General features: G+C 39.6%; 2 protein-coding genes across 2 annotated transcripts; both read left to right on the forward strand.

The window, feature by feature from the left end:
• The first annotated feature begins 52,998 nt into the window (after positions 1 to 52,998).
• Positions 52,999 to 59,353, forward strand: SMCO1 (single-pass membrane protein with coiled-coil domains 1). Its single transcript, XM_004465868.3, has 3 exons — positions 52,999 to 53,160; positions 57,797 to 57,946; positions 58,406 to 59,353. The coding sequence occupies exons 1-3, from the start codon at positions 53,111 to 53,113 to the stop codon at positions 58,848 to 58,850; spliced, it is 645 nt and encodes a 214-aa protein (XP_004465925.1). The 5' UTR covers positions 52,999 to 53,110; the 3' UTR covers positions 58,851 to 59,353.
• Positions 59,354 to 61,899: 2,546 nt separating this feature from the next.
• Positions 61,900 to 107,511, forward strand: RNF168 (ring finger protein 168). The gene is made up of 7 exons (XM_071214716.1): positions 61,900 to 62,104; positions 62,463 to 62,799; positions 89,311 to 89,387; positions 91,867 to 92,046; positions 95,426 to 95,547; positions 100,983 to 101,061; positions 104,353 to 107,511. Exons 2-7 carry the CDS (start codon positions 62,499 to 62,501, stop codon positions 105,301 to 105,303), a joined length of 1,710 nt encoding a protein of 569 aa, XP_071070817.1. The 5' UTR covers positions 61,900 to 62,104; positions 62,463 to 62,498; the 3' UTR covers positions 105,304 to 107,511.
• The last annotated feature ends 36,668 nt before the right edge of the window (positions 107,512 to 144,179 follow it).

A 144,179-nucleotide genomic window follows, 5' to 3' on the forward strand; every position in this document is an offset into this window, starting at 1 on the left:
AAATTCAATGAAATGGGTAAAGAGATTAAGGATATTAAGACATTGGATGAGCACAAAGAAGAATTTGAAAGCATACATAGAAAAATAGCAGATCTTATGGGAATGAAAGGCATAATAAATGAAATTTTAAAAACATTGGAATCATATAATAACTGATTTGAGGAGGCAGAAGAAAGGATTGGTGAGCTTTAAAAAATGGCCCCTGAAAGTGAACATACAAAAGAGCAGATGAAGAAAAGAATGGAAAAAATTGAAGAAAGTCTCAGGAAACTTAAAGAAGACATGCAAACATACATATCATGGGTGTTCCAGAAGGAGAAGAGAAAGGAAAAGGGGCAGAAGGACTATTTGAAGAAATACTGGTAGAAAATTTCCCAAACCTATTGAAGGACATGGATATCCCTGTCCAAGAAGCACAATGTACTCCCATCCAAAAAAATCCTAATAGACCAACTCTGACACACATACTCATCAGAATGTCAAATGCCAAAAACAGAGAATTCTGAGAACAGCAAGAGAAAAGCAATGCATAACATATAAGGGATATCAAATAAGATTAAGTGCTGATTTCTCACCAGAAACCATGGAGGCAAGAAGACAGTGGTCTGATATATTTAAGATACTTCAAGAGAAAAACTTCCAGCCAAGAATCTTATATTTGGCAAGATTGTCTTTCAAAAATGAAGGCAAGATTAGAATATTCATAGATAAATAGAAACTTAGAGAATTTCTAACCAAGAGACCAGATTTTCAGGAAATACTAAAGGGTGTGCTAGAGCCTGAAAAGAAAAGACAGGAGAGAAAGGCCTGGAAGAGAGTGTAGAAATGGATTAGTCAATAAAAGTAACCATAAGTGTCAAAAGAGTGGAGAAAATAAATTATGACGGATAAAACTCAAATAGGAATAAACTTAACCAGTGATGTAAAGTATTTGTATTCAGAAAACTGCAACTCAGTGTTAAAAGAAATTTTAAAAAGACCTAAATAACTGAAAAAATATTCCATGCTCATGATTGGAAGACTATCATAAAGACATCAATTCTACTCAAATTAATATACAGATTCAATGCAATCCTGATAAAAAACTCCAGAAGCATTTTTATTTAAAAAATGAAAACACAATTATCAAATTTATTTGAAAGGGTAAGTGGTCCTGAATAGCCAGAAACATCTTAAAAAGGAAAAGTGAACTTTTATCTCCAGACTTGAAATTATATTACCTAGCTTTAGTGGTAAAAACAGCATGGAACTGGCATAAAGACAGTCAAATAGACCAATGGAACCAAACTGTTGGTTCAGAAACAGACCCTCACATGTATGGTCAAGTGATTTTTGACTAGCCTGTCAAACCCACACTGCTTGGGCAGAACAGTCCATTCAACAAATGGTGCTGGAAGAAATGGATAGCCATAGCTAAAAGAAGTAAAGAGGACCCCTATCTCATACCTTATCCAAAAATTAACTCAAAATGGATAAAAAACCCAAATATAAAAGCAAGAAGCATAAAGCTTCTAGAAGAAATTGTGGGAAAATATATTCAAGCCCTGGTGGTAGGTGGTGGATTCTTAACAGAGATAAGAGGAGGACTGAGATGTTTAATGTATGTGGAAGTTTTAATTAGCTTAATGTAAAAGTGTGGAAGTGTATAGAGTGGATGGTAATAGATGGTGAGGAACAGATAATTTATAAATGGGGATATGGCTGAAAATGGTAGTCTAGTGATGTAAATGCCAATTGACAGAATGCTAGAGAATAATCTAGGAACTGAATAGCACAGTAAACCAAGAGGTGGCACAAATATTCCACTACAGTGTGGTGTGTTGATACATGGATGTTGTTTGGGAATTCTGCATATGTGCATGATTGTTTTATAAGCTTACAACTTCTGACATAAAAAAATATATTTAAAAAATAATAATAGGGTGGGTTGGGGGAAAATACACCAAATCTAAGATAAGGACTATAATAGGTAGTAAGGGGAAGCGGACTTAGCCCAATGGATAGAGTGTCCACGTACCACATGGGAGGTCCGCGGTAATGGGGGCCAGGAATTGAACCTGTGACCTTGTATGTGGGAAGCTGATGCTCAACCACTGAGCCACGTTGGCCCCTCCTGAGCTGGTTTTTTCATTTGTTTTGCTTGTTGTTTGTTTTTTAGGAGGCTCTGGGGCCGAACCCAGGACCTTTCATGTGGGAAGCAGGTGCTCAACCACCTGAGCCACATCTACTCCCCTGCTACTGATTTTTGCATGTTGATCTTATATCCTGCAACTTTATTGAACTTGTTTATCAGTTCTAGAAGCTTTGTTGTAGATTTCTCAGGGCTTTTCATGTCATCTGCAAATTTTTATTTCTCCCTTTCAAATGTGGATGCCTTTTAGATCTTTTTCTTGCCTAAGTGCTCAAGCAAGTACTTCCAACACAGTGTTAAATAAGAGCAGTGACAGTGAGCTTCCTTGTCTTGTTCTAGATTTGAGAGGGAAAGCCTTTAGCATTTCAACATGGGTCTTTCATATATACCCTTTATCATGTTGAGGAAGTTTCTTTCTATTCCTATCTTTTGAAATGTGTTTTTATCAAGACAGGATGCTGTATTTTGTCAAATGTTTTTTCTGCATCAGTAGAGATGATCATGTGATTTTTTTTTTCTTTTCATCTGTTAATGTGGTGTATTACATTGATTGATTTTCTTATGTTGAATCATCCTTGCATACCAGTGGTGAAACCCACTTGGTCATGGTGTATAATTTGTTTGATGTGTTATTGAATACAATTAGCAAGTATTTTGTTGAGGATCTTAGCATCCGAGTTCATTACAGAGATTGGTCTGTAGTATTCTTTTCTTGTATTTTTATGTGGCTTTACTATTAGAATGATGTTGGCATCATAGAATGAATTAGGCAGTGTACCCTCCACTTCTATTGTTTAGAAGAGACTAAGCAGTGTTAATTCTTTCCAGAATGGTTGGTAGTATTCACCTGTGAAGCATCTGGTCCTGGGCTGTTTTCAGTTGGGAGGTTTTTGATGACTAATTCAATCTTGATACTTGTGATTGGTCTGTTGAGTTCATCAATTTCTTTTGTCAATGTAGGCTGCTTGTTGTTTCTAGAAACTTGTACAATTCATCTATGTTATCCACCTTGTTGGCATACAATTTTTCAAAGTATCCTTTTATAATACTTTTTATTTCTGTGGGATCAATCGTGATATTCCCTTCCTTGTTTTTTATTTAATGTATTTGCATCTTTCTTTTTTTCTTTGTTAGTCTAGCTAAAGGTTTGTATTAGTCAGCCAAAGGGGTGCTGATGCAAAATACAGAAATTGGTTGGTTTTTATAAAGGGTATTTATTTGGGGTAGGAGCTTACAGTTACCAGGCCTTAAAGCATAAGTTACTTCCCTCACCAAAGTCTATTTGGAACAAGATGGCTGCCGACGTCTGCAAGGGTTCAGGCTTCCTGGGTTCCTATGTTCCTGGGGCTTGCTTTACTCTGGCTTCAAGGTTCCTTCCTTCCTGGGACTGACTTCTCTTTCCTCTGTGTGCTGGCTTCACATGGCTCCTGTTTAAATCTTCTGCACTAAACTCCAAAATCAAAACTCCAACATTAAAAGCCCTCAACTCTGTTCTTCACCATGCCTTTTATCTGAGAGTCCCCACCCACCAAAGGATGAGGACTGAATGCCCTAATCATAACTCAATCGTGCCCAGGTACAGATCAGATTACAAGCATAATCCAGTATTTCTTTTTGGAATTCATCATAGCCATATCAAACTGCTACAGGTTTTGTCAATTTTATTACTCTTCTCAAAGAACCAGTGTTTGGTTTTGTTCAATTTTTCTTGTTTTTTTAAATTATTATTATTTTTCTCAATTTCATTTGGGTCTGCTCTAATCTTCATTATTTACTTCTTTCTGCTCGCTTTGGAACTAGGTCCTAGATTCTCCAGGTGTGCAGTTAGGTCTTTGATTTTAGCTCTTCTTTTTTAATATAGGCATTTATGGCTATAAATTTCCCTCTCAGGCCTTCTTTTGCTGCATCCAATAAGTTTTGATATTTTGTGTTCTCATTTTCATTCATTTTAAGGTAGTTACTGATTTCTTACACAGCTTCCTCCTTGACCACTGATTATCTAAGAGTATGTTACCTTCCATATCTTTGTGCCTATTCTGGTTCTTTTTTTTTTTTTTTTTTTTTCAGAGTTTTCATTTCTGTAATTGGGCATGACTCTAAAAGCAAGCAAAAACAGTGCATAATCTGGAATCACTCACTTTTGAGGAAAAATCTGCATAAGAAGATCAGAGCACGCTTGCTGGCTTTGTCTGAAGAATCATTCTGGTTCCACATCCCAGGTCAGCTGAGAGGGAGATGAGGATGGACAACAACCACACCAGGGAACCAAGACGGTCTACAGCTGTGGGCACGAGAGTCACATCCACCAGCCATGTGGGAAAGAAGCCCCTTCTCAATCAAGAGAAGGAGTGGGCATCACCATCCTAGGGTCCGCTACCCGGGCGGGGACACCGCCAGGGTCCCTTGGCGCCGGCCAAGTGGCCGAGTGCTCCCACAGCCCCCACGCCCGCTGACGACACGCCCTCCCGCCCTCGGGGTCCCGGGCGGCATCCCCGGAACACCCAGCAGGGCCTCGTGCACCCCACATGCCGCCAGCTCTTCAAGGCGACGCCGACCGGGGATGGGGCAGGGGCCTATTCTGGTTCTCTGCCACTTATTGATTTCTAGCTTTATTCCATTGTGGTCAGAGAAATTACTTTGTATGATTTCAATCTTTCTGAATATACTGAGAGTTGTTCTGTGATCTAGCATGTGGTGTATCCTGGAGAATGATCCACTTGTGTGAGAAGAATGTATATCCCACTGTATTTGGGTGTAATGTTCTGTACATGTCTATCAGGTCTAGAGCCTCTAACATATTATTCAAAGTCTTTGTCCCTTTTTTGACCCTCTGTCTAGATATTCTGTCTAATGGTGATAATGGTGTAATAAAGTCCCCTGCTTTAATTGAAGAGGCATCTATTTCTCTTAGGTTTTCTAATGTTTGTCTCATGTGTTTTGGATTACCCTGGTTAGGTGCATAAATGTTTATGATTGTTCTTTCTTCTTGATAGATTACCTCTTTTATTAATATATAGTGTCCTTCTTTGTCTCTTATAACAACGTTTGATTTAAAGTCTGTTTTGTCCAATTAACATAACTACCCCAGCTCTTTTTTTTTTTCATGGAATATCTTTTTCTATCCTTTCATTTTTAGCTGATTTGTATTTTGGGATCTAAGGTGAATCTCTTGAAAACAAAATATAGTTGGATCCTGCTTTTTAATTCATTCTGCCACTCTGTGTCTTTTGATTGGGGAAGTTAATCTATGAACATTCAATGTTATTACTATAAAGATAGTACTTACTTCAACCATTTGACCTTTGGTTTTTATATGTAATATTCTCTCTTTTTTTGGCCTCTCTTTTCCTTTATTGTAACTTCCTTTTCTGTATAGTTGATTTTTGGTGGTGTATCTGACTGATTGCTTTTTCATCTCTGTTTCTGTATAGTTTTAAAACTATTTCTTTGTGGTTACCCTGAGGTTTATATTATACAACCTACAACTATTACCTACTAATTTGAAAAGATACCAACTTAGTTTCTATAGTGTACATTGTTCTCAGTTCCCATATCCTTCTGTTTCCCCTTTTTATGTTGGTTTTTTCCCACTTTACTATTTTATATTTGCACATCTGTTATCAGGAAATATGCCTTTTTTTGTTCAATTGTAGTCTGATTCTTATATGAATTAAAGAGCAGATTTTTATATTGAGAATATAGTTCAACTGGATTTTCATTTGCCCTTTAAGTTACCCCTACTGCTGATCTTCATTTCTTCACACTACTCCAAGCTACTCTCTCCTGTCTTTTCCTTTCAACCTGCAGAATTCCCTTTAGTAATTTTTGTAGGGTGGTTCTCTTTTTAAGAAACCCTCTCAGTTTCTATTTGTGAATATTTCAAACTCTCCCTCATTTTTGAAGGACAATTTTGCCAAACAAAAAAATTTTTGCCTTGCAGTTTTATCTTACGTGTGTCTTACCACTGCCTTCTCACCTTCATGGTTTCTGATGAGAAATTGGCAGTTAGTCTTAATGAGGAACCTTTGTAGGTAATGAATTACTTTTCCTGCTTTCAAAATTCTCTCTTTGGCATTTGACATTATGATTAGTACATGTCTCAAAGTAAGTCTATCAGAATTTATTCTCTTTGGAGTATGTTGCATTTCTTGTACATGTATATTTATGTCTTTTTTAACAAATCAATTTTATGCTTACATATTAATAAAGCAAGTTCATCTAAAGTATACAATCAATGTTATTTGGTATAATCACATAGTTGTGCATTCATCACTTTGATCATTATTTTCATTATTTCAATAATAATTATTATAAACAAAAAACAGACAAGAAAATTCTTCACCTTTCAATTTGTTTCCCCTGCAGTATATAACTACTATTTCTAACTATCTTGCACAATTACTTATTAAGTAGTTTTATTGAGATATATTCACGTACTATGCAATCTATCTAAAGTGTATAATCAATGGCTTTTAGTAAAATCACAATGTGTGCTTTCATCACCAAAAATATTTTAAACAATTTCATTACTAAAAAAAAAAACACCAAAAACAACTCCACACCCCTCAGCATGCCTTCCCTAGCCCTACATAACCACTAATCAAATTTCATCTTTGCAAATTTACTTATCTGTACATTTTATATAAATGGATTCATGCAATATGTTACAAAATATACTTAGTTCATATTAACAAATCATGAAGTATTTGTCCTTTTGTGTCTGACTTGCTTTACTCAACATAATGTCCTCCAGGCTCATTCAGGTTGTCATATGCTTTATGACCTCATTTCTTCTTATAGCTGCATAGTATTCCATTGTGTGAATATACCACAGTTTGTTTATCCATTCATCGATTGATGGACACCTGGGTTGTTTCTGACTTTTTGCAGTGGTGAATAATGCCACTATGACCATCGGTGTGCAGATATGTTTGTGTCACTGCTCTCAGTTCTTCTGGTTATATACACAGTAGTAGTATTGCAGGGTCACATGGCAAGGCTATATTCAGCTTCTTTGGGAACTGTCCAACAATCCTTCACAGTGGCTGTACCATTCTGCATTCCCACCAACAGTGAATAAGTGTTCCTATCTCTCCACATCATCTCCAACACCTGAAGTTCTCTGTCTAAATCAATAGAAGTCATTCTGAAAGGTGCGAAATGATATCACATTGTAGTTTTGATTTATATTTCACTAATCACTAACCTTTTTCTCATGTGTTTTTTTGTTTTTGTCATTTCTATTTCTTCTTTGGACAATTGTCTACTCAAGTCTTTTACCCATTTTTTAAATTGGGTCATTTGTCTTTTTATTGTTGATCTATAACATTCTTTATATATCAAGGATATTAACCCCTTATCAGACATGTGATTTCCAAATATTTTCTCCCATTGAGTCGGCTGCATTTTCACCTTTTGACAAAGGCCTGTGAGGTGCAAAAATGTGTAATTTTGAAGAGGTCCCATTTATCTATTTTTTTCTTTTGTTGCCTGTGCTTTGGGTGTTAAGGTCCAAGAAACCACCACCTACCACCAGGTGTTTAAGATATTTCCCTTCATTTTCTTCTGGTAGTTTTATGATCCTGGCTTTTATATTTAGGACTCTTTGATCCATTTTTATTTGATTCTTGTATGGGGAGTGGGGCAGGGGTCCTCTTTCATTCTTTTGCTTATAGATATCCAGTTCCCCCTGCACCATTTGTTGAAGAGACTGTTTTGTCCCATTAAAATGGCCTTGGTAGGTTTGTCAAAAACCAATTGACCATAGAGGTGATTATTAATTTCCTCACTCTCAAGTTTATTCCACGGTTTGGTGTGTCTATTGTTATGCCAGTATCATACTGTTTTGTTTTGTTTTTCTTTTTAAAAACAATTTATTGAATTTCTCATTCATACATGAACATACACCTTCATATTTGAAGGCCAATTTTGCTGGATAAAGAATTCTTGGGTGGCAATTTTTCTCTTTCAGTATCCTAATTGTATCACATCACTGTCTTCTTGCCTCCATGATTTCTGATGTGAAATCTTTACTAAGTCTTACTGGACAATCCTTGTCTGTGATGGTTTGCTTCTCCCTTGATGATCTCAGACTTTTCTCTTTATCTTTGATATTTGACATTCTGTGTAGTATGTGTCTTGGAGTAGGTCTATTTGAATTTATTCTGATTGGGATCCAGTGCTTCTAGGACATGTAAGTTCATTTCTTCTGTGAGAGTTCAGTATTATGTTGATTAATTTTCTTATGATGAACCAGCCTTGCATATGAGGAATAAATCCCACTTGCTTGTGATGTATAAGGTTTTTGATATGCTATTGCATTCAATTTGCAAATATTTTGTTGAGAATTTTTTTGCGTCTGTGTTCACTAGAGTCATTGGTGTGTAGTTTTCTTGTAGTGTCTTTATCTGACTTTGGTACTAGAGTGATGTTGGCTTCATAAAATATGTTGGCGGGAAGCGGACTTGGCCCAGTGGTTAGGGCGTCCCTCTACCACATGGGAGGTTCACGGTTCGAACCCCAGGCCTCCTTGACCCATGTGGAACTGGCCCATGTGCAGTGCTGATGCACGCAAGGAGTCCCATGCCACGCAGGGGTGTCCCTGCGTAGGGGAGCCCCACGTGCGAGGAGTGCACGCCATAAGGAGAGCCGCCCAGCCCGAAAGAAAGTGCAGCCTGCCCAGGAATGGCGCTGCACACACGGAGAGCTGACACAACAAGATGACGCAACAAAAAGAAACACAGATTCCCGTGCCGCTGACAACAACAGAAGCGGACAAAGAAGAACATGCAGCAAAATAGACACAGAGAACAGACAACTGGGGTGGGGAGAGAAATAAATCTTGAAAAAAATAAAATAAAATGTGTTGGGTAACTTTCCCTCTTGCTCAGTTTTTTTAGAAGAGTTTAAGCAGGATTGGTATTAATTTGAAATGCTTGGTAGAAGTCACCTGTGAAGCCATCTGGTCCTGGACTTTACTTTGTTGGGAGACTTTCTGATGACTGATTCAATGTCTTTAAATGTGAATGGTTTGTTAAGTTCTTGTATTTCTTGTGGCATCCGTGTAGGTTGTTTGTACCTTTCTAGAAATTTGTCCATTTCATCTAGGTTGTCTCGTTTGTTGGCATATAGTTTCTCATAATATCCTCTTATGATCCTTTTTATTTCTGTGGGGTCAATTGTAACTTCTCCCTTTTCATTTCTGATTGTATTTATTTGCATCTTCTCTCTTTTTTTCTTTGTTAGTCTAGCTAGGGGTTTGTCAATTTTACTGATCTCCTCAAAGAACCAGCTTTTGGCTTTGTTGATTTTCTCTATTGTTTTTTTGTTCTCAATTTCATTTATTTTTGTTCTAAGCTTTATTATTTCTTTCCTCTTGCTTGCCTTGGGATTGGTTTGCTGTTCTATTTCTAGTTTCTCTAGTTGTTTAGTTAAATCTTGTGTTTAGCTCTTTCTTCTTCTTTTTTTTTTTAAGATTTATTTATTTACTTTATTTCTCTCCCATTCCCACTCCCCAGTTGTCTGTTCTCTGTTCTCTGTGTCTATTTGCTGCATGTTCTTCTTTGTCTGTGTTTCTTTTTGTTGCATCATCTTGTGGTGTAGCTCTCCGTGTGTGCGGTGCCATTCCTGGTCAGGCTGCACTTTCTTTCATGCTGGGCGGCTCTCCTTACAGGGCGCACTCCTTGTTCGTGGGGCTCCCCTACGTGGGGACACCCCTGCGTGGCATGGGACTCCTTGCACGCATCAGCACTGCGCGTGGGCCAGCTACACACGGGTCAAGAAGGCCCAGGGTTTGAACCGCAGACCTCCCATGTGGTAGATGGACACCCTAACCACTGGGCCAAGTCCGCTTCCCTCTTCTTTTTTAATATAGGCAGTTAGGGCTATAAATTTCCCTTTCAGCACTGTCTTCACTGTATCCCATAAGTTTTGGTAAGTTGTGTTCTTGTTTTCATTTTCTCAATATATTTACTGATTTCACTTGCAATTTCTTTTTTGAGCCACTGATATTTAGGAGTGTGTTGTTTAGCCTCCACACATTTGTAATTTATTAATACCTCTTTCCTGTCTATTATTCATTCCAGTTTCATTCCATTATGATCTGAGAAGGTGCTTTGTATAATTTCAGTCTTTTTATATTTATTGAGAGCTGCATTATGACCTAACCTGTGTTCTCTCCTGGAGAAAGACACATCAGCACTTGAAAAGAATGTAGGATCTGCTGGATTTGGGTGCAACATTCTATATATATATATCTGTTAGGTCAAACTTGTTTATCATGTTTTTCAAGTTCTCTGTTTCCTTGTTGATCTTCTGCCTAGTTGTTCTATTTAATGAGGCGAGTGGTATGTTGAATTCTCCATCTATTTTTTTGGAGATATCTATTTCTCCCTTCAGTTTTGCCAGAATTTGTCTCATATATTTTTAGGTACTCTGTTAGTTTCATAGATATTTATGACTGTTATTTCTTCCTGGTGAATTGTCCCTTTTACTAGTATATAATGGCTTTCTGTATCTCTTATAACTTTTTTCACATTTAAAGTCTGTTTTGTCCAATATTAGTATAGCTACCCCTGCTCTTTTTTGGTTACTATAATATTTGCATGGAGTATCTTTTTTCCAACCTTTCACTTTCAACTGGTTTATATCCCTGGGTCAAACATGAATCTTGTGTAAACAGCATATGGATGGCTCATGTTGGTTTTTATTTCTTTTTATTCATTCTGTCAGCCTGTATCTTTTGATTGGAGAGTTTAATCCATTCACATTCATTGATATTACAGTAAATGCATTATTTACTTCCACCATTTCCTTCTTTGGTTTTCATATGTTATAACATACTTTTGTCTGCCTTTTTACTCTTTTGGTTATCCTTTCTGCTATTCTTTCTTATATACTTTCTTCCAAGCCTCTCTCTCCTATATTTTTCTTTCTAGCTCTGAGGCATCCTTTAATATTTCCTGCAAAGGTGGATTATTTTTTAATAAACTTTCTTAGTTTCTGTTTGTTTTTAATATTTTATACTCACTGTGTTAGTCAGCCGAAAGGGGTGCTGATGCAAATATAGAAATCTGTTGGCTTTTATAAAGGGTATTTATTTGAGGTAGGAGCTTCCAGTTACCAGGCCATAGAGCATAAATTACTTCCCTCACCAAAGTCTTTTGCCACGTGTTGGAGCAAGATGGCTGCCACTTCTGCCAGGATTCAGACTTCTTGGGTTCCTCTCTTCCTGGGTCTTGCTTCTGTCTGGGCTCAGTGTTCCTCTCCTCTCAGGGCTTGCTTTTCTCTGGGCTCAGGTTCCCTCTCTTCCTTGGGCTTGCTTCTCTTTCCTCACAACCAAGCTCCTCTGTGTGCTTATTTCTCAGGGGTCCAGCTCAAGACTCCAGCATCAAAACTCCAACAGCAAAACTCCAGCATCAAAGCTCCAGCATCAAAAAGCTCCAATTCTCACTTGGCCCAGTGGTTAGGGCATCCGTCTACCACATGGGAGGTCCATGGTTCAAACCCCGGGCCTCCTTGACCCGTGTGGAGCTGGCCCATGCGCAGTGCTGATGTGCGCAAGGAGTGACATGCCATGCAGGGGTGTCCCCGTGTAGGGGAGTCCCACACGCAAGGAGTGCGCCCCATAAGGAGAGCCACCCAGTGCAAAAAAATAAAGTGCAGCCTGCCTAAGAATGGCGCCACCCACACAGAGAGCTGACACAAGATGAGGCAACAAAAAGAGACACAGTTTCCCATGCCACTGACAACAACAGAAGTGGACAAAGAAACAAGAAGCAGCAAATAGACACAGAAAAACAGACAACTGGGTTGGGGCGGGGGAGGGAAGAGAAATAAATAAATAAATCTAAAAAAAAAGCTCCAACTCTCTTTTGCCATGCCTTTTATCTGTGAGTCCCCACCCACCAAGGGGCAGGGACTCAATGCCCTACTGATGTGGCCCAACCAAAGCCATAATCATAATATAATCATGCCCAGGTACAGACCAACTTACAAACATAATCCAATATCTATTTTTGGAATTCATAACTCTATCAAACTGCTACACTCACCTTTATATTCAAAGGACACTTTTGCTAGATAAAGGATTCTCAGCTGGCAGTTTTTCTCTTTCAGCGTCCTAATTATATCATACCACTGTCTTCTCACCTCCATGGTTTCTGATGAGAAATCCACACTAAGTCTTACTGGGTGTCCCTTGTATGTGATGGTTTGCTTCTCCCTTACTGCTCTCAGATTTTCTCTTTATCTTTTTTTTTTTCAGATTTATTTATTTCCCTCCCCCCTCATTGTCTGCTCTCTTCATCCATTCACTCTGCGTTCTTCTGTTATCTGCCTGTCTTCTCTTTAGGTGGCACCCGGAATTCATCCTGGGACCTTCTGGAATGGGAGAGAGGTGCTCAATCTTTTGTGCCACCTTAGCTACCTGGTCTGCTGCATCTCTTATTGTCTCTTCTCTGTGTCTCTTTTTGTTGTGTCATCTTGCTGTGTCAGCTCTCTGCTTGGGCCAGCTTGCCATGTGGGACAGCACTCCTGTGCAGGCCAGCTCACTATGTGGGTCAGCACTCGGGCCAGCTTGCCATGCAGGCCAGCACTCCACATGGGCCAGCTCTCCACTCAGGCCAGCTTGCCCTCACCAGGAAGCCCTGGGAATCAGACCCTGGACCCCCCCATATGATAGACAGGAACCCATTCACTTGAGCCACATCTCCTTCCCATGGGAGATTTTTTTTTAGGTACCAGGATAGGGAATTGGACCTGGGATCTCATATGCAGTAGGCCAGCACTTAACCACTGAGACACATCAGCTCCCCTTTCTTTATCTTTAACATTTGACATTCTGAGAAGTATGTGTCTTGGAGTAGGTCTATTTGAATTTATTCTAATTGTGGTATGTTGTGCTTCTAGGACACATAAATTCATTTCTTTCATGAGAGTTGAGAAATTTTCAGCTATATTTCATCAAATACTCTTTCTGCCCCTTTTCCCTTCTTTTTTCCCTCTGGAAATCTCATGACATCTATGTTGTTGTGTTTTGTGTTGTCATTCAACTCCCTGTGTCCCTGCTCAATTTTTTTCCATTCTTTTCTCTCTCTGTTCCTATCTGTCTTTAATTGCAGTGGTTCCGTCTTAGGTATCACTTATTCTTCTATTATTTTGAGTCTGCTGTGGTATTTCTCTAATGTGTTTTTTTTTTCTCCCTAATCTGTTGTGTCTTTCATTCCTGTAGGCTCTGTTACTTTTCTATTCAGGATTTTAAATTCTTCTTTGTGTTCACTCAGTGTCTTCTTTTTTTTTTTTAACTTTTTTTTAAGATTTATTTATTTCTCTCCCCTTCCCCCCCTGCCCCAGTTGTCTGTTCTCTGTGTCCATTTGCTGTGTGTTCTTCTTTTTTTCTGCTTCTGTTACTCAGTGTCTTCTTGATATCCTTTACCTCTTTAGCCATATTGTCTTTCAACTCAATAATTTGATTTTGGAAATTTGTGTGCATGTCATTTATTAGTTGTCTCAAATCCTGCATCTATTCTGGGGCTTTGATATATTCCTTTTCTTGGGCCATATTTTCCATTTTCTTAGTATGGCTTGTAATTTTTTGCTGATGTCTATGCATCTGATTTGTATGGTAGGTTAGTCAGATCCTCAATTTCTTTCTCTTCATAGGGATTTAGCATCAGGAGGCTGCATGTGTGTTACCACTCCCTTTTCCCAGTAGAAAATAATTCCACTCCCCTCTGCCTCATCAACAATTCGTCCTGGTTAGAAGAGAGGGAGATTGGGAAGATTGGATCTCTTTAGTCCTGGATCTCATTAGTCCCCTTTGGTGGCTCCCAAGGCATACAATGCATGGCCCCAACCAGCCTGAAATTTGTGGATAAAAAGCTGAGTCAGCTTACACTGAGTCCCTCTCTCTCCTCTTTCCTGGGGAAGTGCATCCTCAATAATCAGCCCCAGTTAGAACAGACGGAGATTGAGGGGTTTGGATCTCTCCAGTCCTATGCCAGCTCCCAGGGCAAGCAACAGCACAGTCCCACCTGGCCTGAAACGACTGGTGGAACACAGCAGATCAAATCTGTGGGTCAAAAGCTGAGTCAGCCTTAGGCCATGTCCCACTCTCTCCCCTTTCCTGGGACAGTGGATCCCTGAAGTCCTCTTTGTCTGTAGCCAGCTTAGAGGCCTGAGAATTCTAAGGAGTCTTTAGCGTGGGGGAGGGTGCCAGCGGTAGCAGCCACTGGTTTCAACTCACAGTTTTGCAGTCACAGTTCCTCTCCTTTGTCCCTCTCTCTTCTGGGTGTGTCTAACCTTCACCTGGTGTTCTAAGCCCTAGAAGATCTTTTTCCAGGCCGTTTTAGCCTGTCCTCTAGCTATTGTTCGGGGAGAGAAGAGAATCCCATGTCTTTCTAGTCTGCCATCTTCCTGGAGGCATATTTATGTCTTTCATAAGAGTTGGGAAGTTTTCAGCCATTATTTCCTCAAATATTCTTTCTGCCCCTTTTCCCTTTTCTTCTACTTCTGGGACACCCATGATACATATGTTTGTGTACTTCATGCTGTCACTCAGGTCCCTGAGATACTGCTCAATTTTTAAAATTCTTTTCTCTAGCTGTTCTTTGGGTTTCAAAGATTTTAATTTCAATTGTCCTATCTTACAGTTTGCTGATTCCTTCTTATGCCTGTCAAATTGCTGTTGTATGCCTCTAGTGTATTTTAAATCTCTACTCTTGTGTCTTTCATTCCCATAATTTCTGTTATGTTTCTTTTTATGCTTTCAAATTCTCCTTTATGCTTACATATTGTCTTCTTCATCTCTTTATGTATATTTTCCTTCGTCTCTTTGAATAGACTTAAGAGATTTGTTTGAACATTTTTGATTAGTTATTCCAACTTCTGAGTCTCCTTTCAGTTTTAATTTATTTCCTTGACTGAGCCATATCTACCTGTTTGGCTTGTAATTTTTTGATGTCTGATTATCTTACTGTATAAACAATGGAGGCCCATTTCTTCCTCTTGTCTAGGGCTTTTATTTGTTGATTGGCTTTGTGTTGGGCTCTTGTTTTGTTGTGGAATTTAAGAGAAGTTCAATTATTTGAGTATAGAGAGGCCAGGACTCAGGAATGATTTTGAGAAGGAAAAATGGTTTATTGACGGCCGGCCGGACTCGGGAGCTTTCTGTTTGAATCTCGAGCCCGGAACAAGATTTTCAAACGTCTTTTATACAGAGAGGAAAGGCCAAATGGTCTTTTTGTTTCAGTTTTCAATAGGCTTTAATTAGCATATATCTCTTTCACATCTTAGGTAAGCTTTTAGCAAAGACTCCAGACATTTTAGATAAGCCTTAGTTTTTGCATTTTTCTTAAATACTTAAAGTTTATAGCTTTTGCTTTGTTAAACATTTCTTGAGACTAGAGCCTGCTGGTCCCTAAGAGCAAGACTGCAGCTTCTTACTGTTTCACACCCACAAGTCAAACAACTTAGTTATCTTTGAAAAGACAAAGAGCCTTCTACCCATAGCCCACATCAGTTTGACACTTGTTCTGATTCTAGACCTTTAGACTATCCCATGTTTAACTGTTCGGATTTCTTAGCTCTTCTTCATCTGATTCTTGGGTATATGGTGCAACTTTTGAGATTGTACTTTTTGTGCAACTGTTTCACCTGTAGGAGAGAATTCCTTTCACTCTTCTCTGGAAATCTTGATTTGTTCTTTTGTTTTTGAGCAGACTTCTCTCCCCAGCTCCTATGATTTGTTACCCTCACTCAATCTCCCATTTTCTTCTGTACTTTTCAGTTCTGGGACCTGTCCTGTCTTACAGCAGTTCAGTTTAAACCCTTTTTTTTTACTGTGAGGCTTTTCTGCTTCCAGTTCCTTCCCCTTCCTCACTAGGGCATCCCACCCCAGGGAGCCAAAAGGGATCAATCCAGAAAGGTGTGTCACCTCAGAGAAGTCCATTTTACCTGTAGGTGGTCCAGCCAACTTGAACTCGTTGAATAAGGGCAGAATAGTTCTTGCCAGCTTTTCTGTTTCGGTCTCTTTTTTTTCTTCAACCCCTTGAACCCTTTTGTATGCAGCACTCCTTAATGGCTTATGTTCCATGCTGGGACCCTGTGCTTGCATATGCATGGAGTTCTAACTCCACTGTGAGTTGGTCTAAAGTTTCTTTCTGCAGTGGGAGGGACCTAGGCCATGCTGCCTCTTTCTGACTCACAAGCTTTGGGATCAAGTGAGGGGGGAGGGCAAGGTAACTGATCTGCAGCCCAGAACTGAATTCTCCTACCTGAGATTTTTCTGTTTCTTCAAATCTGTGTTTGCAGAATCTTTCTCCAGTCTCTACCATCCTCCAGAGTTCTAAGCAAGTGGGATTTGCCCCTTTATTTGCTAAATCTCTGGGGAGCCTTTTTTCAGGGGATGTCTTTCATCACCACATTGATGACATTACTCCCTTATTTTGATTTTGATTTGCCTTTCCTTAATGACTAATGATGTTGTGCATCTTTTCATGTGCTTATTGGTCATTTGTATACTTTATTTGGAGAAATGTCTATTCAAGTGTTTTGCCAATTTTTAAATTGACTTATCATTTTGTTGTTGAGCCTAAGTCATTTTATAGGAGCAAGGTAAAAAGTATTTAAACGAGGATTAAAACATGTGTCTTGGGGAAGCAGACTTGGCCCAATGGATAGGGCGTCCGCCTACCACATGGGAGGTCCATGGTTCAAACCCTGGGCCTCCTTGATCCGTGTGGAGCTGGCCCATGCGCAGTGCTGACGCACGCAAGAAGTGCCCTGCCACGCAGGGGTGTCCCCCGCATAGGGGAGCCCCACGTGCGAGGAGCGCACCCCATAAGGAGAGCCGCCCAGCGTGAAAGAAAGTGCAGCCTGCCCAAGAACGGCACCACACACACAGAGAGCTGACACAACAAGATGATGCAACAAAAAGAAACACAGATTCCCAGTGCCACTGATAAGGATAGAAGAGGTCACAGAAGAACACACAGGAAATGGACAGAGAGAGCAGACAACTGGGGGGGGAGGGGAGAAATAAATATTAAAAAATAAGTTATGATATTAACAATAAACAATATGTAGCTCAAGTGGTCGAGCACCTACTTCCCATGTTGATCCCCTATACTTCCTAAAAACAAACAAATGAAAAAACCAACTCTTATTGGGGAGTAGATGTAACTCAGTTGGTTGAGTGCCTGCTTCCTTTGCATGAAGTCCTGGGTTCAATCCCCAGTACCTCCTGAAAAATATACAATACAAACCATTTAACTAAGACACCTTGATTGATTGTTCAGCAGACATAGGTACCCCAGAACCAAGATATTCACTCTACACAAGTGTAAACAAACCCCCTCCCCAGTTTTCTGCGATCAATTCTCTATTCATCAACAATAGTAGTGGCTGTGATTTTATTTTCCATTTAAAGTATCTTTGGTTTGGAAAAAACAAAATCTAAAAATGTTTAAAAATAAATGGTAGGTGTAAATATTCAGAGTTTTTATCTAAAATTTATAAAGACTTCATAAACCAAGGGATGGATGTAATTAAATGAAAGGAAGGTTTTATAATTGAGTTGTCACTCTGCCCAAGGTAGTATCAACTTACAAATGCAAAACTCTAGCGGTGCTCCTGAGGGCTCTAGAGACATCTAGACATTATAGGCAGGGCAGACAACCTAAGGAAATCAGCACCCTGTCAGTAAGCCTTACCTTGGAATATATGTTAACCCTCTGCCCCAGTGTAACAGCGTTAGACTCATTTATAATTTTCCTACACATGGTTCTTCTGCCCCTTTTATGTGAAACTTTAATTAGCACTATACCCATTAAATGTTTGTCCCAGAGCCCTAAGTCTTCAGTCTGTTCATATGCTGGTTGAGCCCTGAATCTCAGCAGAGTTGCAGCCAACACCTACTCTCCAGTTCATTGGATTTGCCTGGGACAACTAACAAAATGATGATGATGGGCAACTCCCATCCCAAAAAACAGTATCTGCAACTGCAAGCAAGATAGGTCCATCTATCTGTTCCATGGGATCTAAGCCCCACCCAATCAGAAGTAAAGTAGGCATTGCCATCCCCAAATCCCCAAGATTGAGGAATAAGCAAAGTTAAGGGGGGAATGCAACCATGGACCAAAGTAGACTTATTATTCTAGTAATAGAAGAACATATAACATTGCTATAAAGACAATGGTCCCCAGAGATTCTGAGGAGAGGGAGAGGGAAGAATAGGTGTAAAATGGGGCATTTTTGGGACATTGGAATTGTCCTGCATGACATTGCAATGATGGATACAGGCCATTATACATTTTGTCCTAGTCTATAAAATTGTACGGTGCAAAGTGTAACCATAATGTAAACTATAGACCATGGTTAGTAGCATTGGGTCAATATTTATTCACCAGTTGTAACAACTGTAACACACTAATGAAAGATGTTATTAATAGGGGGAAATGTGAGAGGGGGAGGGGAAGGGTATATGGGAATCCCTTATATTTTTTATGTAACTTTTATTTTTTTTAATATTTATTTATTATTATTTTTTAATTACATTAAAAAATATATATGAGGTCCCATTCAACCCCACCGCCCCCGTCCCCCACTCCCCCCACAGCAACACTCTCTCCCATCATCGTGATACATCCATTGCACCTGGTAAGTTCATCTCTGAGCATCACTGCACCCCATAGTCAATGGTCCACATCATAGCCCAGACTCTCTCACGTTCCATCCAGTGGGCCCTGGGGGGATCTACAGTGTCCCGTAATTGTCCGTGAAGCACTATCCAGGACAACTCCACGTCCCGAAAATGCCTCCACATCTCATCTCTTCCTCCCGTTCCCCACACCCAGCAGCCCCCATGGCTACCGTTCCCACACCCATTTCACATTTCCTCTGTGGACATTGGATTGGTTGTGTCCATTGCACACCTATGTCAAGTGAGGGCTTAGATTCCACATGGGTACTGGATGCACTCTTCCCGCTTCTAGTTGTAGACACTCTAGGCTCCATGTTGTGGTGGTTGACCTTCTTCAACTCCATGTTAGCTGAGTGGAGTAAGTCCAATAAGTCGAAGTGTAGGAGCTGAAGTCTGTTGAGGCTCTGGGCCTGGGTGTCATATTATCAGTCCAGAGATTCAAATCCCCTACATATATCTTAAACTCAGCACCAACTACAATTCCAATAAAGTAGCATGCAAGTCTTGTGAAAAGAGATCCCCTCTGAGTCCATTTCCATCACGCAGAAACACCAGCTCCAAAGAAGGGCCATCTGTCATGGCAGTGAACCCCTTCTGCCATGACCATAGAACCCGTGGGTCTCTTTATCCCTCAAAAGAACCAATACCTGGGGTTGTATCTACCTTATCTGTCTCTTAGACTCTGTTCAGTTGTACATAGGGGTATTCCTTCTGACAACCTCCAGACTCTTTTTTAGAGACTCACAGCCTTATAATCTCATTTCTCCTTTCCATTTCCCCCTTACATTAGGTCAAACCACTTCCCGAAGTCATGTTATTATATGTAGACAGGTATATTCTGCTGTTCCGCATTGAATCTTTAATTCAAGGTCATTTTCTAGTTGCTTCTTCAGCTGGTATGTGGTAGTGATCCCTCGGTGCCAGGGAGGCTCATCCCCGGGTGTCGTGTCCCACGCTGGGGGGAATGCATCACATCTACACGCTGAGTTTGGCTGTGAGAGTGGCCACATTTGAGTAACATGAAGGCTGTCAGGAGGAAACCCCCAGGCACAATACTACTCTAGGCCTTGTTCTTATTGCAGGTGCATAGGCTCAAAAGTGTAGCCATTAGTATCAAGAGCCCACTGTTGGGCCCTCCTTCCTTCCTGGTTCTTGCCGTTGCACCTGGAGGATTGCCGCTGCTCTCCCAGGGCCCACAACAGTGACCCCCCGGCCAGGAGCCCAGTACCCCCCCCAGCTGTTGTTTTTAATTCTTTCCACTATGAGTATATATAGACATTACCATATACCCTGGGCATATGCCCTGTATAACTCCCTGTCAACCATATATATCCTGTCAATAACATCCCATATCAGTATTCCTCCGCTGCCATTGTTGAACCACTCTGTGATCCAAAACTTCCCGTAAAGTGAATCCCAACATAATGTCAGCTTCAGAAGAGTCTTAGATCACCAAAATTCATATATACAATATACAGTATTTCCCCAGATCCACCATAAAACCTTTTCCCTTCCACAGCAATAATCTTTTAACTTATTCATATCATATTTCCTGAAACTGATGTACAGATTCCGAAACTATAGTTTTCAAACAAGGTAACATTTGTGCTTACTATGTGGTCCATACTTTAGGTTGTACAGTTTTCTAAATTTTTTAGTTATCCTATGTTTTGTCTTATGGTTTTCATTATTAGTCTGTCGTCCCCTATATGTTTTTGGTGTAATATTAGCTGTTTTATATTCATCCTCGTGTACTCTCACATAACTCCTCTTTTGCCCCCTTATTTACCTTTGTTCTATCCATTGCACGTCCATTTTCCCCTCCCCTTAGGGCCCACAACGCCTGCCAATCTAATGCCCTGGGAGCCGTCCTTTCTCACGAGAGATACAGTTCTCTCTATTCGACGGCATTAGTCTTCCCCAGGATATGGGTCCACCCCACCCAATGGTAGAACCCACCTTGGCAAAATGAGCCTTCAGCTATTCCCTCCGGAGTCCGTCCCGCATCAGACCATACCCCCTGAGCATCCTAACCAGGTGACCCTCCTATTTATACTTTGATACGTTTTACTCAACATTTAGTTCTCAACGAACTTCTGGCACTCTCCCATGTTTGTATGTTGCCCCTCCCTCCCACCTATTTCTTGGATCATATTACCCCTCTTCCCATCCCCAGCCCCCCTCAAACCCAGAAAACCCCACCCGAAGGTAACCCCTTGCCCCCATTTTGTCCCTTCTTTGTGCTCATACTTACCCCCAGCTCATCACAGATTCCACCCCTACAGACATTAACTCACATCCTTCCTCCACCCCCCGATTTCCAGTAAGCCACTTTTCCAGACTCTAGCTCTCTAAGGCAGTTAACTTATTTCATATCATTGAGGTCATATAGTATTTGTCCTTCAATGCCTGGGTTGCTTCACTTAACATAAGATTCTCAAGGTTCATCCATGTTATCACGTGCGATTGTAGTGTATTGGTTCTTACAGCTGAGTAGTATTCCATTGTGTGTATATACCACATTTTATTGATCCACTCATCTGTTGATGGACTTTTGGATTGATTCCAACTTTTGGCGATGGTGAACAATGCTGCTATGAACATTGGTGTACATATATCGGTTTGTGTCCTTGTTTTCAGATCTGATGGGTATATACCCAGCAGTGGTATTGCTGGGTCATATGGCAAATCTATGGATAATTTTTTGAGAAACTGCCAAACTGTCCTCCAGAATGGTTGGATCCTTCTGCATTCCCACCAGCAATGGATGAGTGTTCCCCTTTCTTCACATCCTCTCCAGCATTTGTATTCTACTGTTTTTTTCATGGCTGCCAGTCTTATGGGAGTAAGATGGTATCTCATTGTAGTTTTGATTTGCATTTCCCTGATAGCTAGGGATTTGGAGCATTTTTTCATGTGCTTTTTAGCCATTTGTATTTCTTCTTTGGAGAAGTGTCTGTTTAAATCTTTTTCCCATTTTTTAAATGGGTTGTTTATCTTTTTGTTTTCGAGATATATGAGTTCTTTATATATGCAAGTTATAAGTCTCTTATCAGATATATGGTTGCCAAATATTTTCTCCTATTGTGTGGGTTCCCTTTTTACTTTCTTGACAAACTCCTTTGAGGTGCAGAAGGCTTTAATTTTGAGGTAGTCCCATTTATCTATTTGTTCTTTTGCTGCTCGTGCTTTTGGTGTGATATTCATGAAGCCATTTCCTATTACAAGGTCCTGTAGATGTTTCCCTACACTGCTTTCTAAGGTCTTTATGGTCTTGGCTCTTATATTTAGGTCTTTGATCCATCTAGAGTTGATCTTTGTATAAGGTGTGAGATGGTAATCCTCTTTCATTCTTCTACATATGGCTATCCAGTTCTCCAGGCACCATTTGTTGAATAGGCCATTCTCTCCCAGTTGAGAGGGTTTGGTGGCTTTATCGAATATTATATGGCTATATACATGAGGTTCTATATCTGAACTTTCAATTCGATTCCATTGGTCTGTGTGTCTCTCCTTATGCCAGTACCATGCTGTTTTCACTACTGTAGCTTTGTAGTATGTTTTGAAGTCAGGAAGTGTGATTCCTCCTATTTCGTTTTTCTTTTTCAATATGTCTTTGGCTATTCGGGGCCTCTTTTTATTCCAAATAAATTTCATAGTTAGTTTTTCTAGTTCCTTAAAGAAGGCTGTGTTGATTTTTATTGGGATTGCATTGAATGTGTAGATCAGTTTTGGTAGGATAGACATCTTAATAATATTCAGTCTTCCTATCCATGAACAGGGAATATTCTTCCATTTATTTAGGTCTTCTTTGATTCCTTGAACAATCTTGTATAGTTCTCGATGTATAAGTTTTTTACCTCTTTAGTTAAATTTATTCCTAAGTATTTGATTTTTTTATTTACTATTGTGAATGGTATTTGTTTCTTGATTTCCTCCTGATCTTGCTCATTATTGGTGTATAGAAATGCTACTGATTTTTGCGCATTGATCTTATAACCTGCGACTTTGCTAAACTCATTTATGAGTTCTAGGAGCTTTGTTGAAGATCTCTCAGGGTTTTCTATATATAGGATCATGTCATCTGCAAATAATGAAATTTTGACTTCTTCCCTTCCAATTTGAATGCCTTTTATATCTGGTTCTTGTCTCAGTGCTCGAGCCAGTACTTCCAAGACAATGTTAAATAGGAGCGGAGACAATGGGCATCCTTGTCTTGTTCCTGATTTTAGAGGGAAGGATTTCAGGACTTCGCCATTGTAAACAATGTTGGCTTTAGGTTTTTCATATATACTCTTTATCATGTTCAAAAAGTTTCCTTGTATTCCGATCTTTTGGAGTGTTTTTATCAGGAAGGGGTGCTATATTTTGTCAAATGCCTTTTCTGCATCTATAGATATAATCATGTGGGTTTTTTCTCTCAATCTGTTTATATGGTGTATTACATTGATTGATTTTCTTATGTTGAACCATCCTTGCATACCTGGGATAAATCCCACTTGGTCATGGTGTATAATTCGTTTAATGTGTTGTTGAATACGATTAGCAAGTATTTTGTTAAGTATTTTTGCGTCTAGTTTCATTAGAGAAATTGGTCTGTAATTTTCCTTTCTTGTGGTGTCTTTGTTTGGCTTTGGTACTAGGGTAATGTTGGCATCATAGAAGGAATTAGGCAGTGTTCCTTCTGTTTCGATTTTTTGGAATAGTTTCAACAGGATTGGTGTTAGTTCTTTCCGGAATGTTTTGTAGAATTCACCTGTGAAGCCGTCTGGCCCTGGGCTCTTCTTAGTTGGGAGATTTTTAATGACTGATTCTATCTCTTTGCTTGTGATTGGTTTGTTAAGATCATCAATTTCTTCTTTCGTCAGTATGGGCTGCTTATGTATTTCTAGGAATTTGTCCATTTCCTCTAAATTGTCATTTTTGTTGGAATATAGTTTTTCAAAGTATCCTCTTATGATAGTCTTTATTTCTGTGGGGTCAGTGGTGATATCACCTTTCTCATTTCTTATTTTGTGTATTTGCATCTTTTCTCTTTTTTTCTTTGTTAGTCTCGCTAAAGGTTTGTCAATTTTGTTGATCTTCTCAAAAAACCAGCTCTTGGTCTTGTTTATTTTTTCAAGTGCTTTCTTATTTTCTATTTCATTTAGTTCTGCTCTTATCTTTGTTATTTCCTTCCTTCTTCTTCCTGTTGGGTTACTTTGTTGTTGTTTTTCTAATTCCTTCAAATGTGCAGTTAATTCTTCAATTTCTGCTCTTTCTTCTTTTTTGATATATGAATTTATGGCTATAAATTTCCCTCTCAGTACCGCTTTTGCTACATCCCATAAATTTTGGTATGTTGTGTTATCATTATCATTTGTTTCAAGGTAGTCATTGATTTCTTTTGAGATTTCCTCTTTGACCCACTGTTTTTCTAAGAGTGTGCTGTTTAATTTCCAAATTGTCGTGTGAAGTCTGGGTCTCTGTCCCTTGCAAATTTCCAGCTTGACTCCACTGTGGTCAGAGATATTGTTTTGTATGATTTCGATCTTTCTGAATTCATTAAGCCTTTCTTTGTGGCCTAGCATATGGTCAATCTTGGAGAATGTTCCATGTGCGCTTGAGAAAAATGTATATCCTGCTGTGTTTGGGTGTAATGATCTATATATGTCTATTAGATCCAGCTCTTCTAATATACTGTTCAAATGTTTTGTTTCTTTAGTGATTCTCTTTTGAGATGTTCTGTCCAGAGTTGATAGTGGTGTATTAAAATCCCCCACTATAATTGTAGATGCATCTATTCTTTCACTTAGTTTTTCCAGCGTTTGCCTCACATATTTAGAGGCACCCTTGTTAGGAGCATAAATATTTATGATTGTTCGATCTTCTTGACAAATTGTCCCTTTCACTAAAATATAGTATCCTTCTTTGTCTCTCACAATTGTTTCGCATTTAAAGTCTATTTTTGTCTGATATTAATATAGCTACTCCTGCCTTTTTTTGGTTGTTGTTTGCTTGTATGATTGTTTTCCAGCCATTCACTTTCAACCTCCATGAGTCTCTGGGTCTAAGATGTGTCTCTTGTAGGCAGCATATAGATGGGTCGTATTTCCTTATCCAGTGTCCCAGTCTGAATCTTTTGATAGGTGAGTTTAATCCGTTGACATTCAGTGTTATTACGTTTAGAGAGTTATTTATGGTAGCCATATTTTGGTTGGATTTGTGTTTGTTATATTTTGTTTGTATTATTTTATTTTCCCCTTCTATTTTTGTCTTTCTTGTTGCTTTTACACTCTCCTCCATCTCTGACTGTCCTGTTTTTTCCTTTCTTCCTGCAGAATTCCCTTAAGAATTTCTTGAAGGGGAGGTTTCTTGTTGATATACTCTTTCAGTTTCTGTTTATCTGTGAATATTTTGAACTCTCCATCATTTTTGAATGCTAGTTTAGCTGGATAGAGTATTCTTGGTTGGAGATTTTTTTCCTTTAGTACCTTGACTATATCATACCACTGCCTTCTTGCCTCCATCGTTTCAGATGAGAAATCAGCACTTAATCTTATGGAGTTTCCCTTGTATGTGATGGTTTTCTTTTCTCTTGCTGCTTTTAGAATTTTTTCTTTGTCTTGAGCATTGGATAATTTGACAAGTATATGTCTTGGGGTGGGCCTGTTGGGGTTTATGACCAGTGGAGTGCGCTGTGCTTCTTGGATATGTACATCTGTCTCTTTCAGTAGATTTGGGAAGTTTTCATTCATTATTTCCTGCAACACTCCTTCTGACCCCTTTCCCTTCTCTTCTCCTTCTGGAATGCCTATAATACGTATGTTTGAGCGTTTTGCGTTATCATTCAGGTCCCTAAGTCCTATCTGGATTTTTTCTACCTTTTTATTGACCACTTCTACTATCTGTTTGATTTCCAATGCACTGTCTTCCACATCACTAATTCTCTGCTCTGCCTCTTCTAGTCTGCTGATATTTGCTGCAAGTGTATTTTTGATTTCTTGAATTGTGGTGTTCATTTCCATCATATCTGTTATTTTTTTGCGCATGTCTGCAATTTCCCCTCCAAGTGTTGTCTTCACGCTGTTAACCTCTTTCATTACTTCATCAAATTTGTCGGTGATAAATGTTCTGAGATCTTTCATTGCTTGTGCGAAGTCCTGCCCCCCTTCCTGATTTTCAGTTTGTTGATTGGATTCAGCCATGTTTTCCTGATTACTGGTTTGGTTTGTAGATTTTTGTTGCTGTCTTGTCAACATTTTTTCTTGACGGGTTTAATCAGTTCCTTAGCTTCTTTGTCTAGTCTTGGAGATTAATTAGCTGTTGTTTTTGCGTAAGTGTTATATCTTCTCTTTGTCACTTTGTTCTTCTTATTCCAATTTCTTATTGCTAGTTAAGCTCACTTTAAAGGAAAGTATTAGTGCTGGGGAAAGTCAATTGTGTAAGGAAGGAAAAAGTGTGAAGTAGTATTGGTGATATATGTTTACAAAGCAACAATATGAGTTCTGGGAGGATGGAGGTTAGATCATGTAAATTGTGTAGAGTTATAGTAGTAGGAAAGTACCTATAATGAGGTAGACGACTGAATATGGGAGGAATGTGGTACGTACTAAGAGGCTATTGTTTTCATGAGAGAGGGAAAGAGAAAAGAAAGGTAATAGTTTCAGGGACGAATACCAGATGGAAAACTAAACAAAGGTATTAGAAATTAAGAGTTAGACACTTTGTGGATCAAAGAAAGGGAGATGGAATATAGGAGAGATAGCAGATGGTGGAGGATATCAAGTTGTAGGGGAAAGGGGATAGTGTAGATAGGCTAAATCTATTCACAGAGCAATGCGGCAGTGGAGGGTGAGGAAACCCAGCAAATGTGAGGTATTTCCTGTAGGACCTATTGTATTGTTAAGGTAAAATAGTATAAGAAGAATACTGGGGAAAAGAAAGAGAGGATTGAAAAAAAAAAAAAGAACAACAAGAACAACAACAACAAAAAAAAATAAAAAATAAAAATAAAATAAAATAAAAAAAAAAACAAAGAACAGAAACCCCGCCGCCAGGCTCGGCTGGGCTCAGCTGGGCTCCGGTCCCCCGCCCGCCGCCCGCCGCCCGGCGCGGCGTGGCTGGGCTTGGGCCCCCCCGCCCGCTGCGGCTCAGCGGGGCTCGGCCGGACTCGGCTTCCCCGCCCACCGCCCGCCACCGCGGCGCAGCGCGGCTCGGCTCTCCCGCCCGCCACCCACCGCGGTGCTAGCTGCCTCGGCTCCGCCTACCCAAGGAGGGAGTCCTCCACACGTAGCTGGGATCTCCGTGTATATTTCACAGATGGATCCTCTCTGTTACCTTCCCTCCAAATCGATGTCCAGACACCTCCGGACCAGGAAAAATCCCGAAACAGCCGGTCCCAAAGAGTCTCCAACGCCTCCCAGCCGATTCCCCCCAGGAGCTAGTAACCGGGAAGTTCACTCAGCCGCCATCTTGCCTCCCCCTCCTGAAAAGTCCCAAATTATATCTTTTTTTTTTTTTTTTTTTTTTTAAAGATTTATTTATTTATTTAATTCCCCCCCTCCCCTGGTTGTCTGTTCTCGGTGTCTATTTGCTGCGTCTTGTTTCTTTGTCCGCTTCTGTTGTCGTCAGCGGCAGGGGAAGTGTGGGCGGCGCCATTCCTGGGCAGGCTGCTCTTTCCTTTCACGCTGGGCGGCTCTCCTCACGGGCGCACTCCTTGCGCGTGGGGCTCCCCCATGCAGGGGACACCCTTGCGTGGCACAGCACTCCCCGCGCGCATCAGCACTGCGCATGGCCAGCTCCACACGGGTCAAGGAGGCCCGGGGTTCGAACCGCGGACCTCCCATATGGTAGACGGACGCCCTAACCACTGGGCCAAAGTCCGTTTCCCCCAAATTATATCTTATAGACCAGTCCTTTCCGTTACCTTCCCACCAAATCGATGTCCAGACACTTCCTGCCCTGAAAAAATCCTGAAAAAGCCTGGTCCCGGAGAACCTCCAGCGGTGCCCAGCTGCCTCTTCCCAGGAGAGACGGCAAGGCAAGCTCACTCAGCCACCATCTTGCCAGAAGTGTGTAACTTTTATTAATCTACAACTTCTTTTTAAAAAATAAAAATAAAAAAGAAAGTGCTCTAAAGCACTTAGTGCTGAATCCACTATGTGAGATGTGATTTTGTTTCAGAAAAACAGCATCCCTCATCATGGTAAATGTCAATTTTAATATTATTAGTTGTAGTTTGGTTTGTATTTAGTGTATAGATTTGTTTTTATTTTATAGTTGCTTTGGACCTATAAGCATAAGGAGTTTATACCTAATGTTACATTTGGATGTATTTAAGTAACATTATACTAAAAATAATTTTAATGTAATAATCAATCCTGGAAGTCTGAGAATTTTTCCTTTAAAAGTGTAAGTTTGATGCATAACCTTGTATATTGCTTGTAGATGGTGCCCTGAAAATTCTCTTGAATGGCCTTTTGTATTTCCAGGAGAGACTGGTAGTATGGCAGTGATGTTGCTGGGGCATATAAGGAAGTATAAAGATTGAGTCCCATAGCTTGCTGTCAAAGAAGGTATTCTGGGGAGGCAGATGTGGCTCAGGAGACTGGGCTCCTGCCTACCACTTGGAAGATCATTCGTTCGGATCCTGGTGCCTCCTAAAGAAGACAGCGAGATGGTGCAATGAGCAGGCACAGCAAATTGACATAACAAGAGACACAAGAAGAAAAAACATAATGAGAGATTCAACAAAGCAGGGAGGAGAGGTTCCCGGTGTCTCCTAAAGAACACAGCGAGCTGATATAATGGCAGGCATGGTGAGCTGATGCAAAAAGATGATGCAACAAGAGATGTGGGGAGGAAGAACATAATGAGAGAAGAACAAAGCAGGGAATAGAGGTAGCTCAAGCAATTAAGCACCTTCCTCCCACATCAGAGTTCCCGGGTTGACTCCCAGTGCCTCCTAAAGAAACAGGGAAGATGAACAGACACAGCAATTGAAAAACAACAAGGGGGTAGGGAGAAAGAAATTAAATTTAATTTACTTTAAAAAAATTAAAAACAAAAAAAAGCAGGTATTCTGGAGGAGCACAGGGGATTTTCCAATATGCATCCTAAGGTAGCAAGGTAGGAAAATTAGTCACATTATCAGTAAAAGGTATTGGAGTTAAGAAGAAGCCCAGGGCACCCTGCCAGTGGGCCTTACCTTGAACTTTTGCTCCCCAGTGTAACAGAGTTGGATTCATTTGGGTTTCCCTACACATGGCTCTTCTGCCCCTTCTATTTGAACCTATAGTTAGCAGTATACTTGATAGGTGTATGCCCAAGAGACTTAAATCTTTGGTCCATCCATATGCCAGTTGGGCCCCGAATCTCAGCAGAGTTGCAACACCTACTCTCCAGTTCATTGGACTTACCCAGGAAAACTAATAAGGTGATGATGATGGGCAACACCCACCCCAAGGAACAGAGACCGTCTGCAACTGCAAGCAAGAGAGTTCCATCCGTCTGCCCCATAAGATCTAAGCTCCATCTCAATTAGAGGCAGAGTGATCATCACTATCCCAAAATCCTCAAGATTCGGGAATGAACAGTGAGCTAAAGTAGACATTATTATTCTACTATAGACTTATTGTTATTCTAGCAATGGAAGAACTTTTACCATTGATGGGGAGGCAGAGGTTCTGAGGGGGAGGGAGAGGGAAGAATAGGCGTAATATGGAGGTATTTTTGGGTCATTGGAATTGTCCTACATGACATTGCAATGACAGATACAGGCCATTATATATTTTGTCATAACTTACAAAATTGTGCAGAACAAAGTAAACTATAATCCACCGTGAGTAGCAATGCTTCAATATGTGTTCATCAATTGTAACAAATGTACCTTACTAACAAAGGATGTTGTTAATGTGGGAAAATGTGGGACGAGGAGCGAGTGGGGCATATGGGAATCCCCTATATTTTTTATGTAACTTTTATGTAATCTAAAGTTTCTTTAAAATAAATTGATATTAAAAACAAACATTGTTGAAAGCAAGCCTCGAGTGAAGAGGATCAGTTCATGGAGTGCTGTGGATGCGCTGCATGCTAGTGAGAAGAGAAAGGAGGATACCAGTTGCAGAAACTGCAACCTGTGTAAATATCAGTTGTGGAATATAAAGATGAAATAGACTGTAAAGGTAATAGATGAACCACACTTTCTTTTCCAGGGAAATTATGAGATGCACTGATGTCAAAGCTTTGAAGAAATCAATCAAGAATAGCTATTTCCACATTATCCTATGTAGTCTTTTGTTACTCTGGAAGAAAATAAGAATTGTTCTTGCCCATTCAAAACAAAATACTTGTTATTTATGAGTAGTGCTTTAACTCATATCAACTATAAAGTAACATATTTTACCAATCCTGTTTAGGGTAGATTGAAGTAGTTCAAAAGAAAATATACACATAAAAGTTTCATCCAGGAGATGATAAAATATCATAGCTAATGTGTAAGGGCTAGGAGACTTTCTGGTAGGACAAACACAAAAACATTAATTGCAAACTAGCTTATTGAAGTGTATAATTGGATGATGGCTGGATAAATTTGAAAAAAAAAAAAAAAATGAAGCCCAGGTTTCTGGCTTCAGTGACTGGGTAGATCTTGAGGCTATTAATCCAAGCAGGAAGCACAGGAGGGTGATCAGGTTTGACTGCTTAGACCTATCTTACCTGCCCTGACTAGTCATTCTGGTGTCATTATCACCAGTTCTCCAAAGTGGTACATAACTTCAGTATTAGTCAGGACTCTTAGATTGCCCATGACTGACCTCACTGGAGAGGCAGAGTTGTTATTGCATCTGTTACCAGAGTAAGGTAGAATGGGAACTGAACAGACACTTCTCTTTTCCCATGTTTCCCGTAAACCCCTTGCTCTCAGTCTTGCTCCATTTTAAATAAGATACTCTGATGTTTCAATTGATGCCTCTACTCTTCATGAGGCATTATTCTTTTGGCTCTGGAATTTTCAACATTTTCCCTCCTGCTTTGCTTTGTATAATTCTGTTCCCTCATAGAGACATAACTTTCCTGGGTTGTCAGTGATTTCTTTTTAGTGCATTGTTGGGAAGAGATGCATATTCAGTTCTTTGGAGCCAATACCATGCAGTGCCAGCACATTAAGTGGCCCCATGTGTTATAACTGTTAGAGGCTTGCAATAATTAGCAAGCTGTATCAGTTTCCCCTGAATATGCATTGCGAAAAGGCTAACCCCATCCCCCATAAGCCTACGTTCCTAAGGGCACGGCACTTCCCCACAGGTTAAACAAAGAAACCACGTAGAGACAGTAGAGACGGGAGTAAAGGGAAATGGAAACGTTCCCTACCTGCATATCAGAAGGAGATAAAATCCCTACAGATAAAGAAACATCTGCTCCTGCAGCATTCCAAGAAATCGTAACTCCCTAACCCACTATCTTCTAGTCACTATCAGGGAAAATTTTCACCTTTAGGGCTTCCTATTGGTCCCTGCACCTCACTTGGACCCTCGAACCCCTCCTACTATCTATCATTTCCCCACATAGGAAAGTTCTGTATAAATCAAATCCCCTCCTTCCATGGGTGGGCTGAAGTCCCTCTTCAGACTCCCACCATGCTGCTGGGGGGGGGGGGGGGGCGGCTGAAGTCTGTTCTTCAGACCCTCTCCTTTGGGAGAGATTCTCAGTAAATTCTTTCTCTGCCTGTGGTCATATCAGTCTCTGTGTCCCAGTAAGTGCTGTTTTTCTCCAACAATAACTATGAAAAATTTTTGTATGCTGCCTTGACATCCATCTTACTTTCGCTGGCCACTTGTCTCAACACTGATTTTTAGCACAGTTAATAAGCAGCTTTCCAGCCCTAGGCTTAAACTCCGCAGACCTGAAACCCACATTGGTGGCCACTACCCACACCACCCACACGCCTCACCCAGAATCCACAGCTAGTCCCAAATGATAAGCTGACCATCCATCGACACTGTCCTCAGACCCCCAGGCTCTTCCCCTTTTTAAAATGTGTTTGCTTTAAACTTACCTGTCCTTAACTCTTGTGGGAAATCTGCTACCTCCACCCCTGAACCACAAGAAGGGCACAAGTCAACAGGTCCCTCTCGCTTTGCTTGTGTGCTCCTCACCCACTGGTTGAGCTACATGAGCTGATTAAGCTTCCTATCTATCCCTTGTGGAACCCCTCTCTCTCTGGCACTGTCAGTTACAAACTTTTCTCATGCAGTGGCTTCAGGTTCCCATTGTGTCCCATCAGATCTCCACCCAGTCCCAAATTTAGAATCCAACCTACCAAATTCAAAACAACGTGACACTTGAAACCTCCCACCTGAAGACAGTATTCCAGGCTGGTAGTGAGGTATTTGTAGGATACTTGATTTATATTTATGTTACCAATTCATATTGTGTTACCAAGAATTTTTATAACTAAACAGAATAACTGTAAATATAAAACAATAATTACAGTATTTATTGCTTTCATAGATCTGCATAACACCTTATTCTCACTAAATTGTCCTTAATGAGACATGCTGCAGGATTTCACTCTTTGTTTTTCCTTTGTCAACCTGTTATTTTAATGACTGAAGTACTAAGTAATTAGAAGACAAAGATACATAATTCTATTAATTAGCCCCCTGAATGATTACATTAGTGATTTTGATAGTCTCAAGTTAGTCAATTCACTTGATTAGTTACCACCCAAAACTTTTCTATTTTTTCCTTTCTAAATGAACAATTATACATCTCCTTATCAACTTCTTTTCTTCCTTCTTTCCTCTTTCTTTCTTTCTCCTTTATTTTTTCCTTCTCTTTTTGTTTCATGGCTCTTAGTAACAATCTATTATTTAGAGATTCAATTTAAAATATTTTTGGTCTAAGTAGATGTCTATAGTAAAGCTATTTTGAATTTTCAAAAGTGGTAAAAATTATTTTCAAAATTATTTTCCATAGTCATAGAATCCTGTTTATTTCTCTGAAATGGCATTCATCTCTATTATCCCCACTATATATATTCAGTCCCAACATTGACTGTGACTGTTTCTTCAAAGGGTGACTTTCCATTCATGCTTGTGTCTTCTGAAACTAGTGGTTTATAACCCTGGCCACAAATCAGAATCATCCTTGAAGATTTAAAAAATATCTAGATGCCTGGGTCCTATCCCTCAAAAAAAAAAAAAAAAAAAGATTGACTACTGGTTATAATAATTTAGTATGTTTTTTTTTTTTTTTAAAGATTTATTTATTTATTTAATTCCCCCCCCTCCCCTGGTTGTCTGTTCTTGGTGTCTATTTGCTGCGTCTTGTTTCTTTGTCCGCTTCTGTTGTCGTCAGCGGCACGGGAAGTGTGGGCGGCGCCATTCCTGGGCAGGCTGCTCTTTCTTTTCACGCTGGGCGGCTTTCCTCACGGGCGCACTCCTTGCGCGTGGGGCTCCCCCACGCGGGGGACACCCTTGCGTGGCACGGCACTCCTTGCGCGCATCAGCACTGCACGTGGGCCAGCTCCACACGGGTCAAGGAGGCCCGGGGTTTGAACCGCGGACCTCCCATATGGTAGATGGACGCCCTAACCACTGGGCCAAAGTCCGTTTCCCTAATTTAGTATGTTGCAGATGAACTCATCCTTCAAGAATACTAGAAAATCTGGATGAAATGTGTTTAAAAATATTTTCATACCTATCAGAATGGCTAAAATAAAAAATAATTATGGGTGACTTATGTTCCCCACAAAGACATGTTCAAGTTCCAACTCTGGGGTGGCAGACTTGGCCCAGTGGTTAGGGCGTCCGTCTACCACATGGGAGTTCTGCAGTTCAAACCCCGGGCCTCCTTGACCTGTGTGCAGCTGTCCCATGCGCAGTGCTGATGCACTCAAGGAGTGCCCTGCCACGCAGGGGTATCCCCCGCGTAGGGGAGCCCCATGTGCAAGGAGTATGCCCAGTAAGGAGAGCCGCCCAACACGAAAGAAAGTTCAGCCTGACCAGGAATGGTTCCACACACACGGAGGGCTGACACAACAAGATGACGCAATAAAAAGAAACACAGATTTCCGTGCCACTGACGACAACAGAAGCGGACAAAGAAGACACAGCAAATAGACACAGACAACAGACAACTGGGGTGGCGAGGGGGAAGGGGAGAGAAATAAATAAATAAATCTTTTTTTTAAAAAAGTTACTTCCAACTCTGATCCTATGAATGTGAAGTTATTTGTAAATGGGATCTTAAAGGATCCTAGTAAGATGAGGCCAAACTGAATCAAGGTGGGCCCAATTCCAATAAGACTTGAGTCTGTATAAGCAGAGGAAATTTCTATGCAGTAGTAGGAGGAGGTAGAAACAGTTGAAGGCAGCTGGCCATGTGATGGAGGCAGAGATTGAATTATGGATTGCTTACCAGCCACCACTAGAATTCTACATATCTTTGGCGAAAGACTGGCTTGCCAACACCTTGGTTTAAACTTCTAGCCTCCAAAATTGAGACAATAAATTGTTTAAATCAGTCCATGATATGAGGATGTGGAGAAACTGGATCACTCATACATTGCCAATGGGAATATAAAGTGATTGAACCACTCTGGAAAACAATATGTCACACTGCATTTTTTTGGCATTTATCCCAGAGAAATGTAAACTTATGTTCATATAAAAACCTTTGCATGATTTTGAATGAATTGTACAAAACATAAGGCTGTGTTACACAGGGAATCCAGTGGTGGAAGATAGACTGTGGTTGACAAGACAAATACGAAAACATTTTCTCATGAATTATAACAAATGTATAATACTAATACATTTGTTAATAATTGGGTGGTGTATTAGTCAGTCAGTGGGGTGCTGATGCAAAATACCAGAAATCTTCTGGCATTTATAAAGGGTATTTATTTGGGGTAGAAGCTTACAGTCACAAGGCTGTAAAACATAAGTTACTTCCCTCACCAAAGTCTGTTGCCACATGTTGGAGCAAGATGGCTTACAACTTCTGCAAGGGTTCAGGCCTCCCCTTCTTCTCAAGGCTTCATGGGTAGCGGACTTGGCCCAGTGGTTAGGGCGTCCGCCTACCACATGGGAGGTCCACGGTTCAAACCCCGGGCCTCCTTGACCCGTGTGGAGCTGGCCCATGCGCAGTGCTGATGCGCGCAAGGAGTGCCCTGCCACACAGGGGTGTCCCCCGCATAGGGGAGCCCCATGCACAAGGAGTGCGCCCCATAAGGAGAGCCACCCAGTGTAGGAAGCCACCCGCTGTGAAGTCTATTCACAGCCCTCCTCAACGTGGCGAAAATCACAAGTCTGCTCTGTCACCTCCTTGTTCTTCTTTCTCCCTACTCCTTTGTTCTCCGCTTCCCGCCACTGCCCAGGTGAATTCAGCAGTGCGCAGGCGCAAGGCGTGAAACTGAAGTCTGCCTTCTACCTCAGCAACAGAAATAGCCAATCCCCTCCTTAGACGTCTGCCTTCCTCCCTAGACCCATCCCCTCTTCTCCCCAGAGTATATATGCTCAGTCCCCTCAATAAAATTTTGCAGCTTGATCAGAACACTGTCTTGCTGTCATTCTTCGTGTCTCTTGTCCCACCATTCCTCCTTAGCAGGTCTCCAAGCCCTCGTTAGTGTCCCGCGGGTCGGGACAATCACAACCCAGCGCGAAAGAAAGTGCAGCCTGCCCAGGAATGGTGCCACACACACAGAGAGCTGACACAAGATGACGCAACAAAAAGAAACACAGATTCCCGTGCCGCTCACAACAGAAGTGGACAAAGAAGACGCAGCAAACAGACACAGAGAACAGACAACCGGGATGGGGGGGAAGGAGAGAGAAATAAATAAAATTTTAAAAAAAGGCTTCGTGGTCCCAGCTTCTTCCAATATTAGCTGTAGGCTAGAATCGGTCTTGTTTCTCTTCCCAGGGTTCATTTCTCTCTGAGCTCAGCTGCTCTGCTCTTTCCACAAGGCCAGCTGTAAACTGTCAGGCAAAGGGCTCGTCTCTCTTCCCAGAGCCTCTGCCTTGTCTATGGAGCTGTCTCTTCCTCTGTGTTCTTCTCTCTTACTGTTTACTTTTCAGGGCTCCAGCTCAAAAACTCCACTGTCTGGTCTGCCATGTGGTTTTCTCTGTGAGTCCCCACCCACCAAAGGGACAGGACTCAATGTCCTAGTGATGTGGCCCAATCAAAGCCTTAATCATAGTTTAATCAAGTAAAAGGGAAACCTCTGAATCCAGTATAATCTAATATGCTGTATTAGTCAGGGTTCTCTAGGGAAACAGAATCAACAAGAGATATGTCAATAGTAAGAGATTTTATCAGAGTCTCTACATGACCGTGGGGATACACAAGTCCTCCGGCAGGCTGTGATCAGGGGCTCCAGTGAAAGTCCAGTGAAGGTCCTTGATGAGTTCTGGGAGACATTGGCTGTCCAAAGACCAGCTGGGAAATTCTCACTCCACGCTGGAATCACTTCCTCTTTTAAGGCATTCATCTGATTGGATAAAGCATCACTCACTGCTGATGGCAATCTCCCTGACTGATGTAATTGTAATCAGCTATCTGTGATTTACCGCTGCAATAAAGTCAATGATGACTAAAATCTATAAATGCCCTTGTATTAAAGTTAGCCCAGTGCTAGGTTGACCAAACAACTGGGCACAATTACCTGGCCAAGTTGACACATTAGCCTAACCATCACATGCTCAGAAGAACAAATCAGTTTACAAACATAATCCAATATCTATTTTTGGAACTCATAAAGAATGCCAAACTGCTACAGGTGGGTTAGGGGAAAAATATACCAAATGTAAGATATGGGCTATAGTTAATAGTAATACTTTGGTGATGTTATTTCATAGTTTGAAACAAAAGTTTCACAACAATGCACAGTGTTGTTGGGGTGATACATAGGAGCCCTGTATGTTTTGTAAGTTCACAACTTTTATTATACAATTACTGTTTCTGTGTGTTCATGTATGAATTATATACTTCAATAAAAGTTTATTTTTTAAAAACCTGTACATAAATGCTTATCACATTTTTATTTATAATAGTCCGAAATTGGGATCAAGGCAGATGTCCTTCAACAGGTGAATGGTTAAGCAAACTTTGATACACAGCCATGGAATACTACTCAGTGATAAAAAGGAACAAACTAAAATACATGCAACAACCTGGATGAATCTCCAGAGAAATATGCTACGTGAAAAAAAAAAATGACAATGCAAAAGCTTACATATTATATGATTCCATTTATGTAACATTTTTTAAGTGATAATTCTAGAAATGGAGGACAGATTCATGGTATTCAGGGGTTAAGGAGGACTTAGGGGTTGGAGGAAGTGGTGTGACAATAAAAGGGCAACACAAGGGATCCTGTGGTATTGAACTGTTCAGTATCTTGATAAAATTGTGTAGAACTTAACACATACACACATGTGAGATACAGATAAAACTGGGAGATCTGAATAAGATCTGTGGATTGTATAAATGTCAATATGCTGGTTGTAATAATGTAATTTTTGTAAAATGTTACCACTGGTAGAGGCGGTGGACTTGGCCCAGTGGTTAAGGCGTCTGTCTACCACAGGGGAGGTGCACGGGTCAAACCCCTCCTTGACCTGTGTGGAGCTGGCCTTTGCGCAGTGCTGATGCGCACAAGGAGTGCCCTGCCATGCAGGGGTGTCCCCCGCGTAGGGGAGCCCCACGCGCAAGAAGTGTGCCCCATAAGGAGAGCCGCCCAGCGCGAAAGAAAGTGCAGCCTGCCCAGGAATGGTGCCGCACACACGGAGAGCTGACACAAGACGACGCAACAAAAAGAAACACAGATTCCCGTGCCTCGGACAAAGAGGACGCAGCAAACAGACACAGAGAACAGACAACCGGGCGTTGGGGGTGGGGAGAGAAATAAATAAATAAATCATTTTTTTAAAAAGTTACCACTGGTAGAGTAATTTTTTAATATTCTCTAATACAAACAGTGAACCATAAGTTAAGCCGTGGACTATAGTTAACAGTACAATTAGAAAAATACGCTTTCATCAATTGTAACCTATGTACCACACCAGACCAAGGTGTTAATAATAGAGTGGTATTATGGGAATTCTGTATTCCATGCATGATTATTCTGTAAATCCACAACTTCTGTAATAAAAAAATAATAACATTACCATTGGGAGAAACTGGGCAAAGTGTACAAAGGATCTTTTTATATTATACCTTTCAACTGCATTTGAATCTACAATTATCTCAGTTTAAAAACATCTGCTTGAAGTCAACAGAGATAATTAACAAGAAGTGAATACTTAAGAAGCTAAAGTCCTAGAAAGAAGGGAGCACAGAGAAGTTAACTCCCACCATTTTTCCTCTCAAGGTATTTTCCAGTTCCTGGCAGTAGCTGAGAGGCAGAGAAGTTGAACAGAATGCTCAGATGTCATCTGGGCCTGGGGGGACAAAACTTGGAGATTAAGGCACACCAAGGACATAAGCCCTGGCAAATACTGTAGGCTTTGAAACCTAAGATTAGGGGTGAGTCAGAAATAGATGAACTCCCAAAACTGTGAAACCAACATCAAATCAACTCAAACCCCAATTGGGTTAAAGTGATATGAAATTAATATGTTTCTAAATTATCCATTTGTCAAAAAAGAAATCACAATGAAAGTTAAAAATCTTTTATTGGAACAATAATGAAAATGTGACATATCGATACTAGAAGGATTCAGCTAAAACCACACTTGGAAGAGTATTTATAGCCTTAAATACATATATGCAAAAAGAATAAAGACTGAAAAAAAAAATCAGTGAGCCATGTATACATCTCAAGGTGTTGAAAAAAAGAGCAAATTAAACCTAAAGATATTAATGGAAAGGAATACTATAATAAAGATCAAAACAGGAATTAATGGAATAAAAAACAAATTAATAATGGAAAGAACTATCAAAGGCAAATATTGGGTCTTTTAAAGAGCTAATAAAATGGAAAAACTCCTGGCAAGACTGATATATAAAAGAGAGAAGCCACACAAAATCAATAAAAGGATTAAATAAGGGAATATCACTCACTATCCATGCAGAGAGACATTAAAAAGATAAGAGAATATTATAATTAAATTCATGAGAATAAATTTGAAAGTCTATATGAAATGGAAAAATTCATTGAAAAGCAATTAACCAAACATAGCATAAGACAGGAAAGAAAATATGAATTGTCCTATATCTATTTTTTCCATCTTTATAAATTGATTTATATTTACATTTTATATAAATGGAATAATACAATATGTAGTACTTTGTGTCTGGTTTCTTTCATTTAGAATAAGTGAATTTTTTGCATGATAATAACATCTTGTAACATTAATATACATTTGTTCAGTTTCAAAGAAAAACAGTCTTATATATACAAAATTACCCATATTCATATTTCACATGAGGTTTTACTATGCTATACAGTCCCATGTTACATATTTTAACTTTCCTTCTAGTAATATGCATGAACTTAAACTTTCCCTTTCAACCACTGTCATACCCATGTAATAGCACTGCTAGTTATAAACATTATGATATGCTTTCACCTTTTCTATTCATTTCCAAAGATTAGCAAACAACCTTTTTACCAATTCTGCATATTAACTCTTAGCTTTCCATTGTCCAACCTCATTATATCTATTTTTAAATTAAATTTGTCATAAAAAATTTTCCAAGAAGAAATTCCAGTGCAGATGGCTTCATCAGTGAATTCTTCCAAACTTTTTTTCGAAGAAATAGCATCAATTTTATATAAATTCCTCCAGAAAGAGAAAGCAATGCTATCACTTTCTTTAAAAACCAAAACCCACAACCAATTTTGTTTTATTCTAGGAACACATAATTACTGTAACATTCAAAAAATCAATGAATTTTCCACATTAACAACAATGAGTAAATAATAAAAATTACAAAATTTTCTCAATAGATTCAGTAAAAACATTTGGCAAAATTCTATACCCACTCATGATTTTTTTTTAAATGGGGAGGAAGAAACCCTCTTAGAAAGCTAGGAATACAATGGAAATGGTTTAATCTAATAAGGAGTATCTATGAAAAAAACTACAGCAAACATCAAATGCAATGGTAAAATATTGACTCCTTCTCCCTTGACATTGGGGACAAGAGAAGAGAAAGATTTTCCAATTATTACTTGTACTTGACATTCTATGGGAGGTTCTAGAATGTACTATAAAGCAAGAAAAAAAAGAATTGGAAAATAAGAAGTAAAATTATAATTCACAAACATGATTATGTATGCAGAAAATCAAAAGAATCTACAGACAAATTACTAAAATTAAAAGTGAACTTAAGGAAGCAGTTGTGGCTCAACTGATAGAGTGTCTGCTACCATATGGAGGGTCCAGGTTTCGATACCCAGGGCCTCCTGACCTGTGTGGTGAGCTGGCCCATGTGCAGAGATACCATGCACAAGGAGTGCTGTGCCACGCAGGGATGTCCCCCACATAGGGGTGCCCCATGCACAAGGAGTGCACACCACAAGGAGAGCCGCCCTGCGTGAAAAAAGTGCAGCCCGCCAGGACTAGCGCCGCACACTCAGAGAGCTGACGCAGTAAGACAATGCTACAAAAAAAGCAACACAGTTTCCTGGTGCCGCGTGACAAGAATGCAAGTGGACACAGAACACACAGTGAATGGATACAGAGAGCAGACAACGGGGGGAAGGGGAGAGAAATAAATAAAAATCTTTTAAAAAAAGGAAAAAAAGTGAACTTAGGGGAAGCAGATGTGGCTCAAGCAGTTTGATGCCCATCTACCACATGGGTGGTTCCGAGTTCAGTTCCCAGTGCCACCTAAAGAAGACAAGCAAGACAGTGAGCTGACATGACAGGCTGGCACAGCAAGATGATGCAACAAGATGACACACCAAGATGATGCCACAAAGAACCACAAAGAGGAAACACAATGAAAGACACCACAAGTGGGAAGTGGAGGTGGATCAAGTGGTTGGGCACCACCCTCCTAAATGGGAGGTCCTGGGTTCGGTTCCCAGTGCCACCTAAAAAAAGGAAGATGAGCACATGATGAACAGACGCAGAGAGCAGACAGCAAGCACAAACAACAAGGGGGGCGGGATAAATGAATAAATTAAATATATCTTTTTTAAAAAGTGAACTTAGTAAGATTGCTGAATAAAAACATAAATAAACAAAAATCAGTTTTATTTCCTTAAAACAGCAACAAATAATAAGAAAATAAAATGTTGAAAAATACCATTTACAATAGCATCAAGAAATACCAATAAATAAATCTAATGGAAGACACATAAGAACTCTACATAGAATACTGTAAAACATGATTGATAAAAATTAAATCTAAATATTAATAAATAGAAAAACATACCATGTTCATGGGTTAGAAGACTAAATATTGTAAAGATGTCAGTTCCAAACAACTTCCCAGCTAGTACTGTTGCAAAAATTAGCAAGCTGATTCTAAGTTTTATATTGAAATACAAATGGCCAAGAATCACCCAAATAATCTTGAAGAATATAGCTGCAGAACTCACACTACATGATATTAAGACTTGCTATAAAGCTACAGTAACTTAGAGAGTGTGGTTTGGGTGCAAGAATAGACAAATAGAACAATGGAACAGAAGAGAGGACAAGTGAGGAAAGGGTACTCTTTGTAATAAATGGGATTGGTTCAGTTGTATATCTATATGAGGAGGAAATTAATATTACCCTTGTTCACATTCATCCCAAATTATTTCTAGGTGTACTGTAGATATAAATGTGATAGATAAAACAATAATATTTCTAGAAGGAAAAGAAAACAATATTTTCATAACCTTGGGGTAGGAAAGATTTAATATAGGACATCAAAGTGAAAACATTAATAAACTGCTGTATGGATTGAATTTTTTCCCAAAAAAACATGGTTATGTCCTAATCCTGTGAATGTGACTTATTTGGAAATACAGTCATTGAAAGTGTTATTTGTTAAAATGGGGCCAAACTGAATTCGGGGGATGGGGTGTTGTAATCCCATAGGTCTGATGTACTTATAAGAAGTGAAAATTGGACACAGACAGAGAGACATAGGGGAGAGGGAGAATATCATTGACAACTAAGGCAGAGAATGCCAGAACAGAGACATGGAACAGATTCTTCTCTACAGTCTTCAGAGGCAGCATGGTCCTGCCAACACCTCGATTTAATAGTTCTAGCCCCTAGAACTGTGTGACAATAAATTTATTTTGTTTTAAGCCACCCTATTTGTGGTAATTTGTCATAACAATTCTAGGGAACTAAGACAATTGAACTACATTAAAATTAGGAGCTTCTGTTAATCAAAACACACCATTAAGTGAGTGAAAAGGAAAGCCACCAAGTGGAAGAAGATACTTGCAATATATAAAACTGACAAAGATTCAGGTCCAGAATAAGTAAATATCTCAATCCATTGATCAATCAATATAAGAAGTCAGACAATCCGACAGAAAAAATGGGCAAAGATATGAACAGCAGCATACATATGTAAAGGTGATAAACTTAATTGGAAACCAGGAAGTGCAAATTAAAACACACACACCAGTGTTGCTAAATTTTTTAAAACAACAATACTGGGTGTTGATAAAGCTGTGGAGCAACTGGGACTCTCATACGCTGCATATGGTAGTGAAAATTGGTACAAACATTTTGCAAAACTAATTGGCAACATATGTAAAGCTGACTATAAGCATACTCTATGACCCAGCAATTCCATTTCTAAATGTATACTGAAAAGGAATGCATATACCAAAAGATATGCACAAGAATGTTCGTAGCTGTATTCGTAGTAAGTAGTCTCAAAGTTGAAACCACCCAAATGTCCAACAATAAGAGAATGTATAATTATATAAACTGGGATATATTCATACTATGGAATACCATAAGAAATAAGAAATAAGGTAATTACTTTATCAATAACATGGATGAATCTCACAAATATAGTGTTGAGCAAAAGGAACCACTTGAAATAATGCATACTTCTAGCCGTGACAGAGTAACTGACATCAGACTAATCCTCATGTCATAAACAGACAACTGCACAACATACATGAAATAACTGTTTTCAGCCACTGGACTACAGGGAGTGCAGGATGGTAATCACTAAGAGAAGGGAAAACATTGAGGTGAACCCTATAATTTCCCCAGCTTACTACCTGGTGGCATTTACCAAATAGTATAGGAAGAGGGATCCTAAGCAAAGCATGACAGACTTCCTGAGATCTGAGGAGACAAAATCTGTATCTTGGGGTGAAAAGGGCAGCTAAAATTTTGCAGGCATAGTACCACAGAGATGGGCACTATGCAGAGAAAGATGTGCAGGAATCTTCATAGGCATTTCTTTGTGTCTTTGGACAAATACTAAGTTGGGCATGTGTAGACAATGAAAAACTACTGAGGGACTAACTGTAAGCTTAACAACCACTAGAGTTCACAAGGGATTGAGAGACCTTGTTCACCCAGTGCATGCAGTAGAGACAATAGAAAGGTCAAGCCTTGGAAGCAGGGCTAAATTAGACTTAGAGAAAAGTCTACTCTAGGCCAATCATCACAAAGCTTAAAAACAAGCCTTGAGGGAAGCGGACTTGGCCCAATGGATAGGGCATCCGCCTACCACAGGGGAGGTCCAAGGTTCAAACCAAGGGCCTCCTGACCGGTGTGATGAGCTGGCCCACATGCAGTGCTGATGCGCACAAGGAGTGCTGTGCCAAGCAGGGGTGTCCCCTCTGTAGGGGAGCCCCACGCACAAGGAGTGCACCCCTTTAGAAGAGCCACCCAGCGTGAAAAAGGTACAGCCTTCCCCAGGAATGGCGCTGCATACATGGAGAGCTGACGCAGCAAGATGACATAACAAAACAAGACACAGATTCCAGGTGCCACTGACAAGAATATAAGCGGACACAGAAGAAAACGCAGCTAATGGACAGAGAGAGCAGACAACTGAGAGGGGGTGTAGGGAAGGGGAGAGAAATAAATAAAAAATAAAATAAATTTTTAAATCTTTAAAAAAAAAAACAAGCCTTGAAAGGATCACCGTGATTGACAGTAAATTAATGGCCTACAGATTAAAATTTAACATTCTTTAGCACAACACAACAAAATCCATATAATCAATATTTAAACAGTCATAATTACCAAAATCCAACAAAATATTACTAGACAATGACAAATAAATCAATAGGCCAATCTGTAGATATGGAGGTAGATTAGAGCTTGCCTAGGGCTGTGGGTATGGGGGAAATGAGGAGTAAATGCTAATGGACATGAGATTTCTTTTTAACTTAATGAAAATATTCTAAAATTGTATTGTGGTGATAGTTGCACCATTTTGAGAACATACTAAAAAACCATTGAATTTTCAATTCAAATGGATGAAGTACATGGTATGTGAAAAATATTTCAATAAGGCTTTTTTTTAAAATTCCAAACAGTGAAGAAACAGGAGAATGTGACTCATGACAAAAAATCTATCAGGAGAAACAGAATTTGATATGACAGAGATGATGGAATTGAATGATATTTAGATTCTACTTTATTTTTTTTATTTTTTTATTTTTTAAAGATTCATTTATTTATTTAATTCCCCCCTCCCCTGGTTGTTTGTTCTTGGTGTCTATTTGCTGCGTCTTGTTTCTTTGTCCGCTTCTGTTGTCGTCAGCAGCATGGGAAGTGTGGGCGGCGCCATTCCTGGGCAGGCTGCTCTTTCCTTTCACGCTGGGCGGCTTTCCTCACGGGCGCACTCCTTGCGCGTGGGGCTCCCCCACGCGGGGGACGCCGTTGCGTGGCCCGGCACTCCTTGCGCGCATCAGCACTGCGCATGGACAGCTGCACACGGGTCAAGGAGGCCCGGGGTTTGAACCGCGGACCTTCCATATGGTAGACGGACGCCCTAACCACTGGGCCAAAGTCCGTTTCCCTAGATTCTACTTTATAAAGAACTATTATAAATATCTTCTAGAATTTAAAAACATGACTATAAGTTGCAAATAAATGAAAACTATACAAAATGTAAATTCTAGAGCAGAAAAAATGCAACATACAAAATGAAAAATTCACTGGGTAATTAAACTTAAGCACTGGAGATAGAAAGGAGCGAGATAGAAGGGAGCAATGAACTTGAAGGCAGAGCAATAGAAACTCTTCAGTTTGAAGCACAAAGAAAAGTAGGGCTGAAAACAAATAACAATTTGATATTGATTTTTCCAATATCAAATTGGAAAAAAAGCAAGAACCAACTGTATTCTGTCTAAAAGAAAACATTTAAAATATAAAGACTTGGAGGGAAGTGGACTTGGCCCAATGGATAGGGTGTCCGCCTACCACATGGGAGGTCCGTGGTTCAAACCCCGGGCCTCCTTGATCCGTGTGGAGCTGGCCCACGCGCTGTGCTGATGTGCACAAGGAGTGCCATGCCATGCAGGGGTACCCCCCGTGTAGGGGAGCCCCACGCGCAAGGAGTGCGCCCCATAAGGAGAGCCTCCCAGCGTGAAAGAAAGTTCAGCCTCCTCAGGAACGGTGCCACATACATGGAGAGTTGACGCAGCAATATGACACAACAAAAAGAGACACAGATTCCCATTCCTCTGACAACAACAGAAGCGGACAAAGAAGAACACGCAACAAATGGACACAGAACAGACAACTGGGGCAGGGGGGTGGGGAGAGGAGAGAAATAAATTTTTAAAAATTGATCTTAAAAAAAAATAAAGACATAGATTAAAAGTAAAAGGATGCAAAAGATATAGCATGCATACACTCATTATAAGAAAAATATCAAAGTAGACTACAGAAAAAAATATGCAAGAGATAAAGAAGGGAAGCGGATGTGGATCAAGCAATTGAGCTCCTGCCTACCACAAGGGAAGTCCTGGGTTCAGTTCCTGGTGTCTCCTGGAGAAGACAAGCAAGACAGCAAAGGGTTGGTGTGGCAAGCTGATGCAACAAGGAGACACAAAGAGGAAACACAGTGTGAGAGACAACAAAGCATGGAGAGGAGGTAGCTCAAACGATTGATCACCTCTCTCCTTCGTGAAAGGTCCCAGGTTCGGTTTCCATGCCTCCTAAAGAGAAGACAAGCAGACACAGAAAACACACAGTGAATGGACACAGAGAGCAGACAGCAAGTGCAAACAATGGGGGAAGAGGGATAAATAAATAAATCTTTTTAAAAAAGAGAAAGATAAAGAACAACATTTAACAATATAATAGGGCCATTTCATCAAAAAGACATAAAAATCCTAAATGTGTATGAATATAATAACAGAGCTTTAAAATATATGAAGAAAAAATTGACAGAACAAAAAGGAAAAATAGATAAATCTAGTAATATAGTTCGGTATTTCAGTACTCCTCTCTTAGAAATTAGCAGGAAAAAATGGACAAAAACTTTGGTAGGTATGTAGAAGACATGAACAACACTATCAACAGAATTGGCCTAATTGGTATTTATAATACACTACACCCAACAACTACAGAATATACATTCTTTTCAGGTGTGCATGGAAGATTCACCATAATATGCCAAACATTAGGCCAAAAACAAGGCTTAATAAATTTTAAGTTATTGAAACCATATAAACCATGTTCTCTGAGCATGACTGAATTAAACTAGAAATCAATAACGGAAAGCTATCTGGAAACCATCTCTACCCCTCTCCCAAAGATCTGGTAATTAAACACAATCTTCTAAATAACCCAATGGGTCAAAGAAGAAATCACAAAGGAAATTAGAAAAGATTTTGAACTGAATTATAATGAAAACAACATGTCCAGTAGTGGCTTTCTTCTCCACCATTTCTTTCTTACTGTGCTGATGCTGCCCCCTCTCTCAACAGCCTCTGGCCTCCTTGAGACCAAACACTGTGCCTTCACTTAAGTAGCAGCGTTCTGATGGAGAGATTTGAAGTTGACTTGGAAATTGTCAGATGATCTGTGACTACAAATCCATGTCAGAAGACGTGTGGATGGGTGATGAAAGAGATGATGACCCAATTCCTCTACAGTTTGTGCAGCGATATAAGAAAAGGTTGGGAAGCTGATGTGGCTCAGACAACTGAGCTGCCACCAACCACATGGGACGTCTGTGGTTTGGTTCCGCGTGCCTCCTAAAGAAGACAGCGAGCTGGCCTGACGGGCAGGCATGGCGAGCTGACACAGCAAGATGATGCAACAAGAGACACAAGAAGTAAAACATAATAAGAGACGCAACAAAGCAGGGAACAGAGATGGCTCAAGTGATTAGGTGCCTCCGACCCACGACAGAGGTCCGGGTTCAGTTCCCCGTGCCTCCTAAAGATACAGCACACAGCAAGTGCAAACAACAAGGGGGTGGGGGGAAATAAATAAATTTTTTAAAGAAAGAAAGAAAAGGTCATTCAGGGGTTCACCCATCACAGAGATAACCCTCCTCCCCCAAGGAGGGTGAGAGCGAAGGAAGTGAACAGACAGTGTCCCTGTTGGGAACCAACAATTCCTGAAAATTGACTAGGGAACACTTTTTTAAAAACTTACTCTGGCTGCAAACTACTTAGATGTCAAGAGTTGTTAACATGCAAGACTGTTACCAGTATGATCAAGGGGAGGAAATCCTGAGGAGATTTGCAAGGAGATATCAAAAACGACTTTACTCTCCAGTATGAATTCTGCCCACCTTGTTTTACAAGGTCACTATTGTCCTGATACTAAAACAACAAAGATAATCAGAAATGAAAAACTACAGACAGTTTGGCTCTTTGCCTTCTTGCTGGGTTTTACATAAACTGAGAAAATAATACAGAGAAAGAAGAGACACAGAGACAGGAGTTCTGCCATTTTGACCCTGCCATGTGAGAGGACCTAAGGTTTGCCTACACTGCAGAAACACAGAGAAGCCAAGAGAGGCTCAAGGAGATGAGGCCCAGGGAAAGATGCCTGATAACCACAGCTGAGCTCAAGGAGAAAGTAGCAAGAGATCAGCAGACACACTATCTTGCATCACCAAGTGGCAGGACTCCAGGATCTGCCAGCAGCTGACCTTTGGTGATAAAACATCTCTGATGGTATCTTGATTTGGCATTTCACAGCCTTAGAACTATAAGCTTTTGCCCCCAAATAAATTCCCTTTATAAAACCTACCCAGTTCTGGCTTATTGTATTGGCAGACTTAGCAAACTAAGACAGTATTCAATTGTTAATACTTGATTCAGCTCTACAATAAACAACAAAGATCCACTGCTGCTTTTCTAGATGTTTGTTTTATCAGAGCAAAGTATCATTTGCATCTTAGCACTCTGTTTAAGCACAGCAGCCTTTGAGCACAGCAGCCTTTGAAAGCTATATCCCCTGCAACATAAAACAGGCAGGAGTCTAGGGTGCAGCCTTTTGTCATTTTTTTTTTTTTTAATTTTTAAAAAATTTCTTTCCCTTTCCCCCTATCCCATTGTCTGCTCTCTGTGTCCATTCACTGTATGTTCTTCTGTGTCTGCTTGTATTCTTGTCAGCGGCACCAGGAATCTGTGTTTCTTTTTGTTGTGCCATCTTGCTATGTCAGGTCTCCAGTGTGTGCGGCGCCATCCCTGGGCAGGCTGCACCTTCTTTCGCGCTGGGCGGCTCTCTTTACAGGGCGCACTCCTTGCGCGTAGGGCTCCCCTACGCGGGGACACCCCTGCGTGGCATGGCACTCCTGCATGGCACTCCTTGTGTGCATCAGCACTTAGGGTGCAGCTTTTTAAATAAATTAGTTTGGAAAGCAATGTGACAGAGGACAAGGAAGTTCCGGAAGATGATCCTGGTGGAAGAGATCAGGAAATTACAAAACACTGGGTAAACACAAAATCAAAGCCCTTAATAAATGGCATGACATCCTGTGTTCATGGATAGGAAGACAATGTCATTAAAATGTCAACATTACCTAAAGCTATCTACAGATTCAGTGCAAATACCTATTAAAATCCCAGCATGCTTTTGTAGAGAAATGGAGAAGCCATTCCTCAGATTCACGTGGAATCACAAGGGGCCCTGAATACTCAAATCAATGTATGGAAGAACAAATCAAACTTCCTGATTTCAAAGCTTACTACAAAGCCACGGTAATCAAAACAGTGTGGTACTGACCTATATATAGACACAGACCAATGGAATAGAATTGAGAGTTGAGAAATAAACTCACACATCTATGGCCAACTAATTTTTGACAAGTTGCCAAGTACATTAAATGAGAGAAGAATGGTCTCTTCAACAAATGGTGCTGGGAAGACTGGAAATCCACATGCAAAAACATGAAGTTAGACCACTACCTCACATCATGTACAAAAATCAGCTCTAAAGGGATCAAGGATATAAATATAAGAGCTAAAACCATAAAATTCCTAGAAGACAACATAGGGGAGAATCTTCACAACCTTGGATTTGGCAGTGATTTCTCAGGTATGACACCAAAAGCATGAGTAAAAAAAATTAACAATACATAAAATGACTTCGTCTAAATTAAAAACTTTTGTATGTCAAAGGACACTATCAAAAAAATGAAAAGACAAGTTACAGAATGGGAGAAAATAATTACAAACTATATATCTGATATGGGATTAATATCCAGAAATACTATAACACCAACAAGAAAAAAGACAAATAACCCAATTTAAAAATGGGCAGAGGACTTAAATAGACATTTCTCTAAAGAAGACATACAAATGGCCAATAAGCACATAAAAAAAACTGCTCAATATCACTGGTCAGGGAATGCAAAATCAAAACCACAGTTATGGAAGGAAGCGGATGTGGCTCAAGCATTTGGGCACCCGCCTACCACATGGGAGGTCCCAGGTTCAGTTTCCGGTGCCTCCTAGAGAAGATGAGCAAAACAGCGAGCTGGTGTGACAGGCTGGCATGGCAAGCTGACACAGCACGTTGATGCAACAAGGAGACACAAAGGGAAACACTATGAGAGACATAACAAAGCAGGGAGCGGAGGTGCTCAAGCAACTGAGCACCTCTCCCCCTCATGGGAGGTCCCAGGTTCAGGTCTGGGTGCCTCGTAAAGAGAAGACAAGCAGATACAGAGAGTGCACAACAAATGGATACAGAGAGCAGACAGTGAGCGCAAACAATGAGGGGTTGGGGGGAGACATAAATAAAACATCTTGAAAAAAACCACAATGAGATACCACTTCACACCCTCTAGTATGACTATTATTAAAAAAACAGAAACTAGTAAGTGTTGGAGAGGATGCAGCGAAATAGGAACCCTTATACATTGCTGGTGGCACTAGCAGAATGGTGCAGCCACTATAGAAATCAGTTTGGTGCTTCCTCAGGAAACTGAAAAGAGAATTACTATATGACCTGGCAAACCCACGTGTAGGCAAAAAGAATTGAAAGCTGGGACTCAAAAGATATTTGTACATCAATATTCATAGCACCTTATTCACAATAGACAAAAGGTAGATGTAACCCGTGTCCATCAACGGATGAATGGATAAAGAAAATATGGCATATACAAAGAACGGAATATTATTCAGCCCTAAAAAGGAATGAAGTTCTGGTATATGTTGCAAAAGGGATAAACTTTGAAGACATCATGCTGAATGAAATAAGCAAGACACAACATGACAAATATTGTATGATCCCTCTTATGTGAAATAACTAGAAGAAGCAAAGTCATAGTGACAGATGGTAGCTTAGAGGTTACCAGGAGTGGGGCAGAAAGACGGAGTTAGAACTTAATGGATGAGTAGTTTCTGTTGGAGATGATGAAAAAGGCAGGGTATGGACGTCAGTGATGGTAGCACAATATTGTGAATATAAATAATATTACTGAATTGTACACTTGAATATGGCTAAAATGGGAAATTTTGTGCCCCATATTGACTATTGCAATAAAAAGTAAAATAAATACAAACTTAAATACCAGAGAGGCAGCCAAAGATGGAAGGATCGGCAGGTACTGTTTAGGTACACATAGAAAAGAGGAGGAGGGGAAGCGGACTTGGCCCAGTGGTTAGGGCGTCTGTCCACCACATGGGAAGTCCGCAGTTCAAACCCCGGGCCTCCTTGACCCGTGTGGAGCTGGCCCATGCGCAGTGCTGATGCACACTAGGAGTGCTGTGCCACACAGGGGTGTCCCCCGCATAGGGGAGCCCCACGCGCAAGGAGTGCGCCCCCTAATGAGAGCCACCCAGCGCAAAAGAAAGTGCAGCCTGCCCAGGAATGGTGCCCCACACACAAAGAGCTGACACAAGATGACTCAACCAAAAGAAACACAGATTCCCATGCCGCTGACAACAGAAGAAGCGGACAAAGAAGAACACGCAGCAGATAGACACAGACCAGACAACCAGGGTTGAGGGGGGCAGGGGAGGGGAGAGAAAGAAATAAATAAATCTAAAAAAAAAAAAAAAAAAGAAAAGAGGAGGAAATGAGAACAGGAAGAAAGGAACAAATATTGATCTAGATAGGCTGGCAGCATCCTGGAGAAAACATCAGTGATGGGTGGAATTGGCAGGCTCTCGTCCCACAGCAATTTGCTCTTAGTTCTATTCTAAACATTCTAACAGGCGGAGGTACTAGTATCACTGTGGCTTATGCCAAATGAGCTGAGGACAGATATTCTAGGTTACTTTAGAGCTCTATCAGTCTTTTCTTCCTTCATTGATTTATTTCATTGTCAAGGTCTAGCCACAGATTTATCCATAAGAAAATGAATGCTAGCTCCAGAGAAATGAAGAAGAAACTCCAGAAATATAAAGAAAACCCTGAAATAAAAAGTTTCCTTTACTGAAATAAGGACAGAAGCCCCAACTATAGAAGGCTTTATCAATAGGCAAATTTTTATCCCTCACAATAACAAGTCTAGAGATACAAAAATTCCAGGGAAGGCTAATTCCAGGACAGGTCTTTCCGTCTTTCTGCTCTTTTCTCCTGGCTTGTTCTGTTTGGTGGGTTCCCCTCACAGTCTTCTGCAGTTCCAGGCACCACATGTAGATTCAACAACATTAAGGGATGAAAAGGGACTCTTCTCTCCCATGTGTCTCTTTTTTTTTTTTAAGATTTCTTTTATTTATTTATTTTTCCCCACCCCCTTGACGTTTACACTTGTTGTGTCTGTTAGTCTTGTTTCTTTCTTTAGGAGGCACTAGGAACCCAACCCAGGACCTCCTATGTAGGAGGGAGGCACCTAATTGCTTGAGCCACCTCCACTCGCTGCTTTGCTGTGTCACTCATGTTTTTCTTCTTGTGTCTCTTGTTGCATCATCTTGTGGCATCAGTTCACCATGCCTGCCCGTCACACCAACTCACTGTCTTCTATAGGAGGCACTGGGAACTGAACCAGGGACCTCCCATGTAGTAGGCGGGAGCCCAATCACTTGAGCCACATCTGCTTCCCCATGTGTCTCTTTTTGACATCAGAAAAACTTTTCCAATAAGTCTCACAGTAGACTTCTCATATTTCATGAGTAAGAATCCTGCCACCTACCCACTCCAAAACCAATGATAATATCAATGATAATGAATTTGCCATGATTGGCTTCGTCTACTCAAGATTCACATCCCTCCCCAAGACTGCAGAGGGGCCCACCTTTCCTGAAACACATAGCTGCCCAATAACTGAACAAAATTCAGATATCGTTAATGAGAAAAAGTATGAGGAGTGGCAGAGAGAATGGTCATTGGGTAGGCCATAAAGACCCTTCCAAGATTTCTCCCCACTGAGGCAAGGAAGGACAAGGACACCGAAACTTTCCTGAAGATGCATGTGACAATCACTGACTCCAATCCCAAGGAATTCTTGGGGGAGTTATAATGTCTCTCAGATCTGTCCCTTTGTCTTTCCATTCCTAGGACCAACATCCATCGTAAAAGGTCTAGGCTCTCTTTAAATCTAATTTAGATAATTAAATAATGAAGCTGTTCAAAATTGGGATAATTAATATTTTCATCATATCTAATCCTAGTATATGTATACATGTATATATCTCCCTATACGTTTACCAGAATATACACAGCACCACAATTATACATGGTTGTTGTGTTAGGTTGAGGCACTATGGCTCAGTTTTCAAAAGCAAATATTATGGTGCGTTACAAGACACCTTTGTTCACATGGGCAGTTCTTTGAAACTATATTTGGAGGTACAGGCTATTAAAAGCTTCTAGTACTGAGTGACCTTTCAGGCAGAACTTAGATGGAATACTCATGCTGTTGCTGCCTGTTGCTAAGTGGAAGACAGCAGAAAACCCTGACTTCAAGCTTCAACTTGGTATTTGTTTTGCCTTAAGAAGATGAACCATGAGACCACAACCCTGATATCCTTGAAGGAAGCAATGAAAAGGTTCCTAAGGGATATAGGGAGGGAGAAAGCATGGGTCTGTGTTTCTGGAAAGATGAGGAAAAGAATGAAGAATAAAAATAAGCAAAGAACTACTGACATGCTAATTAAATTTTATTTCTGTTAAAGTGGTTCAGATCTTCTAGGTTAAAAAAATATGGAAATTACAAATAAAGAAAAATCAATTCCCAGGTGCTTTAGTTCCATTTAATATATTGATACCTACTATGCATGTGCTAAATATGAAGCTAAGTAAAACGTGGTTTCTGCCCTGAGGAGCCTGTAGGGATGACAGAGGTATTAAAAAATAAGTACAATTTAATGCTATTGGCCTTGTAAGGGTGGTGTACCTAAAGGGTTATGAAAACAAGGAAGGGAGGCTAAATTAATATAACCCTTGACACTAGGAAAAAGAAACCTTCATAGAGGGACATTTAAGCTGGATCCGAAAGAGTGAGTAGGAGTTTATGAGGAAGGAAAATATGGAAAGGAATTCTAGGCTGAGGAAACATTTTGTGTAAGCCATAGAGGTTTGGAATCCCACACTGTATTCAGTCAGTGGCTAGATAACTCATGTCATTGGTGGCTAGGATATGTGAGAGGACTCAGATGGGAGGACAGAGGATGGGAGCAAAAGGACAAGTGCTTGATTCCTGCTGAGGAGATCCAAGTTGGCTCTTAAGATATCGCCTGGCAGGTCAGGGCAGCATAAAAAAACAAACAGTGGAGTTACATGATCAGAATTGTGTTTTAGGAGAATATTCTGGAAGATGGATTGGAGGTAGCAGAGCCTGAAAGCAGGAGTCCAATTAGCTACTGTAATATGTTCAATCCAGGTGAAAGATGGTGAGGAACTTGTTTAGTGGGGTTGGAGAGGAGGGAACTGATTAGAGAGACTTTAATGGGGAGGAAGAAATATACAAAGGTCAGAGTTATTTTGAGATTTTTAGTTTAAGCAATTGGATAGATGATGGGGTCATTAACTGAGCTGGGGAAGAAAACAGAATGGACTCAGATTTTCAGATATGTTTTTTAATATTTATTTGGAATGGCCTGGGGTGAATGTCCTCAGGTGAGAGGATTAAAAAATAATCCTGTAATTGTAAACATTTTTACTAATTGACAAGCTAGAAAGTCACCTCTAAAGTTCAAACTAGAGATGACCTATGAGCAATATACTTGTCTTGGTTTCCCAGCTGCTAAAATATCATTTGATGGGTTGACTTAAACAATGGGAATTTACTGGCTCACAGTTTTAAGGCTAGAAGTCCAAAACTGAGGCATCAGCAAGGTGATGCTTTCTTCCTGAAGACTGTGACATCTGGGGCTGGCTGCCAGTGATCTTTGAGTCCTTGGTTTTTCTGTGACATAACAGCAGCTTCTCCTTTCTCTTCTGGGTTCCACTGACTCCCAACGGCTCCTCCATGTGGCTTTCTCTTCATAAAGCTTCCAGTAATAAGATTACTTTATTGAACCTTAACTAAAAATAACATCTTCAAAAGTCCTTCTTATGGTGGGTTTGCACTCATAGGAATGGATTAAGATAAAGAACATAAAAACAAAAAGAAAAAGAAAAAACAAGAAAAAGAACATAAGAACATGTTTCCACCCCCCTCCCCAGGGTGGTATATATTTCAACCTACCACAATATGCTTAAAGGTCTAAAAGCTAGTAAAAACAGTATGCTAGATGACATGGTTTTACATTTGAGACACAGATTGCCAGCATATTAGGTCATTATTAGGTCATGTAAACTTACACACATTTCATGTAAAACACACATTTCAATACTGAGCCTTATCTCTGTGTAAATAGAACCCAAAGCAGTGAGAAAATCCCACCATAGGAGTCAAAGCCCATTTCTGATGGGGAGTTTAATAGAGTAAGCTTAGGACAGTTGAGCTTGACATTTCCATCCAGGCGGAGATGTACAAAAGAGAGTTGAAAATCCAGGTGTTAGAGCTTAGAAGAGAGATAGTAACTGAAGCTAAGTTGGCCTTGGTTGAAAGTGAGAACCAAGAAGAAAAGATGGTCAAGGACAGAACCCTGGGCAACTGCAAAGGCATTCAGGTCACTGGGAACATAGAAGCTAAGGGAAGTGCTGACACATGTGTGTGTGTGCATGCACACATGCACATGCTTTTCTTCATGAAAGATAATGTGGAGAAGCGGATGTGGCTCAAGCAATTGGGCTTCCGCCTACCACATGGGAGGTACCGGGTTCGGTTCCGGTGCCTCCTGAAGACAAGCAGACACAGAGAGCACACAGACAGTGACCACAAACAACGAAGGAGCAGGGATGGATGGATGGAAGGAAGGAAGGAAGGAAGGAAGGAAGGAAGGAAGGAAGGAAGGAAGGAAGGAAGGAAGGAAGGAAGGAAGATGTGGGTAGCTTAGGGCAATGAGTTGTGATGACTCAGTTTCTTTGTGGCTCAATTAGACCTAATTCCAGTGCTACAGTGCCCTCTGATGATTAGGCCTGTTCACAGCAATTCATATGCCTATGTTGGGCTACCACGCTCAGCATCTTAATCATCACAGATCTCAATTATATAAGAAGTGTTTTATTACTTCTATGTAAGGCCTATGCTAAGTGTTGGGGGACAGACATAAAGATGCCCAAGAAATATGGGAAATGGATGTGGCTCAACCAATTGGGCTCCCATCTACGATATAGGAGGTCCAGCATTAGATGCCCAGGGCCTCCTGGTGAGGGCAAGCTGGCCCACATGGTGAGCTGGCCCACGTGGAGTGCCAGCCCAAATGGGAATGCAGCCTTTTGCAGGAGTGCCACCCTGCATGGGAATGCCGCCCCATGCAGGAAAGCTGCCCTGCACAGGAGTGCTGGCCGACGCGGAGACCTGGAGCACCAAGATAATGCAACAAGAAACACAGAGGAGAGAAAATAGGATGTAGCAGAACAGGGAGATGAGGTGGTGCAACAGAGTAATCACCTCTCTCCCACTCCAGAAGGTCCCAGGATCGGTTCCTGAAGCCGCCTAATGAGACATGGAAGAACACACAGTGAATGGAAGCAGAGAGCAGACAATGAGGGGGAGGTGGGGGGGAGTGAAGAAATAAATAAAAAATAAATCTTAAAAAAAAAAAAAGATGTTCAAGAAATAATCTCTGATCCTCTCCTCCCCAAAGCTTACAATTTAGTTCATGAAAAGTTAACTCTAAAAATAAAACAGGTCCCCTATATTTTCAATGCAACATTTATATAACCTCAAATGTTTTTAAAAATAAAGGAAAAAATTTAAAAAATACAATAAAGCAGGACTGGGAAATGACAGGTGCAAGAGGCAGCCCCAACAAAGAAAGGTAGGAGGCTAAGGAGATCTCCAGGTAGAAAGGCTGGGAGATTCAAGGAGGAAGTAGAATTTTAACAGATCCTTGAAAGAAGGATAGGATTTGGACAATTAGAATACGTTGCCTTATTCAAATCCTTCTCCTAGCATTAGCTAGCTGTATGATGTTAGGTCTCAATCTTATTTTTTTTTTAAATTTATTTATTTATTCCCTCCCTTGTGACTTGTTTTTTGCTGTCTGTTCTCTATGTCCATTCACTGTGCATTTTTCTGTGTCTGCTTGTCTCACTTCGTTGCATCATCTTGCTGCGTCAGCTCTCCATAGCACACGGGCGGGCAATCAGCTCTCCACGGCATGCGGGCCAGCTTGCCTTCACAAGGAGGCCCTGGGACTTGAACCCAGGGCCTCCTATATGGTAGATGGGAGCCCAACTGATTGAGCCACAGCTGCTTCCCAGGTCTCAATCTTTTTGAATCTCAATTCCTTTTCCTGGAAATTGGCTTTTAAAAAAGATTGCCTTATTTCTTACAGTTGTAGTGAGACTCAAGTAGAGTGACGTTTGTACAAAATACTTTTAAAGTATAAAGTACAATACAAAGACCAGACATGGCAGACAATTCAAGAAATTAGACAATTTGACAAGTTAAGCAACCTAAAGAATGCAAGAACTAGAATGTGGCTAGAAGGAATGGCAAATAGGAATATCTGTCCATAATTTAAAATTTAAATAGTTATCCGAATTTGATAATGGTTATGATCAATATCTTAGAGCTTAATTTTAATTCAAAACCTTTTTTGTTGTTGTGTTTGGACTTGGGGTTGGGACAGGGAGAGCCTCAGCCACATCAGCTAGAACTCAAACATGTGCATGATTATGGAGAATAATTTCAAAATCTTATGAAGCTGAACATCCAGGGATTTATTGAAAGCTATCTTAATGTTCTTGGCAGTGGGATTAGCATTGTTGATGAAGTTGGCCTCCTTATTTAACTGTCTTTTAGGATGTTCTCTCCTTGTTACCATGAGTCTTTCAGGTAATACAGTATATTTATAAAAATACCAATCTTGGGGCTAGAATGCCTTGATTCTTTGCATCTGTTTTACAAGTCCTTACATTAAATTACTAATTGATAAGCAGAAGCTTCCTACATATAGTAGGAAACTGCCACATTTTTGCTATCATGATTAGCTGGGCCTGCTGCTATTCCTAGTAAGATATTTTGAATTCCATTTTATCAATAAAGCTTGATTTAACAACAACAACACACACACACAAAACTGTTCTGGCCAGTGACCTAAATTAACACTTGATTTTTTCATCCTATAGAGTAGATCACAAACTTCAAGCTTTAGAAGCACAATTCAAAGAACTGGACTTAACCAAAGATAAGCTGACACAGAAATTTGACCATCACAGCAAGACTTTGACAAGCCAGGCAGCCCAAGATGAGATGTGGATAGCAGTTCTGGCACTTAAGTGAGTATCCAATGAAAAACCAGTGGAATTTTGTGACTTTATGAGAGTTTCCAGCAGGCATTCCAGAGTTGAATTTCCCAATATGGTTCTAACAATAGTCTGAAGAAATTACATCTTCTTAGGATCATTCATTTAAAAAAAAAAAGACTAATTTGAGCACCTGTTTAAATGCCAGGCACTATGGTACATATCTCATGACAGAATTTCTTGCTAGCCAGTCTTACTAACACAAAGATGGGTAATTATCTCCCACGCCAATGAAGAACTTATAGTATGGGAGACCTGAGAGCTAAACTATCCAATTTCGTGCAGACCATATTTCTAAAGTAAGTATTTTCTAAAACACAACAGCTGCTTCTCCTAGTGGGCTTGTACTTCTTTGAGTTAACCTAAGAGAATCATTTTATCTTTGTACATCAAGAGTTCTACTGCTTAAGAAGCTCTCCACATTTTTTACAGGTTCACTTCAATGGAATTGAACATTGTATACAGCTATGTCATTGAAGTACTCATTGGCTTGCACACTCGCGTGCTTGAGAAGCTGCCAGACCTGGTGAGAGGTCTTCCCACCTTAGCCTCTGTCCTTAGACGAAAAGTCAAGAACAAGCGCATTAGAGTTGTGTGGGAGTCTGTCCTGGAGGAGTTTGGGCTGCAAGATGGCAATATCATAGCACTTTGTACTTTCTTTATTGTACATGGCAACAAGGCAGAACACTATCCTGCTAAAGTGAGACAGATGTACATCAGGGATGTCACTTTCATGATCACTAGCATGATAAAGAATCAGGCTCTGCAGGATAGTTTGCTGAAAGCTGTTCAAGTAATTGAGAAGGGGAAAGCAGTGACAGCCTCAAAAAAGCAAACATCATCCTTAAAAGAGGTGATACCTTCAGTAAAAAACTAACCTGTTGCCCTATGATCTGGTGATTCTACTTCTAGTAATTTACCTTGCAAATGGGAGAAAATGTCTACATACAAATTTATTCATTATAGGTCTATTTTTATAGCAGAAGTAAGGGGAATGCTAAAGGAAGTATAATTTGATACAATGGATATTTTCTGTGTAGCCACATAAAAGAATGAAGCTCTTTCTGTAATGATATGGAGTTATAAGCAGAGGTATTGTCTTAAAATATTTATTTCCAAAGTATATTTTAATTGGAGAAAAGGGCACACACACATATATATATATCCATAAATTATTCTGGGGAGAGCATAAGAAAGTGGTAAGATTGGTTGTGTTAGGGAAGAAAACTAAGGTAGGAGGAAGTCTTTTTGACTGTTAATCCATTTTGGCATTTCGAATTTTGAACCACATGAATGTATTAATTATTAAAAAACAAACTGTGAAAAGCACCTAACATATATATGTATTGTGAGATATAAATAATATGCTGATGTACATTTTCTTTCGAGTTCAGTACCAAAGTTAATTATACTGGGAAGGGAACTCTCACACATTGATTATTTATTTATAATATTTATTAAACATTTAACACCATGTGCTAGATGCTGTAAATAATAGAACTATTTAAAAATGTGGACTCTGTCCTCAAGGAAAGGATTTAGTGCTGATGCTTTATTTAGGAGCAGCCAGAGTGAGGTAACAGGGAAGTTAGCCAGGGAAAAATAAGAGGCAATGTGACCTGGGAGTGGATGTGGCTCAAGCAATTAGGCACCCGCCTCCCACATGGGAATTCCCGGGTTTGGTTCCTGGTGCCTCCTAAAGAAGATGAGCAGATACAGCAACCAGCAAACACCACAACCAGCAGGCGCTGCAACCAACAGGGGCCACAACCAGCAGGGAATGGAAGTTTCTCAAGCAGTTGGACAACTGTCTCCCACATGGGAGGTCCCGGGCTCAGATCCCAGTACCTCTGATAAAGATGAGCAGACAGACAAGGGAGCCATGGAGGGGATAAAAAAATTTTTAAATTAAAAAAAAAACGTAATGTGACTTTTCTGGCCCTTCCTTCAAGATGAGGCATAAGAGACACAGCAGGCTGCTCAGCACGTATATCCACTCAGTCTTCTCCATTACCAGACACACTATCTGGAGAACTATGCCTTAGAAGGAAAAAGGAAAGGGAATTTATCTGTCTCATTGGCTAAATCTACTGTTTTCAATGAATCAAATTTTGCTACATTTAGAATTACCCCATCATACTTCCAAGATGCATCATGTAGGCCCTCCTACATGTAAGCCAGCTACTACACTGTTCAATAAAGTTTTTCAGGAATCCAAAAGTGGCAGGAAGAGCCAGAAATTTCAAGAGTACAACCAGAATCAACCACAGCAAAGGGAGTGACTATGGATCCAAAATGCAAGCAAGGGCAAGGAAATCTGAGAAAACTCATTAAATGTATCCATTACACAAGGCCTAAGCATCTGAAAATAGAAATTAAAATGCAAGAGTTAAATAATAAGACTACAGTAGAAACCACTAACACTAGACCATATATGCAGGGAAGAGTTTAGGAGACCTCAGAGTATCACCAGTTTATTGAAGAAATGCTTCCAAGAGGAAGTGCATTGAATTCATCCTTGAAGTAGGCAAAGCCACAAAGCAATCTATTTAGGGTGAATTGCAAAAGCAAGGCATGAAAGCATAAAATTTATATGACTAATAGTTGAGTCAAAGTTCTCTTTAAAAGGATAATGGGAGCTCCCACTGGAAAAGCAGATTGGAGCTCTATTAGGGAGCTAGAATTCCAGGGATTGACACAATAGACAACCGGATAACAACTAAAAGTGTCAGAATCTAGAAAACAAAGCAAGAGCTTCCAAAGCTCTCTACAAAAGACCCATATCTCTTTATTTTGACTCAATCTGGAAATCACTCCCTTCCCGGACCTAAATGCCCTCAGTAAATCCAAAAGATATTAAAGACCATTTTCTGCACAGTGATCTTTTCTTTTCCACACCTATTTAACTCTTGCTAACAAAACAAAACAAACAAAAAAACCACTTAGGACTGGTTTTTAAATGCTAAGGATCACATTATTTATGCCATAATTTTCCTAGCCAAAATCGACTTTTTTTCATAGAACTGAGGTCTGTAGAATCCGTTAAAAAAAAAACTTCATGCCAAAGTGGAAAAGCTCATTTAAAATGTAATAAAATGTGAAACTTGTTAGCCTTCTTTATAATTATGACAGTTCCACATTAAAATTTAATATTAAAGCAGTGTCTTATAAGCCATAGGGCCGAGGCAGCTCTGTAGTTTGGTTCCCAAGCTGAAAGGTCTTTCGTCTACAGGAAGGAAGGCCTTCAGCACAATCTATCCCTGCACTTGATCTTAGCCAAAAGGCTAAGAAATGACTGACAACCCGTTTCCACCGAAGACTTTAGGAAGGTACTAGGCTACAGAAGGAGGGATAAAATGCCTATTCAATTGTTGTCGGTTTGCGGATTCTCTGATTATAGCATTTCTCGGAGATCAGCTTTTGTCGGACATGCTATTCTAAGGACTTTGGAAAGCGACCTTTGGGACTTAGTTACAAATTAACAAAACAAAAAAATAGTTTGAGGAGTACTGGGGAAGAAAAGTTTTTGTTTCTTTTCCTTCTTCCCAGGGACTAATCTTCAAACACTCCTGGGTTTTCGTAGCCTCTCATAGCAAAAAACTCAGGGGAAGGTAGGATCCCACCCAAGCCAAAGCACGGAAGGCCTCCAGCCGCCTGATTCTCCAGGAAGCTGGCAGGCAGGCACCGGAGCCGGGGGGTGGAGCCCTCTCCAGGCCCGGGGGAAGGACGGGGCGGTGCGCGCAGGACCCGGAAGTCCCACCCAGCGGAACTTTAGACCGCTCTGCTTTCGGGCGCTCCTCTCGGTGGGAGGCACCCTTTTGGCGGGCAGTTGTGACGTCACTCGTTATTGCCGGGTCGCTGCGGCACTGCCACAAAGAATAGGGTTTTTGGCCCGCAAAAGAGACGGAAGGGGCGGGACGCGAAGTGCCCAGAAACCGCGCGAGTACCCCGAAAGTTGGAATGCTCGGGGCTTAAATGCTGTCCCCAAATCAACGGTAAAACGAGAAGTCGTAGTTCAGCGGGAGCCTGGCCGGGCCGAAGCAGCGTCCTTCCCGGAGCTGTGGCCCCGTCGCTTCGCGCCTTGGCGGCCTCGGGTTTGGCTGCCCGAGCTAAGGGGAGCATCCTCACCTGGTAAGAGGGAGGCGGGGAATTTGGTGCGCACCTCCCGCCACGCCGGGAAAGCAAAGCTTACGGCCGGTCTTGCCACAGCGGTTATGTTAATGCCTCCGAGGAGCCAGGGTCTCCCCACAAAAACGTTCCATTTATTTTCTCACCCAACCTTTGTCTTAAAAATGGACTAATTCACCGCCATCCAGGACGTTACTGGGTTATTTTGACCCTCAGAACGCCTTTTTGCTGCTTGACGTGTTTAATGCTCCTGATATCTGAATTCTGATACGCTAAGGATAATACTTAAACTCAAAACTGTAGCACCCTGTTAATTTGCTTTCTGTGTAACTGGGTCGAAAATACAACCGTTTTCTTTCAGGAGTTGATGTTGAATAGGCCTTATTAGCATATTAAAATGGCTGTACCCAAAGACTCCATACCTTCCTTGTCGGAATGCCGGTGCGGTATTTGTGTGGAAATCCTAATCGAGCCCGTAACCCTCCCGTGTAACCACACGCTCTGTAATCCATGCTTCCAATCGACTGTTGAAAAAGCAAGTTTATGCTGTCCCTTCTGTCGCCGCCGAGTCTCTTCGTGGACCCGGTACCATACCCGGAGAAATTCTCTAGTCAATATGGAACTGTGGAAGATAATCCAAAAACATTACCCAAAAGAATGCAAGCTTAGAGCGTCGGGGCAAGAATCAGAGGAAATCGGTGAGTACAACCCGGCGTGTTTGACTAAAAATTACTTTAAAAACGGATCCACCACCTCTCCATTTAAAAAAGAAAAGAAAATTCACTAGATTTGGCCGAATTATTTACGGGAATTTGGGGGTTTTGTGGGCAAGAAAATGTGGATTGAGATGAAGGCAGGATATTCTGCATGGTTGTAATGCCCAAGCTATGTTTAGGCTGTTCAGTTAGTGTTAGGTTAGAAATGAAAATAGCACCACAAAGATTTGCCCGTTTAGAGCCTCGATTATAGAAAAGTTACAGATGAACTGTAAACCCAGTACAGCAACAGCAGTAGTAGGAAACTGCTGGATTCCTGTGTTATTTCTTTTACTTTCAGGTTCTTTAACTTCGCTGACTATACACTTCCATCCAATGAATTCTTTATTCTCTTCTGTTAATCATGCAACAAGCCTAAAATAGCTAATTCCATGTAGTTCAGTCATTTTTCTTCAAAGCCCTCAAAAGTATGTACTCAACAGCTATCAATTATGCTCCAAAGGGAATACCTGACTCTGGCAGCTTGCTTTGCTGATGTGATCGGGGAGTCCTGCAGTGTTTGCTGCCTAGACTTCGCATGTGGTATCTGTGCTCTGGTGTACCTGACTTTTAAAAAAATTTTAAATACATCCATAGGGTTGTATTTAGGCATCTCAAATTGCTTGTAAAAATACTGAGAAACCTGATATTTAAACAATAGAAAATTACATTGTAAAAGAAATAGTCTTTACCCGATTTACCTTTTTTTAAAAAAAATTTTATTTTTTATTTCTCTCCCCTCTCCTCCTCCCCCCCGCCCAGTTGTCTGTTCTCTGTGTCCATTCACTGTGTGTTCTTCTGTGTCCGCTTCTATTTTGTCAGCGGCTCGGGAATCTGTCTCTTTTTTTTGCTTCATCTTGCTGCATCAGCGCTCCGTGTGTGCGGTGCCCACTCTTGGGCAGGCTGGACTTTCTTTCGCTGGGTGGTTCTTACGGGGCACACTCCTTGCACGTGGGGACACCCCTGCGTGGCACAGCACTCCTCGCGTGCATCTACACTGCATGGGGGCCAGCTCTACACGAGTCGGAGGTCCTGGGTTTGAACCTCGGACCTCCCATGTGGTAGGCGGACGCCGTATCCAAGTACGCTGCCCTGATTTACCTGTTTTAATAGTTGGATTTTTAGGTTTGGATTTGTTTCTTTTTTTAGGAAGAAATGATATCATTTCCAATGTGGACAGCTAGACTGAGGTTTCTTCATATGAAAAATGTTAGCAGTTTACAGATTCTAAAATCATCTGTATTCACTTGCTACAGAACGGATTGATACAGGGATGCTTCCAGATTTGGGAAAGAATTGGCCTGTAAATGGAAGCTAGTTTTTTTTTTTTTTTAATTCATTTGGCAAAATGATAATGTTGTGCTTTAATATATAGTTAGGGATACATTATAAAGACCTATAATACTTTTTAGCTTCTCTTAAATCATTACGTGCTTTGCTAAGAAATTTTAATTTACAGATGATCAGGAAATCCCACAACCAAATAGAAGCTGGAAAAATGCTTTTCAAGACCAAAAAATAAGGCATTATGAACTATCATATCCCTTACCTTTAATGAAAAGAAAAATTGTTTCATTTTGCTACATAATGTCTCTTACATTTGAATAAGGATTCAGATATTGATTCTTTAATTTTCTCCTTTATAAATGCATGTATATTTTTCTATGCCATAATCTTATTTCATTATGTTTGGTTTTGTGTTATTTTTAAATTCTCTACTTCCAAGGCTTGTCAATATTAAACTAAATTTGAGTGCCTGATACGTGCTAAGCTCTGTGCTGGGCTTTATTATAAGGGAAAAGCTTTGTCTTTTTATGCCCAGAGTAGAATCTTAACACATTTTTGTTCATATGAGATATATATTTTAGACCCTACAACAATCATTAGAGTACAAAATACATGTAATTTTTTTCCCAGTTCAGTAGTTTGTGTTATATTAACAGCATTTTGCAATTTCCGTACAGTCAATTTTAGACCACTTTCATCAACCTAAAAAGAAACATTACCCATTAGCTGTCACTCCCCATCCTCCACCCAAGTCTTCCAGCCCTAGGCAACTGCAGTCTATTCCCTGTGTCTTTAGATTTGCTTATTATAGCAAACAAATGTTAAGTGGAATCATATATGTAATCGTTTGTGTCTGGCTTCTTTCACTTAGCAAAAAATGTTTTCAAGGTTCATCCATACTGAAGCATGAAATAGTTCTCTTCATTCCTTTTTGTGGCTGAATAACATTCCACTGTATGGATATACCATATTTTGTTTAACCATCAGTTGATGCACATTTGGGTTTCACTTTTTGACTATTGTGAATAATGCCACTATAAACATCTGTGTAGAAGTTTTTATGTGGACAAATATTTTTATTTCTTCTAGGAGGGAATTGCTGCATCATTTGGTTAACAGTGTGTTTAACTCTGAAGAATTGCAAAACTCGTTTCCAAAGTGACTTAGCCAGTTTACATTACCACAAGCACTGTTTGAGAGTTCCAATTTCTCTACATCCTCAACAACATTTGTTACTGTCTTTTTAATTGTATCCACCCTATTTGGTTTAAGTGGTATCTCATTGTGGTTTTGATTTGCATTTCCCTTATAGCTGATGGTGTTGCACATCCTTTTATGTCCTTATTGGCCATTTGTTTATCTTCTTGAAAGAAATATCTATCCAGATCTTTCCCATTTTTAATTTGGCATATTTGTCTTTTTATTATAGAGTTGTAATAGTCTTTTACATATTCTAGGTTCATTTCCCAGCTCGGTCCCTTACAATAACTCCCTTGTTATTTGCAAAGTTTTTTTCAGTGAGTTGACTTTTCAGTTCCTTGATAATGTCCTTTGAAGCACAAAAGTTTTAAATATGAATAATGGCCAGTTATTTTTTCATTTTGTTCCTTGTACTGTTGATATATCTAAGAAAGCTTTGTCTAAACCAGTGTCACAAAGATTTATACCTATATTTTTGTCTAAGAATTGTAGAGTTTTACCTCTACTTTTAGGTCTATGATCCATTTTACATTAATTTTTGTATATTGTACGGGAGGGATTTAACTTCATTCTTTCACAGGGGACATCCAGTTTTCCCAGCCCTATTTGTTGAGACTATTTTTCCCCCATAGACTTCCACCCTTCTGAAAGTTAGTTGACCAGTGAATCTAGGTAAGGAAGCAATCCAGTACGGTGTCAGAGTAGCTCAGGTCTAAGCGCAGCTCTCTTTCAAAATAGTGGAGAAGGTGTAGAAGTTGTCCTAGGGAGCCGCTTTGGAGACTCCTTCAGAACAGGAGAGTGCCTCACAAATTGTCTCTCCTGGAGGGTCTGGGGACAGAGAGATGGAGAGGTGAAAGCCTGTATTCTCTGTTGTTTGTGTAGTCACTCCTCATTTCTTATGTTGGTATTTGTGTGATATATATTTTTCCATCCTTTTGCTTTCAGACCACTTGAATTGTTTATTCATAGTTCTCTTATAGACAGCATATAATTGGGTCTTGTTTGTTGTTTTTTTTTTCCTAATCCAGTTTGACAGTCTGGCTTTCACCTGGATCGTGAAAAGCCATTTGCATTTAATATTACAGATAAAGTTGGATTTACAGCTGCCATTTTACTTTTTTTTTTTTTGGAGGTCCCGGGTCCCGAGCACAGGAAAGCCTGTGCTCAACCACTGAGCCACATCGGCTTCCCTGCCATTTTACTTTTAAGAGAATAAACATTCTCTGTTTCATGTCTCTTTTGTTCCTGTTCTTCTTTTCTGTTTTGTATTAAATTTTTTTCCTAAGGTATTCAATTATTTCCATGTCTTTTTCAAGTTAATTTCCTATTGGCTGTTCTAGGGCTTATGGTAGACATAACTTATCAGAATCTACTTTAGATTTATACTAATGTAACTCAGTTGATCTATAGAACTATTACTCCTCTGTAGCTCTGTTCTTTCCCTCCTCATGCTGTTATACAACTATACATAATATGTGACAAACCTAACAATACATGGTTGTAATGATTGCTCTATATGATTTTATATCTTTTAAAGAAGCTGAGAGAAAAAAAGGACAGTGAATATCTATTTTTGGAAATTGTTATATTAACGTTATTTGTCATTTCTTGTTCTCTATTTGTTCTTGTGGATTCAAGTTAACATCTGGTGTCATTTCCTTACTCTGCTGCAGCATTGCCCTCCCTACTTTTCTTTGTGCTTTTGTCAAATATATTTCTATATGTAATCATCCTAATGATACATTATATACATAGTGAGTTTTTGTTTTTTGTTTTTTAAAAATTTATTTTTTCTTTCTCTCTCCTTCACCCCTCCCCAGTTGTCTGCTCTCTGTGTCCATTCACTGTGTGTTCTTCTGTGTCTACTTATATTCTTGTCAGCAGCACTGGGAATCTTTGTCTCTTTTTGTTCCGTCATCTTGCTGCATCAGCTCTCCATGTGTGTGGGGCCACTCCTGGACAGGCTGCACTTTTTTCGCGCTGGGCGGCTCTCCTTACTGGTTGCACTCCTTGTGCATGGGGCTTCCCTACATGGGGGACACCCCTGTGTGGCATGGCACTCCTTGCACGCATCAGCATTGCGCATGGGCCAGCTCATCACACGGGCCAGGAGGTCCTGGGTTTGAACTCTGGAACCCCCTATGTGGTAGGCGGATGCTCTATCCGTTGAGCCAAATCCACTTCCCCATAGTGTTTTATACAATTGCTTTTTAAGTCAGTTTAGAAAATAAAAAAGTAAACATTTACACCATCTTTTAAATTTACATTATATATATTTTTTTGGCTTTTATAAAGGGTATTTATTTGGAGTAGAAGCTTACAGTTACCAGTCATAAAGCATAAATTACTTTCCTCACCAAAGTCTGTTGCCACATTTTGGAGCAAGATGGCTGCCAACGCCTGCCAGGAGTTCAGGCTTCTGGGCTCCTCTCTGGGGTTCTGTTTCTCTCTGGGCTCAGCTTGCCCTGCTCTCTCTGCAAGGCCAGCTGTAAAATATCAGATGACTGTCGTGCCCCCCCCTCCCCCGCCCCCCTGGGCCCCCATTCTCTCCACGCTCAGCTGTTCTGCTCCTCTGTGTGCTTATTTCCGGGGCTCCAGCTCAAAACTCTTAAATTTACATCATTGTCTTAACCAGTCTTTTTGTTTTTTTGTGTAGATTCAAATAACTACTTGCTTTCAGCCTAAAGAAGTTCTGTAGTAATTCTTGTAAGGTGAATCCACTAGCAGCGAATTCTCTCAGCATTTATTTTTTCATGTATACTTAATATCTTCATTTTTGAAGGATAGTTTGCTGGATAGAGTTCTTTGTTGACATTTTTATTCTTTGAGCACTTTGAATATGGCATCACACTATTTTCTGGCTTCCATAGCTTCTGATGAGAAGTTGTTTTAATTTCCTAAGCTGCTAAAGTAAAATACCATGAACTAGGTTGGCTTAAACAATGACAGTTTATTAGTTTACAGTTTTGAGGCTAAAATGAAGTCCAAATCAAGGTGTCATTAAGGTTATGCTCTCTTACTGAGGTCTGGCATTCTGGGGCGAGAACTGCAGTAATAGAATTAAGATCCATCCTGACTGAGGTGTGTCACACCTTAACTGAATGTCTTCATCAAAAGGTCCTACTTACAATGGGTTTACACTCAGAGGAATGGATTGGATTAAATTTAAGAACATGCTTTTCTGGGGTGTATGTATAGCTTCAAACCACTAGAGAAGTCATCTATTAATCAGCTGTTAACCTTATTGGTATTCCCTTATACTTGAGTCATTTCTCTCTTGTTACTTTCAGTATTTTCTTTGTCTTTTTTTAGGAGGCACTGGTGATTGAACCTGGGACCTGGTACATGGGAAGTAGGTGCCAACCACTTGAGCTATGTCCAGTCCCCTCTCTCTCTCTTTTTTTTTTTAAATTATTGAAGTATATCACTCATACATAAACATACATAAACAGTAAGTGTATAGTAATAGTTGTGAACTTAGAAAACAAACATAATATCATACAGGACTCTCAAAACTCACCCTACCACCAATAACTTGCATTGTTGTTAAACCTTCTTAAGTAATGATTAAAGAGCATTGTCAAAATATTACTACTAAACAAAGTATTTTCCTCCAGTCAATCCTATTATTATTATATCTTTATATCATTTATATATGAACATACATAAACAAGTGTATAGTAAAAGATGTGAGCTTACAAAGCAAACATGCATAACATCATACAGGGGTCCCATCCATCAACCCTCCACCAACACCTTGCATTGTTATGAGATGTTTGTTACAAATTATGAAAGAATATTGTCAAAATCTTACTACTAATCATCGTCCTTATCTTACATTTGGTGTGTTTTTCCCCCAACCCACCCTATTATTATTTTTAAACATTTTATGACAGAAGTTGTAGACTTATAAAACAATCATGCATTTGTACAGAATTCCCGAACAACACCCCTCCATCAACACATCACAAGTGGTATGTCATTTGCTGCCGATAAAATAATACCATGTCCATAGTGTACATTTGGCTCACATTTTCCATAATGCCTCAGTATCAACACAGTACATTTTTTGCGTACGTGCAAGAATATTATTACTGCTAACCACAGTTGATATGTCACTCCAGCTGTATTTTTCCCATGCTTCTCCACATTCCCAACACCCTGCAGTGGTGATATACATTTGCTCTAGCTCACAAAGGACACTCTTGCATCTGTACCATCAGCCACAATTCTCATCCACCTCTTGGTTTACTGTGCTATCCAATTCCTAGATTATTATCTAGCATTCTGTCAGTTGGCATTTACATAACTAGACTACCATTTTCAGTCACATCCCATTTATAAACAAGCTATTACTATGTGTTACCATCCACTCTATACATTTCCACACTTTTACAGTAAAGCTAATTGAAGCTTCTACATACATTAAACATCAGTAGTCCACTCAGTCCTCCTCTTACCTCCTTTAAGGTCTTGAAGATATTTTCCAATAATTTCTTCTAGAAGTTTTATGGTTCTTGCTTTTATTTTGAGTTTTTTTCATCCATTTTGAGTTAATTTTTGGATAAGGTGTGAGATAGGGGTCCTCTTTCCTTCTTTGAGCTATGGATATCCAATTCTTTCAGTACCATTTGTTGAATGGATTGTTCTCCCCGAGCTGTGTGAGTATGGCAGGCTAGGCAAAAATCACTTGACCATACCTGTGAGGTCTGTTTCTGAACCATAAATTTGGTTCCGTTGGTCTATTCTGTCTGTCTTTAGGCTAGTACCATGCTGTTTTTACCACTATAGGTAGATACTATGATTTAAAGTCTAGAGATAAGAGTTTATTTTTCCTTTTTATGATGTTTTGGCTATTCAGGACTCCTTACCCTTCTAAATAAATTTAATGATCGTGATTTCAATTTTTTCTATAATGCAGGTGGAATTTTGGGGGGGTTGCATTCAATCTGTATGTCAATTTGAGTAGAATTGACATCTTAATGATATTTAGTCTTCCAATCCATGAGCATGAAATGTTCTTCCAGTTATATAGGACTTTTTTATTTCTTTTAATGTTGAGTTGCAGTTTTCTGATACAAATGCTTTACATCATTGGTTAAGTTTATTCCTGACTATTTGAGTTTTATCTGTCATATTTTATTTTCACCACTCTTTTGATACTTTCAGTTACTTTCATTGATATAATCTTCATTTCTAGATTCTCTTCCAGACCTCTGTCTCCTGTCTTTTCTTTTTAGGCTCTAGCACACCCTTCAGTATTTCCTGAAAATCTGATCTCTTGGTTAGAAATTCTCTCAGTTTCTGTTTATCTGTGAATATTCTAATTTTGCCCTCATTTTTGAAAGACATTCATGCTGGATATAAGATTTTTGGGCGAAAGTTTTTCTCTTGTAGTATCTTAAATATATCAGACCACTGTCTTCTTGCCTCTATGGTTTCTGGTGAGAAATCAGCACTTAATCTTATTGGATATCCCTTACATGTTATGCATTGCTTTTCTCTCACTGCTCTCAGAAATCTCTCTTTGTCTTTGGCATTTGACATTCTGATGAGTGCGTGCCTTGGAGTTGGTCTATTCCGATTTTTTCGAATGGGAGTATGTTGTGATTCTTGGACAGGGATATCTATGTCCTTCAGTAGGGTTGGGAAATTTTCTACCATTATTTCTTCAGATATTCCTTCTGCCCCTTTTCCCTTCTCTTCTCCTTCTAGGACACCCATGGCACGTATGTTTGCACACCTTTTGCTGTCATTTAGTTCCCTGAGACCTTGTTCAGTTTTTCCATTCCTCATCTGTTGTTTTGTATGTTCACTTTCAGAGGCCATTTCTTCAAGCTCACCAGTCCTTTCGCCTCCTCAAATCTGGTATTATATGATTCCAGTGTTTTGTTTTGTTTTGTTTTAAGATTTATTTTTTTCTCTCCCCTTCTCCCCCCCCCCCCCCCGCCCTAGTTGTCTGTTCTCTGTGTCTGTTTGCTGCATCGTCTTCTTTGTCTGCTTCTGTTGTTGTCAGCGGCACGGGAATATGTGTTTCTTTTTGTTGCTTCATCTTGTTGTGTCAGCTCTCCGTGTGTGCAACGCCATTCCTGGGCAGACTGAACTTTCTTTCGTGCTGGGCGGCTCCTTACGGGGCGCACTCCTTGCGTGTGGGGCTCCCCTGTGTGGCACGGCACTCCTTGCGAGCATCAGCACTGCGCGTGGGTCAGCTACACACGGGTCAAGGAGGCCTGGGGTTTGAACTGCAGACCTCCCATGTGGTAGATGGACACCCTAACCACTGGGCCAAGTCCACTTCCCTCCAATTTTTTTAAATTTCATTTATTGCACCTTTCATTCCCATAAGATATGCTCTTTTTCTGTGTATGCTTTCAAATTCTTCTTTGTGCTCATCCATTGTCTTCTTCTCTTGTCTTAATCTCTTCAGCCATCTCACTGAATTTATTAAAGAGATTTGTTTGAACATCTATGGTTAGTTGTCTTAAGTCGTTTATGTCATCTGGGGGCTTATCTTGTTCCTTTAACTGGGCCATAGCTTCCTGTTTCTTGGTGCGGATTGTAATTTTTTTTGTTGGTGTTTTGCATCTGGCTTACTAGAGTATTTTTTCTGGGTGCAGTTTTTCTCTTTAGTTTAGGGCTTCCTGCCCTTCTCCCTTGCTGGTTGTACACTAGGAGCCAAGCATGTTGTTGGTGCTATAAACTGTGGATGCTCAAGCTGCCCTCATTGTGCCAGGGACCAGTGAAGCTTCTTCCAACTTTCTCCTTTGCCAGGGTAGGGACAGAGGCACAGCTGTGTGGAATAATCCAAGTGTAGGCCTAGACTGTAGTTGCCCAGAGAAACTGATGAAGCTTTGCATCTCTTTCTCCCCTGCCTGGGGCATGGGTGGAACTGCAGGTGTGGGCAGCAATCTATGCAGTGTGGGCCCAAGATGACCACAGTTGCCCTGGTAGACTTCTGATTTTCAGTCTATGCCAGCCAAAGCTACCTGCAGTTACATGTATAGTCTGGTACAGGGCTCCTCAGCTTCCTCCCTGCCAGAGGTGGGACTGAAGCCTAGGCTAGGACTGCAGGCTGATGTGCTTGAAAGAAACTGGTTCATGGGGACACAGAGTCTCAGTCAGCCCGGCTTCCCCAAAGGCTAGGGGCAGAGTCAAAATGGTGGCCCCTGGCCTCTTTCTGACTTGGGCTGGTTCACACCCTAGCTGTTCCCAGGGTTAAATCTTAGCCAGGAAGACTACCAATCAGTAGCCGAAATGGGCACCAACTGTTTACTCCTCCCCTGTTTCTGGGAAATGGAGCTTCCAATTCCAGGCACAGAATAGCTCCTGGAGCAGTTCGTGCCGCCAGAATAGGATAATCACCGGCCTCCAAAGCTTGGCCCGTAATTTCCTGGAGAGGCTGGTGCAGGTCCCTGCAGCTTCCTCCCTGCTGGCGGTGGCACTGGGGCCTAGGTTAGACCTGCAATATGATCTGGATGGAAAGAAGCCAGTCCCCACCAGCCCTGTGATTTTCAGTCCTCTGCGCTTCCCCTTGTGCCAGGTGCAGAGTTAGGAGGGCGGCTCCCAGCCTCCTTCTGACATGGAAAGGCTCAAACTTTAGATGTTCTTAGAGTTATACTGTAGCCCGCTGAATTTACTTGGCAGTAGCTGAAATTGGTGCCCAACCATCTCTTTCTCCTCCATTGGGGGGAAGTGGAGCTCTCAAGGCCTGGGGGCGTGGAGCGCTCTACTTGAGTTTTTTCTGCAGATGGGCAGTCTCCTCCTCCCACTCCTTCAAGGATGTTGCAGGATGCTCTTCTGGTCTCCTGGAGGCCCCAAACAGGTGCTTCAGCTAGCTCCAGATAGCTCTGGGTGTTTGGTAACTGTCCTGTAGCAGGAGCTGACTCTAGGAGCTCCTTACTCCACTGCCATCTTGTTGGTTCTCCTCTCTGTCTTTTAATATTTGGATCATGATGTATCTGGGTATGGATCTCTGCATTTATCCCAACTTGGAGTTTGTTGAGCTTCAATGTGTAGCTTAATGTTTTTCATCAATTTTGGGAAGTTTTCAGCCATTGTTTCTTAAGTATTTTCTACCCTTTCCTTCTGGTTCTCCCATGATGTGTATGTTGGTGTGCTTAATGGGGTCCCATGTTTTTCTGAAGCTCTTCAATTCTGTCAGTTTTTGGTGCATTTTGGTGCTCTTTTGTTAGGTGCGTATATATGTATATGATTGTTGTATTTTTTTTTAAGATTTATTTATTTATTTAATTCCCCCCTCCCCCAGTTGTCTGTTCTCTGTGTCTGTTTGCTGCGTCTTGTTGTTTTTTGTTTTTTTTTTTAAGATTTATTTTTATTTATTTAATTCCCCTCCCCTCCCCTGTTTTCTGTGTCTTTTTGCTGCGTCTTGTTTCTTTGTCCGCTTCTGTTGTGGTCAGCGGCACAGGAAGTGTGGGTGGCGCCACTCCTGGGCAGGCTGCACTTTACTTTCTTTTGCACTGGGCAGCTCTCCGTACGTGTTGCACTCCTTGCGCGTGGGGCTCCCCTACGCGGGGCACCCCTGCGTGGCACCGCACTCCTTGTGCGCATCAGCACTGCGCATGGGCCAGCTCCACACGGGTCAAGGAGGCCCCGGGTTTGAACCGCGGACCTCCCATGTGGTAGACGGACGCCCTAACCACTGGGCCAAGTCCGTTTCCCTGTTGTATCTTCTTGATGGACTGAACTTTTTATTAATGTCGAAAGTCCTTTTGTAACCTTTTTAAAATTATTTTTCTGGTAATTGTATAGTCCCTTCAGCTCTCTCTTGGTTACTATTTACATGAAATACCTTTTTCCTTTTATTTAAAACCTCTCTTTGTCTTTGTGTCTGAAATGAGTCTCTTGTAGACATCATAAAGATGGATCATTTTTAAAATACATTCTGCCAGTCTGACTTTTCGTTGAAAAGTGTATTCCATTGACATTTGAAATAATTAACCGATACAGGAGGATTTACTTCCGCCATTTAACTGTTTGTTTTCTGTATGTCTTGTATGTTTTTATTTCTCAATTCCTATAATACTGCCTTTTTTGTATTTAATTGTGTTTGTGTGTGTGTGTTTGTTTTTGCAATTTACCATTTTGATGCTCTAATTATATTTTTATTGATTACTATGGGGATTAGAATTTACAGTTTAAACTTAAAACAAGCTCTTTTGAATAATATCAATTTGGTTTCAATAATATGTGCATACTAAATTCCTATTCCTCTCTGCCTTTTACCCTTTGTAGTATCATTGTCACAGACTATCTTTATACATTCTGTGCCCCTTGGCATAGATTTATAAATTTTGCTTTATGCAATTGCCTTTTAAATCAAATAGGGAAAAAAGAGTTACAAGCCAATTATACAGTAATACATATATTTATGTAGTTGTATTTACTAGTTTTCTTTATATAGCTTTGAGTTATTGTCTAGGGTCCTTTCCTTTCAGTCTAAAGAGCTCCCTTTATGATTTCTTGTAAGGTAGATCTTCTACCAACAAACTGCCTCAGTTTTTTTTTTTTTTTAATATGAACATATCTTAATTATCCTTTGTTCTTGAAAGTTTTGCTTGATATAGAATTCTTGGTTGACAGTGTTTTGGGTGTGTGTTTTTTCACTTCTCAGAAGTTTAACTAAATCATCCTCCTACCTTCTGGCTCCATGGTTCTGACAAATCAGTTCTGTATGTGTGTGTGGTTTCAAGGATTAAGCTGATTTATTTAAGCTTTCCAAATTGATCATTTTAAAAAGAAATGTTGACTGTGTTTCAAAAAAAAAAAATCAAGCAATACGAAAGAATAGAGTAAAAAGAATCTTCCCACACTGATTCTTAGACCCCCAGAACCCTTTCATGGAGCAGCCATGCTTACCAGCACCTCCTTTCTCTTTCCTGAGAAGGTACATGCACACAGAAGTATAGACAGACAAATGTCCTTGTGAGTACAAATGGGAGCATACTATGGACACAATTCTACAACCTGATTTTTTTTTTTTTCACTTAACAGTGTGTCTTTCAGATTGTTCCAGAGCAGTATGTGTAGATAGACCTCATTCTTTTAAGAGCTGAAAAATCAGCTCTTAATCTTATTGAGAATCCTTTGTACATGATGAGTCACTTCTCTTTTGCTGTTTTCAAAATTCTCTTTTGTGTTTGGGTTTCTACAGTTTGACTATAATGTTTCTTTGAGTTTATCTCACCTGGAGTTCATGGAACTTCTTGGATGAATATTTCATAATTTCCATTGGACTGTTATTTCTTCAGATATTTTTTCTGCCTCTTTCACTATTCCTTCTGGGTCTCCTATGATGCATACATTGGCAGGTTTAATGGTATCGCACCTGTCCCTCAGATTCGGCTTGTTTTTCTTCATTATTTTTTTCTTTCTACTCTTGAGTCTATATAATTTCAACCACCTTATCTTCAGGTTTGCTGATCCTTTTTTCTTCCTGCTCAAATCTGCAGTTGAAACCTGCTAGTGATATTTTCACTTCAGGTGTTATACTTATCAGTTCTAGTATATCAGTTTAGTTCCTTCTTATAACTTTTATCCCTTTATTGATATTATTTTGTTCATATATCACTTTACTGACTTCTTTTTTTTTTTAAGATTTATTTTTTTATTTCTCTCCCCTTCACCCCTCCCCACCCCCCCAGTTGTCCGTTCTCTGTGTCCATTCACTGTGTGTTCTTCTGTGACCTCTTCTGTCCTTATCAGCGGCACCGGGAATCTGTGTTTCTTTTTGTTGTGTCTTGCTCTGTCAGCTCTCCGTGTGAGCGGCGCCATTCTTGGGCAGGCTGCACTTTCTTTCACGCTGGGTGCACTTCTTGTGCGTGAGGCTCCCCTACATGGGGGACACCCTTGCGTGGCACAGCACTCCTTGAGCACATCAGCACTGCGCATGGGCCAGCTCCACACGGATCAAGGAGGCCCAGGGTTTGACCCGCAGACCTCCCATGTGGTAGGCGGATGCCCTATCCATTGGGCCAAGTCCGCTTCCCTACTGACTTCTTTTATTTCTTTGTCCATGTCTTCTTTTAGCTTATAGAGCATATTTAAGGCAATTGATTTGTCTTTGATTAACAATTCTATTGTTTGGGTACCCTCAGCGATAATATCTGTCAAATTCTTTTTTTCCTATTAATGGGCCATATGTAGCTGGGTTTTTTGTTTTGTTTTGTTTTGTTTTTAGGAGGTACTGGGGATTGAATCCAGGAGACCTGGTACATGGGAAGCAGGCTCTCAACCAGTTGAGCTACATCCACTCCCTGTACCTGTTTTTTGTGTGCTTTGTAGTTTTTTTTTTGTTGTTGAAAACTTGACATTCTGAGTAATGTTATGTTGGACCTGTGGAAATCTGATTTTCCCTCTGTACAGATTGCTGATTTCTACTTGTTGGTGGCTCCGTCTGTAACTTTTGCAAAGTATTTTTCAATCTGTGTTGTGGGTGGTTACTGAAGTTTTTGTTTCATTATCTCTGCAGTTGGCCAGTGGCTTGACAAAGATTTCTCCATAAAAGGTTATTGTTTCTTTCCATATGTATTGGGGGAGAAGCTGGGATGGCCAAAAAAGCCAAATCCAAGGCAAGCATCTGCTCCAGTCCTTTAGGGAATTGCCAGGTCATACAAATGCACAGCCCTAAAGTTTTGGAAGACAAGGTACCCATTGCTTATCATGTCACCAGCCAGCAGTTCTGGAATTATGGATTGCTGTCCCTACATTGGTGGTGGGGCTGAGGAATAGGGGATTATAGTAAGTTTGCTTGTGCCACTATATTAGAGAAGTTATCATCAGCCTTCCCCTTCAGCAAGTGTCTGATCTTGTTTCAGAGTTGCAAAAGTAGTTGATTCCAGTTACATTTTCCAACTGAGCAGTTGTTTTGGTGGAGAGAACAACCTCTAGAGCTTCCTGCTCTGCCATTTTACATGACATCCAACTCTTGCCTATTAAAGGAGAGTTTTCTTCTTTAAAGAGCATCAAGGTACTTGCAAACCCTATTACAGGAGTCTGCTATCATTTATTGCAAGGTTTCTGTTAACACATGTTCATAATTGCAGGCATTTCATGGCCAAGAATTTGCCCAGTTATTTAAGATTCTTGTGTATGTAGCAAAGTTTGTACATGGATAATATTTGTTATATTGCTATAGTTCTCATGATTTTGTTTGCTTTGAGACATTTTTGCATTAGATTACGTTCCCAGAGATTTCTTTAGTTGAAATTGTCCTTATTTCTATGTGAAGCTACCATTAGAAGAACTCCATTTTTGAGATAAAGGATAATTTAAGACAATAAACTATAATATTGACCATTTTCACAATTTCATAACTAGGTTATTTATGTTTTACAGAGGTAATCTTTGGGTTTTACATTTGAAATTCTCATAATCCTGTAGGAGGAAAGAATGAAACCTAACCTAGAATGCCTAAATTTCCTTGCCATTTTGCAACTATCAGTAATAATACTTGCAGGCATGAATTGCAAATGGATGTCTAAATACCTGGCTAAAAAATTTATTTGAGGGAGCTGGTATAGCTCAGCAGTTGAGCACCAGCTTCCCACATATGAGGTCCTGGGTTCAATCCCCAGCCCTGGTACCTCAAAAAAAAAAATTATTTGAGTAGAGAAGATTCATACAGTTTCTGTAAAATGTCTTCTCATTTTATAGTTAATAATTATTAATTACAAAGGTTTTGAAAGGATACAGTGGAGAAATCTGGTCAAGAAGTAATCTTGAAAAAACACCCAAATTGAGAGACATTCTACAAAACATGGTCTGTACGTCAAAAATGGTAATGTTACAAAGTTTAAGAAAACTGTTCAAGGGAAGCGGACTTGGCCCAGTGGATAGGGCATCTGTCTACCACTTGGGAGGTCCACAGTTCAAACCCCAGGCCTCCTTGACCCATGTGGAGCGGGCCCACGTGCAGTGCTGATGTGCTCAAGGAGTGCTGTGCCACGCAGGGGTGTCCGCTGTGTAGGGGAGCCCCACGCGCAAGGAGTGACCCCGTAAGGAGAACCACCCAGCGTGAAAGAAAGTGCAACCTGCCCAAGAATTGCATTGCACACATGGAGAGCTGATGCAGCAAGATAACACAACAAAAAGAGACACAGATTCCCATGCCACTGACAACAACAGAAGCGGACAAAAGAAGAACACGCAGCAAATGGACACAGAGAACAGACAACTGGGGCAGGGAGGGGTGAAGGGGAGAGATACAAATAAAAGAAAAAATGAAACTGTTCGAGATTGAGAGAGTAAAAAGGCATGCCATTTAAGTCCAGTAAGTGATCCAGTTTAAATCATGGATTAGGAAAAGGGTTACTGTATGCTTAAGTATTTAGTGAAGGGTTATGATCTATGCAACTTACTCTCAAAGGATTCAGAAAAAGATGCATATGTGTGTGTGTGCCTGAATATATGTGTATATAGTCACATATGAAAGAATTATAGTAGAAAACTGAACAGTTTAACAGTTTACATTAGGGTTTTTTCCCTTAAAAAATTTTTTTTAAAAATAATTTCAAACTTATAGGTCAATTTCAAAAAACAATACAAATTCCATATAGGGAACGTTTAACTATCCCAATTTTTGTCTTTTTAATAGTGGCCATTCTGATAGATGTGAAATGATATCTCATTATAGTTTTGATTTGCATTTCCCTAATCATTAGTGATGTTGGGCATTTTTTCATGTTTCTTTTTTGCCATTTGTATTTCTTTGGACAAATGTCTATTAGGTCTTTTGCCCATTTTTTAATTGGGTTGTTTGTCTTTTTATTGTTGAGTTGTAACAATTCTTTGTATAGTCTAGATATTAAACTCTTATCTGATGTGTGATTTCCAAATATTTTCTCCCATTGAGTTGACTGCTTTTTTACCCTTTTGACAAAGTCCTGTGTAAGACAAAGTGTTTAATTTTGAGGAGGTCCCATTTAGCTATTTTTTCTTTTGTTGCACGTGCTTCTCTTCTCCATCTCTGGAACTCCCATGACATGTATGTTACTGCATTTTTTGTCATTCAACTCTCTGAGCCACTGCTCAGTTTTTCCCCTTCTGTTCTGTCTCTGTTCTTTCCTGTCTTTAATTTTAGCTGTTCTGTCTTCGGTATCACTTATTCTTTCTTCTATCACTGGGATCTGCTGTTGTATGCCTCTAACATATATTTGATTTCACCTGTTGTGTCTTTCATTCCTGTGAGCCCTATTACTTTTCTGTTCAGGATTTCAAATTCTTTTTTGTGCTTGCTCAGTGTCTTCTTGATGTCATTTATCTCTTTATCTTTTTTTTTTTTTTTAAGGTTTATTTATTTATTCCCTCCCCTCCCCCGGTTGTCTGTTCTCTGTGTCTGTTTGCTGCGTCTTGTTTCTTTGTCCGTTTCTGTTGTCGTCAGCGGCACGGGAAGTGTGGGCGACACCATTCCTGGGCAGGCTGCACTTTGTTTTGCACTGGGCATCTCTCCTTATGGGATGCACTCCTTGCGCGTGGGGCTCCCTTACGCGGGGGACACCCCTGTGTGGCACGGCACTCATTGTGCACTTTAGCACTGCGCATGGGCGAGCTCCACATGGGTAAAGGAGGCCCAGGGTTTGAACCGCGGACCTCCCATGTGGTAGACAGACACCCTAACCACTGGGCCAATTCCGTTTCCCTAGCCATATTATCTTTAAACTCGATTTGACTTTGGAAATTTGTACACATCTAGCTAATTAGTTCTCTCAAATCCTTTGTCTCTTCTGAGGCTTTGGTATATTCCATTTCTTGGGCCATGTCTTCTATTTTCTTAGTATGGCTTGTAATTTTTTGCTGATGTCTTGGCATCTGATTAGGATGTAGTTTACTCAGATGCTCCATGTTTTTCTCTTTTGTAGGAATTTAATAATGGTAGGCTGTGTGTTTCCATTGCTCTTTGATTCTTGGCTCAACCTGGATCATTAGGATTGTCCCTGGTAGTTGCTCAAAACTTGGCTGTGGACCAGAATTGGTTGCAGACTTGTTTCCTAAGGCCTTGGGGAGGGAGTCTGTAAAGGCCGAAAAAAGCCTCTCACTTATTTTTAGTTTTCTCATGTGTACTTCCTGTCTGCCTGCAGGTGGCATTCTCTGGCAGTCCTCACAGTTCAATGTCTGGTCTAAGTGTGTTTGTTGCAACACAGGATACAGTGTTATAGAACTTCCTGACTTGAGGCTAAGACCCTTGTAATTCAGATTTCTCAGAGATAGTTCTCCAGCATTCTCTGGCAGCCCCCTCCCTCTTCCTTGGTAGGAAACATTTCCACTCTCCTCTGTGTCCTCAACAATCGGTCCTGGCTAGTTGAGAAGGAGATTGGGGGGTTGTTTATCTTTAGCCCCTTGCCAGCTCCCAAGGCAAACAGTGGCATGAGTGGGACACAGCAGATGAAATTTGTGGGTCAAAAGCTGAGTCAGCTTTTGGCTGTGTCCTTTCCCTTTTCCCTCAAAGGGAGCCCCCTTTGTCTGTAGCCGCAGGTCCAGAGGCCCAAGAATTCTAAAGTGTCTTTAGTGTAGGGGGAGGATACCTGCAGCAGCAGCTGGTTTCAACTCAATTCTGTCATCATGATTCCCCTCCTTTGTCCCTCTGTCGTCTGGGTAGTGTCCAGCCTTTGCCTGGTGTCCTAAACCTTAGAAGATCTTTTTCTAGGCTGTTTCAGCCTGTCCTCTACCTATTTTTCTGCAGAAGAGAGTCCCATGTCTTTCTACTCCGCCATCTTCCCTGAAGTCCTGTTTGGTATTTTTTTGTTTTTAGGAGGCACCAGAGATCCACCGCAAAGCCTCCCATGTAGGAAGCAGGCACTCAGCTGGTTTAGCCACATCAGCTCCCTGTCACTGTTTCTTTATTTGCTCTTTTTAACAAAAATTTGTAGGAATATAGGAACATATATGTAACACAAATCTTCCCATCCCATCCCTCCCAAACATTCATTGGGATTTATCACATTCACAGTGTTGCTGTACTCTCATCACAATCCTTTAATAGAACTTTCCCTTCATCCCAAATAGAAACTCTACACTTATTTTGCATTAACTCACCATTGTCCCTTCCCCCACCCCTGGTAAACTGTACTGTACTTTCTGTCTCTGTGAATTTGCATATTCTGTGATATTTTCTTTGTAGGTATCATAGTGCTTAAATATAACAATGTTATGTTGTCTTTGATACCAACTTTGGTAACATACATGATTATGTTCCTACACTCCCTTGTCAACTATTACTTTATCATTATATCTTATGCATTTGCCTTTTAGATCCTGTAGGAAGTAAAAAGTGAAGTTACAAATCAAAAATGCAGTAGTACTGGTATTTGTACTTACCAAGTCCTTATCTTTACCAGAGATCTCTTGTGACTTCATTTGGTTGTCTAATGTCCTTTCCTTTCAACCTGCAGCACTCCCTTTAGCATCTCTTGTAGAGCTGGTCTAATGGTGAAGTCCCTCAGCTTTTATCTGGGAATGTCTTAATCCCTATCATGTTTGAAACACAGATTTGCTGGATATAGAATTCTTGGTTGGCAACTTTTTGCTTCCAGTACTGTAAATATGTCTTCCGACTGCTTTCTTGCCTCTAAGTTTCCTATGAGAAATCATCTCTTTATTTTATTGAAGTTTCCTTGTATGTGACACATGCTTCTTTTACAGCCTTCAAAATTTATCTTTGGCATTCAGTAGTTTGATAATTACATGGCATGTTATAGTCTCTTTGGGTTTATCCTGTTTGGAGTTTGTTGAGTATCTTAGTATGTATATTCACATCTTTTGTTAAATGTGCAACATTTTCAGCCATTATTTCTTTGAATAGTCTCTCTCCCCTTTCTTTTCTGGGACTCCCAAAATATGTATATTGGTACATTTAATGGTGCCCCTCAGGTTCCTCAGGCTCTGTTCACTTCAACTTTTTTCTTCTGAGACCTGGATGATTTCAGTGGTCTTATCTTCAAGTTCATTGATTCTTCTGCCATCCACAGTCTGCTCTTCAACACTTTTAGGGCATATTTGATGTCTGTTACTGTGGTCTTCACCTCTGATGGTTCCTCTTCATAAATTCCATCTTGCTGTTGATATTCTCTTCATGTTCAATTATCATTTTCCTGATTTAGTTCCTTGTCCATAGTCCTTATTTTACTTTACCTCTGTGAGCATTTTTAGGGCCTTTATTTTTAAAGTCTTTGACTGGTATATCTGAGGTCTGATCCTCCTCACTGATGGTTTTTAATGCTTTCATCTTCTTTGTCTGGGCCATCACTTCCTGTTTCTTGGTATGTTTTGTATTCTTCTGTTGAAACCTGGACATTTTGATATATGAAGGTGTTATTGCTGGAATTTAGACTCTGAGGCATCTGTTCCTTAAGCTTATATCAAGCATGTGTTATGACAGAACTTTTCTCAAATGCCAGGAGCTAATTAAAAAAAGGAAAAAAAAAAAGAAAACACCTTTCACACATTCTTTGCAAATTGATCTGTACTGGTGCTCATCTTCAGAGCTCATGCATAAATCAATTTAGAGACTAACTCCAAGCCAAAGTGTAGGGTCCTCCCTGGTCTTTTCTGGGCATGTTCCCATTTATATGTGTACAAATATTCTGTCTTCCCTAGGAAACAGTTTCCTCACAGTCCTAGATGGTATGTTATATGTCCTACAGCCAGCAATCCCTTGTTCCAGCCGCTAGAATGCTTTCCTACGACATTTTGTAAGTGAGCTTTGTGAGCCACCTTCTACACAAAGGGGAAGTTCTGGGACAGCAGGTCTCTTGGGCCACCACCTGATAGATTGATCAGACATACACACCCCTAATACGTACACAAGGGTTACTCTTCTCCCTCTGAGACTGGCACTAGGGATCTGCACTGGGAGTATGGGCTGTCTCCATACTAGGCAGGTAATGAGAATGGGGAGGAGCTAGCCATGGTTCCACGATTTTGTACCGCTGTTAAGTGGTCTTTTTCTTCATTCAGCACTCACACTGTTAAAAATTTGCAACCCTTTATCTGTTTTCTGGAGCTCTGAGAAAGATGAATCTGTGAGTTTTTGCTGGTTGTTCAAATCTCTCTGGAAGGATGGAGCCCAGAAGCTTCTGACTCTTCCATATCAATCAGGACAGGGCCCATATTATGTTTTACTATTTATTTATTTTATTATTATTTTTTTAAAGATTTATTTATTTATTATTTATTTAATTCCTCTCCCCTCCCCCGGTTGTCTGTTTTCTGTGTGTTTTTGCTGCGTCTTGTTTCTTTGTCTGCTTCTGTTGTCGTCAGCGGCACGGGAAGTGTGGGTGGCGCCATTCCTCGGCAGGCTGCTCCCTCCTTCGCGCTGGGCAGCTCTCCTTATGGGTGCACTCCTTGCGCGTGGGGCTCCCCTACGCGGGGGACACCCCTGCGTGGCATGGCACTCCTTGCGGGCATCAGCACTGCGCATGGGCCAGCTCCAGACGGGTCAAGGAGGCCCGGGGTTTGAACCGCGGACCTCCCATGTGGTAGATGGACGCCCTAACCACTGGGCCAAAGTCCGTTTCCCTTATTTATTTATTTTTAAATTTTGGTCCAATATTGGACATTCACTTCTTTAATTAACTTGTATTTTCCATTCAGAATAAAATGTAAAATATTAGGATAAATTTACTTTAATTAATCTTGACTGCCTTGGAAGAATACCTACTGCAAGGAAACAATGTTAAATACAGTTTAAGTGAATTACAAAGAAGTCTTAGAGGTAACCAGAACTGAGGTGTTGTTTCCAGTAACTGCCATAATCACTTTTATTCAGTAAAATTTAATTGTTCAAATTTATATTTCTTTATACACTTAGGAAATGTTTAAAAATAGCAAATATTTGTAGCACCTAAATATTACAGGTAAATTAAGACTATTTTAATTTGTTGGACATATAGTTTTATTTTAGGTTTACCTTGTATACAAGTAAACATACTAAGAAATTATTTAGAACTTTATAAATCTCTCTTGTTCCATGTTTAAAAATTTGTTGCTGCTCCTTTCTTACTATGGAGTAGTTAAGCATCTTTTCCTCTTCTTGAAATTGCATGCTTTGTAATTTCATATTCCTCTCCTTTGTCCATTATTATAATGTCTTTTCTTAGTTGAGGTGTAGGAGTTCTTTTTGTATTCTGGACATTCTCTACTAATCATGTATTTGCAAAGGATTTCTCCCAGTCTGGTTTGATCTTTTGTGGGTTTGTCATCATAAGGGAGTTTTTATTGTTTTAGAGTTTCTTCTATTATTCAAGAAATCCAGCCCTTTTTTTTTTTTTTTGTAGTTTTTAAAAATCATTTTAAGTATATCATTTACATATTAATGTATGTGAGTTTACAAAACAAACATGCATATCATCATACAAGACTCCCATTGTATCTCTCCACAATGAACATCTTGCATTGTAGTGAAACATTTGTTACAAACTACGAAAGAGCATTGTCAAAACATTACTACTAACTATAGCCCATATCTTACATTTGGTGTGTTTTCCCCCCAACCCACCCAATTATTAACATTGTATGCTAATAATATTATATATTTGTTACCAGTTATATTGTTACCACTTGGTTAATGGTCTGTCCTTTCATCTGTTGATACATAATGTTTACTTCATCATATGCTTATTTTCCAGAGCTTTTTGGGGGGATTTTTAAACTTTTTAACCATGTGCTTGTCTACTGCTCTGTCAGTACCACACTTTTTTTTAGTACTACTTAATTATATGTTTTGATACTTAACAGAGAATGTCTGTTTTCATTAATCTTTTTCTGACTTTTCTTGGGTATTTTTTATTTTACTTTGGCTAGTGAACTTTTAAAATAACAATAAAGTTGAAATCCTCCCTATTTTAGTTTCCTAGCTGTTAAAAGAGATACCATACATTGGGTTGGTTTACCAGCAGCAATTTATTGGCTCACAGTTTCACAGGTTAGATAACTTGCTTCCACCTAAGGTCAGTATCTTCTGCGTGGCTGGCAATCCATGGGATTCCTTGGTTTTTCTGTCATGTGGCAATGTATATAGTGGCATCTTCTCCTTTCTCTTCTGGGCTCCATTGGCTTCCAGCTATTGACTGTTCCCCATGGTTTCTCTTATCTCTTTGTCTCAATTTCATTTCTGCTTATGAAGACTCCACATTAAAGCCCAACCTAGTTCACTCAGGCCATACCTTAACTGAAGTCATATCTTGAAGAGATCCTGTTTACAACGGGTCCACACCCACCAGAATAAGAACCAAGACCAAGAACATGACCAAGTTAGAGTATCCAGTTCATCTGCCATACTCCCTTTCCATTTGTCTGTAATCATATAGTACTCTATCACTCTCCCCTCCATACTTGTATTAGCCAAAGGGGTGCTTATGCAAAGTACCTGAAATCTGTTGGCTTTTATAAAGGATATTTATTTGGGGTAAAAGCTTACAGTCCCAAGGCTCTAAAGAGTCCACCTCAAGGTTGCTTTCTCACCAGTCAATTGCCCCATGTTGAAGCATTTTGGTGGGCAATCTCTGCCTAGTCTCTCCTTCCTTCTCTTAAGGCTTCATGGGCCCAGCTTCTTCCTGTCTCTGCTGTAGGCTGGCATAGGGCTTGTTTCTTTCCAGACTCAGCTGCAAACTATCAGGTAAATGGCTTGTCCCTCTTCCTGGGGCCCACAGGATCAAAGTTCTCTCCTCTGCCATGTCTGTGGAGCTCTCTCTCTCTTCTGTGTCATCTTCTGTGTGTCTTCTTGAGTGACAGTCCAAGGCAGCGGGGACTTAACCTGAGTTACACCCTCACGATGTGGTTGAATCAAAGCTCTGATCTTAACAGGAGCTAATCAAAGCTATCTCAGCTGAATCTTAATATCTAATACAATCAAGGAATATCATGCCCAGAGGAATAAAGCAGTTTACAAACATAATCCTTATTATGGGGGGGCGGCATGGTTCATAAATAATCCTAAACTGCCACACAACTCAGAATTTTGTTTGAGAACTTTAGTAGTTAGGGATATTTTAAGCCAGGGGCCGTCAGACCTACAGCCCACAGGTCAAATTTGGATCATGTCTTGTTTTCTTTTCCTTTTTTTTTTTTTTTTTAATAGAGAAGTTGTGGGTTTATAGAAAAATCATGCATAAAATACAGGATTCCTATATACCACCTTGCATTGGTGTGGTACATTTGTTACATTTGATAAAAGGACATTTTTATGATTTTACTATTAACTGTAGTCCATGGTTTAACTTAGGGTTCACAGTTTGTGTAGTGTAGTTCCATGGATTGTTATTTTATTTTTATTCTATTACCATATGTACAACCTAACATTTCCTCTTTTAGCCACATTCAGATAAATGTCTTTTTTTGTAAATAAACTTTTATTGGAACACAGATGTCACAATCATTGATTTTTTTTTTTCTTTCACTGCTTTCATACAATGACAGTTGAGTTACTGCGACAGAGGCTATAAAGCCCACAAAGCATGAAAATACTGTCTGTAAAGCCTATTACTCAAAAGTTTGCCAACCTCTAACGTATCATATCTGATAGTAAATTTACCTCCCTGTATGTAACATGTCCTAGCCTTTATTCTGGTCCTTCCTCTCTACCTTAGCTTTGTTTCTCACCTCTCTTGTGTTTTCAGGAACCTTAGAGTTTTCTTTCCTGTATTTTTCACTGTATCATCTCAAATAGATTTTCCTAAGTGGCTCAGTTAAATGGGAATTCAGCATATTTCCTCCTCTGTTTCTCTATGGAGTTTTAGCACTGTTTTTAATTTCTCTGTTGCAGCATTTGCATTTATCTGACCTGCAGGCCATATGAAACCTATAGACAAGTGACAAGTTTTCTGCCACCCATCCAATACCAACATTTAAACTGGGAGATTTCACAGTAAAATCTGGGTTTCTAGATGCTCCTGGAAAAAGAACAGAAATATGGCATCAGTGTGCCTGGGTTTCCTGATGGAAGTAGTCAGTTGGAGTTGAGTAACATTTGCCCCTTAAAGGTACAGATGTATTTCTGTTCACCACAAACTCATTTATTTTAACTGCTAGACCCCTATAGACATTTGAGTTCACAGTTTTTGGTATATTATCTCTGTGACTTTAATATATTTACACCTTTATTTCTTGTTTCATCAACCATTGTCAGTGTCTTGGCTCCCGATTTGCAATATGGGACTATTAATAATGCTATTTTTATATAAACACTCCCCTTCCTTCTTAACTCATAATTTTTGTCAATTATACTTTTACATGTCAAGGTAGTTGACATTTTAATTTATTTCAGTGATCATAAAATTGTGATTCTAAAAGTTGGAAAATTCAATTGAAAAAGTACTGTTGATCCTGTGATTGTATTTTTGTTATTTGCAAATTTTTTTGCCCTGAGGTTTATATTTGATTCTGTTTGCCTGTATCATATTCTTTCCCAGGATTAAATGTTTATTTTTTTCCTGAAGGCTTACCTTCAGGGAAGCACCAATCTGACTCTTTATTCTTAAGACCCATTGTATTGCAGTTTTCTAGAAAATTCCATTCTCTGCTCTCCTAGACTGGATCCATTATTCCATAAACTGTGTCTTAGTCTTTCTTGGTTTACTCCTTTAGTGCTGGAGCACACCCTTAAAATACTTCCTAAGACAAGTGATGGGCAATAAACTTTCTCAGTGTGCATATTTGGAAATGTCTTTGTTCATCCTGTGCACAGGATTGATAGTTGGACAGGGTATACAGTTTTACCTTGAAAATAATTTTCTCTATTGTCTTTGAGAACACTGCCCCATTCTCATCTGTCATTCTTTGCTGCATGTGAAGAATATGGTTTTAGATCCTTATTCCTTTGAAGAAGGTTCCCTCCCCCCCTCCTCTTTCTCCAGAAGATTCTAGGATATTCTCTTTGTTCCTGGTATTGTGAAATTTTACAACTTACAAAGTCGTGGGGTACCCAGTGAACCCTTGTCATTCTACAAACTGATCCTTTAACTCTACCACATGTTCTTGTATTATTTCTTGGTTTACTTTATTTCTCTTTATTTTGTTCTTTCTATTTCTTACAGATTGGACTTCCTAGATGTTTTATTTCACTCATATTTTCTCTGTCTCTTTGCCTTTTTTTTTTTATGTTCAAATTCCTTGTGTTGAAATTGTAGTTTTAATTTCTGTTCTCTCAATGTTCCTTTTCATAGGAACATTATTTTTAAAATTTTTGTTCTTTATTTTTAATTCCAGGGTATTTTTTTCCCTTCTTTGTATAGCTTAGTCTTTCTCTTTAATCCTGTAAGTTTAATTCAAATGTCTAGTGAACCTTAGTTTTACGTTTTATGTTTAAAAACGAGGCCCTAGCAAAAAGTTGTGTATGTGGCTGAGGATTGGTGACTGGCAGACTTTGAAGGCAGACAGATGGAAAACTAACCATTATGATTTGTTGCCCCTAATTGCTAGATTGTACCTTTCTGTGGGTCACCACCTCTTCCATTGGCTGCTTTGGCTCTCTCCAGACAGTTGAATTTCTTTAAAGAATAGCCTGTGAATGTGTATGTGTGCACATGCACATATATCCATGCAAAAGTGCCAGCAGCCGAGTATTCTGATGGTATAATCTATTAATATTTTGAATTGTTTTCAGTCTCACACTTTTTTACTCTGGACTTTATTTTTCCTTGAATTTTGAGGCCTGAGCTGCTTTGTATATTGAGCAGATTGCCTCTTCCTTCTGCCACCTCAATTATAGCCTTATTTATTTACTGTTATCTTAGTATCAGTACAAAATCTAGAGGAAGGGTTAAAAGTATGTATTTGTGTGCCATTTGAACTAGAAAAACCTCTGGCCTTTAAAACTTGAATTCCATGAGGAAGATATAGCTCTTAATAATCATTTTAATTTTGCATTTTTATAATAATATAGTTTTTATGGAAGACCAAAGCTGGCCATAAAATTCTGTTACCTATAGTATGATTTTCTTTTTTGATATGAAACAGTTGATGACTATCAGCCAGTTCGTCTGTTAAGTCAACCTGGCGAATTGAGAAGAGAATATGAAGAAGAAATAAGCAAGGTAGGTGCTGAGTATGTATTCTTTGGAAAAATTCTCACTGTATTTTCAGTTTTAGGTTTTATGTGCTTATATAAATAGTAAATATTAGAATTTAAATAGTTTAATATACTTTATAAAGGCTCTAATTTTTACATGCATTCAAGATAGTTAAAAACAAGGTTGAACTTACTCTTACATAATTGGTGCTTCTTTCAATATCATAGTGATCCCTAAGTGTTCTAAGTATGGATATTTTTTCATTTCGCTTAAAAGATGGAGAAAGAGTGGAAGATTATGTATTTAGATGAGGTGAGCATAAAGGGCTAATTGCGAATAACTTAAATACTTAACAATGAAGTCTTTTACCGAGAGTCCTAGTATTCTCCTGACCCTCCACCTGTGTAGATCAGTACTGTCCAATGAAAGTACAATTTCAGCCCATATGTAATTGAATTTTTTCTAATAGTCACATTAAAAAAAAAATTTAACAAACCAGGTGGAATTTTTGTGAGGTACCAGGACCAGGGATTGAACCTGGGACCTCATATGTGGGAAGCCAGCACTCAACTATTGAGCCGTATTGGTTCCCCTGAGTTGGATATTTCATTTGCTTGTTGTTTGTTTTTTGCTTTGTTTCGTTTTTAGGAGGCACTGGGGACCAAACCCAGTACCTCTCATGGGAAGCCAGGTATTCAACCACTTGAGCCACATCCGCTCTCCCTGGAATTAATTTTTTTTTAAAAGATATATTTTTTATTTATCCCCCCCCCCATTGTCTGCTCTCTGTGTCCATTCGCTGTGTGTTCTTCTGTGTTCGCTTGCATTCTTGTCAGCAGCACTGGGAATCTGTGTCTCTTTGTTGCGTCATCTTGCTGCATCAGCTCTCCCTGTGTACAGCGCCATTCCTGGGCAGCCTGCTCTCTTCTCGCGTGGGGTGGCTCTTCCTGTAGGGTACACTCCTTGTGTGTGGGGTTCCCTGTGCAGGGGACACCCCTGCATGGCACAGCACTCCTTCATGCATCAGCATTGCATGTGGGCCAGCTCACCATGCATGTCAGGAGGTCCTGGGTTTGAACCAGGATGGTAGGCGGATTCTCTATCAGTTGAGCCACATCCGCTTCCACCTGAAATTAATTTTAATTTTAATACTACATTTTACTTAAGCCTGTAATGCAAAATACTGTTCTTCTACTATGTAATGAATATAAAAATTAAAAGATATATTATTTCTTTCCTCCTAAGTATTCAAAATCGTTTGTGTATTTTGCAATACATCTCAATTTGGATTAGCCACATTTCAAGTGCTCATTAGCCACATGTAACTAGTCACTACTATATGGGACTGAACTAATCTAAAAGAACTAATAAAAAAATAATTATGATAGTTAATAACATAATGGTCCACTAATTGTCTAAGCAATGTGCTAAGGGCTTTAAAAGCGTTATTTAATCCTCGCAACAATATAGTGAGAGCAGACTCTGTTATCGCTTTGGATGCTTTTGGCTACAAATAAAACCAACTTAAACTACTGTTTTTAAGCCATAAGAAAATTATAAATGGAATTCTAGAGGGCTTCAGGGTTGGTTTCAGGCTAATAGCAAGATGGTTGCGTAGTTCTGAATCTCAGGTATACACACAACAAATGCAGAGGAAGAAGAAGCAGTCTTTTCTTATGGTTTTCCTTTAAGAGCAAGAAAACTTAACTCAGAAGGCCTTTATCAGATGTTCCCTCACGTCTCATTCCCTTGTATTGGTTCAGTGGCTTTTTTCTTGAACCAAATTCTATCAGTCACTATGGTTTATATGACCTTAAACATAGTCTTAGATCCTAGAGTCTGGGTTTGAGTCCCAGCCCTGCCCTTATTCATCTATGCCTCAATTTCTACTCATTTGTCTATGTAAGTCAGATATAAAAATTATAATGACCATTGGGGTTGTTTCTTCAACATTTGTTACACTCCTGCCCACTCTGGAGATTGATTCCAACTCCAGGGATAGGCCCTGGTCTAATGGTCTAAGTCAACTTTATCATTTACTATGGTTTGGCTCAGAAATGAGATCTAAGTCAGTCAGCAGATGGCACTGTGTTAACTGAGGAAGACATCAATAAGAAACACTTCCACAAATGTATGACAGTGTGGTAGAAACTGTGAGAAAGACTGAGGAGAGAAGAAGCATGAGAGTAAGATCAACATTACATTAGGCTGATTGGGAAAGGATTCTTGAAGGAGCCTTGAACAGGAATTTGCCTCTCCAGATCTATGTATCATTTGAGATGTTTTAATTCCTGCCAGTTTGTTTTTTTGTGTTTTGATTTTATGTTTCTTTTATTAATCTTACCCATAAAATATTCCAAATATAGTAAAAAGTTCAGGGAGCAGAGCAGGTATAACTCAGTGTATTGCTTTGCATGTACAAGGTCCTGGGTTCAGTCCCTGGTACCTCCTTAAAAAAAAAAAACTCCAGGGAAAGATCATTCTTTATTAATCATTTTTTAAGGTGGAGGCAGAGCGACGAGCCAGTGAGGAAGAAGAAAACAAAGCCAGTGAAGAATACATACAAAGATTATTGGCAGAGGAGGAAGAGGAGGATAAAAAACAAGCAGAAAAAAGGCAAAGAGAGATAGAAGAACAACTGAAAAGTGATGAAGAACTAGCAAGAAAGCTAAGCATTAATGTTGTAAGTTTAATGGGAGAATTTTGAAGTATTAACATTTCTGTTGCTTTGACTAAGTGGTTTTCAAGGAACTGGAGAATGATTATAAGTAGAAGCTACTTCCCGACGTATGTGCTATACTTCAAGTAATTTAAAACTTTTTTGCTTATTGCTATATATATTTGCTCTAATCCAAGTTACTTTGAAAAAAAACTTTTCCCCAAAGGTAACCACTATTAACAGTTTCTTCTGACTTTTAAGAATGGCCATTTTGTGGCTGAAAATACTTTTTGACAAATGAAACACTTTATATATTAAACCTAGATGTTATTATCTTGCTGTAGTTAAATTACTGCCTAACAGAAAATGGATAAAAGAAAGGATAATAAAACAGATTTTAATACCAAAGAATACAGTGGGACCTGTTGGTTTGAAAGAGAATGGAGAATCACCTTGGGGTTCTTTTAAAATACAAATTCTCATATTTGCTGTAAATCTATTGAATTAGAATTTCCAGGAATGGGATTCAGGGAATACAACCTCCAGATGCATTTAGGTAAGTCTGATGTACCTTCAGGGGTTTGAGAGCCTGTGCAGACTATTCCTCAGCTTTTAAACAAAAGATATTTTAAAATACGCTTACCAAAAGGAAGTATATCCAGAAAAATTGGTTTTGTTTTTGTTTTTGTTTTTTTCATTTGTGAGAGGCCTATAATCAATTCTTCTATAATTCATAATAATATACCTGAGTTTTGGGTTGTATACCCTTTTTTGTATATCCTTTATTTTTTGTTTGTTTTCGTTTTTGATTTGAGAAGAGTTTTGGAAAGACACACAATCAGGAAATTAAATAAAAGATGTTGCTAATAGAACAACAGGCTAGGAAAGAAAAAGTCAAAGAAGAATTGGGGATCATCTTTACCTAACTCAAGAATCTAGTGTTCCAATCCTTGTTTTTACATAGGATTATAATTATAGATTTATTGATATTTTTTAAATTTGGACATACTAATCTATTTGGGAAAAGGTTTCATGTTCTTCCTACTACTTGTTATAAAAGTATATACATATAGCCAGATCACTTCATAGTCCTACATTTTTATCTTAATAGTTTTTCAATAATATGTAATTATGCAGTGTTCTGAAATCATGTTTGAGTAGTATGGGAATGCAGTCTTGTTAAAGGTTTGTCTCCAGTCTTATATATCTGATGTGAACACTAGCCAAATGTCTTTTTCGCATTAATTTTAAAACTGTTGTTTCTTCAGTATGAAAACCTTAATGGTGATGAAGTAATTTGAAATTGCTCAAGACTTTCCTTCTTACATTTTGCTGAGATATGTAAAGTATGTCATGTTTATTTAATTGAATATCTACTTCAGCAAAATTACCTTTGGTTCCCCCTGGAGTCTTCTGCTTCTGCTAAAGATTTTCCTATCTCATGTTCTGTTTTAGGAATTACTACTACTCTGTGTTTATCTTAGGCTGGAGCTCATCTTAAACGTCCTCCAGGTCACTGTAGACATAGGGTTCTTTACTCATGATGTTTCAGGTTAAATTACAAAACAAGTCATTTTGCATGGATTACATGGACATAGAAGTATACTTCTTTGTGAGTTCTCTTATTTGTTGAAGTAGAGCTGTGCATGAAGACTTCTGTATTCATTACATTTGTAGTGTGAGTTCTTTTATATTGTCGAAGGGTAGAAGGCTTTTCCACGTAGATGATAGTCATAAGGTTTTTCTGCTGTGTGTTTTCATGTTGTTTAAGGGTAGAATTAAACAACTTGACTGAAGAACTTCCCACAGATATGACATTTATATGGTTTTTCTCCATTGTGAATTCTTTCATGTTTTCTAAGCGTAGAATATTCACTGAAAGCTTTCTCACGTAAATGATGCTGGTATGGTTTCTCTCCAGTGTAAGTATTCTCATGTTTTCTAAGGGTAGAACTTTGAGTGAAGAATTTCCCTGACAGATGACATTCGTAAGGTTTTTCTCCACTGTGAGTGTTCTCGTGTTTGTCTGAGGGTAGAGCTTTGAAGAACTTCTCATATATGTGACATTTGTATTGTTTTACTCCAGTGTGAATCTTTTCATGTTTTTGATTAAAGGATAACTGGTCACTGAGGACTTCTTTTAAATTGTCCTCTGATAGAGGGTTTTATTCCCACATGAGATAACACATATTGAATTATTGTGGGTCTGAATTAAATCTTCTCCCAAGTCATTATGTTCATTCAAAGGGTTCCTCATGAGTGTGAGAAACTCTGCATTGACAAGATGGTAGTGATGTCCTTCCTGCTGTTATGTTGCATGGATATAATTTCTTGTTTTTCAAGGTAACATTTGCTGCCAGTAGAAACCAGATGATTAATAGTCTCCAGAATCACCTCTATGGACAGCTTTCTCTGGATTGTGGCCATCACGATTCAGTCTTCCTGGGTGAATTCTGTAGCTACATCCTTGAAGGTCATTGATTTAAGGTTAATTAGGGGATTATTTCCCCACCAAGGCCATGGACACCATCTCTTCTCTGAATAGCTTTAATGGAGGCAGGGGATGGATTGTCAATATTAGACCATCAGCTGTATTCCTCTGATTTTTCACTCTCAGAGCAAGGACAAATCAGGCAATGCAGAACCAAAATAGATTGGAAAAACCAGAGATGCTGAGTCTTTATTGAAGATGCTGTCACTACACTCAAGATCTCAGAACTTCTCTCTTAGAACTGAAACTGTAGAAGACAATGATGCCAACTAGATTGAGGCAGGTTCCACAGGAAAACAATACTTGCTCTTCTCCCAAAGCTGAACTGTCCAGTGTCTTCTTCTCTGGTCAAAATTGATCTATTGTTTCGGAATAATTTTTGGTTTACTTGTAAAAGTTTGGTTCTCCAAGACCAACTGTACACCATCTACCACTTATATGAACTTTTCTAATAGTGTAGTAAGAAACTTTATAAAATTGGAACAGCAGGTAAATATCATAGTTATTGGTATAACATTAAAGCCACAAATTAAAATGATATAAAACTAACTTTTACTCCTAGCATATTCATAACTTTGAATTTTTCCTTCTGGGTTAAGGTGGTTATAATTGTATGAAACTTTTTATTAGAAAAATTAGCATACATTATCAGCTAATGAGTACTATCATCATGCCCTTTTCTTGTGCTTACAGTAAAAATGCTACTAATGTACAGTAAACTACCATGGATGAATTTAATCTTATTTATGCACATTTCTGCATGCCAATATTCTGCAAAGATGTATAGAATTTAAATGTGAGCTTAATCCCTGAAAAGTTCTCTCATGTATTCTGAATTAGTCAAATTAAGAGCTTGTTTTATCGTGAAGTTTTCATTAATAATGTCTGTTTTGCTTTTTCCTGTTGTTGAAGAACAATTTCTATAAAGAAAATATCTTGGCTTCTCCCTTGAATTCCAGAAAATCTGACCCCAGCACAATCAAGTCACAAAAGAAAAGTAAGAACAAACAAAGAAACACTGGAGATATTCAGAAGTAAGTGAACATGACTATCAGTTACTTACTGACCACCTACTATATGCAAATGTTATTTGTTCATATGACAACTGGATATCAAGGTTTGAAAGGAAGAAAGCTACTTACATAGCTTATACTCTTACCTTGCACAAAGAGAAATGTGATGGCAGGCTGTTCGCCGAGCCAATTATCTTGGCAGATTTGCACTTTTTTTTGGAATTTCCAAAGAATATTTTATTAATATTAAATTAATTGGTAATGGTTGAAAAAGTATGTGAATTCCAGTGCCTTACAAATTTCTAGACTTTAGAACTGATAAAAATAGTGATTAAAAAGTGTGTTTCAGATTTGCGTTTTTTGTGTCTTGATAGTTCAGTGCAGGATTTCCTTGTACCCATTTTCTCAAAATGAAACAGTTGGATTCCCCTTTTTTTGTTTAGACTCAAATGAGAAAACCTTGTCCCATATAGGATCATCCTTACTGAAGGAGTTTACAATTTGACATTTGAATCTAGGTCACTTCCTAGCCCTCTGTTTCCTAGTTTATGCACCATATTTTTTCTTCTACCAGCAAAAATCATGAGTCAACTAGTCAACAATGGAGTGATTTAGTTTCCTCTCAAATCCCTAGCAACAGGTAATAGATAGAGTTGATGCTTTTATGAGGGCATAAACTTTTCCATAGTAATTTATATTTGGAAAAGTTCAAGAACGACCATCTACACTTGAAAACCATGTATGAACTTCTCGTTCAGTTGAGTAAATATATACAGTTAACTTGCCTCCTTCCAGAATTAATTGAAATGATAAGAGATTGGATAGAAGGGAGATGGGTTTGATTTAGGCAGTTGCTCTCAAAAGAAAAATAGGCATGGCAATACTAATACTGTGAAAAGTAGAAATCAAAACAAAAAATATTGAAAGGCAGAGATACTTCATATCCATAAAATATTATTCTTTGATAAATTCATGATAAAACTGTCATGAAACTTTTTCCCCCTTTATTAAAGAAGGTGTGAGTTTACAGAACAATCATACATAAAATAAAATACAGGATTCCATTGCACTACCCCACACCAACACCTTACATTGTATGGAACATTTGTTACAATTGAATTAAAGTCTGTAGTTTTAAGTTAGGGTTCACTGTTAATGTACTGTAGTTCCATGGATTTTTAAAAAATGTTTAATGTTACCATTTCCCCTTTTATTCATATTCAGATATATATTTCAATGCTATTAATTGCCTTCACAATGTTTTGCTAACATCACCATCCATTACCAAAATAATTCCATCATTCCAGATAGGAACCCTATACATTTTAAGCCGTAACTTCCATTTCCTAATAGCCACCTCATCCCTTATGAATTTACTTGTTCTCATTGTTTTAAATCAGTGAGATCATACGGTGTTTCTCCTTCGTCTGGCTTATTTCACTCAACATATCTTCAAGGTTCATCTAAGTTTTCACATGTATCAAGATTTCATTCCTTTTCACAGCTGAGTAATACTCTATTGTATGTATTCTCCACATTTTATTTATCCATCGGTTGCTGAACACTTGGATTGCTTCCATCTTTGGCAATTGTAAATAATGCTGCTGTGAACATCGGTATGCAAATATCTGTCCAACTCCCTGCTTTCAGTTCTTTTGGGTATAGACTTATAGTGAGATTTCTGGGTCACATGATAGTTCTATACTTGAGTTTTCTGAGGAACCACCAAACTGTCCTCTACAGTGGCTGCACCATTTTACATTCCCACCAGCAATGAACAAGTATTCCTATTTCTAACTAGACCCAAAGCTAGCGGAATGAAGGAAATACTAAATATAACATCAGGGATAAGTGAAATAGTGAATAGGAAAAACAATAGAGAAAATCTATAAACACAAAATTGGTTCCTTGAAAAGATCAATTACCTTGACAATCCTTTAGCTAATCTGAAAAAAACAAGTGAAAAGACATAAAATGCTAAAATTAGAAATGAAAGGGGGTGGGAAGGTATATGGGGATCTCATATTTTTTGAATGTAACATTTTTTTAAAAATAGAGGGAAAAATAATATGGGAAAGGTAAAAAAAACTTTAATAGGAAAGGCTGAAAGTATATTTAAAATTATAATCCAGAAAACATTACTAGCTTACTATTAGAAAATAGATCAGTGAAAATCACCCCATTAATAGTTTTAATATGAAAAACTTAAGAATAGTAATTCTCAGCAAAGTAGGAATAGAAGGAAGCTCCTTTAATCTGTTAAATGATATCTGCCAAAATACTTACAACATATATCACACTTCATGGTAAAACATATAAATCATTCTCTTTTTAAGGCCAGAAAAACACAAGGGTGGCCTGTTACTCACTAATCCCATTCAACATTGTACTGTAATGTTCACAGTAAGTTAAGAAAGAAAGAAAAAATAGGAGCTTGGAAAGGAAGGAAAAAAAGAAGCTATCATAACTCAGATGTGGCATAATTATGTAGAAACCCCAGATGAGTTCAGAGATACATTTTAAGAATTAAGTGTTTAGCAAGGTTGCTTGTTAAAAATAATTGTAATAAATTTATTGAATAGAAATAAATTTATTGAAAAATCTATAAGACCTTATGGAATGTAAAACATTATTATGATATATTAAAGAAATATTTGATAGCTTGGAACCAAGTCGTGAATGTTCATGGCTTGGAAGATGTGTAATATTACAATATTGTTAAATGCTAGATCTCTCCAAATTGATGTATAGATTTGGTGCAATTCCAGTCAGAATTTCAACTTTTTATTACTTGACATACTGATTTCAAAATTTATATGGAAGAGAAAAGATTTTCAGATATTACTGGAGAAAAATAAAATGTGTGATAGAGGGATAGATACTTGAGATTTAAAAGTTTGTAGCATTTGCACACCAATTGAAGCAACATGATAGCTTAGAAACATATAGTTTATGGAGCCTTTATGATAGTGATGTTTTTAAAATATGGCCACAAATTCTTTGATATTTCTCCCTTTAAAAAGATGGAGTCCAATCTCCTTCCTCTTGTGTGTAGGCTAGACTAAGTAACTCATTTCTAATGAATAAAATAAATGAAATCAACAGTATATACTTCGGAGACTAGGTCACAGAAGGCACTGTGCCTTCTCTCTTTTGAATTACTTGCTTTTGGAAAATTAGCTGCCATCTTGTAAGCAGCCCTATGGAGAGGCTACATGGCAAGCAACTGAGGCCTTCTGCCAACAGCTGGTGAAAGTGAGGACCCCAGAATAGCCTTGCAAGTGAGCCTTCTTTGAAGCAAATCCTTCAGCCACTGTCAGACCTTCAGAGGACTAACATTTTGACTAACCTTGAGAGATCCTGAGCCAGAACCACCCACCTAACTTCCTCTTTGATTCATGACCCTCAAACTGTGTGAGATAATGTTTATTGTTTTAAGCCGTTAAGTTTTTTGTGTTTTTTAAAATCTTTTTAAGATACGTAAATCCCACAAAATGTTACATCAAGTTTTAGTGTATATTGGATAAATAATACCGTGGTTTCCATTGCTAATTAGTGGGGAAAGGATGAACTTGTCAATATAATGGTGCAGGGGCAATTAATTTTATGGAGGGGAAATAAGATTGGACTTCTCATTCTATATATTAATTAAGGTGAATTAAAGACCACATTAAGAAATCAAAATCATAAAACTTTACAAGGAGAATGGAGAGGAAGTTTTAAAGAGGCAAAGCGTAATTAGATTACATTAAGATTGTCAAAACACCTTTAGAGAATGAAAAACAGTTTGCAGAGTTTGAGAAGATATTTTAACTCATTTAACCGACAAAAGATTGCTATTTAAAAATAGCCATACATTAGAAAAAGCCCGGTAGAAATATGAGCAGAAAAACTAGGACTTCACAGGACATGAAACCTAAAAGCTAATACAAATATGGAAAGGTTTTGAACCTTATTAGTAATCAAGGAAAATGCAAATTAAAACCACAGTGAGCTACCATTTCACAGCTCATTGCAAAAATTAAACTTTCTGACTATATATTATAGAAGGTACAACATACATACTTCTTGGTGAGAGTATGAAAGTAAAAGATGGGTTACTCTGTGACTCAGGAGTGTAAACACTATAGAAGCACATAAGACAGACATAAGAATATTCCTTGCAGTACCATCTTAACAACAAAGAGCTGGAAGCATCCCAGATGTCCAAGAGTAGAACAGAATACTCTCCAGCAGTGAAAATGAGTTATAGCTAAGGGTCACATGTATGATTATGAAAATATTTCGGTTGAAGAATCAAGTTTTCTGGATGAATACATGTATGACTCTGTTTACCTAAAGTTCAGAATTGTACAGTGCAGAGCAATAAAGTGTTTAGAGATGCCGTGTGTGGTGAATCTATAAAGAAAGACAGGAGATAAACTTTTTTTGAAGTAGAATATGCTTATATTTAAAAGGTGTACTAGCTTAGGTGTACTGCTTGATGAATTTTTACATATATATAATACCCTCTTCCGATTAAGATACAGAATAATTATAGAAGCTTCCCTGGTATCCTTTCTAATCAGTAACCCCATCTTCCATGTCTTAGTTTCCTGCTGTAACAAAAGACCCTTAAACTGAATGGCTTAAAACAATAGAAATTTATTGTCTCTCAATTCTGGAGGCTGAAAGTCCAAAATCAAAGTCTAAACAGGTCTTGCTTTCTTCTGAAGTCTGTAACTTTCTGGTGCTAGCTTGCCATAGTCATAGTTCTTGGAGTTCCTTGACTTGCATCTCTACCTCCATCACAATATGATCTACCTCAATCTCTGGCTTCTGTCTTCTTTCTTCTGGTTTCTACTGACTGACTGTCAGAATTTCCTTTGCTGCTAAAGACTCCAAACATGAATGAAGGTCCACCCTGATTCAGTTTGGCCTCATCTAAATAGTTGGTTTTTTTAAAATATACTTTTTATTTATTTTTAAAAGATACATAGATTAATAAAATGTTACCTAAAAAAATATAGGGGATTCCCATATGCCCCACTCCCCAGTAATCTAGAATCTATAATCCATGCTGTGTGGCAGTGCCCCAAAATGTATTCACCAATTGCAGTGAATGTACCACAGTAATGAAAGAAGTTGAGCACTGTCCTTTTTTTTCCTGAGAGTTGCTTATCCATATGATTTTTAAAAAAAACAAAAAACATAGATAACACAAAATGTTACTTTAAAAAATATAAGAGGTTCCCATATACCCCATTTCCCATACCTCCCACTCCTCTCAAGTCTTAATAGTTTTGAGTTAAGCCAGAATACTTCAGGCAAGGAGATAAAATATGTTCTTTCTGATAAGTCAGCCAGGCAGCAAACCTGACAATCTCAGGCATAAATAGTTAATCTGGCTTTATCATTTTGGGTACATACCACAGTCTTTCAAAGCATTCAAACTTTGATAAACCCATTTTTTAAAGGTATTTGTCACCTAAATCTCTATTTGGATCAGCGTCACAGCCTGAAGTTGTACAAGACAGCAGGAAAAACTTACCTAAGGTATGTTGCTTCTGAAGATGCTCTTAGTTTGGCAAGTTACTAACAAGTTACTAATGCTATAGATTCCTAATACCTGTAGTTTCCTTCTGTTGTTTTTTTTTTTAAGTCACTATGATAAATGAGACATCCTTTCTTAGTTGTCTTAGTTTCACCTAGAGCTCAGCAAACTTTTATGTTAAAAGGGCTAGATAGTATAAATAAAATAGGTCTTAATGATCCATTTGCTCTCTATCACAACTCTCCACCTCTGCTGTGAAAGTAAGAAAGCATCCATGAACACTCTGTAAACAAATGAGCCTGTCTGTGTTCCAAAAAAACTTTATTTATAAAAATAGCAATCTAGTTTGGTCTGTAGACCATAGTTTGCTGCTCCCTGAACTAAATAATCAAAATTACAAAAACTGAATCAGCTTCAGTTAGAAGGTTACAGGATAAGAAACAGCATGCTGGTAATAGAACATCAGGCATGTCTGTTCAGCAGAAGTCCTCACAGGGACCTCCAAGGGACAACCTGGGAATGAGACCAAACAGATGTGTGTGGTAACCACCCTTGCTTAGAATTTAAGGGTCAGTTATCTCTTGTAAGAAACCATGGGTTTAGCTTTCAGGAGTCCTGGTTAGGAACAAACCCAGTCAGAAGAGTTATACTGTGCTTCCAGAAGCTAAAGCTACAGCTTCCCATGAGGTGTTAATAGATCATTCATAGCCTTTCTAATATATATGTAGTTCACTAATTGGGTCATTTTTACCGTAAACTATGTGGCCTACTAACACAGGTGGCATTCCACCTTTATCAGGCTTCTAAGGAAAGGTGAACCCAATCCAAGGTCAGTGTCCTTTATGGAAGGAGAGATTTGGTTTATTCTTTACTCTCAGGTTCCAGTTTTGTTTTTTTGTTGTTGTTGTTGTTTTAAATTCAGCTAGGTGGTTTGAGCACCTAACATGTATTGGACATTTACTATGTGCTAGATATATCTTATTTACTCTTCAGCGCAGTCACTAACTAATGCATGTATACTTCTCGACCCCATTTCACAGTTGAGAAAACTGAGGCACAAAGAGTTTAAGAAACTTGCCCCAGATCTGTCAAGTACGGATAGTACAGGGAAGTTTGAATCCAGATAGTCTGGTTCATACTAAGAATTGGTTGTAGGGGGAAGTAGACTTAGCCCAGTGGTTAGGGCTTCCGTCTACCACATGGGAGGTCCGAGGTTCAAACCCCAGGCCTCCTTTACCCGTGTGCAGGTGGCCCATGCACAGTGCTGATGCGTGCAAGGAGTGCCATGCCATGCACGGGTGTCCCCGCATAGGGGAGCCCCACACGCAAGGAGTGCGCCCCATAAGGAGAGCTGCCCAGCGTGAAAGAAAGGACAGCCTGCCCAGGAATGGTGCCACACACATGGAGAGCTGACACAAGATGATGCAACAAAAAGAAACACAGATTCCTATGCCACTGACAACAACAGAAGCAGACAAAGAAGAACACGCAGCAGATAGACACAGAGAACAGACAACTGGGGGGAGGGAGAGAAATAAATAAATCTTAAAAAAAAAAAAGAATTGACTGTAGGACTGGGATGTTTTTCTAACCCAGGTGTTCATATGCACAGCAAAACTAGGTAAGCAACCTAGAATTTGGCCAATCCAAACCATATTAGTTCAGTGCAATCAGGAATGAGAAATGCAAGGCAAAGTAGATAAAAGAACAGATGTAAGGTCTCCAACAATAAGGAACAGTCTTTGTTCCATGGAAAATTCTCATCAAAGCATTTCTTCTTAAGGCTTTCCTGTGATCAAAACTAATCCTAAGGCTTGACTTAGAATCTAACACCTTCAAGTGTAAAGAATCGTACTGGCTCAGGCAAGGGTTCTTAACCTAAGGTCTGTGGTTAGAATCCAGGGAGTGAGTACATACGAACTTACCACTTCAATGTAGACAGCAAATCACAGTACTGTTAACAGTATCTCTAACTTTATTATCAGTAGATATCACAGGTCAGCTATTTTTGTAACATTACATTACATTTTTTTGCAGATCTCTTGAAATATCACTCATTTATATTCATCCCTACTTTGAAATGACAAATTATTAGACTATCTACTAGGTCTAATTAATGTACCAATAGGTATAAACATTACATGACAAATTTGATTTTTTATCATTTTGGTAACTTGTGTTACAGTATACATTGTTCCCTTTGAAAGCCTATGTATTTTATTTTATTTTTTTGTATTTAAAAATATTATTCTCAGGAGATGTGGCTCAGGTGGTTGAGAGCCTGCTTCCCACATGGGAGGTCCTGGGCTCTGTTCCTGGTACCTCCTAAAAACAAACATCAAGCAAACAAACAAAAAAATCAACTCAGGGCAGCTGATGTGGCTCAGTGGTTGAGCACCAGCTTCCCACATATGAGGTCCCAGTTTCAATTCCAGCCCCTGATACCTTTAAAAGAAAAAAAATTATTCTCAGAAGAATCTGTAAAGCTTCATCAAAATGCCACAAAAATTCATGACACAGGGAAGTGGATATGGCTCAAATAATAAGGTCTCCTCCTACTGTATGGGGACCCACATTTGATCCCTGGGACCTCCTGGTGAAAAAGAAGAAGAGAAAGCGTGCCTGTGTGGCAAGCCAGTGCCCACGTGAGTGCCTGCATGGTGAGCCAAGTGCCCACGTGAGTACCTGTGTGGTGAGCCAGTGCTCGTGCAAGTGAGTCATGCAGCAAGATGAGGAGGCAACAAAAGAGAGATGAAGGAGAGAGAGTCAAAGTGAAGCACAACAGAGACCAGGAACTGAGGTGGTGCAATTGACAGGGAACCTCTCTCCACATCAGAGGTCCCAGGATCAAATCCCTCTGAATCCTAGAGGAGAAAGATGAGAAAAGACAAAAGAATAGATACAGAAGATCACACAGCAAATGGACAGACAGCAAAAAAAAAAAGGGTAGAGGTGGAGAAAAAATTAATCTTTTTTTGAAAAAGAGGTCCATGGCACAGAAGGATGTTCAAAACCCCTTGACTAGAGGAAGTTTTTAAGTGAAAGAAAGGTGCCAGCTATTAGCCATTGTAGAATCTGGTTTGTGGGGTTAAATCTGTAGGTTTTCATGAGTGTAAAAATTAAGTAATGCCATAATCTAAATTGGCAAAATAAAAATACTATTAAGAAAGAAGTAGTATATCTTATTGGTATTATTAATGTATAGTGGTGACCCAACTATAGTATCAGTACAGTTAGACTTATATGACTTAATGTGTTTCCTTGGTTCACTGGAGTTTTTTTGTTTTTTATAGGAAATTGACAGTAGTGATATGAAGAGCCCTACGTGGCAAGATACAGAAATTGAAGATATGCCAGCACTTTCTCCACAGATGTTACTTGGAATTGAAGAACAAGGTGCAAAGTCTCTAACAGAGTCACCTATGCCTCAGTTAAGTGCAGAATGCCTGTGCCTTGAAGGAGAAGTCAAACTAAGGCCAAACAATCATGATAAAGAGTTATGTGTCATAAATCATGAGGAACCTAAAACCAGTGTTCCCTGCTCTATAGAAGCTATAGTTAAGTCTTGTGGTAAAACAGCAAATGGATGCAGTATATCTGGTATGACACAGATAATTGGGAACAACACAGTCGAGACAGAAAATGAAGAGACTAGCCTACTGATCAGTAATGATATTTCCAAAAGAAAAATCCAGGAATCTTCTTTGGAAGCAGTTAGGGATTCATGCTTTTCTACAAAAAGAAGGAAAATATTCCCCAAAGCTTCCTCTGAGCAAGAGGAAAAAGAAATCAACTTTACTCAAAAGCTGATAGAGTTGGAGCATCTGCTTTTTGAGAGACATAAACAAGAAGAACAGGACAGGTTATTAGCATTACAACTTCAGAAGGAGGTGGATAAAGAACAAATGAAGCCAAACCGGCAAAAAGGATCCCCAGATGAATATCAATTACGTGCTACATCCTCATCTCCAGACAAATTGCTAAGTGAACAGAGAAATAATTCCAAAGATAGGAACTTCAAAAGACAGACTGATAAAGAGCATTCAAAACCTCGGAGAGGCTCAAAAGATGAAAATTGGCAATCTTCTTTTAAGGTCCAATTGAAACATTCAGTTAATGTTAATGGAAGAAGGGTGCCAAATTCTACTAAAGATAATTGTAATGTATCTAAAGGTGTTCGTTCCCTACAGCCTAGTAGTTCACAGAAAAGTATTTTTCAAATGTTTCAGAGATATGCAAAATAATGCATGGGTAAAAGCATTTTGTATCTAGTAAAGCTGGATTGTGAAGTTATGTTTTTTTATTATAGCATCATTGTAGATAAGATTTTTTGTAATTCTGCTCTGTGGGTTCCCCTATTAATTAAAGTATTGTGTGATTACAAGGGAAGAATATACAAATATGTTTCTGCAAAAAACTCCGTGATTAGCAAAGGTCCCAGTCTTTCCATTGTTGATAACTATGATGTACAACGGTTGACAATCCTTATAGCTATTAAAAAAAAAAAAAAAAAAAAAAAAACGCTTTTGCCAGCTCCAAGAAATTTTCAGGTATCAGTCTCTTTCCAAAGCTATGCATGTTTGCTGACCTTTGCTCACCTTTTGTCATGTCTGGTAATCAAAGCAAGATTATACTATACTAAGCAGTTGAGGAATCCATGCAGGGTATAGAACCTAAGTTTTCTTGCTGTTTTCACATATATGTATAGAGCCCTTGGTATGTATCTTCCAAAACACTGAAGTCATCTAATTTTAATGTCCACTTTAAATTTTAATCATTTCTAAATCAAGAATGGGTTAAGGTTGATGTCAAAACAGAAAATCAGAGTTTTGTGGAAAATTGGAAATTAGTTGACAGAAAGGAATCTAGACCCTCGATACAAAAGTAGTTAAGAATTGCGATAAGGCTGAGTAGGATAGATTGATGGTTTTGGAGCATTGGAACTGAATAGTTGGTAAGGGACTGGGTCCAGAATGGCATAGCAGGTGTAGTTTGTTAGAGCATTCTCCCTCATCCTTTCTTGGCTGAAGGATACAGAAAACACTTGGGTGTCAAAATCAGAATTTGTTACTTCTCAGTTATCTGAATTTTTAAAAATTCACACTTCTGCTATTCCAGAAAAAAAGGAGGGGGGGGTTACTGTAGGAGAGTTATAACACAGTATCTTTATGTTGTGGAATATGTGATATAACCATGTGTTTATTTCCTTATATTATCATTTGTATTCATATTGACTTTATTTTTGTGTTTATTGACGGAAATAGAAAGCATGATACTGGATTTTGGCCCTGTCTTACCCCTGAAAGTTTAATCAGAAGGCACTGATTTGATTTTTCAAAATACCTTAAGAGACAATTAATGTTTTAATTTTAATACGAACAACTTTTAGCAAACAAATACCAGTTTTAACAATTAATGTAAAAATACAATAAAATGTCCCAGAGCTATATCTAGCTTAAATTTGTCAATATTTCTATATATTATTAAGCCTTTTTCCCTTCAGATTTTGTAATTGAAATTGATGGTATCTACTTCAATATTGATTGGGTAATTATGGGTAGAATTCTAATGCTAATTTAAAATTTAGTTTGCCCTTTCTCAAAAGAGACTGTTGACCTCTGAATAAAGATTGTGATGAAATAAAGTTTAGTCAGAAACTTAACCAAATTTGTCTAAAATAGATAAATCTATCCTCATCAAACCAGTATTTTTCTAAGAGCAATTCACTTTGCCTCTTAGGGTAGACATTGTTGGAACTCCTCAAATTAAAAGTTATCTAATTAAATCTTCCTGGAATAGTCCCTGACCAAGAAGGGAGAAAAATAGCCCAAGGTATGTGATATATTTAGGATTTATATTTTTAACAACCTATTTATCTGTGAAGACTTCCTAAGGTTGGTTTTAGATAAATTTGAATTTCTCATTAGCCTTTCTGCTATTCCTGCCATGTATGCCTTTTTGTTAGAAACTAAGAAATATTTTGCATCAGGCATTGGAATATATTGCTACTTTTTTCTCTTTTGTGGGAGTATGAAAATGTTTAATTTCCCAGAGTAATAGAGGTGTACATAGATTAAGAATCTGAAAATTAAAATAATTACGAAAAATTTAAATTGACTACATAAAATAAAAAGTTAATGCATATCACAAACCTACCATGAAGAGAAATTAGAAGACATGACAAACTGGGGAAGAAATAGTTGCAATTCATCACCAAGGGCTAATTTCCTTTATATAAAGTGTCTTTAGTCTCTACAATTTCCTTTATGTAAATCAATTAAGAAACAGACCAGTTAACCCAATGGAAAAATTAGAAAAGTTTATGAGCATTTCCCAAGAAAGGAAATAAAATTGGTTCTTAAATGTGCGAAAAGATGTTTGATCTCACTTATACTAATAATGCTCATACATTTTTCCACCCTTAAGATTAATAAAGTTTTTTGCTTGTTTTGTTTTGTTTTCTTGTTTCTGTGTGGTTTAAAATTTTTTTTTACCTTGACAACTGGGAACATAGGCATTTCTATACATTGTTAGTGTGGATAGAAAATTGAAAATCCCTATGGAGATAAACTTGGCACTTCTACTTCTAGTAGTTTCTTAAATCTATCTTCCTGTGTGCAGAATGATGGGTACAAAAATTGTTATAGCATTGTTTGTAATAGCATGAACTTAGAAACAACCTTAATATCCATCAATAGACATTAAATAAATGATGGTGCGATGGAGTGTTATACAGCAGTAAAAAATCAAACCTACTTTACTGATATGGAAAATATTATAAGATACAATGTTAAGTGAATAGTACAAGATGTAGAATTGTGTACATAATGTGCAACCATTTGTCCAAAAAATGTGTGTGTGTGTCTCTCTCTATGTATTTGCATACAATATCTCTAGAAGGAGAAACAATTAGTGTTGCTAGTGGGAAGGGGACCTGGGAGGCTGGGAGATGGGAGTGGAAGGACAGCTTCATTATATGTTCTTTTATTCTTTCTGAATTTTGAATCTTGTTGAATATCTAGTCAGAAAAACTTAAATGTTCTTAAAATATTGCAAGGCAAAGTTTATGCATCTTAGCCTGCATCACTCTGGGTGGCCGTTTTTGCCTTTTATGTTTGAAGAAGTATAATTCAGTAAGGTTTTTCCATCATGAAAAAAAATAACATTTTGAATTTTTGCCTTACTTAGCTTTAATGTACTGTTTTTTAATTATTTGGAAAAGCAAAATTTATTCTTTCCAAGTAGATGGAAGATCTTGTAGAAGACACCACAATCTTGTTGAGAACAATTAGAAAAACCAAATAAAAATCTAAAATTTATCTACTGAACAGCATTAGAGACTTCTGAAACAGGACTAAAGGAGTTAAGATTCTAGAGAGGGGAAGACTTCAGAAAGATGAACTTTTTCCCTGGTGTCTTTTGCCTATTGTGGGTGTGGGACAAGCTTTAGAACTACTGCTGGCAGAGCTCTTGACATGACGTTGGAGTGACAGTATTGGAGGGCCCTCAAGCACTTCGATGACTTCTTCATCAAGATAAGTGCAGGGTTTTGAGGCTAAACAATAAAGCTAGGCTGGAAACCTGAAAAGCAGTTTTAATCAGGCCCATAGTGTTAATGAGACAAAAAATTAGTTTGGGACCTAAGAGGAGAATGAACCCTGTTGGACACATGAGTCTGCATTAAAAGCCCTAGAGCAGGTGTTAGTAAACTACATCCCAGGGGCTGAATCTGGGTTGCCACCTATTTTTGTAGGACCTATAAGCTAAGAATTTTAAGTTTTAAATGACTTAAATTACTTGGTTAGTCTGTAAACATTTGATAAGGAATTGAACTATACGACTAGTAATTCTTGGATAAGTTTTGGACCAGTGAACCAAAATCATGTAATGGAGGAGACAAGAAAGAAAGAAAAAAACAACGTCCCTCTTAACTTGGGCTTTACCTGTGTGACTTTGGGTGAGCCCCTTCTCAACCTCACTTTCTTAATAAAGTAGGAGTCATGAACAACAGTTGCTATGAGAAGTTAAGGGAACTAATAAACATAGAGCACCTGACACAAGTCCTGACTCAAAGGCCCTTTAACAAGTGATAATTCCTTCCCTCTGGCTATTCTCCACAAGACCCACTTTTTTGGAAGTCTCACTTTTTTGGAGTCATCTAGTGACCTACTCCCTAGATGTGGCATCCAGCAAGTTGCACTTGTCCTCTTTATACTAAATGAATACTCCACTCAGCTCTCCTGTGTCACAAAAGACCTGGCCCCAGAGAAAATCAGTTCTCAGAAATAGCTTATGGCTTGGACAAGTTCCTATAATGAGGGAAGCGGACTTGGCCCAGTGGTTAGGGCATCTGCCTACCACACGGGAGGTCTGCGGTTCAAACCCCAGGCCTCCTTGACCCATGTGGAGCTGGCCCGCACGCAGTGTTGATGTGGGCAAGGTAGTGCCCTGCCACACAGGGGTGTCCCCCCCACACACGCAAGGAGTGCGCTCCGTAAGGAGAGCCTCCCAGCGCGAAAGAAATTGCAGCCTGCCCAAGGATGGCGCCGCACACATGGAGAGCTGACACAGCAAGATGACGCAACAAAAAGACCGATTCCTGTGCCGCTAACAACAACAGAAGCAGACAAAGAAGAACACGTAGCAAATGGACACAGAACAGACAACTGGGGGGGAGGAAAGGGATAGAAATAAAAATAATTTTAAAAATTAAAAAAGTTCCTATATGAGCTCTACATATTGGTTATGCATGAAGGTGTGTGAAACACATGCTAAAAACTTTGAGGTGTTAAGTCTGGGAAATTGAACCAGTACTGTATATGGTCCCCATGTCTTCCAGTTTCACTAAGTCTGGGGAATTGAACCAGTACTGTCTGTGGTTCCCCATGTCTTCCGGTTTCCTGTGTAAAGATCTCAATAAAGAACCAAGATTAAATTTTGAGTCTGATCCCTCTCCACTCCCCACCCCCCAATATTTTCCTTACCTCGGCAGAACAGGGAGCACCATGGACCTTGAGTTCGATGGAAGGGGGACTGTATTAGCCAAAAGTGTGCTAATGCAAAGTACCAGAAATCTCTTGGCTTTTGTAAAGGGTATTTATTTTGGATAAAAGAGTCCAACGCGAGGCTCCTTTCTCACCAAAGTCTTGTCACATGTTGAAGCAAGATAGGGGGTGATCTCTGCCTGGTCTCTTGGGCCTTCGCTGCTCAGCTTCTCTGTTCTCTTCGGCTGCAAACTATAAGGCAAATGGCTCATCTCTCTTCCTGGGGCTTTGCTGTTGGAGCCTTTCTGTCACGTGGTGGGACCAAAATGGTCAAGTTCTGTCCTCTTCGTGTGTCTTGAGTATTTGAACTCAATCCTGAGTCACACCCTACTGATGCGGTTGAACCAGAGTCCTAATCTTAACAGGTAATTTAATTAAGACATGTCCACTGGATTTAATCCAATCAAAGGGAGTCACACCCAGAGGAGTAGATTAGTTTACAAACATAATACCTTCTTTTGGGATTCATATTCTCAAACTACCACAGGGACAGCTCTCTTTCCATTACCACTTATCTCGGCTATTGGGGTCCCAGGCTGCAGCAGTTAGGCTCCAACCCTAAACTAATTCAATTCAGAAGGAAGTCAGGGGTCATAAATTGAATGTTCTATCTGCTCATATTTTATGTCATTCCTCCCTACCTCTTAATCTTTCTAATAAAACCCCATTAAAAGGTTGGGAATCTTTTTACTTTAGGTTAGACAAACCATGAACTTTCCTGAGAGCCAGAAATAGAGAACCCATTCCCTAATCAGTTTATACTACACAGATACAGGTTATATTGGGTGCATTAATCAGAGTCCAGTCAGGGAAACAGAAACTACAGTTATTTCAATTGAGGGGATTCAGTATAGAGAAGTGGCTACAAAAGTAATGGAGCAAAAGGGAATGCTGAGATAACCCAAAGTAGATACCACCCACAAAGCTGGGAAGCAAAAGAGGAGGGGTTTTGGTTACTGGAATGTAGGCACACAGGTCTGAGGTTGGTGGGTAGTGGTAGACACTGAAGATCTCTGAGAAGAAACACCTCTCAGCTGCTGCTGGTACCTCTTAAAGGTCCTGATGAAGCTAGTTTTAGAAGAGTTGAAAGAATTTGGAGGCTGGTGTCAACAGCTACAGTTGGGACAACACTAACAGGAATAGCAAAAAGTAGTTGGTATTTTCTTCCTTTAGTAATTCATTGATAAAACCTAATATAAATCTAGCTGGCAAAGTAGTCTGGAAAAATGTTTTTTAAATCACAGAGCAGAGCTTAAAAGGGCAGGTTTGGAGCTGAGATGAGGGAACAGAAGAACACTAGGCATGTTTTCAAATAATGGATTCTGGGACTAAGATGTCTTGAAATTTCTAAGGCAAAACCCAAATGTAATTTGTATGGAAAAATGAGGCTTATCCACAAATGTCCAAGGGAGGTTGTAAAACCTTATTAAGGATCTATGGAATAAAACTAGAGAAGCCTTTTCAAGTACCTGTAAAAAGCCCTCCCAATTACTCACTTTGTAGTGCCCTGACTATACTCTGGTGTCCCCGCTTGCCTAACCATCTCAACCAGAGCTGATGATTCAAAGGTTTGGCTGTGCCATCCCATGCACAGACCAGACACCTAAAGCCACTGTTGTCCTGAGTACCTACAAGCCTAACAATTCCTCGCTTATTGGGGTGCTAGGAACCCCTCTCTGAAATTGCCTCAGTCCTCATTAAATTCCCAGATCTGTTAGGAAAGCAGACCACAGAAATTGTGGAGTTAAAATGCCAGGGTAAGCATTAGTTTGTTTTAAAAGGAGGGCATTTGAATAGTTGAAAAGAGATCACAATGAAGTAAATGTCTAGAGTAAATCTAGACTGCAAAAGGCAGAGAATAAGGAATTGTGTGATAAGGTTAGCAAGAATCACTGTGATAATACTAAATCAACTTGCTTTTAATGTTTGAAAGAATCTGTCCACACTTAAAGAGCTTTAAGTGCTTTAACTAAACAACTATTATACTTTCATTGAATTAAAATTCAATGGTTGTTTGTGAAAGTATCTTATATACAAACAAAAAAACAGAAAAATTTCCTTTTTCCTTCTATTTGGTAAATGCATAAAAAAAACCATTTAAGTCTTTATTTGTATATAGCTAAACATGAATTTAACTGGTTTATTTTAGAATTTATTAGCTGTTTTTCAGCCAATTATACATTAAAAGCATCGTCTTAAAAGCAAATTTTTCTTTGGGATGATAAGAATAGGTCACAGGCTTAAAAGATAGGTAAGAAGACTAATTATCCAAGACTTAGGTCTTTAGAGGATAAAAGTACCAATTTTAATGTTGCAAAAATAGCAAAGCCCCTGACTTCTAATGCAATCAAAAAGGTGAGGGCTGAACCAACTATTCCACTTACCTTAGGATTAAAACAATCATGAGGGAAGCAGATGTGGCTCAGGCAACTGGGCTCCCACCTACCACATGGGAGGTCCCAAGTTCAGATCCTGGTGCCTCCTAAAGAAGACAGTGAGCTAGCACAACAGGCAGACACAGCAAGCGGGCACAATAAGAGACACAAGAAGAAGAAAGCATAATGGGAGACACAACAAAGCAGAGAGCAGAGGTTCCCAGTGCCTCCTAAAGGAGACTGAGCTGATGCTATGGCAGGTGCAATGAGCTGACACAACAAGAGACATGGGAAAACAATGAGAGACACAACAAAGCAAGGAGTGGGAGGTGGCTCAAGCAATTAGACACCTCCCTCCCACATTGGAGATCCAGAGTTCGGCTCCCAGTACCTCCTAAAGAAACAAGGAAGACAGACACAGCAAGTGAAAAACAAGGAGGTGGGGTGAAATAAATCTTTTTAAAAAATTATTTGAGGCATCAACAAGTTGAATTATGATTTATTAAACACTGAACTAGGGGAGGACTTCCAGAAAGATGGCAGATTAAAAAGACATGGGACTCTCTCCTCTCCTAGAATAATAGCTAGAGGACAAGGAGAAATAGCCTGGCAAAAATGTTCTAGGGTTTAGACACCAGGGGGCGCAGGGAAAAAAAATCTCAATGTTAAGACCATGAGTAGGAACTGCAGCTGCAGTCAATGGTGCTGTTCCCCCACCCTATGAGCAGGCAATTTTGAATTCTTTGGCCTCAGGCCAGCAGCCACAGACAGAGAGGGCCACAAGGATCCACTTTCCCAGGAAACGGGAGAAAGAGAGATGAAGACTAAGGCTGATTCAGCTTTTGGCCAATGAATTGGTCTGCTATGTCCCATGAGGACTTCCAGGCCAGGTGCAGCGGTACCATTGTATGCCTTGGGAGCCAGCTCAGAACTAAAGACATCTGACCCTTTATACAGACCGGGACTGGTTGTTGAGGACACAGAGGGGAGTGGAATTATTTCCTACCTGTGAAAAGGGAGGGGACTGCCAGCAAAGGTTGGAGAAATGCCTCAGAGAAAGTTTGAATTGCAGACTCTGGGTAGTCTCCAGGCAGGATCCGCTGCCACACTGTTGCTGTGCGTGTTGCAGTGACCACACTCCAACCAGGCTTTGAACCTAGAGGACTGCTAAAGAGCGCCATCTGCTGGCAGACCAAGAAGTGCACTGCAGAAATTAAATAAGGGTTTTTCCAGCATTTATAGTCTCCCTTCCCAAGGTCCTTGGAAGTGAGTCTACAACCCAATATTGGGTCTGTGGCTCATATTTGAGCAACCAACAAGGACAATCCTAACGACCTAGAACACAATGAACCAAGAATAAGAGAATGGCAGTAACACACAGCCTCCCACCACTAATCCCTATGAAAAAGAATTTAAGCAACAGAGTCAACCCACCATCATAGTCAGATGCCTATACATCAACAAAAATTACAAGCCATACTAAAAAAATTGAAGAAATAGCCCAAGCAAAGGAACATATCAAAGCCCCAGATAAACACAGGACTTGAGACAACTAATCAACAATATTCATACAAATTTACAAAATGAAATTGGGTTGAAAGATAAGGTTAAATTGATAAAGGACATCGAGAAGACACTGAGCGAACATAAAGAAGAATTTCAAATCTGAATAGGAAAATAACAGGTCATGGGACTGAAAGACATGATAGGTGAGATCAAAACACATTAGAGGGAAGCAGTTGTGGCTCAAGTGATAGAACGTCCGCCTACCATATGGAGGGGCCAGGGCTCAATTCCCAGGGCCTCCTGACCTGTGTGGTGAGCTGGCCCATGTGCAGTGCTTCTGTGTGCAAGGAGTGCCGTGCCACATGGGGGTGTCCCCCGTGTAGGGGTGCCCCACGCAAAAGGAGTTTGCCCTACAAGGAGAGCCGCCCTGTGTGAAGAAAGCACAGCCCACCCAGGAGTGGCACTGCACACACAGAGCTGACGCAGTAAGATGACACAACAACAACATAAAAGTGATACAGTTTCCCAGTGCCGCATGACAAGAATGCAAGCAGACACAAAAGAACACATGACAAATGGACACAGAGAGCAGACAATGAGGGGAAGAGGAGAGAAATAAAATAAATCTTCAAAAAAAAAAACCACATTAGAGGCATACAACAGCAGACTCAAAATGATAGAAAGAGTAAGAGATACAGAAGACAAAACAAATTGAAGGGAGAGAAAGAAAAGAATGGGAAAAAATGAGCAAGCATTCAGGGAGTTGAATGTTAACACAAAGTGCAACAACATATATGGGAGTTCCAGAAGGAGAAATAAAGGGAAAGGGGGGAGAAAGAGTACTTGAGGAAATATTGGCTGAAAATTTCCCAACTCTCATGAAAGAAATGAATTTACATGTCCAAGAAATGCAGCATACCCCAATCAGAATAAGTCCAAAAAGACCTACTTCAAGAAACATACTACTCAGAATGTCAGATGTGAAAGATAAAGAGAAAATTCTGAGAGCAGCAAGGGAGAAGCAAACCATCAAATAAAAGGGACATCCAGTAAAATTTAGTGCAGATTTCTCAACAGAAACCATTTAGGAGGGAAGACAGAGGTGTGATGTAATTAGGATATTGAAAGGGAAAAATTGCCAGCCAAGAATTCTTTATCTATCAAATATAAAGGTGAGTTTAAAATATTCACAAATATGCAGAACTTAAAATAGTTTGTAAAAAAGAATCCTCCTTCACAGAGCGTATTAAAGGGAGCCTTACAGCCCAAAAGAAAAATACAGGAGAGAGAGGCTTGGAGGAGAGTGTAGAAGATAAGAACGGAATAAAAGATATCCAAAAGAGTAAAAAGACAGTTGAAAATCAGATATATGAATGTCAGAGGATAAGATGGTGGAAGTAAATGGTACCTTTACAGTAATATCATTGAATGTGAATGGGTTAAACACCCCAATCAAAAGATATAGGCTGACAAAATGGACAAAAGAAACAGGAGCTATCCATATGCTGCTTACAAGACTCACCCAGGGATACAAACCTGCTGAAAGCGAAAGGTTGGATAAAGATACTCCACACAAACAGTAACCAAAAAAGAGCATGGATAGCTGTACTAATATTGGACAAACAAACCTTAAATGCAAAAAAGTTATGAGATACAGAAGGCCATTATAAATAAAAGGGACAATCCACCAGAAAGAAATAACAGTCATAATAAATGTTTATGCACCTAACCAGGGTGCTCCAATATACATGAGGCAAACTCTGGAAAACATGGAAGGGAGAAATAGACATCTCTCCAATACTAGATGGAGACTTCAACACACCACTCACAACTAGATAACTAGACCCAAGATCAACAAGGAAACAGAGAAATTAAACAATATGATAAACAAGGCAGGCATACCAGATATATATAGAATGTAGCATCCCAAATCAGTGGGTTATACATTCTTCTCAATTGCTCATGGATCTTTCTCCAGGATAGACCACAAATAGTGCCACAACACAGTTCTCAATAAATTTAAGAATATTGAAATTATACAAAGCACCTTCTCTGATCCTAATGGAATGAATCTGGAAATCAATAATAGGAGAGGGGAAAATTCACAAACATAGAGGCTAAACAACACACTACTTAATCAGTGGGTCAAAGAAGAAATTGTAAGTGAAATTAGTCAATATATTGAGATGAATGAAAATGAGAACACAACTTATCAAAACTTATGAGATAACAGTGAAGGCAGTGCTGAGAGGAAAATTTATAGCCATAAATACCTATCTTAAAAAAGAAGAAAGAGCTCAAATGAAAGATCTAACTGAACAACTGGAGAAACCAGAAAAACAACAGCAAACCATTCCAAGAGTATGCACAAGGAAAGAAATAATAAAGATTAGAGCAGAGGGAAGCTCAACAAGTTGGGCACCTGCCTACCACACAGGAGGTCCCAGGTTCGGGTCCAGGTGCCTCCTAAAAGAAGACGAGCAGATGCTGCCCCCACTGCAATGATCAGATGCAACAAGCCAGTAGGCACTGCAGTCCACAGAGAGCGGATGTGGCTTAGGCCTTTGGGCACTTGCCTCTCATGTGTGATGTCTGGGGGTTCAGTTCCTGGTGCCTCCTGGAGAAGGCAAGCAAACAATGAGCAGACAGAAGAGAGAACCATCTGGGGAAGGGAGGGATAAATAAAAAATAAAATAAATAAATAAATCTTTTTAAAAAAAGATTAGAGCAGAAATAAATGAAATGAAAAACAACAACTGATAGAGAAAATCAACAAAACCAAAAGCTGGTTCTTTGAGAAGATCATTAAAATGTACAAACCCTTAGCTAGACTAACAAAGTCAAAAAGAAGATGCAAATAAATAAAATCAGAAATGAAAGGGGGGAAGCTATAACTGACTCCACGGAAATACAAAGAATCATAAGAGGATATTATGAGAAACTATATGCCAACGAACTAGACAACCTACATGAAATGGGCAAATTCATAGAAACACAAAAACAACCTACACACAAACGACTTTACAAGAAATACAAGAACCTAACCAATCACATTTAAAAAGATTGATGGGAAACAGATGTGGCTCAAGCAACTGGGCTCCTGTCTATCATATAGGGGGTCCAGTGTTCAACACCTAGGGCCTCCTGGTGAAGGCAAGCTGGCCTGTGTGGTAAGCTGGTTCACGTGGAGTCCTGGCCTGCATGGAATGCTTGTTGACACAGGAGTGCTGCCCATGCAGAAGTGCTGGCCCAGGTGGAGAGCTGGTGCAGCAAGATGACACAACAAAAAAAGACACAGGAGAAACAATAAGAGATGCAGAAGACCAGGAAGCTGAGATGGTGTAAGAGAATGATCACCTCTCTCCCAATCTGGAAGGTCCCAGGATTGGTTCCCGGAATTGCTTAATGAGAATACAAGCAGACACAGAAGAACACACAGTAATGGACACAGAGAGCAGACAATGGATGGAGGGGTGAGAAATAAATAAATAAAAAGAAAAATTGAATGCATCATCAAAAATCTCCTAACAAGCGGACTTGCCAGTGGATAGGGCATCTGTCTACCACATGGGAGGTCCATGGTTCAAACCCCGGGCCTCCTTGACCCATGTGGAGCTGGCCCACACACAGTGCTGATGCATGCAAGGAGTGCCCTGCCGTGCAGGGGTGTCCCTGGATAGAGGAGCCCCACACGCAAGGAGTGCACCCCATAAGGAGAGCTGCCCAGCATGAAAGAAAGTTCAGCCTGCCTGAGAATGGCACCACACACACGGAGAGCTGACACACAAGATGAGGCAACAAAAAGAAACACGGATTCCCGTGTTGCTGACAACAACAGAAGCGGATGAAGAAGAACATGCAGCAAATGGACACAGAGAACAGACAATGAGGGGGGGGTGCTGGGGGGAGGAAGGGGAGAGAAATAAAAAAATTTTTAAAATCTCCTAACAAAGAAAAGTCCGGGACTGGATGACTTCACAGGTGAATTCTACCAAGCATTTTGAGAAGAATTAACACAAATTCTGTTTAAACTTCTCCAAAAAATTGAAGAGTAGGGGAAATTACCCAATACATTTAATGAAGCCAACATCACCCTAATACCAAAGCCAGATAAATATACTACAAGACAATAAAATTACAGATTGACCTCTAATTAACATAGATGCAAAAATTCTCAACAAAGGAACAGATGTGGTTCAAGCAGTTGGGCACCCAGCTCCTACTTGGGAGGTCTTGGGTTTGGTTCCTGGTGCTTCCTAAGGAAGACAAACAAAAAACAAGCAGACATCAACAACAACAAAAAAGCAGACATTGAGCAAGAACAATGAGCAGACAAGTAAAAAAAAAAAAAAAAAGGAAGAGCAGACAAGGAGCAAAGAAAATGAGCAGACAATGAGAAGAAAAAAGAAACAAAATAAGCAGGGAGCTGATGTGGCTCAAGTGGTTGGGCACTGCCTCCCACATGGGAGGTCCCAGGTTCAGTTCCTGGTGCCTCCTAAAGAGAAAATAGACAATGAGCAGATGATGAGCAAAAACAACAAGCAAAAAATGAGGGAGTTATCTTGCAGGGGGAATACATTTTCTCTAAATATATATTAAATAAGAGCAAGAGCCTATCTATGTTTTTAAAAAATTCTCAACAAAATACTTGCAAATGGAAACAAACAGCATATGAAAAGAATTACACACCATGACCAAGTGGGATTTATTCCTGGTACGCAAATGTGGTCCAACATAAGAAAATCAATTAATGTAATATATCACAGTAACAAATTGAAGGGGAAAAAAGCGCGCAATCATCTTGATTGATACAGAAAAGGCATTAGACAAATCCAGCATCCTTTTTTTATAAAAACACTTCAAAAGATAGGAATAGTAAAAAAAATTCCTCAATACAATAAAAGGCATATTTGAAAAACCCACAGCCAACATCATACTCAATGGGGAAAAGTTGAAAGCTTTCCCTCTAAGATTGGGAACAAGACAAAGATGCTTATTGTCACCATTGTTATTCAGTATGGTGCTAAATGTTCTAGCTAAAGTGATTTTTATTTTTTTATTTTTGTCTTTATTCATTTTTTAAATATTACATTCAAAAAATATGCAGTCCCCATACACCCCCCACCCCCCTCACCCCACTACTCCCCCCATAGCAACATTCTCCTCCATCATCATGAGACATTCATTGCATTTGGTGAATACATCTCTGAGCATTGCTGCACCTCATGGTCAATGGTCCACATCATAGCCCACACTCTCCCACAGTCCATCCAGTGGGCCATGGGAGGACCTGCAATGTACGGTAATTGTCCCTGCAGCACACCCAGAACAACTCCAAGTCCCGAAAACGCCTCCACATCTCATCTCTTCCTCCCATTCCCCACACCCAGCAGCCACCATGGCCACTTTCTCCACACCAATGCCACATTTTCTTCGATTACTAATCACAATAGTTCATGAATAGAATATCAGTAAGTCCACTCTCATTCATATTCTATTCCTCCATACTGTGGACCTTGGAATGATTGTGTCCACTCCACATCTATGTCAAGAGGGGGCTTAGGTTCCACATGGATGCTGGATGCAATCCTCCTGCTTTCAGTTGTAGGCACTCTTGGCTCCATGGTGTGGTGGTTGACCTTCAACTCCATGTTAGCTGAGTGGGTTAAGTCCAATAAACCAGAGTGTAGAAGCTGAAGCCTGTTGAGGCTCAGGGCCTGGCTATCATATGGTCAGTCCAGAGATTCAGATCCCCTGGGTATATATTAAACCCCAGCACCAACTACAATTCTGGTAAAGTAACGGGAAGGGTTTGTGAAAAGAGATCACATCTGAGTCCAGCTCCATCACACAGATAGCTAAAGTGATTATACGAGGGGGAAAAAAAAAGGCATCCATATAGGAAAACAGGAAGTAAAATCTCACTATTTGCAGATGACTTGATCCTATATTTTTAAAATTCTGAAATTTCTACAACAAAGCTACTCAAGCTAATAAACGAGTTCAGCAAAGTGACTGGATACAAGATCAACATGCAAAAATCAGTATAAAAATGCATTACCTTCCCCCAGCTTGGAACATAATTCCTGGGGATAAGCCTCCCTGGTGCCAAGGGATTACTACCAAACACCAGCTCATGGTGCAATTAGAAAAAGACCTTGAATAAAAGGGGGAAATGGTAAAGACAAATGAGTTTTTATGGCTAAACAACTTCAAAATGAGTTGGGAAGTCATGAAAGTGGTTGCATTTATGCACGTCTCAGCAAGATCTCAGAGACAGTTAAAGTAGATACAACCCCAGGTAGTAGTGCTCCTGAGGGCTACAGATACACTCAGGTCCTACAGTCATGGCAGATGGCTCTGGAGTTCAGTGCCTTGCCAGAGGGCCCTACTTTGGAATTTGTGCTTCTGAGTGTGATGGAGTTGGATTCAGATGTGACTTCTCTACACATACCTCTTCTGTCACTTTTACTGAACCTGTGGTTGGCACTGGGGTTGGTGTATGTTCAGGAGACTTGAATCTCTGGGCTGTCCATGTGCCAGCTGGGCCCTGAGCCTCAGCAGAGTTGCAACACCTACTCTTAAGTTCACTGGACTTACCCAAGTAAGCTAACAAGGAGGTGAGCCTGGTCAACTACTACACCAGGGAACCGAGAGAGTCTCCCAACTGCAAGCAGGAGAATCCCATCCATCAGCCATGTGGGATCCAAGCCCCCTCTCAATTTAGTGGTTGAGTGGGTATCACCATCCCAGGGTCCTCAGGATGGAGGAATAAAATATAGTTTAGAGTGGACTTACTGATATTCTAGTATAGAATTATAGTGACTTTAGCAATGGAAGAAATTATATCAGGCCATGGGAGTTGCTGAAGGCAGGGAGAGGAAAGAGGTATGATATGGGGCATTTTTGAGACTTGAAGTTGTTCTGAATGATATTGCAGGGACAGATGTAGGACATTATATGTCCTGCCATAAGCCACTGAATGCACTGGGAGAGAGTGTAAACTATAATCCATGCTGCATAGGAGTGCTCCAAAATGTATTCATCAAAGGCAATGAATGTACCACACTAATGAAAGAAGTTGATGTGGGAGGAGTGGGGTTGTGAGGAGTGGGGTATATGGAAACCTCTTATTTTTTAATGTAACATTTTGTGTGATTTGTATCTTTTTTAAAAAAAAGATAATAAAATAAATCCCCAACTATAAAAGACAAGCAAAAAATAAAGTCTCTTTTGTCTGATACTAGTATAACTACCCTTGCTCTTTCGGGGCTACTATTTGCATGGAGTATCTTTTTCCAGCCTTTCACTTTCAGCTGGTTTGTATCCCTGGGTCTAAGGTGAGTTTCTTGTAAGCAGCACATGGATGGCTTATATTTCTTTTTATCCATTTTGTTAGCCTGTATTTTTGATTGGGGAGTTTAATCCATTGACATTCAATGATATTACTGTAAATGCACTATTTACTTCCATCATTTTATTCTTTGGTTTTCATATGCCATGTCATATTTTTCTGTCTTTTTACTCTTTTGGTTATCCTTTCTGCTATTCTTTCTTCTATACTCTTCTCCAAGCCCCTCCCTCCTCTCTTTTTATTTCAGGTTTTAAGGCTTCCTTTAATATGTCCTGCAGAGGTGAATTCTTTTTTGCAAATTCTTTAAGTTTCTGTTTGTTTGTGAATCTTATACTCATTTTCATATTTGAAGGACAATTTTGCTGGATAAAGAATTCTTGGCTGGCAATTGTTCTTTTTAAGACTCCTAATTTTATCACATGACTGTCTTCTTGCCTCCATGGTTTCTGAAAAGGAATCCATTCTAAAACTTACTGAGCATCCCTTGATGGTTTGCTTCTCTCTTGCTGCTCTCAGAATTTCTTGTTATCTTTGACATTTGACATTCTGAGTAGTAGGTGTCTTGGAGTAAAAATTTGGATTTATTTTGATTAGGGTATGGTTTGCTTCTTGGATATGTAGAGTCATTTCTTTCAAGAGAGTTGGGAAATTTTCAGTTACTATTTCCTCAAATACTCTTTCTGTCCCTTTTCCCTGCTCTTTTCTTTCTGGAATGCTCTTTACACATATATTATTGCATTTCACATTGTCCTTCAACTCTCTGAGCCCCTGCTCAATTTTATCCATTCTTTTGTCTCTATGTTCTTTTCTCTCTTTAATTTCAACTGTTCTGTCTTCTGTATCACTTATTCTTTCTTATTCTTTCTTCCATCATTTCTAGTCTGCTGTTGTATATGTAATATGTTTTTTATTTCATCTATTGTGTCTTTCATTCCCATGACCTCTGTTACTTTTCTGTTCAGGATTTCAAATTCTTTTTTTGCACTTGCTCAATGTCTTCTTGATGTCATTTATCTCTTTAACCATATTGTCTTTCAACTCATTAATTTGATTTTGGAAATTTGTACACATTTTGCTGATTAGTTGTAGCTCATAATATTTTGCTGATGTCTAGGCATCTGATTAGGATGTAGTTTTCTCAGATACTATTTCTTTCATTCTAGGGATTTAGTGGCAGGAAGCTATTTTTTACTGTTGCACTTGATTCTTGGCTCAACCCTGATTGTTAGGATTATCCCTGCTAGTTGCTCAAAACTTGGCATTGGACCCAGTAAATGGTTAGATTCACTTCCTAGGGCCTTGGTGAGGGAGGCTATAGAGGTCAGAAAAAGCCTCTCCTACTTATTTTTAATTTTCTTGCATGCATTTCCTTGGTCTGCCAGCAGATGGTGCTCTTTGGCAACTTTCAGTTCAATGCCTGGTCAGAGTGTATTTGTTGTAGCACAGACTGGGTCAATGTGATAGAGCTTCCTGCCTTGAAGCTAGGAGCCTTGTAATTCAAACTTTCTCTGAGATAGTTCTCCAGCCTCCTCTGGCAGTCCCTTCCTTTTCCCTGGCTAGGAAATGTTTCTACTTCCCTCTGAATGCTCAACAATCTGTCCTGGTTAGTAGAGAAGGAGATTGGGGGGGGGGGGGTGTTGGGGGGGTTGTATCTCTTTAGCCCCCTTCTGGCTCCCAAGGCATACAGTGGACTGGCTCCACCCAACCTAGAAGGGTTCCTGGGGCACAGCAGACCAAATCTGTGAGTCAAAAGCTGAGTCAGCCTTGGACCACATCCCTCTCTCTCCCCTTTCCTGGGGAGGTGCTTCCTCAACAATCAGTCCTGGCTAGAAGAGAGGGAGATTGCAAGGGTCAGATTTCTCCAGTTCTATGCTGCCTTCTAGGGCAAACTTTCCAGGCCAGGTGGGACCACAGCAGACAAAATTTGTGGGTCAAAAGCTGAGTCAGCCTTAAAGCTGTTTCCTCTTTCCCCTTTCCAGGAGGGGTGGATCCCTGGGTCCCCCTTTGTAGCTGCAGGCCCAGAGGCCTGAGAATTCTAAAGTGTCTTTAGTGTGGGAGAGAGTGCCTGCAGCAGCTGCTGCTAGTTTCAACTCAGTTCTGTCATTGTGATTCCCTCCTTTGTCCCTCTCTCCTCTGGGTAGTGTCCAGCCTTTGCCTGGTATCTTAAACCCTAGAAGATCTTTTCCTATGCTATTTCAGCCTGTCTTCTAGCTATTTTTCTGGAGGAGAAGAGAGCCCCATGTCTTTCTAGTCTGCCGTCTTCCTGGAAGTCCTCTGGAAATGTATTCTCAATATTATCTTGCAATAATATTACAGGAAATCAATGAAATTGGTTCATCTGGTAGAAAAGTGGGAAAACATAGCAATGTTGTTGCTAATACAATCATTTTAGTTGCTTAGTTAATAAACAGAAGTGCCAAATTTGCTTTAAAGTAAAAACTTATTGGAAATTTTAACAGTTAAAATCATTATATAGATGCCATTATATTATAAAACAGCAGAAAGTTAATATCTGAAATTGCTATAATTGGTTAGATTTAGACTAGAACCTACTACAGTAATAGTAATTCTAAACTGAGTTTGCTTTTGCTTACGGTTATTTCAGGGCTGACCTCACCTTTGATGGTAACTACTCTTCTCTCCAGTTTGTAGCCTAGCAACTTCTGCCCCCTATGGCTTAGGGGAAGGGAAACTTGAGATATGCTATCTCCTGTCCTTCCACTGTTAATGACCCTGCTTTTTCTCATGACTCCAGACATGGACTAAATTGCTGCCTGGTGGAAATTTTGACCCTCAGGTTTGAATATCCACTCTTCCAGTCCAGCAGCCACCAGAGTCCTGTTATCTCCAAGGACTGGAGAGTGGGAATGGCCTCCCACTTTGAATGTTGAGGGTCCTAAAAGTGGCAATTCATGAGAGAAACCAGTTTCCCTGAGGCTTCAGTAACCTCAGTGGGTATATATTGGAATTAATGTTCATCCAAGATCTGCCAAAGTCAAAATGGAAAATAAGCAAAATTCTGAAGTAAAGGAAAATTGTATTTTAAAGCATTGGGGACATTTTGGTTATAAGCCAATAATTAAAGAACAAAATTCTTGTCCAAAACTGCATGGTCCCAGTGCAAATTAATTAGAAATAGCCTTCAAAGAGATATTTAAAAAGTTATCTTACAGTTAAATGTATTTTGTCACAGAATAAAAATTATGTATAAGATTATTGAGTTGTGTGTTTCTCTGTCTAACTTTATTTGTGTCTGTCTCTTTGTTCAGTGTATATCTTCATACACTGAACTGGTATTATCAAATTAACAAATGAAAATTCTTAAAAGAGCTCTATTCAAACTGTAAAATTAAATATGTACTTATATATGTGAATAAGTATTCTTGGAGCCCAAATTAATCTAAGCAGGATGGTAAGGCCATATAGAAATCTGGATATAGAAACTATTGGGATAGGAACAAAGCTTTTCCTAAGCTCTTTCCCAACTCCCAGGGCCTTCTCTTTACAAGAGCTTTGGCAGGACAGGGAGGGGTGACAGATTAAAACTCTATTTTCTAGGATTGGTAATTAAGAATCAGCTGTCTTGTAATTCCCCAATTTAAACCTTTTAACAGCCTTAAAATAAGGGTGGTTAATAATTCTATTACCAAGTTTCAATGACTAAAAGAAAAGTCCTTGAAAGCTATGGAAAGATTTTTAAAACAAATTAAAAATTATTATTATTCCAGAACCTAGCAATCAGTATACTTTTAAGGCTATTCACAGTTTCAATTTTATTTAGCTTGGATGTAATCTCCCTAGATTTATAGGACAGTAATAAAATAAATCAACATTATATGTGTTAAATCTTTAAGATAATAAAAGTTGTAAGTTCATGCCTAATGAAAGTAAGTTTAAAAAAAAATGTAGATCTGCCCTCTCTTAAATGGATAAAGTAAATTTTGTTGGTTGCTAATTGTAATTGAATAAGCTTATTTTAAGGTAAACTAACCAGTCTATGTGGTTATGGTTAATATAAGGAGTTTGTAAAAGCATCTTCTAAACTGAAGCATTTAAATGGCTAATTCCAGCAAGCCATTATTATTAGAAATCTAAATATTAATAATAAAAAGTAACTTCATAACAAGAAAACCTGTCAGAGGCCACCTCAATCTCCATTGAATTGGTGGTAAAGAAAGATAACCTTGATTCCATTGGGAATCTTAGGTTTTCATAAAATAATGGAGAAAGTAGTTTTTCCTGTGCTGCTAAAGTAAAATACCTGCTAATTAATGTAATCATGGTAAAAGTATAGAAGTAAAAAAGCAAAGTACTAAAAATGTTGAGTTCATTTGGCATTACTTTGGAAGTGCTTAGAAAGTATATAAAGATTAAAAGAGATAAATTTCATTATTGTCAAACTCTCTTATGCATTCAAACCAGGCCCAAAATACCCTGCATGATGCCTCTCCATTTGAGTTACTGGCTAGGTTGGTCATTGACCCCTAAAACAATTAAAGTTTCTACTACATCACTGACCATGCTCCTGAAGTAGATGGAGAATATGTTGCAATTTTGGACTCCTGCAGTATCCAGCATTGGCTTGATATGGCCAGATGTACAATGGATATTGCCTCCAAACTGGTTATTTTTCATAGTGCCAAAGGGCGCTATGCTGCAGACTGGTGAAACCTTCCTTACCTTCCTTGTCTCTCTCTAGGATTAACAGTGCTGCAGCAAGCTGACTATGTGAAGAGCACACCAAGTGGAGCTACAGTTACCAGAGTGATGTGAGTAGAACTTAAACGCAATTGGCATTATGGCCTGCTCCCATGGAGCAATAACATGTATGGTATTGCAGACCTGCAGCTTAGATCTATTAATTGCAGCTTCAAGAGGAACTTGTGCATTAACTAGTATTAAGTACTGTACCTATGTACCTAATGAATATGATAATATCTCTTTTATTCTAGGTCATATGCAGAAGGATATTGAACATGTTAAAAGTCTTGGTAAACTTAATTCATTCTCTAAGTAGTTAATGAATGCACCTATAAGATAAAGCTCCCTTAAGTACTGTCTTTTTTTTTTTTTTTGCTTGCCATATGCTTGTCTTCTTGTTGCCTGTACTGTTTTTGTGAGTTTCTGTCCAGGGTAGTGCCTCTCTTCATACCTCTCCTAACTGTCCTCGGCATAATCACTGTCATGGGAAAACTGTGGTTGGCAATTTATACCATTCCGGCTTGTATACCACAATCTCCCTGGAGTAACTGACAGCATAAAAGAACTCAAAAAAAAAAAAAAAAAAAAAAGAATGCTGTTTCCCATCAATTTGGGGAGAATACAGCCTCTGAAGTCACCTGGCCTTTCTCATTCTCATGGTCCAGTATCTTTTTTTTTTTTAAAGATTTATTTATTTTTATTTCTTTTCCATTCCCCTCCACCTTCCCCCCTGTTGTCTGCTCTCTGTGTCCATTCTCTGTGTTCGTCTGTGTCTGCTTGCATTCTTGTCAGCAGCACTGGGAATCTGTGTCTCTTTTTGTTGTGTCATCTTACTGCATCAGCTCTCCGTGTGTGTGGCGCCATTCCTGGGCAGGCTGCGCTTTTTTCGTGCAGGGTTGCTCTCCATGAGGGGTGCACTCCTTGCGCGTAGGGCTCCCTACATGGGGGACATCCCTGCGTTGCATGGCACTCCTTGTACTCATCAGCACTGTGTGGACCAGCTCACCACATGAGTCAGGAGGCCCTGGGTTTGAACCCTGGACCTCCTATATGGTAGGTGGATGCTCTATCAGTTGAGCCAAATCCACTACCCCCAGTATCCTTTTAACGGGACCATGTATCTTCAAAATTGTAATTAAGTTTATTTCTTCAAGAATCAATGCCTCATTAGCTATGCAGGAATTTTATCCAGTTACACCCATGGTGCCAGACTCATCTTCCCCCAATCATGATAGAGTAGCAAGAGGGTTTTATACCTTGTCAGGTAGGGCCTATTGCCCCTAATGGGCAGGAATTAGTTACAGAAAAAAGACCATCATCCTTAAATGTTCCTTTTAAGAATAAGGATGTAAACCCACTGAGGGGGAAGTTGGGGCAGGCTAGTTTAGGGAAAAGTAAGACAAGTTTAAGACCTGGCAGAAAAACATGGCCACAAAACATGTGGCCATAGAATCCTGCCTGGAAAACCTCTGAGGGAAAGACCACCACCAAGGAGGCTGCTGGAAGAACCCCCTGAGAACCCAGCCAGGAGAACTCCATTTGGAATGAAATTTCATCGGGGGTCAAGGGAAAGCCCTGGATATGCTCATGGGTCCTCATCATTAGGCCCCTTGGGGAAGTGATGATGGGATAATCAATCAGAACAGCAAATAGCTGGGGCCTTTCCCTTGAATATAGCAAGGGGAGAAATAGTTAATAGCTTAAAAGGAAGCCACACAAGCCAAATGTCTCTTCCTGGGGCAGCCCATACCTACACCTGGGATGCATAATCTATTATTTTCTCCAGTTTCTGTTCTCTTCTCCCATTTTCTCAGTAAACTACTGACCTAACTAAACTGGCATATTCTTAAATTCTTTTATGTAACATAGCCAAGAACCTAGAGGAATCCTGTTTCAGAGTGGCCCTACTGAAGGGACCTAAAAGGAATTCTGACTTGTCTAGGGGTGTCTGATGCAGTGGTAGAGTTGCTGGTCTCACAGTCTTCTATTTTCACATGCTGGCTCACACAAGTGTTTGAATATTTTGGCCAAAGGTGGAGGAAAGAACGTGAAAAACACTTGGGAAGACAAGAAGGGAGTACAATGGAGGAGACAGTATAGTATTTAGTCCCCAATCAGGGGCAAGTCTGACCCTAAAGAGAGAGGGGAAGGCCTATTGACCATTTTAAGCCACTCTGGAAAGCTACAGAATGGGGACCATGGGATAAAGAAGAACTCTCCCAGAGCATCCATAGCAGTGGGCATTCCAGATGCCCCACAGAGACCTGACAAGAGAGTACTAATACTTAACAAAGGACACTTGTTATGGAACATCTGTGAGAACCCTCTTGGGAGACATTTTATATGGGACTGAAATCCTGTGTGAGTGAGAGTGACTGCAGACAAAATTCTGGTCTAGGGAAGTGCTCAAGGGACCATGTTTGCACCCACAGACGGATAAGACTTGGAACTTTCTGGTTATATTTCCAAATGCCTGAAGATAGTGTATGGTAGGATAGCAAGAACAGGTTTCTGGAATCACATAGATGTAGATTCAAATTCTGCTTCCTCTCAGTGTTTCCTCAACTATAAAACAGAAATAAAATCTTCCTCATAGAATCTTTGAGAGGATTAAATGACATGGTTTGGTGGTTTGAAGTTCTTTGTACCACAGAAAAACATGTTCTTAAATCTTATCCATTCCTGTGGTTGTGAACCCATTGTAAATAGGATCTTTTGAGGCTACTTACTTCAGTTATGATGTGACCCTCCTCATTCAGGATGCTATGTAATCCTCTTACTGGAGTCCTTTATAAATCAAATTAATATAGAGAGAAGAAAAAAAGCCATGGAAGCAAGAAGCTGAAATCAATGAAACCCAGAAGAGAAGGGAGAGACCAGCAGATGCCACCACATGCCTTGCCATGAGGCAGAGGAGCCCAGGATTGCCAGCAGCCAGTCTTTGGGAAGAAAGCATTGCCTTGATGATGCCTTGATTTAGACATTTTTTTGGCCTCAAACTGTAAGCTAATAAATTTCCATTGTTTAAGCCAACCCATTTCATAGTATTGGCTTTAGGAAGCTTAGGAAACTAAGACATATAGCATACGTGGTAAATTGAAGCCTGTATCTTCTTAAAAGACATGTTCTTGATCTTAATCCACATTCCTGTGGGTGTGAAACCATTTGTAAATAGAACCATTTGCAGATGTTATTATTAGTTAAGGTGTGACTAACTCAATTAGGGTTGCTCTTAATCCATATCACTAGAGGCTTTATAAAGAAGAAACAGGTAGCCAGAAGTCAGAGAAGGTCACAGAGGAGCCAGAATCTGGAAGACAGTGGAACATGGAGAGAGATATCACCAGGTGATGGAAGGGAGAGATGCAAGCCAAGGAACCCCAAGGATTATGACAATCCTGCACAAGAAGCTACACACTCTGGGAGAAACAATAGTCTTGCTGGTGCCTTGATTTTGAGCTTCTAGCTCCTGAAAACATGAGACAATACCTGCTTATTGTTTAAGCCAACCCATTGTGTGGTATTTGTCATAGCAGCCTGGCAAAATAAGATAGCATATGTGTGTCCCTGTAAGTTTTATAATTTTAACCAATGTTTTTCTCTTTCCTTACATTATTTAGACTCCCCTTATTTAGTTATCTGGGCTATTTGACATTTATTGCTTCAGGAAAGGATTCACCTAGGAGAAAGAAGTTAGTTTTTGTTTCCAGAGGAAAAAGAAGTTATTTCTAGGCTGTTGAGTATCAAAAACTTAGCTCTTTGAGAGGAACAGAGACTCAACAGAAGAACAACAGTTTTGTAAGAATACTTGATGTTGAATAAGACCAGACTACCATGGGAAACGGACTTTGGCCCAGTGGTTAGGGCGTCCGTCTACCACATGGGAGGCCCGCGGTTCAAACCCCGGGCCTCCTTGACCCGTGTGGAGCTGGCCATGCGCAGTGCTGATGCGCGCAAGGAGTGCCGTGCCACGCAAGGGTGTCCCCCGCGTGGGGGAGCCCCACGCGCAAGGAGTGCGCCCGTGAGGAGAGCAGCCCAGCGTGAAAAGAAAGAGCAGCCTGCCCAGGAATGGCGCCGCCCACACTTCCCGTGCCGCTGACGACAACAGAAGCGGACAAAGAAACAAGACGCAGCAAATAGACACCAAGAACAGACAACCAGGGGAGGGGGGGGAATTAAATAAATAAATAAATCTTTAAAAAAAAAAAAAAAAGACCAGACTACCTGACCTCAGACCAAATAAATATTCCCTGGCTGGGAGAGGGGTAGAAGAAGAGGAGAAGCATTACAAGTCCAGATACAGCATATATTCCTAGGGAGGGAGACCCTGTGCCCCCTACCCCTGCAAATCTCGGAAACATGTTCCAAAACAACATGGAAATGGAGGAGACAGTCTTAGACAACCTTAGAGGTTCTGTTGCCCCAAGGTAGTGTGGGAACAGCAGAACATTTCCTATATGCTCAAGGATGACACAAACATAGCTGAAAGGGTCTTTGGACCTGAAGGAATCTGTAGATAGAACCCCATGGTGACTGGGATAGACCAAACACCAGATAGGCTGTGATGGCATCTAAAAGATGCTGGTGTGAGTAAATGTAGATGTAGTAGTAAGGCCCTAGGACTTAGGCATGACTCTGGGAAAGCACAAAACCAATTTATCTGAAACTGGGTTTTGTACCCCTCTACCCCCACCCAGATGAAGAGGACTCACAATAGAGATTAAGTTGAATTATAGAAGAGTGATATTACTGTATGACTACTTCTGGTTCAATGTTACTATCAGCTATTTGTGGGGCTCATCCAGGATGTCTGAGAATTCTGGGACAGCCTATACTTGTCTGAGGCCTGAATAAAAAGCCTAGACTAAATTAGAGCCAAGTCATCCACAGACAAAGTCCGTAACCTGGTGAGAAATTTGGTGTGTAGCATTGAGATAACCTCTCAGAAGTCTACTGATTTCAGAAATACCAATTAACAATGAGGAGATTAAGCATGAATGAGTCTAACAGAATAAAAACCCTAGACAGATACAGGATGATTGATAAAAGAGGATGAAGGCAGCCTTGGTAGACTTTGCCTTCATGATTAAATTCCCTAAGTCAAAGATGAGGAGGATCATTCTGAGGCCCCTGTCTCAGGTGAATTTCTAAAAGACCGAGCTTATTTTTGGAAAAGGTAGAGTGCTTTCAATGGCATTAACCCCCATTGCCAAAGTAGAGACTCTCAAAACCCCTCCAACTTGGCACACTCCTTAATCTGCTAATTTAAAAATATATGGTGGCCCGGATATGTGGGCTGGACTTTGGTAGGTGAGGCTGGCCCAGCCCCCAACCCCCAGGGGAGGAATGTTTCTAGGGCTTTGGGATTGCTGGTTATAGTTTAGGGAAATGTAAACATCTCTCCCCCATCCCATCCCCTTCCATTATTGGGACTGTTGACATCTTTAGTACTTGAGCTCTTCAACACAATGCAGCTGCAGCTCTAGCAAAGCTGATCTGTGGAAGAAGGTATTTGAATAGTCCATTCCTACAGAAAACAGCTAACAATATTGGGTGTGATTTTAAGACAAAGGAACTTCTTAAAACCATCAGAAAGCTGACAAGATATTAAGGAATTATTGGGCCCAAATCAAAAAGAATGTGGGGTCTCAGAAAGGAGAGGGTCAAGCATGTGTAGGGCAGTCCTGACCAAAGGAGAATCATTTGGCTCTAAATGCCAATTGCTTCCTTTTCAGAAACATAGACCCAAATGAACCTCAGATTCTTTTTCTGACAGTAGAATTTGATCATTCAGAGTGATTTTCCTTCAGTGGACAGTTAATGGGATGACTAACCGGTCCCTTTTGGAGGACATGCTGGTCACACGAGGCTCAGAGCTAGTTCTTGGCGTCACAATTCTGTCATGCAACAAATCCTCCAGGCATAGTCCAGCCAACAGTGGGCACTAAAGCAAGCTGGGCTTATTTCTGGGAAATTTGACAAGAACACACAGAGACCTCACATTGCTGGAACCACAATATGCGAACTCGGGGGTTGTGGGTGATCATCTTGCATCCACCATGTGTTCTGAGCAGCCCAGAAGGCTAGTTTGTAGAGTGTAGAAGCAGATAAACAAGCATTTTGGATTTAAAAAAGAATGAAAAAGAATGGAGAGGTGGGGAGAGGGGGAGGAAAGTGGGAGGAAGCAAGGGAGGGAGGAAAGGGAAGCAACTTTAAGGGCGTTTGCCAAATCTGGCAAACTTGAGCTATAATTTTCACAGCCTCTTGGGGCAAGAGGAAAAGTAGTCAAATGCCAAGGTATGGAGTCTGATATGAAATGCTCCCCTTAATGTTAATCCTCTGTTAAGGATTAAATCCTTAACAAATCCTCTGTTAAGGGAGAACCAAAAGTAAACCTCCCCTCCCCCCATCCCTTCTACAACAGAGCGGTGTGGAAGGTTATCTTGGGGATGGAGGGGAGGGTGATGAGGTGCCCGTTCCTGAGAAGTAGTCCTGGGCCAGCGCTCACATATTGATATGCATTCTAAATTCACATCGCCTGTGTGGTCCAAAAAGCCTCATGTTATGAATTTAGTTAAAGTGGTCCCAGTGTGGTTGTGCCCCGATACTTGTCAGGAGCAAAGGTGAATCCCCGCTAAAGAAACGTGCCTTAGACCTCAAAGAATTCCCATATAGAATTTTGCAAAGAAAATATGCAGCTCATAGTAAAAAAAAAATAGAAAAGAATCACTAAGCACTCACAAAACACACACACACACAAACAGGTACCACATATGAGAAACAATATGAACAGAAGGAAGAGACTTGTAATGGAATTATCAAACTGGATTATAAAATAACACTGATTACTGTATTTGAAGAAATAAAATACTAGCTTGAAAACATCTGCAAAAAAAAATGTTTAAGTAACCAAGCAGATTTGAAACAGAAATAGAACCATTAGAAATTTAAAATACAATAATTTAAAATTTTTCAACTATTTCATAGAAGAAATTTATTTCAAACATACAGAAAAGTTGAAAGAATAGTACAACGAACTCCTTATGCTCACAACCTCGATTCAGTAATTGTTAATATTTTGGCCATATTTATTTTATATTTTTAAATTTGATGAACCATTTGAAAATAAATTGCAGACATCGTATTTCACCCCTAAATATGTCTAAATGCATCTCCTAGAAATAAGAATACTCTCTTCTATAACCACAATGTCATTAGAACATCTAAGAAAATTTAAAAATTCCCTAATCTCATTTTATATCAGGTCCGTGTCAAAATTTTCAATACTCCCCACCCAAAAAAAGAAAGCCTTTTATAGCTCTTTCAGCCAGAATCCAATCAAAGCATTGTAATTGGTTGTACTGTCTTTTCATCTAGAATAATCCCACGACTTTTTTTCCAATGACATTGACTTTTTTTTTTAAGATTTATTTATTGCCCCCCCTCCCCCAAGATGGCTCCTCATTGTTTGCGCTTGCTATCTGTTCTGTGTATACTCATTGTGAGCTCACTGTGTCTGCCTGCTGTGTCCACTCGCTGTGTCTGTTTGTCTTCTTTAGGAGGCAGCAGAACCAAACCTGGGACCTCCCATTTGGGAGGTGGGCACCCAAATGCTTGAGCCACATCTGCTCCCTCACACTGATTTTTTGAAAATACCAAGTATCCCATGGATAGCACACATTCTGGATTTGCCTGAGTGCTCCCTAATTTAGTGTCCTTCAACGTGTTTGCTGATCTTCCTGTACCTGTAAAGTCTAGAAATTAGGCTTAGAAGCTTGATTAAATTCAGGGTAACAATTCTGGCAAGAATATTGCAGATGATGTTGTGTATATCATAACACCTCACATTAGGATTACAACATATTGGGTTGTCCCAATTATAATATTGTTAAATTTGATCACTTGGTTAAGGTGATGATTGCTAGATATCTTCCCAAGTTTAAAATTTTAAAATCACTGGACAATTTATCAGCTTCCTATAAAATAAAACATTCACTCTCTGTAACAACCCAGTGATCCCACTCCTAGCTGTTTTCCCAAGAGAAATAAAAACTTATGTTCACACAAAAACCTGTATGTGAATTTATTCATAAGTCCCCCTAACTGGAAACAACTTAAATGTCTTTCAACTGGTGAATAGATAACTATGGTACATGATTTTATGGAATCCTAAAAAGGAACAAAATGCTGATACAAGCAACAATATGGATGAATCTCAAATGCATTATGCTAAGTGCAAGACACCTGACTCAAAAGGCTATAACCTGTTTGATTCCATTTAACTAACATTCTGGAAGTAGCAAAGCCATTGAAACAGAAAACCCAACCTTAAATTTCACACTGGGAGACTCACATACTCATATTCTTATCTGAGTCACCACATCCCTGGAATCAAGAAACATGGAAGCATTATGGTTCAGTATTACTCAGAAGGTTTCTACGAAAGGATATAATCAGAACAAAGGGAGGTGGGAGATATTTCATCATGCTCAGTGAAGCTTTATGAATGAAGCAGATTCTGTCAATTGTCCTAATATCCATTCCCCTTCTTCTTTCTTCCTAAAAACACCAAGTAAGAGGGGATGCTGAGGGTTTGTGTCCCTATAGCAGTTTGGCATTGTTTATGAATTCCAAAAATAGACATTGGATTGTGTTTGTAAACTGGTCTGTTCCTCTGGGCATAACTGATTGTATTAAATTCAGAGGTCTCACTTATACTTGCTTACATAATGATTAAGGCTTTGATTGGGTCACATCAGTAGTCCCCTTGGTGGGTGAGGACTCACAAAGAAAACTTTAGACGAGAGGAGTTGGTTGGAGTTTTGAGCTGGAACTCTGGGAAGTAGGAGAAGAACACAGAAGAATAGATATGGCAGAGGCCCCAGGAAGAGAGAGAGCCTGATAGTCTACAGCTGACCTTGTGGAGAAAACAGAGCAGCTGAGTCTGGAGAAAAACAAGCCCCAGGAGAAAGACGAGACTTATCCCAGCCTACAGCTGATATTAGAAGAAGCTGGGACCAGGGAACCTTAAGAGGAAGAGGAAGCCTGAATCCTTGCAGATGTCGGCAGTTATCTTGCTCCAACACCTGGTAATAGACTTTGGTGAGGGAAGTAATTTACCTTTTATGGCCTGGTAACTGTAAGCTTCTACCCAAATAAATACCCTTTATAAAAGCCAACCGATTTCTCGTATTTTGCATCAGCACCCCTTTGGCTGACTAATACAGTCCCCCGTAAAGATATGTTGAAGTCTGTCTTAATTTACCAAAGGGCTGCTGATTCAAAGTACCAGAAATAGGTTGGCTTTTATAATGGGAATTAACATCAATCCTGCTGAAACTTTTGCAAAAAAAATTGGAGAGGAAACATGCCTCAACTCATTCGTTGAGTCCAGCATCACCCTAACACTAAAGCCTGATAAAGATATCACAAGGAAAGAAAATTAAAGACCAATAGCACTTATGAATATAGATGCAAAAATACTCAACAAGGGAAGCAGATTATGGCTCAAGTAAGGAAGCTTCTGCCTAACATATGGAAGGACCTGGGTTTGGTCACTGGGGTCTCCTGGTGAGAGGGAGGAAGAGATGGCATGCCCGCATGCCAAGCCAGTGCCTGCGCAGGTGCCGGTGTGGTGAGTCAGTGCCCGCACAAGTGCCCAGGCAAGTGCCTGTATGATGGCCAGTGCTCTGTGCAGGTGGGTTGTGCAGCGGGATGATGATGCATCAGGGGAGAGATGGAGGGAGTCAGGGTGGGGCACAGTGGAGATCAGGAACTGGGGTGCATAGTTGATGGGGAGCCTCTCTCCTCATCAGAGGTCTCTGAGGTCAAATCCCGGTGGACCCTGGATGAAAGAAAATGAGAAAAGAAGACAACACAGACAGCAAAAACTGCAGGGAGGGAGAAGGGGAAGGGGGAGAGATAATAAACAAACAAATAAATAAATAAATCTTTAAAAAAAAAATACTCAACAAAATACTGGCAAACTGAATCTAACAGCATTTTAAAAGAATTATACACCATGATCAAGTGGGCTTTATCCCAGGCATGCAAGGATGGTTCAATGTAAGAAAATCCATTAATGTAATACACCCCCTTAAGGAAGTGAAGAGAAAAAAAAACACATGATCATCTCAATTGGTGCACAAAAGGTATTGACAAAATCCTGCACCCTTTCTTGATGAAAACACTTTGAAAACTACAAATAGAAGGAAACTTTCCCCAATAAGATATAAAGCACATATGAAAAACCCACAGCTAATGTAATACCCAGTGGTGAAAGACTGAAAGCTTTCCCTCTAAGTTCAGGAACAAGACAAGGATGTCCACCATCACCCCTGTTATTGAACATTGTACTGCAAGTTCATCAGAGCAAACACATAAGAAAAAGAAATAAAAGACATCCAAATTGGAAAGAAAGAAGTAAAACTTTCCTTATTTACAGATGGCATGATCCTATATGTAGAAAATCCAAAAATTTCTACAGTACAACTACTAGAGCTAAAAAGCAAATAAAGCAATGTGGCAGGGTATGAGATTAACACACAAACTTCAGTCATGTTTCTATACATAAGTAATGAACAATGTGAAGAGGAAATTAAGGAAAAAATCCATATAAAAGAGCAACTAAAAGAATCAAATATTTATGAATAAATTTAACCAAGATGTAAAGGATTTATATACATAAAACTATAACACTTTGATTGCTAAAAGAAATCTAAGAAGACCTAAAGAAATGAAAGAACTTTCCACGGTCATGGATTGGAAGACTAAACATGGTCAAGATGCCAATTCTTACAGATTCAACACAATCCCAATTAAAATTCCAACAGCCTACTTTGCAGAAATGGATAAGCCAATCATTGCATCTATATGGAAGAGTAAGAGGCCTCAAATAGCCAAAGCCAAATGTAGGGCAGCATTTTCAGACCATATATTAGACAATGGTTTCCTAGACTTTACACCCAAAGCACAAGAAATAAAAGGAAAAAATAGATAAATGGGACCTCATAAAAATTTAAAACCTTTGTGCATCAAAGGAATTCATCATGAAAGTAAAAGGACAACCTACAGAATGGGAGAAAATATTTGGAAACCACATGTATTAGTCAGCCAAAGGGGTGCTGATGCAAAATACCAGAAATTGGTTGGTTTTTATAAAGGGTATTTATTTGGGGTAGGTGCTTACAGATGCCAGGCCATAAAGCATAAGAAACTTCTCTCACCAAAGCCTATTTTCATGTGTTGGAGTAAGATGGCTGTGAGGGTTGACGCTTCCTGGGTTCCTCCCTTCCAAGGTCTTGCTTCTCCTTGGGTTCAAGGTTCCTCTCTTCCTGAGGCAGACTTCTCTTTCCTCTGTGAGCTACTTCCCAGGGCTCCAGCTTACAGCTTCGGCATAAAACTCCAAAATAAAAACTCCAACATCAAAATCCCTCAACTCTGTTCTTTGCCATGCTACCCCTTGGTAGGTGGGGACTCAAATTCCTAATCATAACTCAATCATGCCCAGGTTGAGATCAGATTACAAGCATAATCCAATATTTCTTCTTTGAATTCATCAATAATATTAAACTGCTACACTGCATATCTGATAAGAATTTAATATACAGAATTTATTAACAAAATCCTATAACTCAACAACAAAAGGACAAAAAAAAATTTAAAAATGGACAAAAGACATACAAGACAACAGATCTTACAGTGATGAGACCTGTCAAAATTTTTTAATTTCATGTTTTTATTTTTTTTGTTATTCAAAAATTTTAAATTTTGTTATTTTTAAAACTATCATTATTATTTCATTTTCTTATTAATTGTATTTGGTTATTTTGTCAGCTTCATTTTGAAGAAGTTTGGGATTACAGTAGGGTTACAACTATTGCAGGGGAGGATCATTGGTGCAGGGTGTCAGTGATGGGGGATTCTTGGGGGAGGTTCACTTGGAACATACCTATAAGGCATATAAATGTGTTCAGGTGTTCACGGGGTATTGTCACAGTGGGTGGAGATTCACACAATAACCAAAAGAATATCAAATTCCCATCCTAGGAAGCTCTGTCACATTCTCTAATGAGACAGCAAGAAAGCCCCAAGTACAGGGGCAGTGACTAGTGAAGGAGGATGAACCATTGACAGGCTCTTGATATTGATGACTGTACCTATGAACCCTTGCTTTTGAAATTAAAACTTAGCCTAATATTACAGACTGCATAAGAGTTACCTCCTGAGGGCCTCTTTGTTGCTCAAATTCAGCCTCTCTCTAAGCCAAACTCAGCATATAAATGCATTACCTTCCCCACAGCATGGGACAAGACTCCTGGGGATGAGCCTCCCTGGCACTGAGGGATTACTACCAAGCAATGCAACAGGAAAAAGACCTTGACCAAAAGAGGGAAAGGGTAAAGACAAATGAGATTATATGGCTAAGAGATTTCAAAGTGAGTTGGGAGGTCATTCCAGAGGTTACACATATGCAAATCTCAGCAGAATCTCATTAACTGCCACAGTAAATATTGCCTCAAATAGACTCTTAAGGGCTCTAGAGAAATCCGGACACTATAGGTAGGGTAGACAGCTCAAGAGTTTGGTGCCCTGCCAGTGGGCCTTACCTTGGAACTTGTGCTCCCCAGTGTGACAGACTCATTTGCAGTTTCCCTACACATGGCTCTTCTGGCCCTTTTATTTGAACCTGTAGTTAGTACTATACTTGGCAGGTATATGTCCAAGAGACTTAAATCTTTGGTCCATTCATGTGCCAATTGGGTCCTGAATCTCAAAAGATTCACCTACTCTCCAGTTCATTGGACTCACCCAGGACAATAACAAGGAATGATGATGGACAATGCCTGTCCCAAGGAACAGAGAAAATCTGCAACTGCAAGCAAGAGAGTTTCATCCATCTGCCCCATGGGATCTAAGCCCCCTCTCAATTTGAGGTAGAGTGGGCATCATCATCCCAGAATCCTCAGGATTGGGGAATGAACAATGGTCTAGAGTAGACTTCCTGGTATTCTACTATAGACTTATTGTCATTCTAGCTATGGAAGAACTTTTATCATTGATGTGAAGGTAGTGGCCACTAGAGTTTCTGAGGGGAGGGAGAGGGAAAATTAGGTGTAATATGGGGGTAATTTTTGGGACATTGGAATTGTCCTGCATGATGTGGTGATGGATACAGGCCATTATATATTTTGTCATAACTTACAAAATTGGGTGGGACAGAGTGTAAACTATAATGTAAACTATAATCCACAGTTAGTGGCAATGTTCAATATGTGTTCATCAATTGTAACAAATGTACCACACTAATGAAGGATATAGTTAATGTAGAATATATGGGAGGAGGAGGGAGTGGGGGATATAGGAATCCCCTATTTTTTATGTAACATTTATGTAATTGAATTATCTTACTAAAAAAATTAAAAGTGTATTTTTTTAAAATACAGACTTGAATAGATATTTCTCTAAAGAAGATACACAAATGATTAAAAGCACATGCAAATTATGCTCCAAAATATCAGCCATTAAGGAAATGCAATCAAAATAACAATGAAATACCATATAATGCCCATGAGAATAAGCACTACTTGAAAAATGAAAAATAACAAGTGTTGGAGAGGATGTGGAGAAACGGAAACACTTATTCATTGTTGGTGGGAATGTAGAATTGTGCAGCTACTGTGAAAAAGAGTTTGGCAGTTCCCAGAAAGTTAAGTACAGAATTACCTTATGACCTGGCAATCCCACTTCCAGTTATATACCCAAAAGAACAGATATTTGCACAACAGTGTTCATAGTGGGATTATTCACAATTGCTAAAGATGGAAGCAATCCATGTGTCCATTAAGAGGTGAACAGATAAACAATTTGTGGTATATACATACAAAGGAATATTATTCAGCTGTAAAAAGGAACACAGTTCTGATACATGGGACACCATGGATGAACCTTAAAGATGTCATATTGAGTGCAATAAGCCAGACACAAAAGGACAAATATTGTATGATCTCACTAACATAAAATAATTAGACTTTACCTTTTCAAATTCCCATAACTATATAATGTTCCCTAAATGTCTGTGTTTTCTTGTCAGATACCTCCCGGTAGCTGAGGCAGGAGTCAAACCCACAATTTCCTAATATTTGTTCCTTCACTACAAGCAGCATTCCCTGCATAATATATTTTGGAGTGTTTTTAAACAGGCCCACGCATGTGTTGGTTCAGAAAACTGTTTCCCAGTTCTTTGACTTACCTCCCATTGAGAGGTGGGGTCTAGGCTCTCCCTAATAACCAGGGCTACTAGTGACTGCTTGTCACTCACAGAAGGCCTTGGAAGCAAAGCTTTCTAACATCCGAGGTTATGTTTGAAAAGGCCATGCCACTACCTGTTCATGTGGGTCACTCACCTGGAGAGCCCTCAGACACCATGTAAGAATCTGAATGCCCTGAGAATACCCTGCTGCTAGGAAGCCCTGACCAATGGGAAGGAGTCACATAGATCCTCCAGGCAAAGCCAGCTTAAACCCAACGACATGGGAATGACGCCAACCCAGATGACTCTAACCTTAGGCTGTTGAGAAATCCCCAGCTAGAGAGCTTCTGCTGCTGAGGGCCCAGATGTAATAAAGCAGAAATGGCCTCCCCACTATGCCCTGCTGAATTTCTAATCTCAGGACATAAGCAAAGTAAAAATGGTTGTTTTATGACACTATTTTGTTAAGTATGTTTTTTGTTTGTTTGTTGCCAAGTAATAACAACAAGAAAAATTCACTGAGGTGAATTGAATGGGTACAAAGAAAGTATATTGAAATCTGAGTTTCTTTCCTTTCCTGTTCTGCAGCCTTCCAGGTCTGTCTCTGGCAGTAACAGCTGTTACATTTCTGTATATCCTTCCAGACTTATTAATTGAAAATTTGTATAGCACTGACTCTGTGCCAGACATAGTTCAAGGACTTTACCTATATTTGCTCATTTATTCTTAATTTATTTTGGTAACACCGGTGGCAGAGTGAAAGAGAGTCCTGTGCTTCATTGGACTGTTTTCCAAAAATGGGAAGTCTGAACTCAGTTCAAAACTGCTTTTTGAATGCTAATCATCTGACAGGATGGTTAAATTTTTCTTACATATTTCCTAATCATTTTCATTTTCTTTTCTAATTTGACATTCAAGTATGAAACTGATTTCTAGTTTTGATGTATTTTTCAATCTCTAAATATTTTTTTGATTTTCTGTCAAACTTGGAGGCTTTTAATATTCTCTGTTTTGCACAATATGATATTACCAATTCTCTTCTGCACTAACTCAGCCAACTCCCTCAGTTTGGTAATCAAGGGAAAAAATATGGCACTATCTATATTGATGCAGTTTTTATACCTTGTCAAAGGCATATTAGATTTATATGCTTTAGAAATTTGGTGTGAATAAGCAGAGATTATCATTTGTACTATAGTATTTTATACCATGAAGGATACCTAATTTGTTTAAATACGGTATCTCTGTCCACTTCATTCTAAAATTATTCACTTTTTTCCACATATGTAGGGGTAGGTCATTTCCCTTCCTATAGCCATTTTTCATAATCAGGCAATATATTTTGAGTGACTGGGTATCAATTTATGACCCAGAACCCCCAATATATCCTGCATTTACCATAATTATATGTTTTTATCCAACATATTCACTCCCCATAGGAATACACTGGAGAAAAATAAAGTGATTTATTTTTTTCCTAATTACTCAGCAAATAGCCAGTCTTTTATGTGCACAATATTAGAGCTAATGCTCAGTGTATCCCAGAGACTGGGAGAAAACTAGGACCACAGACTTAGTGGCATAAAGAGAAAAAGCAGGGAAGAAGATTTGGCTCAACTGATAGAGCATCCACCTACCACATGGGAGGTTCAGGGTTCAAACCCAGGGCCTCCTGACCCGCGTGGTGAGTTGGCCCATGTGCAGTGCTGATGTGTAAAAGGAGTGCCCTGCCATGCAGGGGTGTGCCCCGCGTCGGGGAGTCCTGCACACAAAGGGTGCGCCCTGCAAGGAGAGCTGCCCCACGTGAAAAAAGTGCAGTCTGCCCAGGAGTGTTGCAGCACACACGGGAGAGCTCACACAGCAAGATGATGCAACAAAGAGAGACGCAGATTCCTGGTGCTGCTGACAACAATGCAAGCAGACACAGAAGAACACACAATGAATGGACACAGAGAGCAGACAACTGGGGGAGGAAAGGGGAGAGAAATAAATAAATTAAAAAAATAAATCTTTAAAAAATAATTTTTTTTTTTTTTAAGATTTTACTTTTTTATTTATTTAATTCCCCTCCCCTCCCCTGGTTGTCTGTTTTCTGTGTCTTTTTTGCTGCCTCTTGTTTCTTTGTCCGCTTCTGTTGTCGTCAGCAGCACGGGAAGTGTGGGCGGCGCCATTCCTCGGCAGGCTACACTTTCTTTCGCGCTGGGCGGCTCTCCTTATGGGGTGCACTCCTTGCGCATGGGGTTCCCCTACGCGGGGGACACACCTGGGTGGCGCGACACTCCTTGCGCGCATCAGCGCTGCGCATGGGCCAGCTCCACACGGGTCAAGGAGGCCCGGGGTTTGAACCTCGGACCTCCCACGTGGTAGACGGACGCCCTAACCACTGGGCCAAAGTCCGTTTCCCTAATTTTTTAAAAAGAGTAAAAAGGGTAAACAAACTTGGCCCAGTGGATAGGGCGTCCGTCTACCACATGGGAGGTCTGCAGTTCAAACCCCGGGCCTCCTTGACCTGTGTGGAGCTGGCCCATGTGCAGTGCTGATGCACGCAAGGAGTGCCGTGCCACACAGGGGTGTCCCCCGCATAGGGAAGCCCCATGCGCAAGGAGTGCGCCCCATAAGGAGAGCTGCCCAGCGCGAAAGAAAGTGCAGCCTGCCTAAGAATGGCGCCACCCACATGGAGAGCTGACACAACAAGATGACACAACAAAAAAGAGACACAGATTCCCGTGCCGCTGACAACAACAGAAGCAGACCAAGAAACAAGACGCAGCAAATAGACACAGAGAACAGACAACTCGGGTAGGGGGGAGGGGAGAGAAATAAAAAAATTAATAATAAAAAAAAACCTCCAAAAAAAAGTAAAATCAGGACATATACAGAGGTTATGAAAGGATATATAATTTGATAATTATGTTCTTAGAAAGAGAAATATCACCTTTTAAAACTAAATTTAAATAAATGACTGGCCTAACTAACTGTAGTTGGTGCTGGGGTTTAGTGTGTACCCAGGGGACCTGAACCTCTGGACTGACCATGTGATAGCCAGGCCCTGAGCCTCAACAGACTTGCAACTCCTAAACTCTGGTTTATTGGACTTACCCCAGCCAGCTAACATGGAGGTGAAGAAGGTCAACCACCACACCAGGCCAAGACTGCCTGCAACTGAAAGCAGGAGAATTGCATCCAGCATCCATGTGGAATCTAAGCCCCCTCTTGATATAGATGTGGAGTGGACACAACCATTCTAAGGTCCACAGGATGGAAGAATAGAGTATGGATTAGAGTGGACTTACTGATATTCTATTCATGAACTATTGTGATTAGTAATCAAAGAAAATGTAGCATTGATTTGGAGAAAGTGGCCATGGTAACTGCTGAGGGTAGGGAGTGGAAAGAAAAGTTGTGATGTGGGGGCATTTTCAGGACTTGGAGCTGTCCTGCTGGTACTGCAGGGACAGTTACCAGACATTGTATATCCTCCCATGGCCCACTGGGTGGACTGGGGGAGAGTGAAAACTACAATGTGGGCCATTGACCATGTGATGCAGCAGTGCTCAGAGATGTACTCACCAAGGGCAAGGAATGTCCCATGATGATGGAGGAGGTTGTTATGGGAGGAGTGGGGTGATGGGGGTGAGGGGTATATGGGGACCTCATTTTTTTTAATGTAACATTTAAAAAATAAAGACAAATAAATAAATAAAATAAAAGGTACCAAAGAAGGTACATGGAAATCTATGTGTCCTTCCTTCTCTGTTCTGCAGCCTTCCAGGTTCTGCCTCTGGAAGTACCAACTGTTAAGTCTTTTCATAGCCTTTCAGAAGTACTAAGTGAACATTCACATAGCATTCTCACTGCACCACCATTTTTCTAAGGGCTTTACCTACAT

The sequence above is a fragment of the Dasypus novemcinctus genome, chromosome 4 (genome assembly GCF_030445035.2).
Source record: "Dasypus novemcinctus isolate mDasNov1 chromosome 4, mDasNov1.1.hap2, whole genome shotgun sequence".
Classification (NCBI taxonomy): Eukaryota; Metazoa; Chordata; class Mammalia; order Cingulata; family Dasypodidae; genus Dasypus; species Dasypus novemcinctus.

Bases quoted from the DNA above. Each gene is read 5' to 3' on its own strand.
- RNF168 (XM_071214716.1), top strand. From the start codon at position 62,499: ATGGCTGTACCCAAAGACTCCATACCTTCCTTGTCGGAATGCCGGTGC. The intron at 89,388-91,866 runs GTAGGTGCTGAG...TCATTTTTTAAG, and splicing joins ATGAAGAAGAAATAAGCAAG to GTGGAGGCAGAGCGACGAGC. The intron at 95,548-100,982 runs GTAAGTGAACAT...CATTTTTTAAAG, and splicing joins AACACTGGAGATATTCAGAA to GTATTTGTCACCTAAATCTC.
- SMCO1 (XM_004465868.3), top strand. From the start codon at position 53,111: ATGAACCATGAGACCACAACCCTGATATCCTTGAAGGAAGCAATGAAA. The intron at 53,161-57,796 runs GTTCCTAAGGGA...TTCATCCTATAG, and splicing joins TTGAAGGAAGCAATGAAAAG to AGTAGATCACAAACTTCAAG. The intron at 57,947-58,405 runs GTGAGTATCCAA...CATTTTTTACAG, and splicing joins ATAGCAGTTCTGGCACTTAA to GTTCACTTCAATGGAATTGA.